The sequence below is a fragment of the Oncorhynchus mykiss genome, chromosome 10 (assembly GCF_057628025.1).
Source record: "Oncorhynchus mykiss isolate SJ-2025 chromosome 10, ASM5762802v1, whole genome shotgun sequence".
NCBI classification, from domain to species: Eukaryota; Metazoa; Chordata; class Actinopteri; order Salmoniformes; family Salmonidae; genus Oncorhynchus; species Oncorhynchus mykiss.
This window is the reverse complement of record NC_143031.1, coordinates 54,999,017-55,143,195: the sequence shown is the minus strand read 5'-3', so window position 1 is coordinate 55,143,195 and position 144,179 is coordinate 54,999,017. Positions and strand designations below refer to the sequence as shown.

At 41.3% G+C, this 144,179-nt stretch overlaps 5 protein-coding genes across 11 annotated transcripts in view; 3 read left to right on the top strand and 2 right to left on the bottom strand.

Moving 5' to 3' along the window:
* The window catches only part of si:ch211-197n1.2 (EF-hand calcium-binding domain-containing protein 6), an 80,935-nt gene extending 65,442 nt beyond the window's left edge, over positions 1-15,493 (top strand). The window contains exons 14-18 of the mRNA XM_036933378.2: positions 1,475-1,599; positions 4,574-4,817; positions 13,057-13,229; positions 13,471-13,642; positions 14,012-15,493. Coding sequence (XP_036789273.2) covers positions 1,475-1,599; positions 4,574-4,817; positions 13,057-13,229; positions 13,471-13,642; positions 14,012-14,251 — 954 coding nt within the window. The 3' untranslated portion in view covers positions 14,252-15,493. The remainder of the gene's footprint in view (positions 1-1,474; positions 1,600-4,573; positions 4,818-13,056; positions 13,230-13,470; positions 13,643-14,011) is intronic.
* Positions 15,494-26,534: 11,041 nt separating this feature from the next.
* helt (helt bHLH transcription factor) lies at positions 26,535-28,554 on the bottom strand. Its single transcript, XM_021619056.3, has 4 exons — positions 28,436-28,554; positions 27,730-27,834; positions 27,402-27,498; positions 26,535-27,156 (listed from the first exon to the last, which is right to left on the bottom strand). Exons 1-4 carry the CDS (start codon positions 28,460-28,462, stop codon positions 26,672-26,674), a joined length of 714 nt encoding a protein of 237 aa, XP_021474731.1. The 5' UTR covers positions 28,463-28,554; the 3' UTR covers positions 26,535-26,671.
* A 16,162-nt stretch (positions 28,555-44,716) lies between these two features.
* On the top strand, positions 44,717-107,509 carry acsl1a (acyl-CoA synthetase long chain family member 1a). 5 transcript variants are annotated; one of them, XM_036933377.2, is made up of 21 exons: positions 44,717-44,830; positions 75,063-75,264; positions 86,866-86,980; positions 87,937-88,001; positions 88,312-88,413; positions 89,117-89,216; positions 89,817-89,992; positions 90,239-90,271; positions 90,470-90,521; positions 91,866-91,939; positions 92,568-92,645; positions 93,159-93,293; positions 93,850-93,984; positions 99,423-99,518; positions 100,083-100,155; positions 100,419-100,507; positions 102,451-102,567; positions 103,596-103,739; positions 103,992-104,093; positions 105,220-105,291; positions 105,513-107,509. In XM_036933377.2, exons 2-21 carry the CDS (start codon positions 75,070-75,072, stop codon positions 105,651-105,653), a joined length of 2,094 nt encoding a protein of 697 aa, XP_036789272.1. In that variant the 5' UTR covers positions 44,717-44,830; positions 75,063-75,069; the 3' UTR covers positions 105,654-107,509. The 5 variants fall into 5 exon arrangements, with proteins under 5 accessions (XP_036789272.1, XP_021474722.1, XP_090043269.1 ...); XM_021619047.3 differs by lacking the exon at positions 92,568-92,645 and adding an exon at positions 92,448-92,525 and having other exon boundaries at positions 44,724-44,830; XM_090187143.1 differs by having other exon boundaries at positions 44,724-44,830; positions 92,448-92,645.
* A 1,686-nt stretch (positions 107,510-109,195) lies between these two features.
* primpol (primase and polymerase (DNA-directed)) lies at positions 109,196-129,676 on the bottom strand. 3 transcript variants are annotated; one of them, XM_021619049.3, is made up of 14 exons: positions 129,406-129,676; positions 128,772-128,989; positions 128,513-128,607; positions 128,222-128,360; positions 125,821-125,968; positions 124,543-124,645; positions 123,621-123,730; positions 123,165-123,327; positions 121,573-121,676; positions 119,779-119,865; positions 116,542-116,650; positions 111,112-111,188; positions 110,849-110,895; positions 109,196-110,629 (listed from the first exon to the last, which is right to left on the bottom strand). In XM_021619049.3, exons 2-14 carry the CDS (start codon positions 128,952-128,954, stop codon positions 110,348-110,350), a joined length of 1,647 nt encoding a protein of 548 aa, XP_021474724.3. In that variant the 5' UTR covers positions 128,955-128,989; positions 129,406-129,676; the 3' UTR covers positions 109,196-110,347. The 3 variants fall into 3 exon arrangements, with proteins under 3 accessions (XP_021474724.3, XP_021474723.3, XP_021474725.3); XM_021619048.3 differs by having other exon boundaries at positions 129,316-129,427; XM_021619050.3 differs by lacking the exon at positions 129,406-129,676 and adding an exon at positions 129,087-129,405.
* casp3a (caspase 3, apoptosis-related cysteine peptidase a) lies at positions 129,677-136,310 on the top strand. Its single transcript, XM_021619054.3, has 6 exons — positions 129,677-129,955; positions 130,793-130,932; positions 132,317-132,445; positions 133,269-133,444; positions 134,500-134,614; positions 134,861-136,310. Exons 1-6 carry the CDS (start codon positions 129,891-129,893, stop codon positions 135,088-135,090), a joined length of 855 nt encoding a protein of 284 aa, XP_021474729.1. The 5' UTR covers positions 129,677-129,890; the 3' UTR covers positions 135,091-136,310.
* The last annotated feature ends 7,869 nt before the right edge of the window (positions 136,311-144,179 follow it).

Here is a 144,179-nt window from a genome sequence, read left to right as displayed (position 1 = left end):
AATAACTATGGTCAGAACGTGACATTATGTTATGTATTATTATTATTATTATTATTATTATTACCAGCAGTAAAGGAAGTAGTAGTAGCTGTACTACAATCTAAGAAAAAAAGGGTCTATCTCAAACCTAAATTGGTTCTTTGGCTGTCCCCGTAGGAGAAGCCTTTAAAGAACACTTTTTGGTTCCAGGTAGAACCCTGATGGGTTCCATGTCGGACCCTTTCCACAGAGGGTTTTACATGGAACCCAAAAGGGTTCTCCTATGGGGACAGCCAAAGAACCCTTTTGGAACTGTTTTTTTTTCTAAGAGTTTTGTTGTTGTTGTATTATTATTAATAGTAGTAATAGTAATAATAAAAGGAGTTGTTGTTAATAGGGGGCACTATTTTTATTTTTGGAAAAATAACGTTCCCAAAGTAAACCACCTATTTCTCAGGACCAGATGCTAGAATATGCATATAATTGACAGCTTAGGATAGAAAACACTCTAAAGTTTCCAAAACTGTCAAAATATTGTCTGTGAGTATAACAGAACTGATATTGCAGGCGAAAGCCAATCAGGAAGTGACTCATGTTTTGAAACCGTTGTGTTCCTATACACCCCTATTGCCTACTGAAAGGGATATTAACCAGATTCCTTTTTCTACGTATTCCCTAAGGTGTCTCCAGCATTTTGACATAGTTTCACGCCTTTATGTTGAAGAATGAGCGTAAACGACTACATTGCGTAAGTGGCCAGCTGATCAGAGTGATTCTTGCATAAAAGACAGAGGTAGTCATTTTTCCTCTCGCTCCTACTGAAAAGCCAATTGTCCCGGTTGATATATTATCAAATAGATATTTGAAAAACACCTTGAGGATTGATTATAAAAAACGTTTGCCATGTTTCTGTTGATATTATGAATATAATTTGTAATTTTGTTCGCCGTTGTCGTGACTGCTATTTCCGGTGGATTTCTGAACATAACATGACAAACAAACGGAGGTATTTTGGGTATAAAAATAATCTTTATGGATCATTAGGAACATTTGCTGTCTAACTGGGAGTCTCGTCAGTGAAAACATTCGAAGATCATCAAGGGTAAACGGTTAATTTGATTGCTTTTCTGATTTTTGTGACCAAGCTTCCTGCTGCTAGCTGGACATAATGCTATGCTAGGCTATCGATAAACTTAATTTCGATAAAAGCATAATTTCAAAATCTGAGATGACAGGGTGATTAACAAAAGGCTAAGCTGTGTTTCACTATATTTCACTTGTGAATATTTTCTAGTAATATTTTTTGACCATTGCGCTATGCTAATTAGTGTAGTTGATGACAATTCTCCCGGATCCAGGATGGGTAGTTCTGTAGATGTCATATGTTTTGCCAGTATCATAAGTTGACACTATTGATATCCATAGAATTACATTGTGAATTTTAAGAGTGCATGGTGTAAATGTCAGATGTGGCACATCTGTCTCTTTTCAATAGCTGTTCCAGATCATCAAGGCCCTGGTGAAGAACCACTACCAGGCAGCAGAGCGAGTCTTTGAGAAGCTGGATGAGAAGAACACCAAACGTCTCAGTCAAGAGACCTTCTACCAGCTTCTAAAGAGGTAAATTCTGCCTGTTTCGCAAATGGCACCCTATTCCCTACAATCTGCACTACTTTTGAGCAAAGTAGTACACTATGTAAGAAATAGGATGCTATTTGTGACGCAACCCTTGTCTTTCTCTTAAATCATGTTAATTATCACAAAAACAATATGATCATTATGTCAACGTACAGTATATACTGTATGTGAATATACATGAACATATATTCACACACAGTGGTGTAAAGTACTTAAGTAAAAATACTTTAAAGTACTACTTAAGTTGTTTTTTTGGGTATCTGTACTTTACTTTACTATTTGTATTTTTGATTACTTTTTCTTTTACTCCACCACATTCCTAAAGAAATAATGTACTTTTTACTCCTTACATTGTCCCTGACACCCAAAATTACTAGTTACATTTTGAATGCTTAGCAGGACAGGAAAATTGTCTAATTCACAGATGTATGAAGAGAAAATCTGTGGTCATCCCTACTGCCTCTGATCTGGCAGACTCACTAAACACTAATGCTTCGTTTGTAAATTATGTCTGAGTGTTGAAGGAATTTGAAATTATTTATATTTTGATACTTAAGTATATTTTAGCGATTACATTTACTTTTGATACTTAAGTACATTTAAACCAAATACTTTTAGGCTTTTACTCAAGTAGTATTTTACTGGGAGACTTACTTGAGTCATTTTCTTTTAAGTTATCTTTTATTTTACTCAAGTATGACAATTGGGTACTTTCCCCAACACTGTTCACACACAATTTCAACTCACTGGTAAAGGGATGATGCCCTAAATATGACGGTAAAGACCCATGAATAACAACAAACACAGATCATTCCTAAAAATGTGAAATGTTTCTCTGAATCGCTTATATTGTTTTGCTTCACTGTAAAATAAATACAAATGTAACTGTTTAAATGTCTAAGTTTGCTGGACTAAAACATGTTGAGCTGACATGGAATACTTTACTAGACAAGGCAGTTTGTTCACTTTAAGCTGAATTTAAAAAAAAATATGTTGTGTGAACTTACTGTAGGTATTGAAGTTTGACTTTGCAACTACAGTAGCTGAGTCAACCACACAATGTGTTTCGTTTGCAGAACTAATTTAGACCCTCAACTTTGCTGCAACTGAAAATATTGTGTTTTGTTATCTAAAGTAATCATTTGCCATTTGACAAGACATGATTTTCATCTTTTTTTCCACAGAACTGAGAAGTCATAGTAATTCTAAATTTGTTAGAAATAATAATTTTTTACCTAAGCTCTTTTAATGGAAAACATTACTCAAAATATGAATAATTGATTGGTGTTTAGATATTATAGTCTATAACAAAAAGGCTTTTAATCTGAACTTTTTCCCTGACAGAATAATACTATTCTTCAGGCAATGTCTTGGGAAATTACTCAAAATGCATTATATGCCCCCAGTTCCTGTGAGCATCTCTCAATGGTTTCACAGAGTTATGGAATGCATACTGTCTCTTTGTCTTACCACCGTGTCAAATCAACTGATTCATCTTTAGTACTTCTCAGATGTCACACAACCCTGTCTCTCCTCGTGACACAAGTGCCCCTTGTTGTGGCGCCACATGATAACCAAAGCCACCCTCGCGATACTCACACAGTCATACGCACTGATCTGAGGGTCGCTTTGGAGACCTTTTGTCCACAAAAACAATGGCCATCAGAAGCAGCACTTTCTCCTGGCAAATGATGCCTTAATTGTGGGAGTTAACAAGCCTGCTCTTTTTTTTCCCATGAATAACAATGCGTTTACTGTGATTTTGTTTTTCTTGAGAGCACAGGCAGACCATTTTCTATGGCGTATTGCACGCTTGTTTTGGTGTTCCCATGTCATGCTCTGTTCTGCATTGGGCTCCATGTCTATCAGAATCCCACTACCAAAGAAGAGTGACAAAGACTGAGAGACTGGGGATACCTTTTCAAAGTTTGGGGAACATTTTGAAAAAATGTATTGTTCATTTATCTGAGTCTTCTTTTGACCCTTTCCCACTTGTTTTCTCCTTTATATCGTTTCCCTCCTTTATCTGTCTATTCATTTTTTGGCTGGAATATCCCAGTGGCTGCCCTAAATAGAGGTAGTGTTGAATAGAACATCTCCATGGATTTGCATAATCTCGGGCATTGGGGTTCTCAGTGCGGGTGAGCACATTGAGGGTCGTGCCAACTGCGAAAAGGTAAACCCTTCATCCCTTGGCAGGGGGGACACTCACCCTACCCTTCCAGAGTCTTAGTACAATAACTTAGTAGTCAGAATCCACCATGTCCACAGCTAATATACCACATCTAGCCAGTTAAAACTTTCCCTTCTGAGATACTCCCGCTATCTGTAATATTTTCCACTCAATCCAGTTTTTTTTTATGTTATATATATATATTTTAGGATTTGTCATTTGAAAAGATTTTATATCTCACATATATCCATCTACATGGGTTATATAAAAATCGAATAACGAAAATAGTTAAATTATCAGGGTCAAATCTGTTTCTCTTCAAAGGACTTCTTTACTCATCAATAACATATTCTCAGGGAGCTGAGAGTCAGGCAGTATAACTGTGTAGACGTTTATTTTTGTATTTTTTTTTTTACATTTCTTACAGACCCATTCATGTCTGCTCTCTTACAGTGCTTCCCATTCTTTGGCCTCCGGTCGATGCCAACAAGGCCTAAGATAGCTGCTTGCTCTCTGATGGGAAACTGTTGCTTATGTGCTGGGTTGTCTGCCAAGTTTTGGCATTGTTATTGGTGAAGTGGGGATTGGGGGATGGGTGTGTGGGTGAGGGGGATTGGGCAAGCAAAAAGGGGCCCTTAAACCCTGTGAGATAGTAGTTATTCATCTATATGTAGTGGGAATTGTCCCCCTCTTCTTTCTCCATCCCTTTCTCCCCCTTTTCTCACTCTCTTGTTCCTTCTCTCCCTCTCGCTCTGTCTCTCTTTTCATCTTTTCATCCTGCAGATTTGACATCCACCCCGAAGTGAGCCGGGGGGAGATCCGACATCTTTGGGTCACTTTGATTACCAACCAGGACAGGACGCTGGATTTCTTGCAGCTTGCGCGCCACTTTGGCTACTCTCCCAAGTCCTCGTGCTTTCCCAACGCCAAGCGCAGCCCCCCGAAGAAAGGGGATGAGAATCTCCGGCAGTGCTCCAGAAAGCTCCACTGTGTGTCTGACATACTTGCAGATGGAGTGCGTGCCAAGGTAGGGGTAAGGGGGCAGGGGTGGGAAGATAAGAGCGGGGGTAGAGGGGACTTACAAAGCGAACCAGGGTAAGCCCCTATCGCCTTCAACACACACACATACAACACTGTGCTACCCACGTCTGTCTAATGGGACCTCAATTGCGAGCTTGTTTAAGGTTACAGCATAGTGTGTGTGTGTGTGTGTGTGTGTGTGTGTGTGTGTTAGGGGGGACTGTTGGCTGTTGGGAGGGTATGGGAACAGGGGGCCATGGAAGTTCACTAGGGGGACTTGCTGCTCACACTTATCCAGCAGAGAGAGCATTGTCCTTCACATGGGAGAACCAGAGGACCTCCACTGCTGTCTCCCTACCACCATATCCCCACTCATGTGAGTTTGGAATGGGAGGCCACTCAGCTTTGGTGCAACTCTCAGAGAACCTCCCAACTGCCCCTTCCCTTCTACCTTCCCTGTGATCATGATAATAATAATCATCCCACTTTAAACAAAGCACAACTTTTAAGGATTAACAAAGCTTTTATAACCCCTTTTTTAAAGGATAGTGGAATTCCACTTATATATTTTCCAGATTTGAAATGACAGAGGGGGATACAGATTGGACAAACAGATTGAAGGGTTGGAGCTGGGTTTGAACCTTGATCTCTGGTGGAGAGAGTGGTATAGCCGACATATGTGTCTTGGGCCAGGAGATTTACCACTAGACCACCGGCTCGTTACACTATAAACCATTTATAAGACCTACTGTATATAGATGCTTCCAAAATTTTGGAAGCAAATATCATTCCGTATTGTCTCAGTTGGTACTAGATAGAACATGGCCCCCGTCCCAGTCTGTGGAGAAAACAACCTGTGGCAACCTATGTTACCCCCATTGGCCCAGGAAAAAAAGATATTGTTGTCTGCTTGTTTTAGTCAATTACAAAACTACATTTAAGAAAAGTACAGCATGTCTAAAGATTACTTTCCAACATTGCCTGCTCGCAGGCTTTATCACTACTTAGAAAAACATAATATTGTAGGGCTTCCCTCATGCACCTTTTAATTTTTACTTGAGTCATTTTCTATTCAGCTATCTTTACTTTTACCCAAGTATGACATTTGGGTACTTTTTCCACCACTGCAAAAACGACTTGGCTGTTATGGAGAACACTCTCCATTGAGCTAGAGATCAGTCAGTATAGTATTTTAATCTAACTTTACTTTCTGGATCTTAGGGAAAAGGCGGCGAGCTATCTGGTACTCTCGAGTCCACAAAGTTTTGACTTTTCCTCGTCCCATTTTGTTACTGTGATTAGCCTCCCCATCTTATGGGAGCGAGCAGGTGAGTAGCTATCTTCGCTCTTGACAACCCTCCTCCATGGAGCAGGGCCAAGACATACAGTACCAGTTACGTAGCTGTCCTACTGCTCAGGATTATATACAGTATATACAGTACCAGTCCAAAGTCTGGACTCACCTACTCATTCAAGGGTTTTTCTTTATGTTTCCTATTTTCTATATTGTAGAATAATAGTGAAGACATCAAAACTATGAAATGACACATGGAATCATGTAGTAACCAAAGAAGTGTTAAACAAATCCAAATATATTTTATATTTCAGATTCTTCAAATCAGCCACCCTTTGCCTTGATGATAGCTTAATACAGTCTTGTCATTCTCTCAACTCGCTTCATCTGGAATGCTTTCCCAACAGTCTTGAAGGGGTTCCCACATATGCTGAGCACGTTTTGGTTGCTTTTCCTTTACTCTGCATTCCAACTCATCCCAAACCAGATGGGATGTTGTATCGCTGCAGAATGCTGTGGAGCCATGCTGATTTAGTGTGCATTGAATTCTAAATAAAACACAGACAGTGTCACCAGCAAAGCACCCCCACACCATCACACCTCCTCCTCCATGCTTCACGGTGGTAACCACACATGCGCAAATCATCCGTTCACCTACTCTGCGTCTCACAAAAATGTAAAGTTTGGACTCATCAGACCAAAGGAAAGATTTCCACTGGTCTAATGTCCATTGCTGCAAGTCTCTTCCTCTTATTGGTGTCCCTTTTTTATAGTGTTATTTTTTGCAGCAATTTGACCATGAAGGACTGATTCACACAGTCTCCTCTGAAAAGTTGATGTTGAGATGTGTCTGTTACTTGAACTCTGTGAAACATTTATTTTACCTGCAATTTTTGAGAATGGTAACTCTAACAAACTCTAACAACTGCAGCAGAGGTAACTGAGTGTTCCTTTCCTGTGGCGGTCCTCATGAGAGCCAGTTTCACCATAGTGCTTGATGGTTTTTACGGCTGCAGTTGAAGAAACTTTCAAAGTTCTTTACATTTTCCGCATTGACTGATCTTCATGTCTTAAAGTAATGCTGGACTGTCATTTCTCTTAATTCATTTGAGCTGTTCTTGCCATAATATGGACTTGCTTTTTTTTTTACCAATTAGGGCTATCTTCTGTATACCTCCCCTACCTTGTCACAACACAATTGATTGGCTCAAATGCATTAAGAAGGAAAGAAATTCAACAAATTAATTTTAAACAAGGCATACTTGTTCATTTAAATGCATTCCAGGTGACTACCTCATGAAGCTGGTTGAGAGAATTCCAAGAGTGTGCAAAGCTGTCATAAAGGGGGACTACTTTGAAGAATCTTAAATATAAAATATATTTTGATTTGTTTAACAGTTTTTTTGACTACTACATGATTCCATATGTGTTATTTCATAGTTTTGATGTCTTCACTATTATTATACAATGTAGAAAATGGGAAAAATAAAGAAAAATCCTTGAATGAGTAGGTGTGTCCGAACATTTGACTGGTACTGTATGTATATATACACTACTGTTCAAAAATGTGGGGTTACTTAGACATTTCTTTTTTTTTTAAGAAAGAAAGAAAGAAAGAAAGAAAGAAAGAAAGAAAGAAAGAAGAAAGACACTCTACTTGTCCTCTTGCTCAGTTGTGCACCGGGGCCTCCCACTTCTTTTTATATTCTGGTTAGAGCCAGTTTGCTCTGTTTTGTGAAGGGAGTGGTACACAGCATTGTATGAGATCTTCAGTTTCTTGTCAATTTCTCATATGGAATAGCCTTCATTTCTCAGAACAAGAATAGACTGACAAGTTTCAGAACAAAGTTCTTTGTTTCTGGCCATTTTGAGCCTGTAATTGAACCCACAGATGTTGATGCTCAAGGTACTCAACTAGTCTAAAGAAGGACAGTTTTATTGCTTCATTAATCAGGACAACTGTTTTCAGCTGTGCTAACATAATTGCAAAAGGGTTTTCTAATGATCAATTAACATTTTAAAATTATAAACTTGGATTAGCTAACACAACGTGCCATAGGAACACAGGAGTGACGGTTGCTGATAATGAGCCTCTGTACGCCTATGTATATTTTCCATAAAAATCAGCTGTTTTCCAGCTACAATAGTAATTTGCAACATTAACAATGTCTACACTGTATTTCTGATCAATTTGATCTTATTTGAATGGCCCAAAAAATTTGCTTTTCTTTCAAAAACAAGGACATTTCTAAGTAACCCCAAACTTTTGAACGGTGGTGTACAATATATATTGCCTGACATCTTAGGTCATGGCGCTAGATGCTGATACTTTCAGCATCTATCCAGACAGACTTGCTGCAGCCTGGTATAAGCGATGGCCCTATGAGAGCCCTGGGAGACCACATCCCAAAAGACCGTGCCCATGCCGTTTGGGGTGGACGAGCTGACACACCCAGGAAAAAATGGGTGATGCCATATACTTTCTCTCTTCCACCCCATTCTTTAGAAACTAAATCCACTAAACTGGATCATTTACTAAGTGACAGAAGCCAATCCATTTATCTAAAAAATTACGTTTCAAATGACTGACTTGCGTCATTAACTGCTCTCAACATGTGCAGGAGGCGGCTCAGGGATTAGCCACTACATACATAGAATTTCCCCATCAGCTGGTGTTTGTTTAAATTGGGGGACAGACTAATTGAGCCTTTCCTCTGATTTAAATTCACATTTAACTTGGCTGAGTTTAAACATGCAGCCCAATTCTAGTCTTTTTTTCACAAATTGGTCTTTAGACTAATCAGATCATAAAACTTTAGACTAATCAGATCTGAAAAAGATCTGATGTGATTGGTCAAAATACCAATTAGTGGAAAGATCAGAATTGGCTGCATAATACATGACCAGTGACCCTTGACCCAGCAAATAGTGCCCTCCCAGTTTACAAAACAAGTTCAAACATCCCTAGCCATACAACATATACCCAACACATAAGTCAAGCCAAAACGGTTACAACAAAGTAGGCTATAAGATATTTGAAAACCATTGCATGTGGTATATACAGTACAGTGTAGTACTGGTATAAATAGATGACAACTTTGCAGTTTATGGTGATCATATCGAAAACAAAAATGTATTTGAATTGTCACTTCAGCAAACTATCCTGATTAAAAGACAGCAAAGGTATTTATAAGGAACTACTATGACATACAATATATATACAAAAGTATGTGGACACAACTTTAAATGAGTGGTTTCGGCTATTTCAGCCACATCCGTTGCTGACAGGTGTATAAAATTGAGCACACAGCCATGCAATCTCCATAGACAAACATTGTCAGTAGATTGGCCTTACTGAATGCCACCTTTGCAACGAGGCAGGTTGTTACATTTCTGCCCTGCTTGAGCTGCCCCAGTCAACTGTAAGTGCTGTTATTGTGAAGTGTAAACGTCTAGGAGCAACGGTTCAGCCGCGAAATTGTAGGCCACACAAGCTCACAGAGCGGGGACCACCAAGTGCTGAAGCACGCAGCACGTAAAAATTGTCTGTCCTCGGTTGCAACACTCACTACCGAATTCCAAACTGCCTCTGGAAGCAATGTCGGCACAATAACTACTCGCCAAGAGCTTCGTGAAATGGTTTTCCATGGCTGAGCAGCTACACACATGCCTAAGATCACAATTCGCAATGCCAAGCGTCGGCTGGAGTGGTGTAAAGCTCTCCGCCATTGAACTCTGGAGTGGTGGAAGCGCGTTCTTTGGAGTGATGAATCATGCTTCACCGTCTGGCATCTGGCTTCACCATCGGACGAATTAGGGTTTGGCGTATGCCAGGAGAAAGCTATTTGCCCCAATGCATAGATACAAATTATAACGTCTGGTGGGGTACGAATAATGGTCTGGGGCTGTTTTTCATGGGTTGGGCTAGGCCTCTTACTTCCAGTGAAGGAAAATCTTATCGCTACAGTATACCATGACATTCTAGACGATTCTGTGCTTCCAACTTTGTGGCAACAGTTTGGGGAAGGCCCTTTCCTGTTTCAGCATGACAATGCCCCTGTGCACAAAGCGAGGTTCAAAAATAAATGGTTTGTCAAGATTGATGTGGAAGAACTTGACTGGCCTGCACAGAGCCCTGACCTCAGCCCCAACATCAGTGCCCGACCTCGCCAATGCACTTGTGGCTGAATGGAAGTAGGCCCCCTCAGCAATGTTCCAACATCTGGTGAAAAGCCTTCCCAGAAGAGTGGAGGCTGTTGTAGCAGTAAAGGGGGGACCAACTCCATATTAATGCCCATGATTTTGGAATGAGATCATTAATGATAAATAAAATAAACAAGTTGAAAAAGATTTCAACAAGTCATTTCAACACCAACTCAAAATATAAAATGTATTTTATATCTTGTCATTCTGATATATTCAAATCATAAAGCCAATATTTTCATTTCACAGGCTAGAGTATACTGTGCACATACAGTTGAAGTCGGAAGTTTACATACACTTAGGTCACAGTCATTAAAACTAGTTTTTTCAACCACTCCACAAATTTCTTGTTAACAAACTATAGTTTTGGCAAGTCGGTTAGGACATCTACTTTGTGCATGACACAAGTAATATTTCTAACAATTGTTTACAGACAGATTATTTTACTTATGATTCACTGTATCACAATTCCAGTGGGTCAAAAGTTTACATACACTAAGTTGACTGTGCCTTTAAACAGCTTGGAAAATTCCAGAAAATTATGTCATGATTTTAGAAGCTTCTGATAGGCTGATTGACATAATTTGAGTCAACTGGAGGTGTACCTGTGCATGTATTTCAAGGCCTCCCTTCAAATTAATGGTAAAATCTAAAGAAATCAGCCAAGACCTCAGGAACATTTTTTTAGACCTCCACAAGTCTGGTTGATCCTTGGGAGCAATTTCCAAACGCCTGAAGGTACCACGTTCATCTGTACAAACAATAGTATGCAAGTATAAACACCATGGGACCACACAGCCGTCATACCACTCAGGAAGGAGACGCGTTCTGTCTCCTAGAGATGAACATACTTTGGTGTGAAAAGTGCAAATCAATCCCAGAACAACAGCAAAGGACCTTGTGAAGATGCTGGAGGAAACAGGTACAAAAGTATCTATATCCACAGTAAAACGAGTCCTATATCGACATAACCTTGAAAGGCCACTCAGCCAGGAAGAAGCCACTGCTCCAAAACCGCAATAAAAAAACAGACTACGGTTTGCAAAAAAACATGGGGACAAATATTGTTCTCTGGTCTGATGAAACAAATATAGAACTGTTTGGCCATAATGACCATCGTTATGTTTGGAGGAAAAAGAGGGAGGCTTGCAAGCCGAAGAACCCATCCCTACTAAAGTAGTGATCCCAACTGACCTAAGACAGGACATTTTTACCAGGATTAAATGTCAGGAATTGGGAAAAACTGAGTTTAAGTGTATTTGGCTAAGGTGTACTGTATGTAAACGTCCGACTTCAACCGTATAATCTTGGCATTTCAAATCAATCAATTACCAGCTTCAATTAAGCCATTTCATACCAGTTTGAATTGCTTGAAGAAAGTGAATGGATTGGTGTAGCTCTTATCAGAGATCAACTACAACGGGGTATGATTTTATTTCAGAAATACAGGTGCAGTGACCCTTCTATGACCTAAACGAGCGCAGTGGGGTCTCATGATGAGCCACCCTCTACTAAAAACCCTCTCGACCAGTGCTGAGGAGACAGGGATTGATAAGACCGTCATTGCCCATGTGTATAGATTTGGGAATCTGTCTTTGAATTTAGCCCAGAAGATAAGTGCAGCATCTGTGTCAATGTCTTGGATGACATCAACGTATTTGCTTATCTGAGTAGAGATGCTTGCATCCCGGGCTGAGTAGCACTGGTTCCTGTGAGTTTGATAACGGGTTAGGAGCCGAGGACATTTGATTGGGGGAGAATCCTTGGATCGATCGGTGCCAGCTACCAAATCCAGTGACGTTTCCCCATCCACCATGGTCTCGGGTTCAGTGATCAAGGTGTCTGGAAAACATAAAGGAACAAAACAAACATAATTGATTAGGCTATCACAGAACTTTCCCTAATCTCACTTCGCTTGTAAGATTTTATGCACATTGATAGCTTGCTAGCAAACATCCTCGCCTATTGATTTATTATAGTAGCAGGCTAACAGGATGCAGCAGCAATCTAAATGATCAGACCCGAAACATGCTGTGAGAAGTGATCGGGTAGATTATGAAGTGAGTGAACTGAGACAGCTTGCGTGAAATATGAAGCGAGTGAACGGTGACAGCTTTGCTTTATCCAATCAGAGCAGCAGGACCCACGTACAGCCCGCTTGGGTACCAACGCCCAGCAGCGCATTTGTCTTGGCCCCTTAAATTAGGGGGGAAAAACAGGAAAAACGGCTCTCAATACTTTACTGTTTGTGATTTTAAAATTCTAATAACTGGGCAATTAGGAAAAGTCAGGGAAGGAGGATGACTTTGATTTGAAAAAAGGCAGATTTATCTTAATTACAAAATCAAACCTCATGGGGCGTTGGCCTATGGCGGTTCTAGTGTAAGGTCCTTTTATGGCCCAGAAAGTGATCGAGTTTATCCAGAACTGTTGTGTTTTCTCTAAGTGGAACACGTCACTTACGCCCAATCTCTAAGCCTTTAGTTCATCCTGAGATGTGTATATTGTGCTTAAGATCCTTTCACAGCAGCTACTAGCCGCTGATAAATGTGGAGATGTAATATTCCTACATCTTTAGCTTTGCTAATGCCTGTGGCATCCCTAAGCGTATATGTGGACTGTGCTAGCCACTGTTCACATCTGCAGTCTGTCCAGGGTTTTTTCAGGTTAATGTACCTAACCCCATCTTTGGCCCAGGTCAACTTTTTCTCATTGTCGCCATTATTTCCCTCCCTCTACACTGGTCTAGGTGGAGCTGTCATTGGATGAGTTGCGGGCGGAGTTCGAGGAGTTGGATCCTTATAGGACGGGGTTTGTGAGCCAGGAGGAGTTCCAGGAAGTGCTGAAAGGTCTGTGTGTGCACCTCGATGACTACGAGTGGGAGATGCTGGCTCGAAAGTTTGACATCAACAGGGATGGAAGGTGGGTGAATTGCCAGAAATGCTGACTAGTTGACATACAGGATGGCCTATCCCTGTTTAAGTTTTTTACACAAACCTAACATTTTTGCACAAACATAAAATTGCTTCTAGAATCAGAGCGTGGATCTGGAACCATCAGACTGATGTTCCATCTGATTGTGCCTCAGCTACGTTCCTCAAGCGGCAATGGCCAATGGTTTTGATCCTTATATCGTGAATGAGCAGCAACACTCCATCCTCAGGGTTTCCTTCGTTGAGTTCCTGAGGCCCTTTGGGAGACGGAAACAGCCGTGGAGGCATGGATCCAACATGGCCGGCATACTGCAGTTCCATAACGAAACAGAGGATCTGTCTGCAGAGAAAGGCTCTTCCTTGTGTGACCAAGTACCACTAAGCTCAAGACTAAGGAAGAAGGTACACTGACTAACGTTTAATCAGTGCGTTCCACCATAGATTTAGGATATTTCAATCCACTTCCATATCCTCATAGACTGCAAGATCTAGTTAAACCCCATTCTGCATGATGAAAACCTTACACTGATTCAATTTCATAATGAGCTTTATCGAATAATTGCTTCTAAAAGAAAATTAGAACACTCCTTTGGAAAAAATTAGTAATGCAAGACTTCTTGAATGAGAACCATATTAGTATTTTCTTTTTTCGAAACAATTGTTTTTATTGAGTCACATAAGCAGAACGATTAATAAGAATTACACTATAGTTTTATTAATGTTGCTTTGAGTTGAAAACCTCCCCATCTCCCCATGACAACCTCCACCCAGCTTCAGCGGCAGGGCAAGATTCTGCGTCGGGCCTTCCACAGGCTGGACAGCTCCGACAGTGGCTACCTCTCCCCAGGCGAGTTCCGAGCGGCTCTGCGGCTGTGTGACGTACCCTTGGACCCGAAGGAGTACTACCATGTCTTGGCCGGGCTGGACCGAGACCTGGCAGGCCGGGTGGCCTATCGCCGGCTGATCCAGGACATATGCAAGAGAAGAACCTCTGGGACTAGAGTAAAGTAAAGAGTCATCATCATCTGTCATAATGACGTCATTTCCGGGTTGAAATAGTTTTTTCTGGTTGATGTGACGTCAGATTATACAACAAATTTAAGACGTATTTTCCTGGTCACTAAAAAGATGTCTAAATAACATCCTTTTACAATCGCCTTACAACCTGACCGTGATGTTACAAAATATGCCAGCTTGTCATTGCAACCAGATTTGCCTGCTGGGCAAATCAGCAGGGGCAATTTGCTTTGCATTAGGTTGTCAAAAGGACATACAAACAACATTTAGACATCAAATCAAATGTATTGGTCACATACACATGTTTAGCAGATGTTATTGCGGGTGTGGTGAAATGCTGTACATGACTGTATTTATTGAAGTGTCACTCCACAATAATACAACCCAGCTATCACATAACGTTTTGAGAAACACGTTTCTTAGAGCTTGGTGAAAGTGTGGTTGTCCTCTGGTTGTTTTGCATTCCCATTCTGGGAATGGTGCAGGATACCCAGCTAGCACATAACATTCTGAGAATTATGTTAGAAATTAAGAAACCATGTTCTTCTGTGAGAATGCCAGTACTTCAGCATAACGTTTTCTATAGGTATCCTCATTGTTCTATTTAAAAATAATATTCTCAGGATGTTCAGAGAACTAAAAAACAACGTTCTTCTGTGGGATTTTCAGTACTTCAGCGTAACATTTTCTGCAAGTTTCTTCATGGTTCTATTTAATGTCATGGTCTCAGAACATTCAGAGAATGTTAAGAAACAATGTAGTTGCTAGGACTTTCTGGCAGTGGTCTGAGTGGAAGGGGAAAACTGAAAACTAGCTGTTATTGACAGAGAGGTTTGGAACTCTCGCTCTTAGTAGTCAATTAACTAATTTACCAATTTTTTCAAACACGTCTCACACTAAAAGGGCATTGTCATAATTTTCATGATTTCCCAATATTATTCCAACGTCATAGTGTGAAAATATATACAGTGCCTTCTGAAAGTATTCACACCCCTTGACTTTTTCCACATTTTGTTGTGTTACAGTCTGAATTACAAATTGATTAAATTGAGATTTCGTTTCACTAGTCTACACACAATACCCCATAATGTCAAAGTGGGATTTTGTTTGTAGATTATTCTTTTTTTTATATAAAACGTTTAAAGCTGAAATGTCATGAGGCAATCAACAAGTATTCAACCCCTTTGTTATGGCAAGCCTAAATAAGTTTAGGAATAAAAATGTGCTTAACAAATCGCAAAATAAGTTGCATGGACTCATTCTGTGTTCCATAATAGTGGTTAACATAATTTTTTTATAACTACCCCATCGTTGTACCCCACACATACAATTATCTGTAAATGTCCCTCAATCGAGTAGTACATTTCAAGCACAGATTCAACCGCAAAGACCAGGGAGATTTTTCAACACCTCGCAAAGGGCACCGATTGGTAGTGTAAAAATAAAAAAGCAGACACTAAATATCACTATGAGCATGGTGAAGTTATGAATTAGGATTTGGATAGTGTATCAACAGGCGTCCTTCCTAACTCAGTTTACAGAGAAGAAGGAAACTGCTCAGGGATTTCACCATGAGGCCAATAGTCACTTTAAAACAGTTACAGAGTTAAAAGGCGAAAATAGGAGAAAATTGAGGATGGATAAACAACATTGTAGTTACTCCAAAATACTAACCTAAATGACAGTGTGAAAAGAAGGAAGCCTGTACAGAAAAAAAAATATTCCAAAACATGCATCCTGTTTGCAATAAGGCACTAAAGTAAAACTGCAAAACTTGGCAAAGAAATACATTTTTCGTCCTGAATAGAAAGCGTTATGTTTGGTGCAAATCCAACACAACACATCACTAAGTACCACTCTTCATATTTTCAAGCATAGTGGTGGCTGCATCATGTTATGGGTATGCTTGTCATCGGTATGCTTGTCATCAAGTAATAGGACTTTTTTTTTTGATACAAATAAATGGAATAAAGCTAAGCACAGGAAAAATCCTAGAGGAAAACCTGGTTCAGTCTGCTTTCCAACAGACACTGGCAGACAAATTAATCTTTCAGCAGGACAATAACCTAAAACACAAGGCCAAATATACATTGGAATTGCTTACCAAGACGACGTTGAATGGTGTGGCCTAGTTACAGTTTTGACTTTCATCGGCTTGAAAATCTATGGCAAGACTTCAAAATGGCTGTCTAGCAATCATCAACAACCAACTTGACAGAGCTTGAAGAATTTTTGTGCAAATGAGCAAATATTGTACAATCCGTGTTTGCAAAGCACTTAGAGACTTACCTAGAAAGACTCACAGCTGTAATCACTGCCAAAGGTGATTCTAACATGTATTGACTTAGGGGTGCGAATAATTATGTAAATTTGATATTTCTGTATTACATTTTCAATACATTTCCAAACATTTCTAAAAACATGTTTTTAGACATGGCAGTTGATCTTTATCAAGGGATGTTATTCAGTTGTTGAAATGCACCTGCAACAAGGATAGCTCAGATGTGCAAGTACCTTTTTACATTTTAAAGATGAATAAAAAATAAAACACCTTGATTAGATAAGTATTCACCCCACTGAGTAAATACATGCTAGAAACACTTTTGGCAGTCATTAGAGGTATGAGTCTCTAACAGCTTTGTACACCTGGATTGTCCATTATTAAAAGAAAAATATTCAAGCTCTGTCAAGGAGTTGGGCATCATGGCTGAACAGCCACTTTAAAGTCTTGCCATATATTTTCAAGCAGATTTAAGTCAAAACTGTAACTTGGCCGCTCAGGAATATTCATTGTCTTCTTGGTAAGCAACTATAGTGTAGGTTTCACCTTGTGTTGTAGGTTATTGTCCTGCTGAAATATGAATTCCTCTCCCAGTGTCTGGTGTAAAGCAGACTGATAAAGGTTTCCTCTAGAATTTTGCCTGAGCTTAGCTCTATCCCATTTATTTTTATCCTGAAAAACTCCCCAGTCATTTCATGATGCAGCCACCACCATGCTTGAAAATAAGGAGGCAGTTCCTCAGTGATGTGTTGTGTTGGATTTTCCCAAACATAAGGCTTTGCATTTAGGCCAAAACATGTATTTTTTGCAGTATTTTGCAGTATTGAACATGCAGGATGCATGTTTTGGAATATTTTTATTCTGTATATTTGTATTATTTTTTTTACTCTGTCTTTAAGGTCATTATTGTGGAGTCACTACAATGTTGTTGATCTGTCCACAGTTTTCTCCCATCACAGTCATTAAACTCTGTAGCTGTTTTAAAATCAACATTGCCCTCATGGTGACATCCCTGAGTTTCCTTCCTGTCCTGCAGCTCAGTTCATAAGGACAAATTAATCTCATGTGTCTGTGTGGTTTAATACATCATCCACAGCATAACTATTATCTTGACCATTCTTAAAGAGATATTCAATGTCTGATTTATTATTTTTACCCATCTACCAATCACTGACCCTCTTTATGAGGCTTTTCCCTGGTCTTTGTAGTTGAAACTGCTTCAAGTTCAATATTTGACTGAGGGACCTTACAGATAGATGTTGTATGTATGGGTGACAGAGGAAGCGGTAGTCCTTAAAAAATAATTTCAACCTCTATTATTTGACAGAGTGTGTAGATCAATGACACAAAAAAAAATCACAATTCGATCTATATGAATCCCACTTTGTAACTCAACAATGTGAAAAAAGACTTACGATACCCATTGTATCTGTTTCACTGTTAAAAAATGAAAAAACAATATCTATCTACTCCCCCCAGTCAGAAATATTTGGACAAATTCATTTGAAGTCTATTAAAGTAGTCAAATGCTTAGTATTTGGTCCCATATTCATAATTTGTTCATGATTATCCATAAGTGTTCAGAAACATCTTCTATTCTTATTTACAATAAAAGTGATGCCAAAATGACACAATACATTATTCACCATTCAGTTCCTATTGGGAAAAACATTATCCAAAACATAATTAAAACAAACTTCAAATGGATCCAACAAGTTTGTAGAGTCAATCGTTTGATGTAGTCATTGCGTGCTAGGAATATGGGACCAAATACTTAACTTTTGACTGCTTTAATACACTATTAGTGAATTTTTCCAAATACAAATAATTCTTCAAATGAGGGCACTAGATACATAGTGTTTTCATTTTCAGCGGATATGTATGAAAATACCCTCATATGAAACATTTGATCTCAAATTCAAAATGCTTGAGGAAAGAGCCAAATGTAAAAAAAAATAAAATAATAATAATTGCTTCACTGTTCAAATAAATGAGGAGGGGAGTGTATATATTTCAGCCGGATCACCCGTGATACAAGTCAGTATTTGACATCCATCCATGTCTGAGGACAATTGGGAGATGACGTGGAAACCAGCCACAAGGGGCAACAGTGTTATCTTCAAGTAGGTTTCGATTTAGTTATGGCGTTGTATCTGCCTCTGATTCCAAAGGTTGCGAGTTTGAATCCAGTAATAGAAAGTTGTTTTTCATATTTTTTGTTTTAAGACTATCGCAAACCTTAACTCTTACCTTAACCATTCAGAGTTAATGCCTGAACTTAACACTAACCTTAACATTTTAGAGTTAATGCCTTAACTTATTCTTATACACTTTGAAATTTGACGTTTGGAACAACTTTGAAATTTGACGTTTGAGAAACATGAATGAACTTCTAATTCTGATGTGAGACTGTGAGAGCTAGAAGCTACATATATGAGTGAGAAAGTTAGACCAAAAAAATGCCAACCTCCCATGCAAGAATCTGCCTCTGATTCCGAAGGTTGCAAGTTTGAATCCAGCGATAGAAAGTTGTTTTTTATATTTTTGTTTGAAGCCTATCCCAAACCTAAACTCTTACTTGTCTCCCGAGTGGTGCAGCAGTCTAAGGAGCTGTCTCAGTGCTAGAGGCATCACTACAGATCACAACCGGCCATGATCGGGAGTCCCATAGGGCGACGCACAATTGGCCCAGCGCTGTCCGGGTTAGGGGAGGGTTTGGCCGGGGTAGGCCGTCATTGTAAATAAGAATTTGTTCCTAACTGACTTGCCTAGTTAAATAAAGGTTAAATAAAAATCATTTTAACGATTGAGACTGTGAGATCTGGTAGATATACAGTACCAGTCAAAAGTTTGTACACACCTACTCATTCAAGGGGTTTTCTTTATTTGGACTATTTTCTACATTGTGGAATAATAGTGAAGACATCAAAACTTGTTGAGAGAATGCCAAGAGTGTGCAAAGCTGTCATCAAGGCAAAGAGTGGCTACTTTGAAGAATCTAAAATCTAAATTATATATGGATTTGTTTAACATTTTTTTGGTTATTATATAATTCCGTATCTGTTATTTCATAGTTTTGATGTTATTATTTTTATTCTACAATGTAGAAAATAGTAAAAATAAAGAAAGACCCTTGACTGAGTAGGTGTATCCAAACTTTTGACTGGTACTGTACATGTGAGTGAGAAAGATATCAAATATCCCCCCACCCCCCCAACAATGCTAACCTTCCCTGTTATTGTAATGGTGAGAGGTTAGCATGTCTTGGGGGTATGATATTTCTGCATCTGTAGCTTTCTCACTCATCATTATTCACAATTCATTCAGGACTATCCGTAATCATGGTCTAGAAGTGTTTAGAAACATATTCAATTCTTGTTCATGATAAAAGTGACTCCAAAATGACATAATACATTATTTTTACTATTCATTAGTATTCATCTGAAACACAACCAAAAAATACAGCAATTGTTTGTGGTACCAAATATGAAACATTTGACTACTTTAATACACATGGAAATGAATTTGCCCCAATACTTTTGGTCCCCTAAAATGGGGGGACTATGTACATAATGTGCTATAATTTAACCTGATATGGATGAAGAAAATACTCTCAAATTAAAGCTGACTGTCTTTGTATCATTTCAAATCCAAAGTGCTGGAGTACAGAGCCAAAACAACAAACAATATGTCACTGTCCCAATGCTTTTGGTGCTCATATGTAAGAAACACTCCATGTGCTTCAGTTTCAATATTCTTGTAAAGAGGGAACTCTGAAAGAGTGGATTGTGAAATTTCAGTGTGTGATATTAATACAAAAGATGAACATTCTCTAACCAGTGAGACATGCAAAGCTCACTCATTGAGAATCAGTTTACATAACAATAAATGTTTTTTGGGGGGATCCTTTGTTTCTGTGTTCAATGTATTGTTATTCATGGTGAGTGCTGTTGCTAAATCTTACTCATCTGGCTGAAAAGGGAGTCTTTTTTTTCTCCACTAAACTCTGTTTTTAGAGCACAGATTTAAACCAATATTGGGGCTGTTGGGACCAAGTATTCTTTCAAAAGCCCTCCTCTTTTATCTTATTATCACTTTTCCATCTGCGTGGGCACTTTGTCTTTCTTCCCCTTTTGGTCAGTAGCTAGCGAGGCGATGAACGTTGTCCATTTATCCATCCTCTAGTCCACACAAGGACACCTGCAGACTCCTCACTCTCTTTACTTTAACTCGCACCCATGGGACACTCTGGCTAATTAGTGTGTGTGTGTGTGTGTGTGTGTGTGTGTGTGTGTGTGTGTGTGTGTGTGTGTGTGTGTGTGTGTGTGTGTGTGTGTGTGTGTGTGTGTGTGTGTGTGTGAAAGTGTACTTGTTGGTGGAAGCAGGAGAGGAGAATGGTAGCAGGGCTCCCTGACCTGGGCAGAAGAGGGGAGAGGGCCTGGGGGAGAGGGGCCTGGGGTGCCCAGCAAGCAGCTTTAGTCCTTCCCTTCTACAGAGAACACTTTGATTTCATGGGGGTGATTATTTTTCTTCCGAATCACTCAAGGATGAAGCCCAAGGAACCAGAGATTGTCCTCCCATTCAGGCCCACCACAATGGGGCAACCCTAGCAAAAACCACTATGAGTTTCTCACTTTCTTTTTTACCTCTCTTTTCTCACCGCTCTTATGGAAAGCAATGCCATACAACTTACTTAAAGAAAGAGTGAAGGGACAGGGGTTGGGGAGGAGATTAGTTGAGTTATTGAGAGACAAGGGAAGAGCATTTAAGGCACAAGCTGGACAAAATCAGCTCCCTACTGGTCTGAAGACATTTTATTTTCTATGTGAGGGAAAGTCAGAGGCCCTGCCACAATTGAGTTCTCAGAGTCTAGCTAAAAGTTTTTCCAAATTGAAATGGGTCCAAATATTTTTAAAGGAGGGAAAGAAGGCCGAAATGGTCTAAATTTAAATTGAAGGTTCGAAGATTTTTTTAAAGAATGGCAATAGGGCTGAAAATGTACAAAATGTTCATGGAAGGGTTGAAATATACATATATTTTCATGATGGCATAAGACATGGACCATGGTCGAGGCAAGAGCACTTTTTTAGTTGGCTTGCAAATCCAAGGTTGATTTTATCTCTATGCTGATAAAATGGTTGGGCTAGAGCACTGTCCTCCTCCAATGTTGGATCAACAATGCACACCATGGCTCACTGACAATTGTATGCAAATGAAGGGCAACTTTTAAACCAAGGTGGCCCTCATCTTGTTCTCGGAACTGAAAACCTTAATCCGACCCACAATGATGAATAGTCTACCCTAATTTGCCTAAATAAATGGAAATTATGCAACTTGCCTATGCCGAAAGTGTGTGAGAACTCTCATATTTCATCTGTAATCCTTGAAAATCCCATCATGAAGAATCCCCAAATCATAATCTTAAAAAACATTTGCATTACTGGTGTTGTGGAACATTTTCACTTCATTGTCAGAATACATCAAGAGACCTCTTTATTTCTTACTGGCATGAAGAACTGATCTTTTCCCTACTAACAACATTTCACCCATTATAACCATGAATAACAGCGTTATAACCGTGTAGATACAGACATGGATTGATATTTGTGACAAAAGACTGTTGTTGGTAATTGAAAGCTCATTGATAAACTTTAGCTTGGCTGAGGGAGCGAGGGGTGAATGGGACCTAACATGCAAGCTTGTTTAAGTTAGGGGTTTAAAGCATGGAGTTGCCCCCCTTCCCAGAAACCCCTGTTTCTCATGATGTTAACAGACAGAGATGAACCCTTCCCTAGAAGAATCTCCTCTTTGAGAGAGAATGTCGACAAATCGTGTTTGTCATTTGAATTATATTTAAATATAGCTGGAAGTGCCCCTAGAAACCATTGCTTCTCTCTATGTTGAAACAAGGAGATTAATCCTTTCCTTTAGCCCTCAACCCTCTCTGTGTGTGAGAGAGAGTGTCGCATATTCGTATTTGTTATAAGCAATCTATTTAAATATAGGTGGAGAAAACTAGGGAGAGTGCAACCTTGCATGATGGTAAAGGGCCAAGGGCCTCACCATATCATACAATGCCATGCAAATTGGCCACTTGGTGGAGCTATAACAATTTATTTAAAATGCAAACTTTGAAAGGTCATGCACCTCACCCCATCCGTGTGACATAGTCCTGAAATTTGGTACTCATTTCCCTCTCCTCACAGTCAACAAATGTCACACCCTGACCTTAGTATTCTTTGTTTTCTTTATTATTTTGGTTTGGTCAGGGTGTGACAAGGGTGGTTTGTTTAGTTTTTGTCTTGTCTAGGGGTTTTTGTACATCTATGGGGTTTTGCTTTATCTAGGTAAATGTATGTCTATGGTTGCCTAGATTGGTTCTCAATTAGCGGCAGCTGTTTATCGTTGTCTCTGATTGGGAACCATATTTAGGTAGCCATATTCCTTGGTTTATCTGTGGGTTATTGTCTATGTGTAGTTGCCTGTGTCAGCACTTAGTTTATATAGCGGCACGTTTGATTTGGATAGTTTGTTAAGTGTTCTTCGTTTATTAAAAGGAAGTATGTGTTCTCATCACGCTGCGCCTTGGTCTCCTCTATACGACGACCGTGACACCTCAAGGACCCATAATGTCCACCATGATGGATTTGTAGATTAAACTTTGTCTGTAGCATCTATGGACCAAGCTCTCTCAAGGCAATATTATATAGCACACATGCTAAGGGATATGAGTCTAGATAATTTGTCAATTAAAGTATGGCTCAGTTTGGCCGCATGGTGACATTATTGGACAGGGAAAAACATTCATGCAGATTCATTGGTTTATTGCTGCCATATTGTTTGAGCAAGAGTGTTGTAAAATGTTGTGTTTGAAGATGTACAGTGCCTAGCAGCAGTGCCTTCAGAAAGTATTCACACCCCTAGACTTTTTCCACATTTTGTTGTGTTACAGTCTGACTTTCAAATAGTTTTTTCATGCCACTGATCTACACACAATACCACATATCAAATGGAATTATGTTTTTAGTCAAATTAAAAACTGAAATGTCTTGAGTCAACAATTATTCGATACAAGAGTCCTTCCTAACTCGGAGAGGAAGGAAACCACTCAGGGATTTCACCATGGGGCCAATGGTGATTTTAAACCAGTTACAGAGTTAAATGCCTGTGATAGGAGAAAACTGAGGATGGATAAAGAACATTGTAGTTACTCCACAATACTAACCTAGATTACAGAGCGAAAAGACAAAAGCCTGCACATAATACAAATATTCCAAAACATACACTCTGTTTGCAATAAGTCACTAAATACTGCAAAAAAATGTGGCAAAGTAATTAACTTTTTGTCCTGAACACAAAACATTATGTTTAGGGCAAATCCAACACAACACATCACTGAGTACCACTCTTCATATTTATAAGCATTGTTGACGCTGTGTCATGTTATGGGTATGCTTGTCGTTGGCAAGGACTAAGGATAAAAAGAAAAGGAAAGTCCTAGTGGAAACAGGCAAAGTCCTAGTGGAAAACCTGGTTGAGTCTGCTTTCCAACAGAAACTGGGAGACAAATCCACTTTTCAGCAGTACAATAACCTAAAACACAATCCCAAATACACACTGGAGTTATTTACCAAGACAACGTTGAATGTTCCTGAGTGGCTGAGTTACAGTGTTGAATTGAATTGTCTTGAAAATCTATGGCAATCTATGTAAACAACCAACTTGACAGAGCTTGACGACTTTTTAAAAATAATAATGGGAAAATATTGTACTATCCAGGTTTGCAAAGGTCTTAGAGACTTACCCAGAAAGACTCACAGCTGTAATCACTGCAAAAATGATTCCAACATGCAATGATTTAGGGGGTTGAATACTTATCTAATCAAAATATATTAGTGTTTTAATTTCCATTCATTAAAAAAACATTTTAAATTTTTCTTCCACTTTACGTTACAAAGTATTTTGTGTAGATCATTGACAAAAAATACAATTAAATCCATTTTAATCCCACTTTGTAACACAACAAATGTGGAAAAAATAAAGGGGTATGAATACTTTCTGAAGGCACTGTACATACCAAATGTGGTGCAGACTGGTGAGTCAACATCATTAAAAATAGTCCAAAATATGCATGTTGCATGATCTGTTTAATTTGGAGTTTGGATATTTGGCAAGCGTGATAAGGAGCACAGATTTAGCTCATTTTAGGGTGGTGTGTCAAATTTGTCCTGATGGTGGCACATTGGGCCCACAGCTTGAACCCCCGCATTGCTGCTTGCAGCTATATTTTGTTATTTGCATTTTATTTAAATATAGGTGGAGAAAACTAGGGATGGATGGATGGTGCACTGTGAATCTGCACTGTTATTAATGGATCACCCAGGAAAGAAGCTTAATGTCAATCATGGTGTTGGAGTTCAACAGACCATTGCATAAAATGACACTTATTCCAATCGCCTATTCTGATGGATAATATGATCAGCTTGTTAATTTGTGTTTAACCAAGAAGAAGTGCACAATAACTTATTGACCCCATCTTAAAAAATGTGTAGCCCAGATCTGGCAGAAGTATATGATGGAGCTTGTGTATGACCTAATATGTTGTCATCAATATGTTCATAATCATATTTCATAATGTGCTATTATTTTACTCAATGATTTTAATATATATATATACATATATATCTTATCCCATCACTTAACAAGACAACAATTCTCACTATAGCCATTGGTTGCACTGATGCACTGCCTTTAAATAACTTAGTAAAAGCATTGATAAATATGTAGGATCTTAATTTGAGCCAGTATACTACAGTTGGAAAATAATACTGCAGCAACAGGGAATGTGAATTATTATGTGGATTATAATTAATGGAAATGTTGGTAGGGGTGATAGATTTTTGTAAGGAAAAATCAAGCCTGAAATTTAAAAGTGAAAATTACAAACTCAGCAGTGTTTTTAAATCTCACATACACTACACATTTTTTGTAATCCTGCAACAGGGTGGTCAGTTTTAGGTCTTACATCTGTACTTCACCCAGAAGGGTGCCAAAACATTAGTTCAGCAATGAGTTATAATGAATAATATGTATTTGGGAGTGTGACTTTCTTTCCTTTTTCAACTTTCAATAGCCATTAAAAATCTTAAATTCATAGAAAAGCAACCTCCAGCATGTTTATGCTGGTACATATGCTTTAATAAGTAAGAGGAGTAACTGATGAGGAAGAGGAAAGAAACTGTCTGATGAGGAAGATGAGAGTAGCCTAACTGTTAACCTCAACATATAATTCATGTTTGAGTTAACAAGAGTTCATCCTTCACAGAAGAAGAGAAGTCCCAGTTTAGTGCGTTAGTTCAGTGTTTATTTAATTGTAAGTGTCCTAAGGTCCTATCGATACATGACACCTGCCTATAGAGGTTAAAGATAAGTGGACCACGGTTGCTTGTCAACAAGCATCTTACTGGCAATTAAATAGGCCACAATCCTGTCCACTAACATTGCTATACGCTCCAAAAATGCTAGGATATTCTGGAACTTGCTAAATAACCTGTTAAGGACGTTATATATATTTCTTAATTCCATTATTTTACTTTTAGATTTTTATGTATTGTGGTGAATTATTATATGCTACTGCACTGTTGTAGCTTGTAACACAAGCATTTCGCTACACCCGCAATAAACACCTTCTAAATGTGTGCATGTGACCAATAAAATGTGATTTAATTTGATTAAAAACTGGTTGAATAAAAGCACCACACCCTTGGTTAGTTGAAAATAAACTGTGAAAAAAGTTAACTAGCCTATCCCTTTAAGAAATAAAAATATATATTTGTGTAGAAATGGGCAGAGCTCTTCTGTAATAAATGATTTAGAAGAATGAACAATTGGGCCTATTCATAATCAATAGACCAACGCTATTATACCATCAGGTTTTTAGGGAGGTTTTCACCAATTGATGAACAATGTACGTTATAACACCACAAGAAAACAACAAACTGTGGGAAATAAACATTTACTTTTCTTTAAAAAAAAAAGATGTATTGTACAGTATACAATATCCACAATCTTTAAGTATTTATTATGAACACATATATAAATAAAGACAACACAAAATGCTAACCGGATTCTATTTACAACGCATGTTGCGTACTGTGCAAACTGAACGCATTCGCGTGCGGGTGGCCGTTGAAAAAGTTGAAGTAGTGATGGTCAAGTCCTTGCACTGGTGACAGGTAGCCACCATGGTGCTGTTGCGTCGGTGCGGAAAGCGGCACCGTTGGGAACGAGATGGTCGGGCTGCGCGCCGTGCTGTGCCAAGAGAAGTGTCCGGGTGGGCTCTGCTGAAACACGGAGTCGTTGGGGCTGTGACTCTGGAGTGACTCCGGGGAGGAGTGCAACTGGCACAGATAATCTGCCTGGTCTGGAAACGCGCCCAGGGAGCCGAACACCGGCTCGGTGGCGACCCGGGACTTGGACTGAAGAAAGGCCAGGATCCTTGCGTACTTGATGTCTTTGGTCTCAACCCTCTCCTCCGTGGTCAGGTAGTGCACCAGGTTCTTCATGCACTCGTGGTAGCCGTAGTGGAAGTAGTTGGCGAACTCCCCCAGTAGCTCACCTAAAAGGAATGGGAAGAAGGTGACGATTAGAAAACACACAAAAACTCAAATTTTCTTTAAGCTATTACATTCAAATGTGAGCATATATTTACGATATAGACTACAGTGATGATGATTGATGTTACGACGATAAATATGTCAACGAGACAGCCGGAATGGAGTCAAGGAAGGTGGAACAGGATACGGATGCGCTCTGGGTGAGAGCCCCGGGTCTGTGCGCTTTGGAGCGGACAGGAAAACGCACCCTTTTCTCTGCCTCGGGGGAAGTCTGCAGAGTGGAGCGCTCGTAGATACTGAACTGTCATCTCCAGAATCTCGGCCTTCTCCAGCTTTCCAGAGTTCTATCATCAGAAAAAAAAGATATTAGAAAAATAATATTACGTCGTTTAAATACACAAAATCAAACAGATGGCAGACATTATGCAGGCTACGCTATTTGTCACGCATAGCAAGGATTTAATAATGCAATAATAAGACATATATTTAACCAATATAAAACGTTGAATAAGATAATTTAGGCGATTGTTTATGAATTGGGAATAAGATTATTTAATTGTACAACTGCATGCTACCTGTTTCGCGCGCGCCATTGGCACGGTTTTCCCCAGTTCGTTTAGGCAGCGGTTGATGCGATCTCGTCTTCTTTTTTCTATTACTTTATGGGAGATGGGAGTTCTCTGTTGAAAAATAACAACGCAAATGATTAGACAAACAAACATAATCAACAGTAGGCCATGTCTAAAGTGTATAGCTCTAGAAACCTAGAACAAAAAGCTGATTGATACTAGAATGAAGACGAAACTACTTGGAAACCAAACGGCAAAGAGACGTTGCCTTGCCTTGCCTAGCCACCTTGGTGCGCTTTGGTGCACTAGAGCGCAACAGCGCTACTGAGCATCACATGGGCCAAGGCAGGTGCCAAAGCTCAAACACAACCATGGAGTATGGCACTAATGTGCTTCGAACCGTCAATTATACTATTGCAGTGACAACTTCAGCCACTTTTCTTCTTTAAAATAATTATTTACATTTTTTGTCGTTTTTGCTAACTCAAATGTGTACTGTATTGGTTACGTTTTCGCTAAAGTGCGCAAAAGCATAGTAGGCTATCAGATCAATTTCCATGGAACCAAATTTCGCCTTTGACTACACATATACATAATGATGGTACATTATGAGTACCAAAGTAAAATATTGTAATAAATATTAAAATAACGACTAGAAAAGGCCACGGTTTCCGAGTAGGTTTCCATCCCAGAGCGCAGAAGGGGAGCCTACCTTGCGATCCTTCATCTTGGATGCCATCCTTTAGCAAAGTGCCGATAAAGTTCTAATTCAAAATAGTAATGCCGTGAGGCAGTTTGGATGTGTTCCTTAGCTTGTAGACTAGGTAGACTGAGAGGTGAGCTGAGAAGCTTCCCCTTATAAAGCGATCATCCGAGGGACTCCAGCATTCATGGTCTAAATTATTCCGTAGGATTAAAGAGCAAGCTTCTAGTAAATGTGTGCATTTAGGATCAGTTAAAGAACAAGTAAAAAGTCTGAAGCCATCGGCTAGCAGGGGGGCAGACTTGCTTTGTTCATCCACGTGGCTGTTCAAAAGACATGCACGTGATTGCTTTTAGAATATTATTTGCATAGTAACAACCCAGGCGGGAAATGTGAATTGAGCGTTGGGTTCGCCTGATCCGACCAGGCGCAATGCGCGCACTGAAAACAAAGCCGCCGAAAAAAGACCCCTCTTTTTTCCAACTCGCGTTTCTCACACGATCGCCTGTTTACAAATCCCAGCAAGCGAACTTAACTTCCACCCAAGCCCTGTCTGAGTTTTAAGGCCTGTCCAGTGCCATTAGAGTAATTAAGTAAGCCTTTAATAGGCTGTTCCGCCAAGTTCAAGGGAGATCTTTTGGAGACGGAGTCCCCCGTTTGTTCTCCTCGTTTCTCACACGACTTGGTGACACGTCCATCTTTTATGAGAGATGGCAAGCTTTTTGTTTACATTCTTTTTTTCGTGTGAGTCCTAGGCAGGTGTGTGATGGGCCTGGCACACGAGCGTCGCCTGCGTACCGGCCGGCGTCTCCAGCAGTCTTTGGCACACGAGGGTTACCCACCACTGAGGACTCTTTGGAGAGGCTCAATTTGTATCCTATTATCCTATAAGAAAATGTCTATTGAGTCGAGTGAATAGTTTCATTGGCCTAAATTTTAATAATGCTGTGAAAGAAAAGGGAGAAATAAAGAAGAATGCAGCTGGTGTGAACGTGCATTATCCCCGTCACCTGCGTCAGGGGTAGCCTGGAGACCCCTATTCATTTGCCTAATTTCGGTCAACTTAACAAACTTTGGGAGAAATTATTCTGGTATTGTTGTGAAGGGTGAAGCTTTCTGATCGAATTAAGAGCATGTTTTGATCCGGTAAACGTCATTAGAAAGAAAGAAACAATCGCGTTTAAAGGGGCCTGGGTAATGCGCCAAGTGGAGACGCCAAAGCGCAAACTTCACAAAGGAGCCTAGTAAATACCACAGGGGACTTTTGTACCCTCACATTGCTCAAGTTTTCCCCAACAAAGGGCATTATTTTATACTTGAATACATTTCGTACAACAATTGTCTATTTTCTTCAAACATATTTTCACAGCAAGTTTAACAACAGGTTTATTGTGTACGCTCCGTCTCACAGATTCAGCCTTGGGTCTCATGCGCCAAAACCGTTTGCTCGTCTGCTTTTTTTCATCAGGACGTTTTAATCTTGAAAGTTTCGCCGTGTTTCATATAATTGATCCTGTGTGCAACTTTGGAGAGAAAAAAAGAAATAAAAGAAATGGAGATTAAATCAAATATAAAGGATCCCAGGACTTCTAAAGTGTTGGAGACTTTTATAGCACCACTAGAGAAAGGCGCCGTTGAACAGGACTAGGGCATTAAATCCCATTACTTATATTGTGTATTTTTTAACACGTCTTTATACATGTGGTCTTTGAAATAAGAACAACAACGTTTTTAAGACTTTTTATTCAGTTTTATAGTATGACTATTTTCTGTCGAAAGTCTAAAACGAGACTTTAGGAACTATAAACGTTGGTTAAAGACGATGCGTCATAGAGTTTTCTTACCGATCATTGACACGTTTTATAACTACATTTTATTTTTTCAAACGTTAAATTACATGTTTTCTAATCACTGTGGTAAAAATTGAGTTATGAGTTTGATTAATGATTTGTTATTGTCATTTGTACGATTTACATAGATGTAAAACAGGCATGGTGCACTGGTGGATGTTTGGGTACTAGGACTACTGCGTCTCCATGCTGTATACTCCATATACCATAATGCTCCGTACTATACACATTTTAAATGTTCAGATCACGTGGGATGTTTAAAATAATGATATTAATCTTTTCATATGGCGTTATTTGTTCAGTATTCTAACCACAATAAAACAACTATCATATTCAGTCATCTGATGTATGAAGCCTAATTATTTATTAATACCATAAAATACAATAACATAAGGGGAGCTCAGATTGTATATGAGGTTCTGCATTAAACGAAAATAATACGTTTATAAGAGCAGATCAAGTCCATGACAAACTCTAATATTTTGCAATAAATAAAATAAAATGTAAGCACCATTATATAGGTAATGTAAAATCTACCTGGTCTCAGAGCATTTCATTTTATTCTGTATGTAAATCAGAGACACACCATTTAGTATGATATGTTACATTTTGTATGGGATGTATTCATTTTTGGATGTCCATGATATGTTATGAATTACAATTCAAATTATATGTTACAAATTTGAAAAATGTATATGTTAAGAATTTGCAAAACGTACAATATGTTTCAAATTTGGTTAGGTGGCTAACAATAATGTTAGCTAGGTTAAGGGTTAGGGTTAGGGTTAAGGTTAGGGTTAGTTTAGGAGTTTGGTTAAAGGGTTAAGGGAAGGGTTAGCTAAAAGGGTTATGGTTAGGGTTAGGGGAAGGGTTAGCTAAGGTTAGGGTTAGGGGAAGGGGTAGCTAACATGCTAAGTAGTTTGAAAGTAGCTAAAAAGTAGTAAGTAGTCAAAAAGTTGCTAACATGCTAAAGTTGACCACGATGAGATTCGAACTCGCAACCTTTGGGTTGCTTGATGTTCACTATACATGCTCACCCATTCACCCTGACCAATCATCCTACTTTCGTTTTTGCGTTAAGTAACCATCTGTTTTATGTAACCATTCAAAACGTAACATATCATACTAATTTGAGTGTCCCAGATTTACATTTACTATGTTACGTCTAGTCTGTGAGACCAGGCTGGTAAAATATGCCAATAGATTATTATCTGAGCAACATAATACCACCAACAGCAAACACATAGTATTTTATTAAGAAAATGCACAGTTATACATTAGGAGTTGAGTCATATTAATTTTCAATGCAAATAATGCAAATAATGCAAATAATCAGAGACATAGTTGTGCTATTGACCAATCAAAGCTCACTATAGCTTCCAGCCCCTACTAGACTAAGTGGAGTTGCAATTTTAAACCTAGCTTCCTTTTCCTCTGAAAACCACATGTAGAAACTCTGCTCAGGCGTTTCTCTTACGCCTGCTACGTTAGGTTAAACCCCTACTGGATTAACTGTTTATACCTAACACTACCAAGTATGCTTGCTAGCACCCACACGAGGGCAAAGCTATCATGGTTATCCAAATGTTTGCTGAAAGTTAACATGAGTAGGGTTGATCCAAGCGTAAACAGTTTAGGTGCAATGGCAGGTTAAAGTGGGTGAAAGGAAGAAAAGGTCTAGGCTACAACCTGAATCCATGTAAAACAAAATCATATTGGCAGCGGTTGCATCCCACTGGGCACAGATGTCAGTTCAACGTCCAGTTTTGATTTAAATTTGGTTGTTGTTAACTAATGTGAATTCAGCAAAACATGTCATCCTGTCATTGGATTTAGGTTAAAAGTTGGGTGAAAAAAAATCCCATAAATCCCATAATAAATTGCATAGACTCATTCTGTCTGCAATAACAGTGTCTAACATGATTTTTTAATTAGTACCTCATCTCTGTACCCCACACATACTATTATCTTTAAGGTCCTTCAGTTGAGCAATGATTTCCAAACACAGATACAACCACAAGGAGCAGGGGAGGTGTTCCAATGTATCACAAAGAAGGGTACCTATTGGTAAATGGGTAAACAAAAAGAAGAAGGAAAAAATACATATTAAATATCCCTTTAACCATGATAAAGTTCATCAATACACCGAGTCACTACAGAGATACAGGCGCCCTTCCTAACTCAGTTGCCGGAGAAGAGGGTAACCGCTCAGGGATTTCCTTCCTCTCCGGCAAACAGTTGCAGAGTTTAATAGCTGTGATAGAAGAAAACTGAGGATAGCTCAACAACATTGTAGTTTATCCACAATACTAACCTAATTGAAAGAGTAAAAAGGATTAAGTCTGTACATAATACAAATATTCCAAAACATGCATCCTGTTTGCAACAAGGCACTAAAGTAATACTTCACAAAATGTGGTAAAGCAATAATTTTTTTCCTGAATACAGTGTTATGTTTTGGGTAAATCCAATGCAACACATTACTGATTACCACGCTCCATATTCTCAAGCATATTTTTCATAAATGTAATCGTTATGGACTGAAGAAATGGAATGGCTTCAAGCACAGGCAAAATCCTGGAGGAAAACCTGGTTTCTCTGCTTTCCAGCAGACACTGGGAGATGAATTCACCTTTCAGCAGGACAATAACCTAAAACACAAGGCCAAATACACACTGAAGTTGCTTACTAAGAACAGTGAATATTCCTAAGCAGCAGAGTTACAGTTTTGACTTAAATCTGATTGAAAAGTTATGGCAAGACCTGAAAATGGTTGTCTAGCAATGATCAACAACCAATTTGACAGAGCTTGAAGAATTTTGAAAAGAATAATGGGCAAATGTTGCACAATTCAGTTGTGAATAGTGCTTAGAGATTTACCCAGAAAGACTCACACCTGTAACAGCTGCCCAAGGTGATTATAACATGTATTGGCTCAGGGCGTTGAATACTTATCTAATGAAGATTAGTCTTTTATTTTTCATAAATGTTTAAGGCACTGTATCATAATCTCCCTGCATAATGTTATTATTGAATATTCCAGCAAGTACCATCACGTAAAATGAGAATCAACCAATGTTTCTCCCTAAGTACAATTTAACACACTCATCAAACGAATGTACTAAACCATGCAATTTTTATTTTTATTTTCTTTCATTACAATAATATTCTACTCAAATAGGTTAAAAACCTAATTCTAAGAACTGCGTAGGCATATGAGGTAGTCAATGTTTTTAACCTATTTCTGAAATTATTAGTTGATATAAGAATGATTCTTACAAAACAAAAAAAATTCCAGTCCTTATGGTAATGAAGTGTCAGCCACTGGACGCTGCGTTGTCATGCGCTGCGCTGTGACCCGCAATGACCTATCGTGAGTCCCAGACGCCAATCCTTTAGCTTCTCGCGCCACCCTGAGTCTGATCTGCCTCAGTTCACACGCTCACCATTGTGTGTGAAAATCAAATAAATAAGGAATACAAACAGAAATAATACATGGTGAAAATAATGATGGTTGAATGTAAATCATCAATGTTACCATATTACCGTTTTTTTTTCAATCAATTTGGCACATTTTTTAGATGTATGTGGTACTATATTAAAAAAAAACGAATTACAAAACTCTAAACTGATAACAATTGTAATGCCCTATCTTTTGATTGCGCATTCTTTGCGTTTTTCACCGTTTTTTCCCTGAGTCACTCATGCAAAATCAAGTTATTCTGTGAAATACCATGAGAACATTTTGTTTAGTCACCGATTCATCAGATAATGAATGATAGGCTGACCATTTAGTCATCTTAACTAGGCTACAATTTATTCAATGGCTTTGGTGTTATTTTTAGAAGTATGCCTATGTGGGGAATTTTCAAAACTCCAAACTGGTAACCCTTGTAAGACAGCAAGCCTTGTATTCAAAATATGGTATTGTGTATTCATATTGTTTGGAGACATCTTTCACCACACAACCTTTGATCCAAAATATAAGTTTACTGTGGAATACCATGAGAACATTGAGTTAATCACCAAAACACAGCATAATGATATCTTCTCAATTGAGTCCTTTTAACAACCATTTTATCCAATAGCAAAAAATGTGTTTAAAAATTGCCCTTTGAATATAATATGCTACAGTACTGTAAATTACAGTACATTACACTGTTTTCACATTACACATTGCACTACCCATAAACATTTCCTGAAAATCAAATTTCCATAATTTCTATGCCATGTGTGGTCAAAGGTGTGATCACTGAAGACATCATTCACAATCAGTGATGCAACAAAATAAATGTATTGCTCAAATATAATGACAACATAGGTGTACTGTAATCAAATGAAACAAATTAAAGCCTGACAAGCCTCTTTTGAGGATTAGCAACACCGGAGGGTTTGTTTTATTTTTAGGGCAGCCATATTCTACAGGCAGACTGCGGTCCAGATCCGAACCCAGAATGGGGTCAATGCGGACTGCGTGTTTCCCGACTTTAACAATTGTTTTTATTTTTTAGGAACTCAGTGTAACCGTTTTCTTCGTGAGAAGGAGAGTCGGACCAAAATGCAGCGTGTAGATTGCGATCCATGTTTTAATGAACAAACGTAAAACACGAATCAATGCAAACACTACAAAATAAAGAACGTGATGAACGTAACGAAAACCTAAAACAGCCTATCTGGTGAAAAACACATAGACAGGAACAATCACCCACAAACACACAGTGAAACCCAGGCTACCTAAATATGGTTCCCAATCAGAGACAATGACTAACACCTGCCTCTGATTGAGAACCATATCAGGCCAGACATAGAAATAGACAAACAAGACATCCAACATAGAATGCCCACCCAGTTCACGTCCTGACCAACACTAAAACAAGGAAAACACACACGAATGATGGTCAGAACGTGACAGTACCCCCCCTCCAAGGTGCGGACTCCGGACGCACAACTTAAACCTATGAGGGAGGGTGTGGGTGGGCATCTGTCCGCGGTGGCGGCTCTGGCGCTGGACGTGGACCCCACTCCATAACAGTTTTAGTCCACCTCCTTAGCGTCCCTAGATCGGTTACCCTCCTTAAAGACCGCTCGGGACAGAGGGGCAGCTCGTGACTGAGGTAACTCGGGACAGATGGGTAGCTCAGCCCTGAGAGGAAGCTCAGCACTGAGAAGAAGCTCAGCACTGAGAAGAAGCTCAGCACTGAGAAGAAGCTCAGCACTGAGAAGAAGCTCAGCACTGAGAAGAAGCTCAGGCAGGTGGTTAGATCCGGCAGATCCTGGCTGGCTGGCGGTTCTGGAAGATCCTGGCTGACTGGCGGATCCGGAAGATCCTGGCTGACTGGCGGATCCGGAAGATCCTGGCTGACTGGCGGATCCGGGAGAATCTGGACGACTGGCGGATCTGGGAGAATCTGGACGACTGGCGGATCTGGGAGAATCTGGACGACTGGCGGATCTGGGAGAATCTGGACGACTGGCGGATCTGGGAGAATCTGGACGACTGGCGGATCTGGGAGAATCTGGACGACTGGCGGATCTGGGAGAATCTGGACGACTGGCAGATCTGGGAGAATCTGGACGACTGGCAGATCTGGGAGAATCTGGACGACTGGCAGATCTGGGAGAATCTGGACGACTGGCAGATCTGGGAGAATCTGGACGACTGGCAGATCTGGGAGAGTCTGGCCGACTGGCAGATCTGGGAGAGTCTGGTCGACTGGCAGATCTGGGAGAGTCTGGTCGACTGGCAGATCTGGAAGAGTCTGGACGACTGGCAGATCTGGAAGAGTCTGGACGACTGGCAGATCTGGAAGAGTCTGGACGACTGGCAGATCTGGAAGAGTCTGGACGACTGGCAGATCTGGAAGAGTCTGGACGACTGGCAGATCTGGAAGAGTCTGGACGACTGGCAGATCTGGAAGAGTCTGGACGACTGGCAGATCTGGAAGAGTCTGGACGACGGGCAGATCTGGAAGAGTCTGGTCGACTGGCAGATCTGGAAGAGTCTGGTCGACTGGCAGATCTGGAAGAGTCTGGACGACTGGCAGATCTGGAAGAGTCTGGACGACTGGCAGATCTGGAAGAGACTGGTCGACACAGACTGGCTGCTCTGGCTGCTCCATGCTGACTGACAGCTCTGGCTGCTCCATGCTGGCAGACTGCTCTGGCTGCTCCATGCTGACTGGCTGCTCCATGCTGACTGGCAGCTCTGGCTGCTCCATGCTGACTAGCTGCTCCATGCTGACTGGCAGCTCTGGCCGCTCCATGCTGACTGGCTGCTCTATGCTGACTGGCTGCTCCATGCTGACTGGCTGCTCCATGCTGACTGGCGGCCCTGGCTGCTCCATGCTGACTGGCGGCCCTGGCTGCTCCATGCTGACTGGCGGCCCTGGCTGCTCCATGCTGACTGGCGGCCCTGGCTGCTCCATGCTGACTGGCGGCCCTGGCTGCTCCATGCTAACTGGCAGCTCTGGCGGCTCCTTGCAGACTGGCAGCTCTGGCGGCTCCTTGCAGACTGGCAGCTTTGGCGGCATCCTGCAGACTGGCAGCTCTGGCGGCTCCTTGCAGACTGGCAGCTCCATGCAGACTGGCAGCTCTATGCAGACTGGCAGCTCCTTGCAGACTGGCAGCTCCTTGCTAACTGGCAGCTCTATGCTAACTGGCAGCTCTATGCTAACTGGCAGCTCTATGCTAACTGGCAGCTCTATGCTAACTGGCAGCTCTATGCTAACTGGCAGCTCTGAACAGGCGGGAGACTCCGGCAGCGCTGTAGAGAAGGCAGGCTCTAACAGCGCTAAACAGGCGGGAGACTCCGACAGCGCTGAAGAGAAGGGAGGCTCTGGCAGCGCTGGACAGGCGAGGCGCACTGTAGGCCTGATGCGTGGTGCTGGCACTGGTGGTACTGGGCCGAGGACACGCACAGGAAGCCTGGTGCGGGGAGCTGCTACCGGAGGGCTGGGGTGTGGAGGTGGTACTGGAAAAACCGGACCGTGCAGGCGCACTGGAGCTCTTGAGCACCGAGCCTGCCCAACCTTACCTGGTTGAATGCTCACGGTCGCCCTGCCAGTGCGGCGAGGTGGAATAGCCCGCACTGGGCTATGCAGGCGAACCGGAGACACCGAGCGCAAGGCTGGTGCCATGTAAGCCGGCCCAAGGAGACGCACTGGGGACCAGCTGCGTAGAGCCGGCTTCATGGCATTAGGCTCGACGCTCAATCTAGCCCGGCAGACACGCGGAGCTGGAATATACCGCACCGGGCTATGCACCCGCACTGGAGACACCGTGCGCACCACTGCATAACACGGTGTCTGTCCGGTCTCTCTAGCCCCCCGGTAAGCACAGGGAGTCTGCCCAGGTCTCCTACCTGGCATAGCCATACTCCCTGTTAGCCCCCCCCCAAGACATTTTTGGGGCTGCCTCTCAGGCTTCCATCCGCTACGTCGTGCTGCCTCCTCATATCTGCGCCTCTCAGCTTTCGCCGCCTCCAGTTCTTCCTTGGGGCGGCGATATTCTCCAGGCTGAGCCCAGGGTCCTTTACCGTCCAGTTCTTCCTCCCATGTCCATTTCTCCAGGTGGTGCAGCCTCTCCCACTGCAGCTGCTCCTGCTGCTTCTTCTCCTGCTGCACCTTTGGGCGGCTACACTCCCCTGGTTTAGCCCAGGGTCCTCTCCCGTCGAGGATTTCCTCCCATGTCCAGAAGTCCTTATTGCGCGTCTCCTCGCGCTGCTCCTGCCTGTTGACACGCTGCTTGGTCGGTTGGTGGTGGGTGATTCTGTAACGGTTTTCTTCGTGAGAAGGAGAGTCGGACCAAAATGCAGCGTGTAGATTGCGATCCATGTTTTAATGAACAAACGTAAAACACGAATCAATGCAAACACTACAAAATAAAGAACGTGATGAACGTACCGAAAACCTAAAACAGCCTATCTGGTGAAAAACACATAGACAGGAACAATCACCCACAAACACACAGTGAAACCCAGGCTACCTAAATATGGTTCCCAATCAGAGACAATGACTAACACCTGCCTCTGATTGAGAACCATATCAGGCCAGACATAGAAATAGACAAACAAGACATCCAACATAGAATGCCCACCCAGTTCACGTCCTGACCAACACTAAAACAAGGAAAACACACACGAATGATGGTCAGAACGTGACACTCAGTCGGGCTTTCAATTTAATGCAGTTTGGGGTTGCATGGGTGAGTCGCCAGGTGGGGCTTGGTAACTAAACCGATAATTTACAATATCCATACCGTTGCCACCTAGGAAATTTGTGGCAAAGGTATCTTCTCAAATAGTCGTTGAGTACCCCTTGGTATAGGAGATGCATTTGTTACATCCTATACAGTAGACTACATCTCTGATTTGTAAATATATATACATATTTTTACTTACTGTGAAGTAAAATCCTAATAGTTATCATCATAATCAAAATGCTATGGAACCTGTTCACCGGATGTACTACCTGTCCCAGACCTGCTGTTTTCAACTCTCTAGAGACAGCAGGAGTGGTAGAGATACTCTGAATGATCGGCTATGAAAAGCCAGCTAACATTTACTCCTGAGGTGCTGACCTGTTGCACCCTCGACAACCACTGTGATTATTATTATTTGACCCTGCTGATCATCTATGAACATTTTAACATCTTGGCCATGTTCTGTTATAATCTACACCTGGCACAGCCAGAAGAGGACTGGCCACTCCTCATAGCCTGGTTCCTCTCTAGGTTTCTTCCTACGTTCTGTCCTTTCTATGGAGTTTTTCCTAGCCACCGTGATTCTACACCTGCATTGCTCGCTGTTTGGGGTTTTAGGCTGGGTTTCGGTACAGCACTTTGTGACACCAGCTTATGTAAGAAGTGCTTTATAATTGATTTGATTGATTGTAATGGCAGGTTGTGAGCAAGTTGAGAAATGTGTATCTTACAGTTTCATTATCCTTATACAGTACATACGTAAGACAAATCATCAGAAATAGGGGTATTGGCTACTGTGAAAACGTAGGACAGTTATGTATTCCATTTCTGCCGCATGCAACATTGTACTAAATCACCTTTTCCACATGACTTGTAAACTGATGCTGTATCTCCTGCTTGACATTAATCAGCTCACAGTGTGTCATTGACATTTAGATAATGAGTGGAATATATTATTAAATACAACCCAGGTATTTCAGAAGTGCATTGTACATACACAACACTATAATTCATAATGGTAGCAACAACACTCTAAAAAATGTGGTGTTCTACAAGGGTTCTTCTAAGATCATTAAAGTTTGAGAAACCTTAGGGTTCTTGGCACTGAAAATTACCCCCAGAAGGTTCTTCAAGAACCCCATAGGAGGCGGGGTTCATTGAGGAACCTCCTTAGTTGGTGTTTTTTTGTTGTTGCAGGAACCCAACTGCCCAACTGAAACATTTGGATTTGAATATGAAAGGAGAGCAGGCTCAGACACTTAACTGAAAAATGTAAAGATCTCCATTTAAGGTAAGGCTTGTCCCTTATATGATCTAAATTGATATTGTTTTATGATGATACCATCTTTTCATATTTGTGCAAATCTTTGTAAAACAAAAAATGGACAAATTTCAATTGACAAATTTCAAATTTTAAATTTCAATATCAATCAAGAGGTAAGAATATGTATACTATAAGAATATGTTGAAGGCTAGCTGTATTAGGTAGAGGTGACTGAACTGCTCACTTTTGTGTCTGTAGGTATATAGAGGAGGCATACAAAGGTATGTCAATTGGTATTGGTATGTACCATCCTTCTCCCTTACCTCTTCAATGAAAATCCCATAGGCCTCTCTACATTACGGACAAGGTATGTGCATGAAAAACATTATCAAAACAGTTTTTTTCATTCACTAAAAAAACCAAGGTATCGTGTGCATGTTCTGTCGTGTGCATGTTTTTTAAATTAAACATCTGTACTATTTTTAGGGATTCACAGACTTCACCCTCCCTACACCTCTGATGACTGTATGTCACGACCGTCGTACGAATAATTGGACCAGCATTTCACATTTTATTGATCGTAACATTTCCTAAACAACGCTATAACGATCGTGCCCTACATAGGCACTCATACAAAACAATATCCCACATCGCAGGTGGGAAAAAGGACACACTAAGTATGATCCCCAATTAGATGTAACGATCATCAGCTGCCTCCAATTGGGAACCATACACACACACACACACACCAACATAGAAATATAATACCTAGAAACCCCCCTAGTCACGCCCTGACCTAAAACACGCAGGGCGTGACAATACAACAGGAAACTTGTTCGATCACCATACAATGCAAACTCACTCATTCTGGCTATGGATATGGAGAACATCAACACATTAACATGTCACTAAAATCATTATTAACACTGACAACTAAAATATTGTGTTACTGCTATGCATATTAATAATAATAGGGCAGGGGGGATAGTTCAAAAACGAACCCCAAAAGGTTCTTCAAAATGTTTTTTGAGGATCCATTTAAAGGGTTATTTGAATAACATATAGGGGTTCCCCCACAGTTTCAATTTGAAGAACCCCTAAAAGATATTCCAGGAACCTTTTCTTTTTAGAGTGTAGAGTGAATCTTTCCACTTTGTCCTATTGGAGCACACTGGTGGATGGAGAATAATGATGTAGTACTTACAGCCACATCCATATACTCATGACAAATTGATATGAGGTCAACATATAGAAATGTACAGTGTTCAGCAGTTAGCAAACTATACGTTAACTAAGCACCATACAATTTGAGTTCAGTAGTTATCCATTTTGAGCAGTTTGATTAGGTGATAATAGTATTGTTAACAAATGACAAGAAAATAATATTAAAAGTAAAGTGAATATTGCATTTTGAGAAAAGCAGATACTTTGATTGAATATGTAGACTATCCAAATTGAAAGAGTGATTTTGTGCAATGAACAAGTGACTTTGTAAATGTATTTGTTTTACTCAGTCAAAATGTGCTTATAGTTTTGAAACATGAGCCATTTTGAGAATCTACTTAGATTTTTTTGCTTAGAGTTAAAATGTACAACATACTTGCACCAAAGTGATTGTAAAAACTGTAACGCTATAATTGAAGTGTTGATAATTTTTTATCAGAAAAAAATGCCTATTTTGTAGCCTACAGATGTCAGATCTTAATATGACCCATTTTGTTGCAGGAGGAGAACAATCCTGCTGCAGGGGAATTTGAATGAACATTGAATATTTAGAATCGTCAAAAGGGGGCAATTAGAAGTGAAGTTTGCACTTCCGTACCTAGGGGTCTACGGTTTAAAACAATTCTAGCATTCACATGTTTATGAATGTTATGCATTTTATTGCAATACCGAATAAAGTAATATGTAGTCAGCCATTCAAATAGATACTCTTCAAATTGACAATGAAATAATGACTAAATTATCCTCTTTAGTTTAAGCTTTAGATTAGAACCTTTTGTCTTTGACATTTCATTGAATAAACATAACTGAGTCTGACATCAATGAGTCTCACTTTGATGGGTCCTACTCTAGAGTGCGCCATTGGTCTGGTCACATTAAATAATGAGCAAAACAAATAATGGGGTTCATCATTTGATCAAATAACAGTTTTCCATAATCAAACATTTATGGTTCGAAAGAAAGGCAAAGCTTTCCAATGATGTAAAATTAAAAGCCTGTAATTGAACGTAAAAAAGTTGATTGATAAAACACTTTGTACTATTGATGATGTACCTGTATATGGATATGAAATATGAAATATTGTTATTACAGTATGAACAGATTCCAGATATGACCACAATAGGAATACATACATTGTAGACATTAAACTCGTCTGTCATCTGTGTGGCCATGCACACCTCCAACTCAATCATCAAGTTTGCAGATGACACTACAGTGGTAGGCTTGATTACCAACAACGATGAGACGGCCTACAGGGAGGAGGTGAGGGCCCTCGGAGTGTGGTGTCAGGAAAATAACCTCATACTCACCGAAAACACACTCAAACTTTTACAGATGCACAATCGAGAGCATCCTGTCGGGCTGTATCACCACCTGGTACGGCAACTGCTCCGCCCACAACCGTAAGGCTCTCCAGAGGGTAGTGAGGTCTGCACAACGCATCACCGGGGGAAAACTATCTGCCCTCCAGGACACCTACACCACCTGATGTCACAGAAAGGCCAAAAAGATCATTGAGGACAACGACCACCCGAGCCACTGCCTGTTCACCCCGCTATCACCCAGAAGACGAGGTCAGTACAGGTGCATCAAAGCTGGGACCGAGAGACTGAAAAACAGCTTCTATCTCAAGGTCATCAGACTGTTAAACAGCCATTGAGTGACTGCTGCCAACATACTGACTCAAATCTCTAGCCACTTTAATAATTAAAAATTGGATGTAAATGTATCCCTAGTCACTTTAAACAATGCCACTTTATATAATGTTTACATACCCTACATTACTCATCTCATATGTATATACTGTACTCTATACCATCTACTGCATATTGCCTATGCCACACGGCTATCGCTCATCAATATATTTATATGTACATATTCTTATTCATCCCTTTACACTTGTGTGTCTAAGGTAGTTGTTGTGAAATTGTTAGATTACTCGTTAGATATTACTGTACAGTCGGAACTAGAAGCACAAGCATTTCGCTACACTCGCATTAACATCTGCTAACCATGTGTATGTGACCAATACAATTGATTTGATTTGATTTGATGGCAGACCTTGGTGTTGGATGAGTTGAGTTGACACCCATTCAACTCTAAGTGCATTGAGCACCTCGTGGAAAAGCACTATAGAAATCCAATCCATTATGTTCATAATTATTGTTTGTCATCAGCTTAAAGGGGTAGAACATGTAGACCTACTGTCAGGGATGGCCCCCACATCAGCCCATTTTTTCCCCTTGTAACATTAACCTGAACTGCTCTATGGAAAGTCCATTCAACCTACTGTTTTTCCCAAGTGGGAAAAAGTGAGAGATGGGATGTAGTGGTGGGTTGCTTTATGACTTTGCGGTTGTGGCTGCAGACGGGGCTCTGCACAGAACTATTGGCCAGATTTACCCATGTTTGCACTAGATGCCATATTGGCACCTGTTTCTTTCAGTAAAGGATAAAACACCAAAAACTGTCTTCATCTACACTATTCCTACACATCTACACACATACACGTATTCTTTCTCAAAACTTTTATTTGCTATTTATGTACGTTCAGTCCTCTGCAGCTGGTAGTTGGTAGAGCATGGCTTTTGCAACACCAGGATAGTGGTTTAATTCCTGGGTTCTCCCTAACGTAAAAATTGTATGCACGCTTTACTGTAAGACTGCTAAAAGGCATATATTATTATTATTATTATTATATTATTTCATAAAACAGGTGGACATGGAACATCCTTTTCTCAGACAAACAGTGTTGTACACAGATTGTACACACATTTTTTAAATGTACGTATTTGGACAATAGTACGTTTTTTACTTTACATTCATTCCCCATCATTTGGGATCAGCCACTGGCTTGGTTGAGGCACCTGCTCGGGATGTTGTTGACCAATCCTAGGGAATGTCACCAGCTCCCTCAGATTTCTCTGTGCTCTTTTGTTGCTTCCATGAGTCGACACACCACAATTGCTCTATTGAATTGGAGATCTGGACACTGATGGCCGGTCAAGAACAAGAACAAGTTTGTGTTCCTTTTTGCCATTTATCAAATGGGATTGAATGTGTTTGATGATGTATATGTTGGTTTGTCAATATGTGATCAAACTTTCAATTCTTTTCAGTTAGCTTTTTGGCACAATAGAAGCACAGGTTTAGGGCACAAGGCTAAAGGGATTTTTTGTAAAGGATTTTAAAGTGACAATAAAGCATAAATTCATCCTGTAAATGTTAGTTGTCACCATCAGATCACAGAATACAGTGTGTGAGTAACTTGACTGTTGACTGACAATCTTAATATTAGTTGGTTGGATGAAGCTAAGTTAGGCTAGACAGCATAAGCAATTGAGCAGTTGGCTCCATACAATGTCTTTTACATACTGTAGGCTATAATGTCCTTTAGCCTGGTGGAATATCATCGTTTGTCCATATGAGAAAAAGGGTAGGCCTAATTAATGGATGTCTGATAATGTGGCAAAACTGTGTTGTCAAAAACAACAAAAAATGTAATAAAATCGTAGACTACATGAATTGTTCTGATAAAGATTGTATTGAAATTGAATTTGGAACAAAATTGAACTTGTCTGAACAAACTTGCATCCGAAGCATCTTTAAAAAACAAATACAAGTTGTTTGAGCAAATTTGAATAATGTGACGTAAATAAAGTGTGATGGAATGTGCAAAAAGATGGACGCGTACGTAACAATAAAAATTGTCCAATGAAAACACGCCTTTGAAAATTGTATGGGGAAAATATTAGACAGCATCACTGATTGGCCAAGCAGCTGCTTTACAAGTGAGATCCACTGTTGAGCGATACATCCTCTTTAAAGATTGTGAATGGTTCACGCCTAGGAGGCTGCCTGACACAGGTTTGTTGGATGTTTAACTTTATGCTTTGCCTGTTCAGTTATATTATTCCTAGTTTGTACTCAATAACTATGTAAAAATAAGAAATGCACTGTGTGTTTGTTTGCGCAATAACTGGGTCATGAAAAAAAACAACAGTCGCTCAGTTTTCAAAAGGCGTAACGTTAGATGTCTGATGGTGGATTAGTTCGTTTTAAATGTAGATAATATCCATCATAATGTCAATACAGATTACGTGCACATCGCTGGCTGGATAGACTACGCATTTTAAGACGTAGGCCTATACAAAACAATATTTCTATTTTACAGGCGTTCCCTATTTCGTAGCATGCTCGGTGAATCAACACGTAGTCATAAAAATAGCTATCTGCTGTATAACTTTTTCTTCCTCTAAACTATATATCAACTTCTTGCCACCGCAAACTAAAGACGACATTTTCAAGGCAGTCTAGTGGAAGAGATTGAGTAAAAAGGTCGTATGAGTTGTGAACTGAAAGGAGATACTACGTTTGTGAGACACTCAACTTTGTTTAGAAACGTTTGTTATCGTGATGCGCGCTTTTAGAACTTGTGAAAGGATCCCGAATGACGCCATTGTTTGTTCGCTAATATTGTAATAGAAGTTTAAAAGGAGACAATGTATCCATTGTCAAACTCGTGTTGTGGCATCCCCGCCTTGTCATTTGCTTCGACAGTTTGCTGAGTTACTACTATAAGTGATTCTCGAAAAATATTCATAGGTCAATTGATTTACTTTTTAAAGCCATTTATTTAAACAAGCAACATAAAATACAATATTTCCACTAGTAAAGCAAAAGCGATAGGCTACTCCGATGCATAGAGAAAACAATTGAAATACTTTTGATTTTGAAATTAACAGTAACTTTCTTTATCATGTTTAATTTTAAATGGAAATTGGGATACCCATTTAAGTGATCGTGCAAGGTTCTGTTGAAATTGCAATGTAGCAATTTATTTTCAAAGAGTAGCTCAAAGCCTATTAATGCTGCATTAGCCTACTCAGGGTTTCAGTCTTAGTGACCTTTTCAAATGAAGGTTTATTTTTTTCTTTCTCTAAACAGTTAATTCCTAAGCATTATTAAGCTTGGTACAGGTGGCAAGATTTAGACCTGTTGGTGTTACTAAGTCCTCAATGTTCTTTGCTAGAAAGCTGTAATGTGCACTTTTTTAACCCTGTCCTGCCCAGGCCAGTCCAGGGTGGCTTCAAGTTCACAGCAATTTCAAAGACAAACACTTGCTACCAATGGTTGTGGCCTACTTATTAGGCCCAAGTTCAAATATTGACAGGTGCCATTGAAACTTGGTTTGGTAGAACACCTCAACATTTGACGACATAAGCTAGGCCAATACCTGGCTCATTGTGGTACAGCAGACAACCACATTAGAGGAATTGTGTGGAATGTTGCCTGTAGTCTGTTTTTGACATTGATTCACTGTCTGAGTGCGCTGCTTTTAACCGGCTCTCCTGTTGACAATATTCTCGAGATGCGAACCCTTTTTTTTTTTTCTCCACTGGATTGGTCTGCCATGTGGTTATCATCTGGCGTAGCATTGTTCATATACTACAAAGGAGATAGTATTACAGTACCGCTGTTGCTTTTTGTTTTAGGTGAAAGGTGAAAGTCTCCTATTGAGAGTTGACTACAACCCCCAGGGACAGTGTGTTCCCGAAAATCTGGAGTAGTCCGCATAAAAATAAAGTTGTCAGTAGTAGCATGCATTCATGCCTCTTTGAATTCAGATATGAAGTGATGTGTTGACTGACAACCATGTGGTAACTTCTACAGAAGATCTTCTCACGCCTTTTATAATATTACAAAGGGATTCTGCTACGATGTCTGGTTCGTATTTGTATGTTACAGATGTTATATCTCCAAATGTGCCACAAAATAGATCCAGAAACATATACACTGCTCAAAAAAATAAAGGGAACACTTAAACAACACTGTAACTCCAAGTCAATCACACTTATGTGAAATCAAACTGTCCACTTAGGAAGCAAAACTGATTGACAATAAATTTCACATGCTGTTGTGCAAATGGAATAGACAACAGGTGGAAATTATAGGCAATTAGCAAGACACCCCCAATAAAGGAGTGGTTCTGCAGGTGGGGACCACAGACCACTTCTCAGTTCCTATGCTTCCTGGCTGATGTTTTGGTCACTTTTGAATGCTGGCGGTGCTTTCACTCTAGTGGTAGCATGAGACGGAGTCTACAACCCACACAAGTGGCTCAGGTAGTGCAGCTCATCCAGGATGGCACATCAATGCGAGATGTGGCAAGAAGGTTTGCTGTGTCTGTCAGCGTAGTGTCCAGAGCATGGAGGCGCTACCAGGAGACATGGAGGAGGCCGTAGGAGGGCATCAACCCAGCAGCAGGACCGCTACCTCCGCATTTGTGCAAGGAGGAGCACTGCCAGAGCCCTGCAAAATGACCTCCAGCAGGCCACAAATGTACATGTCTGCTCAAACGGTCAGAAACGGACTCCATGAGGGTGGTATGAGGGTCCGACGTCCACAGGTGGGGGTTGTGCTTATACAGCCCAACACCGTGCAGGACGTTTGGCATTTGCCAGAGAACACCACGATTGGCAAATTCGCCACTGGTGCTCTTCAGATGAAAGCAGGTTCACACTGAGCACATGTGACAGTCTGGAGACGTCATGGAGAACGTTCTGCTGCCTGCAACATCCTCCAGCATGACCGGTTTGGCGGTGGGTCAGTCATGGTGTGGGGTGGCATTTCTTTGGGGGGCCATGTGCTCGCCAGAGGTAGCCTGACTGCCATTTAGGTACCGAGATGAGATCCCCAGACCCCTTGTGAGACCATATGCTGGTGCGGTTGGCCCTGGGTTCCTCCTAATGCAAGACAATGCTAGACCTCATGTGGCTGGAGTGTGTCAGCAGTTCCTGCAAGAGGAAGGCATTGATGCTATGGACTGGCCCGCCCGTTCCCTAGACCTGAATCCAATTGAGCACATCTGGGACATCATGTCTCGCTCCATCCACCAACTCCTGGACAGTCGGATGCTTTAGTCCAGGTCTGGGAGGAGATCCCTCAGGAGACCATCCGCCACCTCATCAGGAGCATGCCCAGGCGTTGTAGGGAGGTCATAAAGGCATGTGGAGGCCACACACACTACTGAGCCTCATTTTGACTTGTTTTAAGGACATTACATCAAAGGATGTAATGTCAGCCTGTAGTGTGGTTTTCCACTTTGATTTTGAGTGTGACTCCAAATCCAGACCTCCATGGATTGATAAATTTGATTTCCATTGATAATTTTTGTGTGATTTTGTTGTCAGCACATTCAACTATGTAAAGAAAGTATTTAATAAGAATATTTAATTCATTCAGATCTAGGATGTGTTATTAGTGTTCCCTTTATTTTTTTGAGCAGTGTATTTTTTTTTATGACTATGCATGAAATAGGAGATGGACTACAAGATGGACCACAATGTGTCTATTTAAAAAAAAAATAATTACAAAATTAAAAGTAACAGCCAGTATCTGGTGTGGCCACCAGCTGCATTAAGTACTGCAGTGCATCTCCTACCCATGTGCTGCACCAGATTTGCTAGTTCTTGCTGTGAGATGTTACCGCACTCTTCCACCAAGGCACCTGCAAGTTCCTGGACATTTCTGGGGGGGTAATGGCCCTAGCACTCACCCTCCGTTCCAACAGGTCCCAGACATGCTAAATGGGATTGAGAGCCGGGCTATTCGCTGGCCATTGCAGAACACCGACATTCCTGTCTTGCCGAAAATCACGCACAGAACGAGCAGAAAAGTTGGTGATATTGTCATGCTGAAGGGTCCTGTCAGGATGAGCCTGAAGGAAGGGTACCATATGAGGGAGGAGGATGTCTTCCCTGTAACGCACAGCATTGAGATTGCCTGCAATGACAACAAGCTCAGTCCGATGATGCTGTGACACACCGCCCCAGACCATGACGGACCATCCACCTCCAAATCGATCCCGCTCCAGAGTACAGACCTCGGTGTAACACTCATTCCTTCGACGATAAACATGAATCCGACCATCACCCCTGGTGAGACAAAACCGCAACTCGTCAGTGAAGAGCAATTTTTGCCAGTCCTGTCTGGTCCAGCGACGGTGGGTTTGTACCCATAGGTGACGTTGTTGCCGGTGATGTAAGGCAGGTCCTCACCAGACAACAGGCCTACAAGCCTTCAGTCCAGCCTATTTCAGACAGTCTGAGCACTGATGGAGGGATTGTGCATTCCTGGTGTAACTCGGGCAGTTGTTGTTCCCATTCTGTACCTGTCCTGTAGTTGTGATGTTCGGATGTACTGATCCTCTGCAGGTGTTGTTACACGTGGTCTGCCACTTCGAGGATGATCAGCTGTCCGCCCTCTCTCCCTGTAGTGCAGTCTTAGGCGTTTCACAGTACGGACATGGCAATTTATTGCCCTAGCCACATCTGCAGTCTTTATGCCTCCTTGCAGCATGTCTAATGCATGTTCCTGCAGATGAGCAGGGACCCTGGGCATCTTTCTTTTGTTTTTTTTTCGGAGTCAGTAGGAAGGCCTCTTTAGTGTCCTACGTTTTCATCACTGTGACCTTAATCGCCTACCGTCTAAGTAGTTAGTGTCTTAAAGACCGTTCCCACAGGTGCATGTTCATTAATTGTTTATGGTTCATTGAACATGCATGGGAAACAGTGTTTAAACCCTTTACACCTTTACATTGAAGATCTGTGAAGTTATTTGGATTGTTACGAATTATTTGAAAGACAGGGTCCCGCAAAGGGACGTTTCTTTTTATTATCACGTTTCTATTCTTATCACTTGTGAATGATGCCCAGCATGTGCAGTAAGGCAACTTTTTCAAATCATAGTCACACACATGTAGCCTAGCCCATAGGCCTATATGTTTTGATAAGGTTGGTATCTAACTAAACAGGCCAAATTACTCCAAATGTAGCCTAGGTTCCCTGGAACACCGTTAGAGAACACAGCCTAGTGAAACATCTTCTTATAAACCCAGTCATTTCACAAATGCATGTGAACTGAGCCATTACAATGACAACTAAAATATACCAAAAAGCCTGGCTTTTTTTGCATGGCTTATTTCTTTGCATGGGGAAAAATATGGCTTTTCTTTATAAAAAGACATTTCATGCAATTCTACTACACTTTTATATGACTGGAGACACTAGCAGAATCTTTTTTTTTAAATGACAAATTACAGGGTAGCCTACTCTGCTGACACTGACAAATGGCTCAATAAAAACTACATTGTCCATATAATAGGCCTACAAGAAAGGGGCATCATATACTTTGTCTCTCCATCTAAATTGGAGGAGGAAATAATAAAAAAAAGTAAGTACCACTGACCCAACAATGATGATAAATAGTGAATCTGCGCACTCACCTGGGATATTGCCGATGCTCTCCGCTGGTGCCAATAAGATGGGCTATACTGTTGTTCGCTCAGTTAAATTGAGAATTTTGATAACTAAAAGACAGATGAGTTGTCTCATTATCTTCTCTTTACAGCATTTACTTTCCAAACCATGTTTTCCTGAAATTTGTATTTTGAAATATTGCCATATGCCTGGCTTGGCCTCTCCTACTTTTCAGACAGTCGCAATTTAACAATAACCTTCCCCAATTATGTCTGCATTTCCTTCCGACTATGCAATACGATTTACAATCAAATTATTTTCTGTGGCCAAATCCTGCTTTAGTAGCCTATTTTGTATAGACGAGTAGGCTATATAATTTTAATTCAATTTACTTTAGGAAAAGCTTCCCCTAGCCTTATGGATGCACTGCCTATGCTTGCATATTAATAACAACCTCATTCGCTATTTGAGTACAGGCTATGGATTACTTTGTTAGTTTTTTTTGTAGGCCATTCTAAATAAATGGTTCCATCCATAGGCTCTATGTAAAGACTAGATTAAATTAAGGGGTGAGAATTATCAAGTGCTTGTCAAATTGTGAATGAGAGACTGAAGTGTGTGCAGGCTGCGCAAGAAGCAGAGCTCATTGCTTTTTTCTTCAAATCATCCTTAGTCGCATCATGCAGGCTTTAGAAAGTATTAAAAATCTAAAAGTATAGCCTAATGCTTGTAGCACAACTGAAGTGTCATAAATAACTCTAAATGAAGCATATAGGAGGACCTGTTTCTTTGTTAATTGCTCAACACAGAATAGCCGCATGTGCGCACTCGTTTGGAAATCGTTTGGAGACAATATCAGTTTTATTCAGCTATGTTTATTTGTATTCCACATACTGTAAAATAATGCCACATAATTCTAAGCAAACCTTGTCTGCTAAATTAACTAGTGTAGCCCACAGCCATGTGGAATAGCCAGATCAGGGCCTAACATAAGGTAAACTCAGAATATTTTGTTCTTCTGAAATGGGCTACATTTTCTTTAGACCTGTCTAAAATAAATAATGGATTTATTGTGATGTAGGCTATATTAAATGGATATTAGACTTTTTAAAATATAGATGTTCCTACGGTCTGCATCAGTGGTTTGAAGGCTCTGTGGAAGCTAGGAGATGCTAAACGTGTTTGTTAATTAAAATGGTCAGTTACTTTGAGACCGACAGTTTCGTGACCCTCTTTCCATTTAACCAGCATCCTCACCCAAAGAGCACTGACTGACACCGGATGTCCGTGGACATATTTTTTTTAAACTCCAGGTGTCATGTCATAGCTGACACCTCATTCTTTCTGCAGACATTTATTATTATTATTAATTCAGACCAGATATTTAAGCGTTTATGGAAACCGTGGTCACCTAAAGGGGATTTTACTGAAATTCTTTACCAAACTTTGTACCTGCACAGTACTTCCAGTAAATGTGTTTTTGTAAAAATGTCTGTAAATTGTTAAGTAGTCCTTGTGCATAGAGTTGTATGGTTCGTTACTTTTAAATCAATTATTTATTTTTTTCGCCATAGATTTTAAGTTGCATTGCCGCTACCGTGGAATTGCCCATCAGTAACACGGGTCTTGTTGGCTCGTAACCAACCATGCTATTTTTTTTTTTTTTTTTTTTTGCGTTGTTCATAACTTGTTTTGTACATGGTGTTGCTGCTACTGTCTCTTATGACAGAAAAGAGCTTCTGGACATCAGAACTGCGATGGCTCACCTTAAACTGGACCAAGAGTTCTTCTTCAATGAGTCGGAGGGGAAGGATATAATACAGACACCAGGCCCAGATCCCCGTTATTCGCTGAAGAAGGAAATGCGGAAAGAGATCGGGGTGCCTTGTGCGGATCAGGCGATAAGTGGCTCATCTGCCTTTGCCTTCCATCCTGCTAGCTAACGTTCAATCGCCGGAAAATAAAATGGGACAAACTGACAGCATGTTTATCCTACCAACGGGACATAAAAAAACGGTAATATCTTATGTTTCACAGAGTCGTGGCTGAACGATGATATTAAGAACATACAGCTGCCGGGTTATACACTCTCTCGACAGAACAGCAGCCTCTGGTAAGACACGGGTCGGGGGCCTATGCATTTATATAAACAGCTGGTCCACAATATCTAAGGAAGTCTTGAGGTTTTGCTCGCCTGAGGTAGAGTATCTCATAAGCTGTAGACCACAATTCTCTAAGTAGATAGTTTCATCTGTATTTTTCATAGCTGTCTACAAACCACCACAGACCGACGCTGGCACTAAAACCGCTGTATACCGCCATAAGAAAACAGGGAAACACTCATCCAGAGGCGGTGCTCCTAGTGTCCGGGGACTTTAATGCAGGAAAAACTTAAATCAGTTTTACCTCATTTCTATCAGCATGTTAAACATGCAACCAGAGGGGAAAAAAATTCTAGACCACCTTTATTTCACACACAGAAACGCGCACCAAGCTCTCCCTCGATTCTTCTGATGGCATTGAGGAGTACACCACATCAGTCACTGGCTTTATCAATAATTGCATCGATGACGTTGTACCCACAGTGACCGTATGTACCCCAACCAGAAGCCATGGATTACAGGCAACATTCGCACTGAGCTCAAGGTTAGAGCTGCCGCTCCGACACTCGTCGGATGTGACGGGGCCTGCAAACTATTAGACTACAAAAGGTAACAGAGCCAAGAGCTGCCCAGTGACACGAGCCTACCAGATGAGTTAAATAACTTCTATGCTCGCTTCGAGGCAAGTAACACGGAAACATGCATGAGAGCATCAGCTGTTCCGGACGACTGTGTGATCACGCTCTCCACAGCCAATGTGAGGAAGACCTTTAAACGGGTCAACATTCACAAGACCGCAGGGTCAGACAGATTACCAGGACGTGTACTCTGAGCGTGCACTGGCCAACCTGGCAAGTGTCTTCACTGACATTTTCAACCGCTCCCTGTCTGAGTCTGTAATACCAACATGTTTCAAGCAGACCACCATAGTCCCAGTGCCCAAGAACACAAAGGTAACCTGCCTAAAAGACTACCAACTCATAGCACCCACGTCTGTAGCTATGAAATGCTTTGAAAGTCTGGTCATGGCTCATATCAACTACATTATCCCAGAAACCCTAGAACCCTTCCAATTTGCATAAATGCACCAGCAGATCCACAGATGAATCTGTATTGCACATTCCACACTGCAGTTTCACACCTGGACAAAAGGAAGACTTATGTGAGAATGCTAATTCATTGACTACAGCTCAGCGTCCAACACCATAGTGCCCTCAAAGCTCATCACTAAACTAAGGACCTCAGGACTAAACACCTCCCTCTGCAACTGGATCCTGGACTTCCTGACAGGCTGGCCCCAGGTGGTAAGGGTAGGTAAAAACACATCTGCCAAGTTGATCCTCAGCATGGGGGCCCCTCAGGGGGTGTGTGTTCAGTCCCCTCCTGTACTCCCTGTTCACTCATGACTGCACAGCCAGGCACAACAGTGGTAGGCCTGATCGCCAACAACGATGAGACAGCCTATCGGGAGGGATTCAGAGACCTGACCGTGTGGTGCAAGAGCAACAACCTCTCCCTCAATGTGATCAAGACAAAGGAGATGATTGTGGACTACAGGAAAAGGAGGACCGATTATGCCCCCATTCTCATCGACGGGGCTGTTGTGGAGCAGAATAAGCGCTTCAAGTTCCTTGGCATCCACGTCACCAACAAAATAACATGGTCCAAGCACGCCACGACAGTCGTCAAGAGGGCACGACAAAACCTATTTCCCCCTTAGGAGACTGAAAAGATTTGGCATTGCTCCTCAGATCCTCAAAAGGTTCTACAGCTGCACCTCCGAGAGCATGGTGGTTGCATCACTTCCTGGTATGGCAACTGCTCGGCCTCCGATTGCAAGGCACTCTAGAGGGTAGTGCGTATTGACCAGTACATCACCGGGGCCAAGCTTCCTGCCATCCAGGACCTCTGTACCAGGCTGTGTCAGAGGAAGGCCTTAAAAATCGTAAAAGAAACCAACCACCCTAGTCATTGACTGTTCTCTCTGCTACTGCATGGGAAGCGGTAACGGAGTGCCAGGTCCAAGAGGCTCCTAAATAGCTTCTACCCCCAAGCCTTAAGACTCCTGAACAGCTAATCAAATGGCTATCCAGACTATTTGCATCCCCCCACCTCTGGAATGCTGCTGCTACTCTGTTATTATCTATGCATAGTCTTAAAGTGACTATCTATATGTAGGGTTGGCTATATGACTCTATATATCGTGTGATGATTAAACGTCTATGGTATCCTATTTTGCTCTATCGTTTATTTTGTTGTCGCAAATCACACTTTACAGCAATATTTTTTTGTCAATTAGACGACGGTTTGCGTTCTTCCACGTGCCGTGTGGAAGAATTTGCATCGCAAACAAACATGGAGGAGAGTGAATGTGACAGATCACGGCGACAAGGAACTTGTACAAAAGAGGGGCTACTTCGGTCCGATGGACGTGGTTTGTGAAGTCTGACACTGACCAGAAAAACGTCCTCTGCTAAATATTCCTCAGGCCGGTACTGACAACGGGCTCAAACACCACTAACCTCTTTTACCACCTACGCAAGAATCATGTGAAACAGTATGGAGAGAGTCTACAGATGAGCCCAACAAAAGTACATTCGAGCGCTCAACACAAACCCCCCGACTCTGACGTTGCAAGAGGCTTTTGCCCACGGCACACCATATGGCAAAGAATCACGAATATGGAATGAGAACAGCTGCCGTTACAACTTACATCTACAAAGATTACACGGTCGAGTAACGAGGGTTTCGTGAATTGGTGATAACACTCGACCCAATGTACCAAATGCAAATTGATATGTGACACATTAATGCCAAAATAACACGCAAGACAGCCCCCCCCCCCCTAAAAAAAAGTGTATTGTCAGCCACCAATTGTGCAAGTTCTCCCACTTAAATTGAGAGGCCTGTAATTTTCATCATAGGTACACTTCTATGACAGACAACTCAAGAACTATGACAGACAAAATGAAGGGAAAAAAATCCAGAAAATCACATGGTATGATTTTTTATTTTTTATGAATTTATTTGCAAATTATGGTGGAAAATAAGTATTTGGTCAATAACAAAAGTTTCTCAATACTTTTTATATACCCTTTGTTGGCAATGACAGAGGTCAAACGTTTTCTGTAAGTCTTCACAAGGTTTTCACACACTGTTGCTGGTATTTTGGCCCATTCCTCCATGCAGATCTCCTCTAGAGCAGTGACGTTTTGGGGCTGTTGCTGGGCAACACGGACTTTCAACTCCCTCCAAAGATTTTGTATGGGGTTGAGATCTGGAGACTGGCTAGGCCACTCCAGGACCTTGAAATGCTTCTTACAAAGGCACTCCATCGATGCCCAGGCGGTGTGTTTGGTATCATTGTTATGCTGAAAGACCCAGCCACGTTTCATCTTCAATGCCCTTTCTGAAATTTCACGATACATCACCCCACTCATTCTGTACTTTACACAGATCAGTCGTCCTGGTCCCTTTACAGAAAAACAGCCCCAACGCATGATGTTTCCACCCCCATGCTTCACAGTAGGAATGGTGTTCTTTGGATGCAACTCAGCATTCTTTGTCCTCCAAACATGACGAGTTAAGTTTTTACCAAAAAGTTATATTTTGGTTTCATCTGACCATATGACATTCTCCCAATCTTCTGGATCATCCAAATGCTTTCTAGCAAACTTCAATGGGCCTGGACATGTACTGGCTTAAGCAGGGGCACTACAGGATTTGAGTCCCTGGCGGCGTAGTGTGTTACTGATGGTAGGCTTTGTTACTTTGGTCCCAGCTCTCTGCAGGTCATTCACTAGGTCCCCTCGTGTGGTTCTGGGATTTTTGCTCACCGTTCTTGTGATCATTTTGACCCCACGGGGTGAGATCTTGCGTGGAGCCCCAGATCGAGGGAGATTATCAGTGGTCTTGTATGTCTTCCATTTCCTAATAATTGCTCCCACAGTTGATTTCTTCAAACCAAGCTGCTTACCTATTGCAGATTCAGTCTTTCCAGCCTGGTGCAGGTCTACAATTTTGTTTCTGGTGTCCTTTGACAGCTCTTTGGTCTTGGCCATAGTGGAGTTTGGAGTGTGACTGTTTGAGGTTGTGGACAGGTGTCTTTTATACTGATAACAAGTTCAAAAATGTGCCATTAATACAGGTAACGAGTGGAGGACAGAGGAGCCTCTTACAGGTCTGTGTTACAGGTTTGTTTGTAGGTGACCAAATACCTATTTTCCACTAATTTGCAAATAAATTCATAAAAAATCCTATTTTTTTTAAATGTAATTATTATTTTTTTTTTCCCCTTCTCATTTAGTCTGTCATAGTTGAAGTGTACCTATGATAAATTACAGGCCTCTTCTTTTTAAGTGGGAGAACTTGCACAATTGGTGGCTGACTAAATACTTTTTTGCACACACACACATATATATATATATATATATATATATATGATATTTTTAGACCTATATTTTTGCAGATTTTTAGACATTCATATTCTGTTATGCTTAATTTGAAATTTGCACCAAGGTTCTAAATAAAAGGAGAAAGAATCAAATATTAGTAAGTACCTTTTTTATATGTTGAGTATAATTCAAAAGGTAATTAGAAGTAGGCCTTTACATGTGGTCATTTTATATAAACTATTTATTCATTGATATTACAGAATGTGCAATATCGTGATATGTATCGTTATCGGGATATGAAATTACCTATATCGTGATATGAGATTTTGGCCAGATTGCCCAGCCCTACCTACATGCACATATTACCTTGACACCGGTGCCCCCCGCACATTGACTCAGTACCGGTTCCCCCTGTATATAGCCCCGCTATTGTTATTTACTGCTGCTCTTTAATAATTTGTTATTCTTATGTCTCTTTTTTTAGGTATTTTCTAGAACTGCCTTGTTGGGTAAGGGCTTGTAAGTAAGCCTTTCGCTGTAAGGTCTACACCTGTTGTATTCGGCGCATGTGACAAATAACATTTGATTTAATTTGCTGCGGTGCACACAGACCAATTGCTCTAGTTTTTACAAACTTGTGATTATCATGCGGCGGATTCTTGTCCTGTCAGCTTTGAAGTACAATGACCGCATTCATCCCAAACCATTCAAGGGAATCTAGAAATGGAGGCATGTGGTGTGGAAACTCTTGGTCCTCTCTCTCTCTTTCGTCTCGAATGTTCGGCATCTCTCACATGAGAATCTAGCATTTTCCATTTCAGATTACGGAGCTCTCGCTCTCCTGTTCTTTCTTCCTCCCTCCCTTCTCACACCACTCTGTGGAACAGGGCCAAGGGTGCACTGCCTCTCCACCACGGCCCGCCTGCTCCGCTCATCTTTGGCGGGGGTTACTAACGGCCAAATCCCTCAGGCCACAGCAAGTCAGTGAGCCTTTATTTACACAACACTTCTACCAAGGCTCTGACCACGGCCTGGTCAAACAGGAAATCGGCACTCGGGCAGGGTCGAGCTGTAAGGTATTAGCGCGTCATTGGCAAGAGCCCCATTCCGTTGAGTGGAAAGTTAGAGCTTACCTCTGTCTCTGTAAACGGAGAAATGAGCTAAAGCTCATGAGATTAAGGGTATTTAATGCTTTCCATTGATAGTTAGATGCTAAATGGATATTAGTCCAAATTGTTTTGTAGCATTTCGGTGTGAAGGCGTGGTGATTTTAAATAGTTTGCGAAGAAAATCAATAGTCCCTTTAAAAAAAAAAGGATGATAATGTAAAGCCACAGTGGGATTGGAGTGCTGTAACGAACTGTTGATATTTTTATATGTACAGTGCCTTGCGAAAATATTCGGCCCCCTTGAACTTTGCGACCTTTTGCCACATTTCAGGCTTCAAACATAAAGATATAAAACTGTATTTTTTTGTGAAGAATCAACAAGTGGGACAAAATCATAAAGTGGAACGACATTTATTGGATATTTCAAACTTTTTTAACAAATCAAAAACTGAAAAATTGGGCGTGCAAAATTATTCAGCCCCCTTAAGTTAATACTTTGTAGCGCCACCTTTTGCTGCGATTACAGCTGTAAGTCGCTTGGGGTATGTCTCTATCAGTTTTGCACATCGAGAGACTGACATTTTTTCCCATTCCTTCTTGCAAAACAGCTCGAGCTCAGTGAGGTTGGATGGAGAGCATTTGTGAACAGCAGTTTTCAGTTCTTTCCACAGATTCTCGATTGGATTCAGGTCTGGACTTTGACTTGGCCATTCTAACACCTGGATATGTTTATTTTTGAACCATTCCATTGTAGATTTTGCTTTTTATTTTGGATCATTGTCTTGTTGGAAGACAAATCTCCGTCCCAGTCTCAGGTCTTTTGCAGACTCCATCAGGTTTTCTTCCAGAATGGTCCTGTATTTGGCTCCATCCATCTTCCCATCAATTTTAACCATCTTCCCTGTCCCTGCTGAAGAAAAGCAGGCCCAAACCATGATGCTGCCACCACCATGTTTGACAGTGGGGATGGTGTGTTCAGCTGTGTTGCTTTTACGCCAAACATAACGTTTTGCATTGTTGCCAAAAAGTTCAATTTTGGTTTCATCTGACCAGAGCACCTTCTTCCACATGTTTGGTGTGTCTCCCAGGTGGCTTGTGGCAAACTTTAAACGACACTTTTTATGGATATCTTTAAGAAATGGCTTTGTGCAATATACGACTGATTGTTGTCCTATGGACAGAGTCTTCCACTTCAGCTGTAGATCTCTGCAGTTCATCCAGAGTGATCATGGGCCTCTGATCAGAGATGCAGCCAAGTCTTCTCCTTGTATGAGCTGAAAGTTTAGAGGGACGGCCAGGTCTTGGTAGATTTGCAGTGGTCTGATACTCCTTCCATTTCAATATTATCGCTTGCACAGTGCTCCTTGGGATGTTTAACCTTTCTGATCTCCCCATCCCGGATCCGGGATCGTGAATACAGACTCAAGCTCATCACCATAACGCAACGTTAACTATTCATGAAAATCGCAAATGAAATAAATATGCTAGCTCTCAAGCTTAGCCTTTTGTTAACAACACTGTCATCTCAGATTTTCAAAATATGCTTCTCAACCATTGCAAAACAAGCATTTGTGTAACAGTATTGATGGCTAACGTAGCATTTAGCATTAGCATTCAGCTGGCAACATTTACACAAAACAGAAAAGCATTAAAAAAAATCATTTACCTTTGAAGAACTTCAGATGTTTTCAATGAGGAGACTCTCAGATAGCAAATGTTCAGTTTTTCCTGAAAGATTATTTGTTTAGGACAAATCGCTCCGTTTTCTGCGTCACGTTTAGCTATGAAAAAACCCCTGTATCCAGGATTGTGTAAATCTATCAGCAAGCTCATTAGCATAACACAACGTTAACTATTTATGAAAATCGCAAATGAAATGAAATAAATATGCCATCTCTCAAGCTTAGCCTTTTGTGAACAACACTGTCATCTCAGATTTTCAAAATATGCTTCTCAACCATAGGAAAACAGGAGAGAGTTTGCTGCACTGAAAGTAAAGGGGCTGAATAATTTTGCACGCCCAATTTTTCAGTTTTTGATTTGTTAAAAAAGTTTGAAATATCCAATAAATGTCGTTCCACTTCATGATTGTGTCCCACTTGTTGTTGATTCTTCACAAAAAAAATAGTTTTATATCTTTATGTTTAAAGCCTGAAATGTGGCAAAAGGTCGCAAAGTTCAAGGGGGCCGAATACTTTCGCAATGCACTGTATGAATGTGCGTTATAACATTTGGGGTTTAGACCTAATGGTTCTTCACCACTGGATGACAATTTATCTTGTGACACGAAGTCTTTTTGAGCTGAGGTATGAACCGAACCATGACGCATGGATTTAGGAAACCTTTGCACGCCTGCATTTTATTTGAATGTTAAGACCGCAGGTTTGGCGCTTTGTTTGATGCTACATGTAGAGAGACCCGTACAGAGCTATTCTCTTTTTGATCATGGTTTATGAATGGCTTTTTGACAAATGCACATGCAGTTTGAAATTAAACTAGGTGAAAATTGGGTCTGATTTTATCAAATATGACTTGGAAATTGTCCTCTACCATGTTTTTAGGATTCATAGCCCAGACTCGGATACTTAGGTGCAATCTGTAAATGTAATTTCCAAATAAAAGTGCTGACCCTGGTTTTATTTGTAAATGGGAGTGATGGGTCTTGGCAAATAAAGGGATTCTACTATCTGTGGTTGACTCTGCAGTGTGTTGGTGGGAGCCTCATGGAAACTTGGCAGGTTAGGAAAGCCTGGTCCCACATCTGTTTGTGCTATATGGTTACAGTTAGGCATGAGAATGACCATAGGAGTTGGCAAGACAGCACAAACAGATTTGGGACCGGGCTATGGCTAGTTTTGAAGCCATTTTAGCAGACTGTCTGTCTTTCGGTCCTGTTGACCGGGAGGCTGCAGTCACCGAGCCATGCCTGCAGTGCGGACAACCTTCCCTCACATTCACCCCTCCCCAATGTCCCATCTCTCTCTATGACCCTGTACAGTGTGTTCGTGACCCAGCACATTTGATTTCCTCTCGGGTCACCTGCTGTCCTCGAATGCCTCTCTCCCCACCAAAGTCACCTTTGTGTCCAAAGCGGAATGGGGATTGAGGGTGAAAGATGGGTCTGTGTCCGTGCGGGGCTAATTATAGAAGGATGGATCGCTTTGCAGTTACCTCCACCTCCCCACCCCCTACACTCAGTCCACAACTAGCCACCTCAGTCACACTAGTCTGGATTGACCTCCCTGCTATCCTTGCAGTAAAATACATCTATTATGCTTCCCCCCCTGCCCCTTTACTACAACATCATCCAGAGCTATTTGTAGCTAATGCTGTTGAATTATCAATGAGGCATCAGCGCTTAACAAATCACAACACGCACGCACACACACAGCCTATTCAATAACTGAATAGTGCATGGCAGTTTTTGAGTTTTTTTTTCTGTATGCCAAAGGTTGTTGCACTAGGCTAGAGTATCCATACTGTGCTAATTCAGGAGAGAATAAATATGCTACAGGGATGGTGCTGCTGATTTCCTCCAATTTATGGGAATTTTCACATCCCTGAGACTGGAAGCCTGTTGGTTTTGGTCCTGAGAATTCAAGGTGGATTCAAGAGGGGCTTTTCAGGAGAGTGCAACGTTACAGAATTGCGTCTTCCTGAATGTTCTATCTCAAAGTGCGCTCTATTTGAATTAGATTTATGTCAATTGCCAGGTTAGAAAGTCCCACTTCACTGAATACACTACATCTAGAAGTAGAGTTGCTGGTATTGTGACAGTGTAAACCCTCTGGTCATTTCTAACTGTAAACGATTGAAACTGAGTTAGCATGCTGCTTTCATACACCTATAGCAGTTTAAATCCCTAGTCTTCTAAAGAATTCCCTTAACTTTAGCTTTAGAGGATATGTTTCTGGCCCAGGCCTTGGAGTGGGAATGGGCTAGGCATTGTATCTGAAGCAGGCCTATGAGTGGGTAGGGGCTAGGGGTTGTATCTGGAACAAGCCTAGGAGTGGGAAAGGTTTAAAAGCCTGGCTTCAGGACTTGGGATAGTGTGCTTAATACAGATCCCAGTTGTCAAGCTGACAATCTCTGGGGCTTTCACTTCCTTGAAGTCTTAACACTCTTAACCTGAGTAGACTGGAGAGTCTATTGTTTGCGTGCCTTTTCAGACCTGGGTTTCAAATAGAGGTTGACCGATTATGATTTTTCAACGCCGATACAAGATTTTATTAGGGGACCGAAAAAGCTGAATCCGATTAATCCACTTATTTTAATTTGTATTTATTTATTTGTAATAATGACAATTACAACAATACTGAATGAACACTTAACTTAATACATTAATAAAATCAATTTAGCCTCAAATAAATAATGAAACATGTTCAATTTGGTTTAAATAATGCAAACACAAAGTGTTGGCGAAGAAAGTAAAAGTGCAATATGTGCCATGTAAGAAAGCTAACGTTTCAGTTCCTTGCTCGGAACAGGAGAACATATGAAAGCTGGTGGTTCCTTTTAACATGAGTCTTCAATATTCCCAGGTAAGAAGTTTTAAGTTGTAGTTATTATAGGACTATTTCTCTCTATACCATTTTGTATTTCATTAACCTTTGACTATTGAATATTCTTATAGGCACTTTAGTATTGCCAGTAAGAAGTATAGCTTCCATCCCTCTCCTCGATCCTCCCTGGCATCAAACAAGGAAAACATTGACAACAGCCACCCTCGAAGCAGCGTTACCTTTGCAGAGCAAGGGGAACAACTACTCCAAGTCTCAGAGCGAGTGTTTGAAACGCTATTAGCGCGCACCCCGCTAACTAGCTAGCCATTTCACATCAGTTACACCAGCCAAATCTTGGGAGTTGATAGGCTTGAAGTCAAACAGCGCAATGCTTGAAGCATTGTGAAGAGCTGCTGGGCAAAACGCACGAATGTGCTGTTTGAATGCTTACGAGCCTGCAGGGTGCCTACCACCGCTCAGTCACTGCTCTATCAAATCATAGACTTAAATATAATAGCACACAGAAATACGGGTCTTAGGTCATTAATGTGGTCGAAACTATCATTTTGAAAACAAAACGTTTATTCTTTCAGTGAAATACGGAACCGTTCCGTATTATATCTAACGGGTGGCATCCCTAAGTCTAAATATTGCTGTTACATTGCACAACCTTCAATGTTATGTCATAATTACAGTGCCTTGCGAAAGTATTCGGCCCCCTTGAACTTTGCGACCTTTTGCCACATTTCAGGCTTCAAACATAAAGATATAAAACTATTTTTGTGAAGAATCAACAACAAGTGGGACACAATCATGAAGTGGAACAATATTTATTGGATATTTCAAACTTTTTTAACAAATCAAAACTGAAAAATTGGGCGTGCAAAATTATTCAGCCCCCTTAAGTTAATACTTTGTAGCGCCACCTTTTGCTGCGATTACAGCTGTAAGTCGCTTGGGGTATGTCTCTATCAGTTTTGCACATCGAGAGACTGAAATTTTTTCCCATTCCTCCTTGCAAAACAGCTCGAGCTCAGTGAGGTTGGATGGAGAGCATTTGTGAACAGCAGTTTTCAGTTCATTCCACAGATTCTCGATTGGATTCAGGTCTGGACTTTGACTTGGCCATTCTAACACCTGGATATGTTTATTTTTGAACCATTCCATTGTAGATTTTGCTTTATTTTGGATCATTGTCTTGTTGGAAGACAAATCTCCGTCCCAGTCTCAGGTCTTTTGCAGACTCCATCAGGTTTTCTTCCAGAATGGTCCTGTATTTGGCTCCATCCATCTTCCCATCAATTTTAACCATCTTCCCTGTCCCTGCTGAAGAAAAGCAGGCCCAAACCATGATGCTGCCACCACCATGTTTGACAGTGGGGATGGTGTGTTCAGCTGTGTTGCTTTTACGCCAAACATAACGTTTTGCATTGTTGCCAAAAAGTTCAATTTTGGTTTCATCTGACCAGAGCACCTTCTTCCACATGTTTGGTGTGTCTCCCAGGTGGCTTGTGGCAAACTTTAAACGACACTTTTTATGGATATCTTTAAGAAATGGCTTTGTGCAATATACGACTGATTGTTGTCCTATGGACAGAGTCTTCCACCTCAGCTGTAGATCTCTGCAGTTCATCCAGAGTGATCATGGGCCTCTTGGCTGCATCTCTGATCAGTCTTCTCCTTGTATGAGCTGAAAGTTTAGAGGGACGGCCAGGTCTTGTTAGATTTGCAGTGGTCTGATACTCCTTCCATTTCAATATTATCGCTTGCACAGTGCTCTTTGGGATGTTTAAAGCTTGGGAAATCTTTTTGTATCCAAATCCGGCTTTAAACTTCTTCACAACAGTATCTCGGACCTGCCTGGTGTGTTCCTTGTTCTTCATGATGCTCTCTGCGCTTTTGACGGACCTCTGAGACTATCACAGTGCAGGTGCATTTATACGGAGACTTGATTACACACAGGTGGATTGTATTTATCATCATTAGTCATTTAGGTCAACATTGGATCATTCAGAGATCCTCACTGAACTTCTGGAGAGAGTTTGCTGCACTGAAAGTAAAGGGGCTGAATAATTTTGCACACCCAATTTTTCAGTTTTTTTATTTGTTAAAGAAGTTTGCAATATCCAATAAATGTCGTTCCACTTCATGATTGTGTCCCACTTGTTGTTGATTCTCCACAAAAAAATACAGTTTTATATCTTTATGTTTGAAGCCTGAAATGTGGCAAAAGGTCGCAAAGTTCAAGGGGGCCCGAATACTTTCGCAAGGCACTGTATGTACAATTCTGGCAAATGAGTTCTCAGCGAGCCAGGCGGCCTAAACTGTTGCATATACCCTGACTCTGCGTGCAATGAACGCAAGAGAAGTGACACAATATCACCTGGTTAATATTCCCTGCTAACCTTTATTTTAGTTAATATGCAGGTTTAAAAATATATACTTCTGTGTATTGATTTTAAGAAAGGCATTGATGTTTATGGTTAGGTACACGTTGGAACAACGACAGTCCTTTTTCGCGAATGCGCACCGCATCGATTTATATACATCGCAGGACATGCTACATAAAGTAGTAATATCATCAACCATGTGTAGTTGTCACTAGTGATTTATGATTGTTTTTTATAAGAAGTTTAATGCTAGCTAGCAACTTAACTTGGCTTCTTACTGCATTCGCGTAACTCCTCGTGGATTGCAATGAGAGGCAGGTGGTTAGAGCGTTGGACTAGTTAACCGTGCACCTCAGCCGCGCTCAAGGTTCTAAACGACATAACTGCCATCGATAAGAGACATTACTGTGCAGCCGTATTCATCGACCTGGCCAAGTCTTTCTACTCTGTCAATCACAACATTCTTATTGGCAGACAGCCTTGGTTTCTCAAATGATTGCCTCGCCTGGTTTACCAACTACTTCTCTGAGTTCAGTGTGTCAAATCAGAGGGCCTGTTGTCCAGTCCTCTGACAGTCTCTATGGGTGTGCCACAGGGTTCAATTCTTGGGCCGACACTCTTTTCTGTATACATAAATGATGTTACTATTGCTGCTGGTGATTCTCTGATCCACCTCTACGCAGACGACACCATTCTGTATACTTCTGGCCCCACACTGTGTTAACTAATTTCCAGACGAGCTTCATTGCCATACAACTCTCCTTCCGTGGCCTCCAACTGCTCTTAAACACAAGCAAAACTAAATGCATGCTATTCAATCTGCCTGCACCTGCTTGCCCGTCCAGCATCACTACTCTGGACGGCTCTGACTTAGAATACGTGGACAACTACAAATACCTGGGTGTCTGGTCAGACTAAACTCTCCTTCCAGACTCACATTAAGCATCTTCAATCAAAAATTACATCTAAAATTGGCCTTCATATAGTGCAACAAAGCATCCTTCACTCATGCTGCCAAACACCCTCGTAAAACTGACCATCCTACTGATCCTCGACTTCGGTGATGTCATCTATAAAATAGCCTCCAACACTCTACTCAACAAACTGGATGCAGTCTATCACAGTGCCATCCGTTTTGTCACCAAAGCCCCATACACTACCCACCATTGCGACCTGTACGCTCTCGTTGGTTGGCCCTTGCTTCATACTCGTCGACAAACCCACTGGCTACAGGTTATCTACAAGTCTCTCCTCGGTAAAGCCCCGCCTTATTACTGGTCACCACAGCAGCACCCACTCGTAGCACGCGCTCCAGCAGGTATATCTCAGTGGTCACCCCCAAACCCAATTCCTCCTTTGGTTGTCTTTCCTTCCAGTTCTCTGCTGCCCATGACTGGAACAAATTGCAAAAATCTCTGAAGCTGGAGACTCATCTCCCTCACTAGCTTTAAGCACCAGCTGTCAGAATAGCTCAAAGATCACTGCACCTGTACATAGATGGGCTATCTTACCTACCTCATCCCCATACTGTTATCTATTTATTTTGCTCCTTTGCACCCCAGTATTTCTACTTGCACATTCATCTTCTGCCAATCTACTATTCCAGTGTTTAATTGCTATATTGTAATTACTTTGCCACCATGGCCTATTTATTGCCTTCACTCCCTTATCTTACCTCATTTGCAGTCACTGTATATAGACTTTGTTTTGTTTTTTTTCTACTGTATTATTGACTGTTTTGTTTATTCCATGTGTAAGTCTGTATGTGTTGAATTGCTACGCTTTATCTTTGCCAGGTCGCAATTGCAAATGAGAACTTGTTCTCAACTAGCCTACCTGGTTAAATAAAGGTGAAATAAAAAATAAAATAAATAGGAAGTGTTACCATTTCAAGTCTTAAATCTCCTTTTCGGATATGGAAAGTCACGCTTTTTTCTTTAAAAAGATCATATTTACATATCGATCTATCATCTTAGACCTGGACTGGTGACGTTATCTGGCTTCACTGCCCCGTGTTTTTCTAGGAAGAGCTTTCTCTGAATTGTGTACGTTATAGCGAACTCATAGCTTTCCCCCCATAACAAGGGGAAGCCATTGTCTACAGCCAAACTAAGCTACACTGAACAAAAATATAAATGCAACCGTTTCAAAGATTTTAGAGTTGTAAGTTTGTATCAGGAAATCAGTCAATTGAAATAAATCCATTATGCCCTGATCTATGGATTTCACATCACTGGGAGTACATATATGCATCTTTGTCACAGATACCTTAAAAGTGTGGATCAGAAAACCAGTCAGTATCTGGGGGTGACTACCATTTGCCTCATGCAGTGTGACACCTCTCCTTCGCATAGAGTTGATCAGGCTGTTTCTTGTGGAATGTTGTCCCACTCCTTCAATGGCTGTGAGAAGTTGCTGGATGTTGGGGCCTCCCGAGTGGTGCAGTGGTCTAAGGCGCTGCTTCGCAGTGCTTGAGACGTCACTACAGACCTTAGTTCGATCCCAGGCTGTGTCACAGCCGCCCGTGACCTGGAGGTTCATGAGGCGACACACAATTGGCCCAGTGTTGTCTGGGTTAGGGGAGGGTTTTCCGGCCAGGATTTCCTTGTCCCATCGCACTCTAGCGACTCCTTGTGGAGGGTTGGGTGCCTGGAAGCTGACTTCGTCTGCAATGTTTCCTCCGTGACGGAGTGGCTGGCATCCAGGTTAAGCGAGCAGTGTCAAGAAGCAGTGCTGCTTGGCAGGGTTGTTTCAGAGGACGCATGGCTATCAACCTTCGCCTTCCCCGAGTCCAGTCGCTGCAACTCCCCTATGGGAAAGACTAACTACCAATTTGCTATCACAAAATCAGGGAGAAAAAGGTAAAAAGAAACTGTTGCTGGATATTGGCAGGAACGTGCTGTCGTACACGTCAATGCAGGACATGGAAGAACTGGGACATTTTCATCTTCCTGGATTTGTGTACAGATTCTTGCGACATGGGGGATTATGTTTAAACATGAGGTGATGGTGGATGAATGGCACGACAAAGGGCCTCAGGATCTCGTCACTGTCTGTAGCTTATGCCTGCCCATACCATAATCCCTCCCCCACCATGGGCCACTTTGTTCACAACGTTGACATGAGCAAACTGCTTTCCCACTTCACGCCATACATGCTATCTGCCAGGTACAGTTGAAACCGGTATTTATTTGTGAAGAGCACACTTCTCCAGCATGCCAGTGGCCATCGAAATCTGTTTTTCGGCGTCGTAACAGTCAGGTCAAGACCCTGGTGAGGACGATGAGCACTCACATGAGCTTCCCTGAGACGGTTTCTGACATTTTGTGCAGAAATTATTTTGTAAAAACCCAGTTTGTCAGCTGTCCGAGTGGCTGGTCTCCGATGATCCCACAGGTGAAGAAGCCGGATGTGGAGAGGCTGGCTTGGTTACACGTGGTTTGTGGTTTTTGAGGCCGGGCTGTTTCGCAGCCAGCTGTTATTGGGAGAACCGTGAGGCGACGGGTAATTGGCCCAGTGTCGTCCGGGTTAGGGACGGTTTGGCCGGCCGGGATGTCCTTGTCACATCACGCTCTAGCGACTCCTGTGGGAGGCCCGGCGCATGCACGCTGACACGGTTGCAAGGTGTACAGTATTTCCTCCGACACATTGGTGCGGCTGGCTTCCAGGTTAAGCGTCAAACAGTGCAGCTTGGCGGGGTTGTGTTTCGGAGAACACACAACTCTCGACCTTCACCTTTCCAGAGTCCCATCGCTGCAACTCCCATATGGCCAAGACTAACTACCAATTGGCTATGACGAAAAAGGGGGTAAAACAATTACGGAGGCGGCTTATGGTAGAGAGATGAACATTGAATTCTCTGGCAACAGCTCTGGTGGACATTCCTGCAGTCAGCATGCCAATTGCACAATCTCTCAATTTGAGACATCTGTGGCGTTGTGACAACTTCACATCTTATTGTCCCCAGCACAAGGTGCTGTGTAATGATTGCTGTTTTAATCAGCATCTTGATTTGCCGCACCTGTGAGATCGATGGATTATCTTAGCAAAGGATGCTCGGTAATAGTGGTGTAAATTTGTGTGCAAAATTTGAGAAATAAAAGCTTTGTGCATGGAACAATTCTGATCTTTTAATTCAGCTCATGAAACACGGGACTAACACTTTACATGTTGCGTTTTTTATATTTTTGTTCAGAAAAGTTGATCCTTCTCTTGTCAATCCCCTACATTTATCCTGTATGTGAATACTTTGTTGCAGTGTATTCAACTTGTGCAGGGCACCAACAAGTAACCTGAATTTTACAATTTTATATTTTGAACATGGCTCAGGTTAACCACTCTTCTGTTAGTTTTCCTAAGTAAAAGTAGCTAGTAAGTTTACACTCCATATTTTATTAACATCACACGCCATATCCCGGGGATCTGCAAGAATGTTTCTGTATAAACCTAGATCGTCTGACTCATGCACTTGACTTGCCCTGAAATGACTGAACCACATACAACTTTCTTTTTAGCTGTTGACAGCGCTGTATTCTGTGCGTTCTGCGGTCAAACAGACCAGCTGGATTGTGAACCCCCCCCCCCCCCCTCAGTTTTTTCCAATGTCTTCAGTTTTCTGGCTGAGTGGGGTGACTGGTGGGCGAGTGCTGCCATTGGCCCATCATCCTCCCAGGCCAATTATGGAGGGGCTGGCTGGAGGGGGAGAAGCAGCGGAGGGTTACCTTTAGCCTGGAAACGAGTCCCAGCCAAGCCATGTGATGCCTGTGGCATGTCCCTAACCCCCGGCCAGCTGACTGAGGCGCGCACATATGCGCCTTACGTGTGTGTGATATACATGCATACAGACGCTTGTATGCACATACCACACACTTAGGAGAGTGGGCAGGTTGATATGGAAACAAAGATAAGAGTGGGGCTGAGAGGGAAATGACAATGGTTTTAAGTATAGCGAGCATTCGGCTGTGGTAGTTACCCAAGTCTTAAGAATTCCACCATTTTGTTTGACCTAAGCAGTTTTCCATATCTAGAGGTTGTTCAGGAAAAACTGCAACATTTACCCTCTACCTCTTCTTTGTTATAATCTCTAATTTCCCTGGCTGTGTGTGTGTGTGTCAGGCCCCGGGGAAGACCATTCACCAGCTATTCCTGTGAATGGTCTACCCCGGGGCCTGTTTGTGAGATTAGATTCTTCTTCATTAACATGTTTCAGATGTGATGGCTCTGCCATTAGCAACATTAGCATCCTGGACTAAATCTTCAATCACTATGATGGGGATCTATTCGGGCTTTTGTGGTTGGGGCTGGCACGGTAATTCTATAATCGTGTAACTGACGATAATGGATTAAGACATCATGAAAATAAATGTTTTAATACATACATTTTAGAATTTATAGTAGTCGAAGTTTACTTAGACCTTAGCCAACTACATTTCAACTCAGTTTTTCACCATTCCTGACATTTAATCCTAGTAAAAATTCCCTGTCTTAGGTCAGTTAGGATCACCACTTTTATTTTAAGAATGTCAGAATAATATATATTTATTTTTTCAGCTTTTATTTATTTCGTCACATTCCCTATGGGTCAGAAGTTTAAATACATTAAATTAGTATTTGACAGCATTGCCTTTAAATTGTTTAACTTGGGTCAAACGTTTCGGGTAGCCTTCCACAAGCTTCCCATAATAAGTTGGGTGAATTTTGGCCCGTTGCTCCTGACAGCTGGTGTAACGGAGTCAGGGTTGTAAAGGGCTCCTTGCTCGCACATGCTTTTTCAGTTCTGCCCACAAATTTTCTATAGGATTGAGATCGGGGCTTTTTCCTCCAAACACAACGATGGTCATTATTGCCAAACAGTTCTATTTTTGTTTAATCAGACCAGAGGACATTTCTCCAAAAAGTACAATCTTTGTCCCCATGTGCAGTTGCAAACTGTGGTCTGGCTTTTTTATGGCGGTTTTGGAGCAGTGGCTTCTTCCTTACAGAGCAACCTTTCAGGTTATGTCGATATAGGACTCGTTTTTACTGTGGATATAGATACTTTTGTACCTGTTTCCTCCAGCATATTCACAAGGTCTTTTGCTGCGGTTCTGGGATTGATTTGCACTTTTCGCACCAAAGCACGTTTATCTGTAGGAGACAGAACATGTCTCCTTCCTGAGCGGTATGACGGCTGCGTGGTGACATGGTGTTTATACGTATGTACTGTTTGTACAGGTGAACGTGGTACCTTCATCCCAAGGATGAACCAGACTTGTGGAGGTCTACAATAATTTTTTTCTGAGGTCTTGGCTGATTTCTTTTGATTTTCCCATGTTGTCAAGCAGAGGCACGGAGTTTGAAGGTAGGCCTTGAAATGCATCCACAGGTACTACTCCAATTGAGTCAAATGATGTCAATTAGCCTATCAGAAGTTTCTAAAGCCATAACACCATTTTCTGGAATTTTCCAAGCTGTTTAAAGGCACCGTTACCTTAGTGTATGTATACTTCTGACCCACTGGAATTGTGATACAGTGAAATAATCTGTCTAAAAAATTGTTGTCATGCACAAAGTAGATGTCCTAACTGACTTGCCAAAGCTATAGTTTGTTAACAATTCATTTGTGGAATGTTTGAAAAACAAGTCTTAATATCTCCAACCTAAGTGTATGTAAACTTCTGACTTCAACTGTGTATGTGTGTATATATAAATTGTACTTTAACAAACATTTTTTTTTACCTTTTTTAACTAGGCAAGTCCAGTTAAGGAAAAAATAGCCTGTTTTTATGAATTTGGTGTTGTGGAACGAACCACAGACTGAAGAAGGCCAGGCATTAAAATAGACGAGAGACGTGTGGTTTAGTCTATTGTGGTAACATGTATTCTTTACAACATGATGAAACTTTGCTGCTTGTTTTAGCAAGGTGTTGTAGCAAACAACTATCAGCAAATACATGCACCCGATGGCTTACCACAAACAGGGCACACTGTCACTTCACCGAGATATCAGCAAGTTAGGCTAGCTATCCCCTAGCTGTCAGTTTAGGAAAGGGGATACCTAGTCAGTTGTACAACTAAATGCATTCAACTGAAATGTTCCTTCTGCATTTAACCCAACCCCTCTGATTCAGAGAGGTGCGGGGGGCTGCCAGTAAGTAAACACAGAACAGTCTCTGATTTGAGACTTTGGTTGCTTAGACAATACCCCGCCCCTGAAGCAGCAGCACATGCAGTCAAGATTGAAGGAGAGGACAATGTATTTCATTTAATAAATATATTTTTTATAACGATGGTCACTTCAAAACGTCCATGACAGTCACAGCCCTATTTGTGGTCCTAACCCAGACCGGCACACGCTTTTCAAGGACTGCCTCCTTGAGCGGAGCTCCAATGAGTGGCTCAGAACAGGGTCAGCGCCTCATGCGCCTGCTGTTTTGAAAGTGAGCGTCGCCCTGTTCATAGTTTTCACAACTAAGAGGTCTACTGTAGCTCAGTCCCCTCTTGGAGCAATTGCTACTACTTCAGGTATACAAGGTAAAGGTACCTCTACTGATACAGAGCAGTTAGCCAGAGCAGAAAGAAAAAAAAGGAGAGTATTTTTCAATGATTGTCACAATGTGAATATCATTTTATTTTTGAATATTTTCTTAGGCTAAAATGTGACTGCCACTGTTCTTGGAAGTCAAAATTGAGCCATCTCCCTGTCTAACTAAACATTCTCAGTCATCAATAGTGGCAGGCAGTCTAGGGGCAAAGGGAATAGGGTGACCTATTCACTCTTTCCTGTTTCTCTCTACCTCTCATGCTGATCTCTGTAATTGTGCCAAGACAGGATGAAGCACCTTTGAGACTGCTGTGCAGTTTCCAATGGTAACAAACCTCTGCCCTGCAAAGAAGTGCTTTTTAAGAACAAATGGGATCATCCAAAAACTATTGTCACAATTGAAGGGAAATGAGAGTAGAAGTGTAGTCGTCTTTAGTTTTTAAAGACCCTTCACGGTTTTAATGCTCAAGGTGTTGGTTCATGGTGTTGTATTGACTCAAAATGGCTTGCTTCTGAAGCTAAACAGGGTTGGTCATGGTCAGTGGGAGACCAGATGCTGCTGGAAGTGGTGTTGGAGGGCCAGTAGGAGCACCCTTTCCTCTGGTCTAAAAAAATATCCCAATTCCCCAGGGCAGTGATTGGGGACATTGCCCTGTGTAGGGTGCTGTCTTTCAGATGGGATGTTAAATGGATGTCCTGACTCTCTGTGGTCACTAAAGTTCCCATGACACTTATCGTAAGAGTAGGGGTGTTAACCCCGGTGTCCTGGCTAAATTTCCAATCTGGCCTTCATACCATCACGGCCACCTAATCATCCACAGCTTACAATTGGCTCATTCATCCCTCTCCCCTGTAACTATTCCACAGGTCGTTGCTGTAAATGAGAATGTGTTCTCAGTCAACTTTACTGGTAAAATAATAAAATAGACAAGTAATACAACTTTCAGTTTGGCTGAATGTCGTTGTATTGACAGAAGAGCTGTTGACATTGAACATGTTGTGAGGTGATTGTCCTTCACAGACTGTGACCTATGACGGTCTCCATGTGGAGAGTGAATGACTAGAGCCTCAGGGCCTTGTACTATAAGATTCCTCTTTCTTCTTTACGGTAATACTATTCAAAAAAAAGTATATATTTCTTTGTATTTTCATTGTTGGACATAAGACTTAACACCAGAATCTATTTTTATTTTGTGTTTTCCCATGTGTTATAGATGTTTGAAATGTTTTAGTGAAATATATTATTTGTTTGGGCTTCTTGTGGTCAATTTGCAGTCTACAAATTTTTTATTTTTATGCTCCAGCACCCGACCAGCCGCTCAAGAAACAATCTGTCCGCTGCTGATTAGTGTTGACAATCCCTGCTGTAGAAAGTACCCACACAGTTGTCACATGTTGCCTTACACCCTGGACTATCAATCCACCCCCTTTGCTTGGATCAATTAAACCGTGCTGGATCATGAGATTTAATGCTGACTTCAAGGAAGTGTTTATACAGGGCTCTGGCCTTGTGTGCAGGGAAGATGGGATTCCAGTGAGCTCACTATCAAAGCACTCCAAACAGGAAATGTCACCACATCTTACTTCCCCACAGAAAATGAATGTGCCATGTGCGGGTGTCCTGATATCATGATGGAAACCTGTGTTCAGGATTGGTTTGTGGAATGTTTTGAGTGTCAGTTTGCCTCCCCTAAGGCATTCATTGTGTTTGCACGTCAAATGTATGGTGATGGGGAAAATAATACAAGGAGCTATGAGGCCTCCCGAGTGGCGAAGTGGTCTGTCACTGCAGTGCAACTGTAGCTGTGCCACTAGAGATCCTGCTTCAAGTCCAGGCTCTGTCACAGCCTGCTGTGACCGGGAGACCCATGGGGTGGCTCACAATTTGGCCCAGCGTCATCCGGGTTAGGGGAGGGTTTGGCCGGCATGGAAGTTCTTGTCCCGTTGCCCACTAGCGACTCCTGTGGCGTACCGGGCGCAATGCACGCTGACATTGTCGCCAGGTGTACGATGTTTCCAACACATTGGTGTGGCTGGCTTCTGGATTAAGTGGGCATTGTGTCAAGAAGCAGTGCCGCTTGGCTGGGTTGTATTCCAGAGGACCCACTGCTCTCGACCTTCGCCTCTCCCGAGTCCGTACGGGAGTTTCAGCGACGGGACAAGATTGTAACTACCGATTGGCTACCACGAAATTGGAGAGGGAAAAAGGGGTAAAATTAAAAAGGAACTATTTTCCTCCCTTGGATTCAGTTTGGTGAGGTGTTGCGCTACACCCTTTCTCTCCCATCTTGTTTACGTTTTTCATGAAATGTGTAGCTCTGTCTCAATGTTCTGAAGTGATTTCCTCATAATTTCCGTCAGCTGCACTGGTCTAAGATTGCTTAAAATCGACTTCCTTGATCGCATACAATCTACTTATTATAGGTGAGTGCAGACAAAGGAAAGGAAGCCATTTGAGAGTAATGGGACCAACCAATTTCAGTAGTATCTACTATAATGTTTCTAGAACCAAGGGGATAAGATGGGTACAAACAATATGTTGGTAATCAATGTAGCTCCACCCTCAACCAAAGCTCCTTGTAGTAAAGCATGTCACCCCAAATGTGCTCAGTCCTCAGTGTGCAGGGTAGGCGAATGGAACCGGGCACGAGGCCTCCTCTGGCGATTTATTGCTTTCCCCTATGCAGTTCTTTCATGTCTTTACATATTAAGGAGGTAGTTATGGGCTAGGGGAGATGGAAATGTAACTTTTCAAAGACTACAGATGTGTTACACTAAATGTTTGTTCTCTCTCTATCTCTCCCTCTCTCTCTACAACAGAGAGAAGATGCAGGCCCAGGAGCTCCTGAGACAGCTGCGGATCCCAGAGTTGGAGGATGTGCGCCAGTACATGCACAGCCTGCCCACCAACATGCTGATGGGTGTGGGCGCCCTTGCCGCCCTCACCACCTACTGGTACGCCACGCGGCCCAAGGCCCTCAAGCCGCCCTGCGACCTCAACATGCAGTCAGTGGCCATGGCGGTAAGGGAACGTTTTCGTTACTTCTATTTCTTTATGTTCAAATCCCAGTGTGCTGGAACATAAAAAAAAAAAAGGGGCACAAGTCCAAAGAGCATAGATTTCCTTTGTTTCTGAGACAACTTGTCTAACAGCATAGGAGGAAGTGATGAGGAAATAATGGCTGGATTTGTCATCAAAAAAAAGGCTACACGTGACAAAAGACAACTGTCTATAGATGCATCAGTCTTCATAACTGTATGGCATTGTACTTGTCCACAGTAAGTTATTCTTGTGTACATTTCTAAAGAGCGTTGTAATGTTAACTTGGTTTAAGGCGGTTCAAAAGTTCAGACCGTTAATATGGGTGCTTTGGACAATGTGTCATGTATTTTTAGTACTGTAGCCATTGGTTTGTGTCTGCACAGGTTAATATACAGGTTCATTTTATTAACTACACTTTGAAGTGTTGGACCAGATTTTTTTTCTCTTCTACTTCCAAAATATTATATCCCAGTATCAGAGTAGGAGGCCAGACAACAAGTGTGCTTGTCTGAGCATGTAGTCCAAGACTATTTAGATTTGAGTGAGTCACTGATTGTGTGTACTAGTACAGATTGAAGCGTTTTACGGGACTCCCCCGATTCAATTGGATACCAAGTAAGTCCCTGTATTTATCTTTCTTAAGAAGTGAGATTAATGGGTGTGTGTGATTGAGTGCACACACCCCGGTGTTGGCAGTGGGAAGACTTGAGAAATCTGTTCCTGCTCTGACCTACGTAAACACAAGAAGTTCTTTACTGTGCCAGCACTGCATTCCTACAGTCCTCGTGTGTGTGTGTGTGTGTAATATAATTGTGTTGTGTAATGAAAAACACTAGTGTCTTCGTTCTTTCAGCCAGCCAATGTATTCAATGTACAATACAAAGTCATTATGCAGGCCGATACTCATATCATGATTCATTACTAATGGTAAATACTGGGGTGGGGGGCAGTCTCCTCTTCTAGCATCTGCTGCCTGTTTTTCTATGTGAAGTTTGAAAAGGTAAAAAGTCCGTCTTTGTCTTGTTTGAGAAGATGTAGCAGTGGTTTGAACACACATACACAAACCCTAATGATATACAATTCTCAAAGCTGGTCCCAGGAGGACCAGAGAGTAGGGTGTAATTACACTCTAGACACTGATCTTGGGTCAGTTTAGCATTTTCCATAGAAATGTTTAAGGTTAGGATTGGGTGAGAGGAAGCTGATCCTAGATCTGTACCTTGAGGAAACTTTACCCAGAGCGGAGAATCAGAGAGACCACAATGTAACTGGGCCTGTCAGCATGGGCCCCTATGTCACCATGACAACCATCTAGGCTGTGTTCTATTCCAGAGAAATAGCCACCACTCCTCACTCACCCCCTCTGTCCTTGTTCACTCCACTTCACCCAGCTACAACTTGCCTCTTCTCTGCCCCCCTTCACTCGCACTCATTCACTGTGAGTGGAAGGTGACCAGTTTCTCTAACCCCCGCCACCCCAGGTAGCCTAGCTAGCTTTACCCTAGCTTTATTTAGTCATTTCAGATCCTCAAAGGGGGAGTGAGCTAGGGCAGGAGGGTAGGAAACAACTTTCTGCAATGAAAAGCAGGCTTGGTGTTTTGTCTAGTGCAGCTGTGGCCAACTTCACAGAGCACATAGCAGTTTTTAGTAGTTTCTTTGTTTTCAAATCAAATCAAATGTTATTTGTCACATACACATGGTTAGCAGATGTTAATGCGAGTGTAGCGAAATGCTTGTGCTTCTAGTTCCGACAATGCAGTAATAACAAGTAATCTAACTAACAATTCCAAAACTACTGTCTTGTACACAGTGTAAGGGGATAAAGAATATGTACATAAGGATATATGAATGAGTGATGGTACAGAGCAGCATAGGCAAGATACAGTAGATGGTATCGAGTACAGTATGTACAAATGAGATGAGTATGTAAACAAAGTGGCATAGTTTAAAGTGGCTAGTGATACATGTATTACATAAGGATACAGTCGATGATATAGAGTACAGTATATACGTATGCATATGAGATGAATAATGTAGGGTAAGTAACATTATATAAGGTAGCATTGTTTTAAAGTGGCTAGTGATATATTTACATTTCCCATCAATTCCCATTATTAAAGTGGCTGGAGTTGAGTCAGTGTCAGTGTGTTGGCAGCAGCCACTCAATGTTAGTGGTGGCTGTTTAACAGTCTGATGGCCTTGAGATAGAAGCTGTTTTTCAGTCTCTCGGTCCCAGCTTTGATGCACCTGTACTGACCTCGCCTTCTGGATGATAGCGGGGTGAACAGGCAGTGGCTCGGGTGGTTGATGTCCTTGATGATCTTTATGGCCTTCCTGTGACATCGGGTGGTTTAGGTGTCCTGGAGGGCAGGTAGTTTGCCCCCGGTGATGCGTTGTGCAGACCTCACTACCCTCTGGAGAGCCTTACGGTTGAGGGCGGTGCAGTTGCCATACCAGGCGGTGATACAGCCCGCCAGGATGCTCTCGATTGTGCATCTGTAGAAGTTTGTGAGTGCTTTTGGTGACAAGCCGAATTTCTTCAGCCTCCTGAGGTTGAAGAGGCGCTGCTGCGCCTTCTTCACGATGCTGTCTGTGTGAGTGGACCAATTCAGTTTGTCTGTGATGTGTATGCCGAGGAACTTAACTTGCTACCCTCTCCACTACTGTTCCATCGATGTGGATAGGGGGGGTGTTCCCTCTGCTGTTTCCTGAAGTCCACAATCATCTCCTTAGTTTTGTTGACGTTGAGTGTGAGGTTATTTTCCTGACACCACACTCCGAGGGCCCTCACCTCCTCCCTGTAGGCTGTCTCGTCGTTGTTGGTAATCAAGCCTACCACTGTGTCGTCCGCAAACTTGATGATTGAGTTGGAGGCGTGCGTGGCCACGCAGTCGTTGGTGAACAGGGAGTACAGGAGAGGGCTCAGAACGCACCCTTGTGGGGCCCCAGTGTTGAGGATCAGCGGGGAGGAGATGTTGTTGCCTACCCTCACCACCTGGGGGCAGCCCGTCAGGAAGTCCAGTACCCAGTTGCACAGGGCGGGGTCGAGACCCAGGGTCTCGAGCTTGATGACGAGCTTGGAGGGTACTATGGTGTTGAATGCCGAGCTGTAGTCGATGAACAGCATTCTCACATAGGTATTCCTCTTGTCCAGATGGGTTAGGGCAGTGTGGTTGAGATTGCGTCGTCTGTGGACCTATTTGGGCGGTAAGCAAATTGGAGTGGGTCTAGGGTGTCAGGTAGGGTGGAGGTGATATAGTCCTTGACTAGTCTCTCAAAGCACTTCATGATGACGGATGTGAGTGCTACGGGGCGGTAGTCGTTTAGCTCAGTTACCTTAGCTTTCTTGGGAACAGGAACAATGGTGGCCCTCTTGAAGCATGTGGGAACAGCAGACTGGTATAGGGATTGATTGAATATGTCCGTAAACACACCGGCCAGCTGGTCTGCGCATGCTCTGAGGGCGCGGCTGGGGATGCTGTCTGGGCCTGCAGCCTTGCGATGGTTAACATGTTTAAATGTCTTACTCACCTCAGCTGCAGTGAAGGAGAGACCGCATGTTTTCGTTGCAGGCCGTGTCAGTGGCGCTGTATTGTCCTCAAAGCGGGCAAAAAAGTTATTTAGTCTGCCTGGGAGCAAGACATCCTGGTCCGTGACTGGGCTGGATTTCTTCCTGTAGTCCATGATTGACTGTAGACCCTGCCACATGCCTCTTGTGTCTGAGCCGTTGAATTGAGATTCTACTTTGTCTCTGTACTGGCGCTTAGCTAGTTTGATAGCCTTGCGGAGGGAATGGCTGCACTGTTTGTATTCGGTCATGTTACCAGACACCTTGCCCTGATTAAAAGCAGTGGGTCGCGCTGTCAGTTTCACACGAATGCTGCCATCAATCCACGGTTTCTGGTTAGGGAATGTTTTAATCGTTGCTATGGGAACGACATCTTCAACGCACGTTCTAATGAACTCGCACACCGAATCAGCGTATTCGTCAATGTTGTTATCTGACGCAATACGAAACATCTCCCAGTCCACGTGATGGAAGCAGTCTTGGAGTGTGGAGTCAGCTTGGTCGGACCAGCGTTGGACAGACCTCAGCGTGGGAGCCTCTTGTTTTAGTTTCTGTCTGTAGGCAGGGATCAACAAAATGGAGTCGTGGTCAGCTTTTCTGAAAGGGGGGCGGGGCAGGGCCTTATATGCGTCGCGGAAGTTAGAGTAACAATGATCCAAGGTCTTTCCACCCCTGGTTGCGCAATCGAAATGCTGATAAAATTTAGGGAGTCTTGTTTTCAGATTAGCCTTGTTAAAATCCCCAGCTACAATGAATGCAGCCTCCGGATAAATCGTTTCCAGTTTGCAGTGAGTTAAATAAAGTTCGTTCAGAGCCATCGATGTGTCTGCTTGGGGGGGGGGGTATATACGGCTGTGATTATAATCGAAGAGAATTCTCTTGGTAGATAATGCGGTCTACATTTGATTGTGAGGAATTCTAAATCAGGTGAACAGAAGGATTTGAGTTCCTGTATGTTTCTTTCATCACACCATGTCACGTTGGCCATGAGGCATACGCCCCCGCCCCTCTTCTTACCAGAAAGATGTTTGTTTCTGTCAGCGTGATGCGTGGAGAAACCCGTTGGCTGCACCGCTTCGGATAGAGTCTCTCCAGTGAGCCATGTTTCAGTGACGCAAAGGACGTTAGTCTCTGATGTCCCTCTGGAATGCTACCCTTGCTCGGATTTCATCAACCTTGTTGTCAAGAGACTGGACATTGGCAAGAAGAATGCTAGGGAGTGGTGCACGGTGTGCCCGTCTCCGGAGTCTGACCAGAAGACCGCCTCGTTTCCCTCTCTTTCGGAGTCGTTTTTTTGGGTCGCTGCATAGGATCCACTCCGTTGTCCTGTTTGTAAGGCAGAACACAGGATCCGTGTCGCGAAAAACATATTCTTGGTCGTACTGATGGTGAGTTGACGCTGATCTTATATTCAGTAGTTCTTCTCGACTGTATGTAATGAAACCTAAGATGACCTGGGGTACTAATGTAAGAAATAACACGTAAAAAAAAACTGCATAGTTTTCTAGGAACGCGAAGCGAGGCGGCCATCTCTGTCGGCGCTCTGTGGTTGACGGCTGCAGAAACGGATTGGCCATAGGGCAGTTAAGACAAATGCCAGATGGACTGGTCCATCTTAAACCCGTGGACATTTGTAAATATATGTTTTGCATAGAATTTTATGCTAATTTGGTTAATAATGGGGGCCCAAAGAAGAAAAAGAGAAAAATGGGCCAAAGTATCTGGTCAAATTTGGGGTTCTTGGAGGGAAATGATTGAGGAGTAGGTATTGATAGAGAGGAGAGGGAAGGAGTTTGATGTACACACTGTACAGTTGCCCCACCCTTAATACTCAAAACAAATAATTGTGTTCCTTAACCTTTTTATTTAACTAAATTAAACATTGAAAGAATTAAAAAATAAATGAGTATACTGATTTTTGAAATGCGCTATGTAACCAAAAGTATGTGGACACCTTGTTGAACATCTCATTGCAAAATCATGATTATTAATATGGAGTTGGTTCCCCCTTAGTCTCCGTTCTTCTGGGAAGGCTTTCTACTAGATCTTGGAACATTGCTGTGGCATTCCAATTCATCTCAAAGGTGTTTGATGGGGTTGAGGTCAGGGCTCTGTGCAGGCCAGTTAAGGTCTTCCACACCGATCTCGACAAACCATTTCTGTATGGACCTCGCTTTGTGCGCTGGGGCATTGTCATGCTAAAACAGGAAAGGGTCTTTCCCAAACTGTTGCCACAAAGTTGGAAGCACAGAATTCTCTAGAATGTCATTGTATGCTGTAGCATTAATATTTCCCTTCACTGGAACTAAGGGGCCAGGCCCATACCATGAAAAATGGCCCCAGACCATTATTCCTCCTCCACCAAACTTTACAGTTGGCACTATGCATTCGGGCAAGTAGCGTTCTCCTGGCATACGCAGAACCCAGATTTGTCCGTCCGACTGCCAGATGATGAAGCGTGATTCATCACCCCAGAGAACGCGTTTCCACTGCTCCAGAGTCAAATGGCGGTGAGCTTCACATCACTCTAGCCAATGCTTGGCATTGCGCATGGTGATCTTAGGCTTGTGTGCGACTGCTCGGCCATGGAAACCCATTTCATGAAGCTACCAACAAACAGGTCTTGTGCTGGTGTTGCTTCCAGAAGCAGTTTGGACCTTGGTAGTTAGTGTTGCAACCGAGGACAGACAATTTTTTTTTTTCCGCTTCAGCATTCGCCGGTCCCGTTCTGCGAGCTTGTGTGTCCTTCCACTTCGCGGCTGAGCCGCTGTTGCTCCTAGACATTTCCACTTGACAATAAGAGCACTTACTGTTGGCTGGGCTATCTTTAGTAGGACATTAATGTAAATGACTTGTTGGGAAGGTGGCACCCCAGGACAGTGCCACGTTGAAAGTCACTGAACTCTTCAGTAAGGCCATTGTACTGCCAATGGATATTGATACTGCTATGGATATTGCATGGCTGTGTGTTTGATTTTGATACACTTCTCAGCAATGGGTGTTGCTGAAATGGCCAAATCCACTCATTTGAAGGGGTATCCACATACATGTTTGTGCGAATAGTGCCTTCTGAAAATATTCAGACCCCTTGACTTTTTTCACATCTTGTTTTCGTTACAGCCTTATTTCAATATGGATTATTAAAAAAAACTCAGCAATCTACACACAATACCTCATAATGACAAATTGAGAATAGGTTTTTATAAATTGTTGCTAATTAATGACAAATTGCCATATTTACTTAAGTAGTCAGACCCTTTTCTATGGGACTTGAAATTTGATCTCCGGTGGATCCTGTTTCCCTTGATCATGCTTGATGTTTCTACAACTTGATTGGAGTCCACCTGTGGTAAATTCAATTGATTGGATATGATTTGGAAAGGCACACACCTGTCTACATAAGGTCACACAGTTGACAGTGCATGTCAGCGCAAAAACCAAGCCATGATGTCGAAGGAATTGTCCATAGAGCTACGAGACAGGGTTGTGTCAAGACACAGATCTGGGGATGGGTACCAAAAAAATGTCTGCAGCATTGAAGGTCCCAAGAACACAGTGGCCTCATCATACTTAAATGGAAGAAGTTTGGAACCACCAAGACTCTTCCTAAAGCTGGCCGCCCAGCCAAACTGAGCAATCGGGGATAAGGGCCTTGGTCAGGGAGGTCACTCGGACAGAGCACTAGAGTTCGTCTGCAGCGCTCCACCAATCAGGCCTTTATGGTAGAGTGGCCAGACGGAAGCCACTCCTCAATAAAACGCACATGACAGCCCACTTGGAGTTTGCCAAAAGGCACCTAAAGACTTTCAGACCATGAGAAACCAAATGTTCTGTTCTGATGAAACCAAGATTCAACTCTTTCGCCTGAATGCCAAGCAGGAAGGAAACCTGGCACCATTCCTACGGTGCAGCATGCTGTGGGGATGTTTTTCAGGGACTGGGAGACTAGTCAGGATCAAGGGACAGCTGAACAGAGCAAAGTACAGAGATCCTTGATGAAAACCTGCTCAGGACCTCAGACTGGGGCGAAGGTTCACCTTCCAACAGGACAACGACCCTAAGCACACAGCCAAGACAACGCAGGAGTGGCTTTGGGACTATTCTCAATGCCCTTGATTGGCCCAGCCAGAGCCTGGTCTTGAACCTCTCTGTGAGACCTGAAAATAGCTGTGCAGTGACGCTCCCCATCCAACCTGACAGAGCTTGAGGGGCTCTGCAGAAAAGCATGGAAGAAACTTCCCAAATACAGGTTTACCAAGCTTGTAGCGTCATATCCAAGAAGACTCGAGGCTGTAGTTGCTGCCGAAGGTGCTTCAACAAAGTACTGCGTAAAGGGTCTGAATAGTAATATTTCAATTTTTTTAAATTTGTTATAAATTTACACTTTTTGGCTTTGTCATTATGGGTGTGTAGATTTAGGGGGGAATTCATTTTTATTTTATTTTTTAGAATAAGGCGTAAATGTCAAAAAGTCAAGGGGTCTGAATACTTTCCGAATGCCCTGTATAATGTATGTTCAAAGATTCATCCACCCAGGACTTATCCATCAACATTGCGGAAAATGCATTATAAGTCACAGGCTTCATTAGGAAATGTGTTGCTTATACCCACAATAACAATCCGGACATCCTACCCCAACCAAAATCCCTGAATAAATTAAGATCTCTGTACAATGCTGAGAGCTTGTTCTGCAGGGGTCAATGTCAGCAGAATGAACCCCAATGACTCGGTGGCACGTGACTCGTACAAGGCAAGCAGTTAAGAGCTCTGTAAATCTATTAGGGACCCAAAAAGACAACACATATGTTCGACAGCTAACTCTTGTCGCATGTGGTAAGGACTATAGACTACAAAAGCAAATCCATCTGTGTGGTTCCCATAGAAGCCTCAGCCTCTAAGGAGGCAACCATTGCCCAAAGAAAAACTAGGTGACGTGCCCAAGACTCTAGCCCCATTGCACTCACCTCCGTCGTCATTAAGTGCTTCGAGTGGCTGGTTATGCCCCACATCAAGGCCAGTATTCCAGGCACACTCCAATTTGCCTACCGCTCCAACAGATCCACAGAAGTTGGCTTTTTCATCGCTATTTACATGACAATAACACATCTGGACAAGATTAACTCCTGTGTGAGAATGCTGTTCATTGACTACAGTTCAGCATTCAACACTATTGTTCCCACCAAGCTCAGAATCCTGGGTCTGGACACCACCCTCTACAACTGGATCCTGGACTTCCTGACTGGCAGGTAAACCACAAGCTGTGAGGATCAGCAACAATATCCCCTACACATGGACTCTAGAAGCAGCGGCCCACCAGGGGTGTGTTCTCAGTTCTCAGTGTTCACCCACAACTGCGTGGGTTTGCACGACACCAATTCCATCAAGTTTGCTGACGACACCATGGTTGTAGGCCTGAACCAACAACTAATCTGCCTATAGGGAGGAGGTGAGCTGGCATTGTGGTGTCATTACACCAAACTCTCCCTCGACGTCAGCAAAACAAAGGAGTTGATTCTTGACTTCAGGAAGCAGAAGAGGAAACATGCCCCAATCCACATCAACGGGACTGCAGTAGAGTCATATGTTTAAGTTCCTCAGTGTCCACATCACCGAGAACTTGCCATGGACCAATAACACCATCACTCTATGCGAGAGGGCGCAACAGCGTCGCTCCTTCCTAAGGCAGCTGAAGAAATTTGGCATGCTGCCCTGGGTCCTGATTTTGAAGTGAATTTATTAAGTAAGGGATCATAGTGTTCACCTGGTCAGTCTGTCATGGAAAGAGCAGGTGTTAATGTTTTTGTATGCTCCTTTCATGCAGTTTATATTCATGCTACACTCACAGATCACAAATACTGCTACCAGGCTCTATTTATACTGCTCAATTTATATACTTGCACATCCTTCTCCAATACACATGTAAATATTGGACTATATTGTGCCTTCTCGTATTATACTTTCAGTTCTTATCTTTTGTTATTGCTTACTTGTTGGAGGAACATGCAAGTAAGCATTTCGTAGATGTATAACACAGGTTTCCCATACATATGACTAATAATGTGAACCCATGCTATTTGGAGCATGCTAACATGGGTCCTAACATACATATTGTTTTGCACTAAACCATGCTAATGCTACAGCAAGTAAATAACCTGAAATCTGTGCTGAATCTTTTGCTCCATAGAATACTTTTTACTTATCCATAAGAAAGGTTGTGTGTGTGTGTGACCGAACTGCCATTATAAATATGAGACACAACCACGATGATCAAGTTTCTGTGTGTCTCTGTCTGTCAAGTCAGCCTGAATGGTCTCATTGTGACCGAAATAGGATCTGGGGAGTGCCTTTGGATGTTTGGCTTATTTCTTAAAGCTACATAAAAGCAATTCCTGAGTGCAGCAGCTAGGCCATTTGCAACATGTTAACACAAGGGTTACACAGAGAGCTTGACACCATTTACTCTATTTTAGTTAAGACATGAGACATTTGTTCATGGTTGGTTTGAATGCAGGAGGTTAAGTGTGGAATTATGAAATGTGTATTCAAAATCTTGGTAAAAATATTTCTTACCTTTTTTTTCCAGACCTAACATTTTTATTTTTATAACCATGGTTTTTGACACACACACACACACTCTCACTCTCACTCTCACTCTCACTCACACTCTCACTCTCACTCACTCACTCACTCACTCACACACTCACACACTCACACACTCACTAAGCAAGGATTTTCTTCCTGCCTAGCAGTAACACTTTCATTTCAATCGATCCAGCCCTTGATTCATTGAATTAGGTGTGTTCATACAGTGTTGAACAAAAGCCAGCACATCCTGTGGGCCCCAGGATTAAGATTGAATAAAACTGCTCTAATTGATGAATGGGCAATGAATCTTCCCTGTGCAAGGACTGGTGTGGATGCATGCCTTTGTTCCAGCCAAGCAGTTACTATTCTACTAATCACCTAACCATATTCTTCAATTAAGAATTTGGTTATTTGAATTAGGTGTGTTGCTGCTTGGCTAGAACAGAATTCTGTACACACACCAGCACTCATAGGGTAAGACTGCCCTGTCCACCCCATATTGCCTGCTAATCTGGATATCTTTTAGCTAAATATGCAGGTTTAAAAATATATACTTCTGTGTATTGATTTTAAGAAATGCATTGATGTTCATGGTTAGGTACAGTCGTGCAACGATTGTGATTTTTTTGCAAATGTGCTTTTGTTAAATCATCCCCTGTTTGGCAAAGTTGGCTGTCTTTGTTAGGAAGAAAGTCTTCACACAGTTCGCAACGAGCCAGGCGGCCCAAACTGCTGCAAATACCCTGACTCTGTTGCAAGAGAAGTGACACAATTTTCCTAGTTGAAAGATATTCATGTTAGCAGGCAATAGTAACTAAATATGCAGGTTTAAAAATATATACTTGTGTATTGATTTTAAGAAAGGCATTGATGTTTATGGTTAGGTACACGTTGGAGCAACCCAACGACAGTCCTTTTTCACGAATGCGCACCTCATCGATTATATGCAACGCATGTCACGCTAGATAAAGTAGTAATATCATCAACCATGTGTAGTTAACTAGTGATTATGATTGTTTTAAAAAAATATAAGTTTAATGCTAGCTAGCAACTTACCTTGGCTTCTTACTGCATTCACATAACAGGCATGCTCCTCGTGGAGTGCAATGAGGCAGGTGGTTAGAGCGTTGGACTAGTTAACCGTAAGGTTGCAAGATTGAATCCCTGAGCTGACAAGGTAAAAATCTGTTGTTCTGCCCCTGAACAAGGTAGTTTTAACCCACCGTTCCTAGGCCGTCATTGTAAATAAGAATGTGTTTTTAACTGACTTGCCTAGTTAAATAAAAAAAAATTAAAAAGCCAAATCGGTGTCCAAAAATACAGATTTCCGATTGTTATGAAAACTTGGAATCGGCCCTAATTAATCGGTCAACCTCTATTTCAAAATGTTCTTAAGACCCAACTTAACTATGTCTCTCTCCTCACAGGGTGACGGTTACGTCAGGCGGTCTATTCTGAATAACGACGATGAGCACATGACACACTACTACAGTGACGCACGGACCATGTACGAAGTATTCCTCCGAGGCCTGCGGGTGTCCAGTGAGTACTCTTCCACAAACAAATCAACAAACACGTTTTCTTTTTTCTTTTTTTTTTTGGGGGGGGGGTGTATTTTTTTATCTTTTCTTTATTTCGTTGATGTGTAGACTCAAAGGACAACAGGCATGCAGCCACAGACAAGTCAGTCTTAATAGTAAGCAACCTTAATAGTAAATCAATATTTTTATAGTTCATTTGAGTATTATACAGTTGAGGGAGATGTATGTTATGCTGATGAATAGTCTGTATATATTGCAAAAACATGGCAAGGTAAACCACAACACAATGAGTTGATGGTAATGTGCCTAATTCAATTGAAATCACCACATGCCATATTATACAGTTATCATCGTCTGAAACTCTACCTCTAGGAATTTAGGGTTTCTTAACTTTTTTCATTAAAGTTGTTCTACTAAAACTGTCTGCATCATGCTATTATTTTCAGCAGCACACTATTGGGATGTGTGCATTATTCTCTGCAAGATTGGTGCAATCCTGCCGACCTATGGTTGTAACCAGACCTAGGTTCAAATACTATTTTTGAAATCTTTCAAATACTTTTAGCCTTAGCTTTTGTCGCCTGGAGCGCCAGATGGAAGGATTTGTACGTGTGCATTCTATTGGTTCCATTGTGCCAGGCAAGCTCAATCAAGCACTGACAAAAATGAGTTTGAATAGTATTTTAACCCTGGTCTGGTTCTAACTGACTTGTGGCTTATTATAAAATCAACTTGTATTGGTCGCGTACACAGACTTCCACGTTATCGCAGGTGCAGCAAAATGTTTATTTTCCCGAGGGCCAACACTGGAATAATAATGAACAATGTAAATGAAATTCTACAACTTTTGTCTTAAGTTGTGAGAAGAATATCGTATAAGGACCATGGTTTTCCATCAGTAAGCATTTAGAGAACCGCAGTGTTGTCGTCACAAGGGCACTGTCTTTTACTTTCCAGATGATGGGCCCTGTCTAGGATCACGAAAACCCAACCAGCCTTACGAGTGGCTGTCATACCGAGAGGTGAGCTATACTGCCATTTTTTTTTAGATGGAAAAGGTAGTTCCAGTTGGCTTCTCTTTGAGCATCGGACTTTAGACATTTTATAGCTAATTTGGTTAATTAGTTCATTCTTCAGTCAGTTTAACAATTAACTGAATAGGATATATACGCCATTAACAAATGAGAGATTTGCATAGTGCCCATCTTTTTTATATAGATGTTTTACTTTTTTATCTTTGTAATTCATAATGAATTCCCTCAAACCGGAATGGGTCATATGATTGTTCAAATGGGGAAAAGTAAGAGCATCTTTGCTATTTGTTTTGTGAAGGTTGCAGACAAAGCCGAGTGCATTGGCTCGGCTCTCCTCCACAGGGGGCACTCTCAGACTGGAGACAAGCATATCGGCATCTTTTCCCAGAACAGGCCAGAGGTAAGAGGAATGAGCAGCAACAATTATTTCTCTCCCTCTTTCTTGCACACTCTTGCTTTTACTTGTGCGCACATCCCCTTTTACATATAGGCCTGTTTTAAGGCCGGTCCTCACTAGACATCGCCAGCAACAACGTCGCCTATGGGCACAAACCCACCGTCGCTGGACCAGACCGGACTGGCAAAAAGTGCTCTTCACTGACGAGTCGCATTTATCGTCAAGGAATGAGCTTTACACAGAGACCTGTACTCTGGAGCGGGATCGAGGTGGAGGGTCCGTTATGGTCTGGGGAGGTGTGTCACAGTATCATCGGACTGAGCTTGTTGTCATTGCAGGCAATCAACGCTGTACGTTACAGGGAAGGGAACTTGCAGGTGCCTTGGTGGAAGAGTGAGGTAACATCTCACAGCAAGAACTGGCAAATCTGGTGCAGTCCATGAGGAGGAGATGCACTGCAGTACTTAGTATCTGGTGTGGCCACCAGTCAGTCACATGTCTGTGGAAGTTGTGTAGTTCGTTTGTTGAATCTTATGTTCATACAAGTACTTAGACAGGTTAAATTTGCTGAAAATAAATGCAGTTGACAGTGAGGATGTTTCTTTTTTGCTGATTTTAGTATATGCTTTTAGCAAGAACGATTTCGGACCTCTGCGTCAAACCTTGATAAAAAATGTACTGATGTTATCCATGTCCTCTCCTACAGTGGACCATTTCAGAGCTGGCCTGTTACACATACTCCCTGGTGTGTGTACCACTGTATGACACGCTAGGCCTTGAGGCCATTGAATACATCATCGACCAAGGTATGTCACAGGGCAACCACAAACACTATTTGGAACAAGGTCACAAAAGTGCGGGCTGATATCCAAAATTGACCCCTAGACTTTTCCTTAGAATTAGAATAACTAGAACAGGAAAAGCCCCTTAGTCTGTCAATTTTACTCATGGGTACCACACACACAATATTCTATATTACAGATCTACATGTGCGAAGGGGCTACAGTAGCTACATTCCACACTGGCAAACGTGTCTGTCTTGGCTTCCTCACCAGCTGTAGAATGAACTAGTATCAACCAGCAGACACGGCGGCCCTCAAATATTTGTTTATGATATAGAAGTTATTATTTCAAACATTACTTTAGATTGTCATATAAACTTATGAAGCATTATGATGCACTGAAATCTCACAATAACACTGAAAACGTAAGAGTTTATGCAGATTACATGTCATTAGATGACAAGTCATGGTTATGTCACTACTGTAGGCATTATACAAGAACGTTCAATTAATGTGTAACTAAATACATTTCTCAGGACAAAAGACGGGACTATACCTCGACCGTCACGGAACATAAAAAAATAAGTTGACAATAAATAACCCAGTGCCATCCCATGTTTTCAGCCGCCATCTCTACGGTGATCTGTGACTTGGCGGAGAAAGCGCGGCTCATCCTGGACTGCGTGAGCGGCAAGGAGCACACATTGAAGACCATCGTGCTCATGGAGGCCTTTGACGAGGAGCTGATGGCCCGCGGGCAGCAGAGCAGCATCGAGATCCTTAGCCTGAAGGATGTGGAGGTAAGCTCTAAAATGTAATGTACTTCTATGTTTACAGTATTCCCGTTTAGCCAAGGCTCTTATCCAGAGGCTCATTGAGAAAACCAGCTTGTTCGAGCAGTGTCCTCATTTTGATCTTTTCTCCAGTTTTGTTTGGTTATGCATATCCCAGATATGTTTTCTTATGTTAGAGCTGATGTTTCAATGCGGGAAAAAATGTAACTGAATTGTGTCACGTTTTCTTTACTGTTCCCTTGTCACTCTCAGGCTGTTGGCAAGGCCCACCACCACCAGCCATTGGTGAGTAGGACTGTTCAAATCCATATTGCGGTTCATTCAAACAGTGGTGATTTAATGAATCCCAAAGAAACAAATGATATAAGTAGTAGGTTATTACTGTCTTTACTATGTTATTTGTTTGTGAATATCTGTTATGTCTGTACTGTTAAAATAACGTGCTACTAGTTCGCTCTTAAATCTCTTTGTGGTCTGCTATAGCCCCCAACACCAGAGGACCTGGCACTCATCTGCTTCACTAGTGGAACCACAGGTGTGTGTGCATTAATTCTGCCTTCATGTCACTACTCGGTATTTCAGAATTTGCATATCCCACATTAAAACAATCAAATGAATTTTATAAAGCTTTTTTTTTTTTTTTTTTACATCGGTAGTTGTCACAAATTGCTTTACAGCTTCTACCCCCAAGGCATAAGACTGCTGAAGAAATTAATTAAATGGCCACCCGGACTATTTGCATTGCGGCCCCCCCCCCCCCCCCTTTGTTTTACACTGCTGCTACTCGCTGTTTATTATCAATGCATAGTCACTTTACCCCTACCTACATGTACAAATTACCCAATCCTACTTGAGTAAAAGTCTAGAAGTATTTGGTTTTCAATATACTTAAGTAGCAAAAATACATGTAATTGATCAAATATACTTAAGTGTTAATAATTTCAAATTCCTTATATTAAGCAAACCAGACAGAACCATGTTGTTATTTACATTTTTTAAATGTACAAATAGCCAGGGGCACGCTCCAACGCTTAGGCATAATTTACAAATAAATTATAAGATTGTGAATTGAACCATTTCCTCATTATTACTTTTTATTTGATTTTAGTAAATATTTTCTTAATTCTATTTCTTGAACTGCATTGTTGGTTAAGGACTTGTAAGTAAGCATTTCACGGTAAGGTCTACCTACACCTGTTGTATTTGGCGCATGTGACAAATAAAATATGAATTGATTTGAGATACCCATCCTAAAACCCCATAGAATAAGCAATGCAGAGGTAGAAGCACTGTGGCCAGGAAAAACTCATTGGAAAAGGAAGAAACCTAGAGGGGTGACCAGTCCTCTTCGCGCTGTACCGGGTAGAGTTTTAAGAGTACCATTTAAGTCCCAATTTTGTTTTGTCAAGATGTTAAAATGTTCATAAGGGACCAGCAGGGTCGGAGAATAACCATAATGGCTATAGAGGGTTCAAACACTTCAAGACTCTTAAGGTTAGGCTTTTCATAGTCAGGGATTCAAAGTAGAGAGAGTAGACATTTTAAAAGTATGAACAGTCTTATTTCAAAAGCAACACAGTAGAAAAATAGGCCAGGACACTGACATGTGTAATGTAATACAAATAGTACGATAGTCAAGTGTGAAGAAACACTCACTGACATACTGTGCACATGCATGATCAGGAGGATGTGTGTTACACTTGGACCCTTGTGACATGAATGATCCAGTTGATAAACTGTACTAATCCATTTCCATGGATGGAGACTCTCCCACACATGAATTACTGACTCTTTTTATTAGTGATATTGTTTACTGAAAACGTGAAGCATCTAACCTTCAAGATTTAATAAATGGTCACTTGTTTTCTTTTACTCCCAGGAAACCCAAAGGGTGGAATGCTTACACATGGCAATGTTATTGCCAATTGTGCTGCTTTCATCAAGATAACAGAGGTAAACTAACCACCCTTTTGATTAATTTGTTCCTTGAATGGCTTATCAAAGGAAGTGTAAGCATTGTGAATATCAAAAGAAATATAGGTATCGTGAAACTAAGTGTTTTCTTATAACAGTAAGTATAATTTATTTAACCTGGTAACAATAGAAAACAAGTTCTTATTTGCAATAACAAACCTGGCTTAAAAACAGCTATTTTTATCTTAACATTTTCCTCTGCTTAGATGGGCAAGTAAAACAAAATGGGCCCTTATTATGCTTAGTGTCATGTTAATATGTACTGTTGTATTCCACAATGTGTGGAAAGCTGCTATTTACCAAGCCTTCTTTACACTTCCTTACCCACCACCCTGCTAAATGCCCTTTTAAAATCCAGTCAGTTATTTTTTTTCTCGCTCTTGTTCCTCAATCTTCATGTTGACTGACTTTCCTGTCTGTCCTCTCCTATCCGTTCCCTTTTTTTCCTTTTTTCCCTTCCATATCTTTTTCCGCTCTGTCTACTCAGAGCATACTCAAGCCCAGCACTAAGGATGTGCTCATCTCCTTCCTGCCATTGGCCCACATGTTTGAGAGGGTTTTTGAGGTAATGCAATGCCTGACGCGGGTGGGTGTGTGTCTTCCGCAGGTGCACTGCATGCTGAACCTCCACGACATTCACATGTCCTACCTACCTCTAGCACACATGTTTGAGAGGGTAGTGGAGGTACGTACTGAAACTGATAGAATGACGAGAAGCTGGAACCCCTTGTTTCATTTTACCCTTGTTAAAACTGAGACTGCAAGGATTGACCATCCATGATATCAGAATTTTAGTTTTAACCTTGTTTTGTGGCTATAGTGTTTTGTTTACATTTTCTTTGTTTATAAACATTGGAGTAAAATAAGCTTATTTTGGATTCTGATGGGGTATGACAGTTGGACGAAGCTCATCGGGCATAAGTTACATTCTTCAAGAATCCGTGTGTGTGTAGATAAATATAATTATTTTAAAAGGCCAAAAATGGTTGTAGCAATTGCGGATTGCCCCCTTTTTTTAAAACACTTAATGTCAAATATTTGAGCTTCGCTTGATTTAGTTTGCCCACTACCACAAAAGTGCAAACTCAAAGCTAGATCACCTAAAATTTGTTGGAACATATTTTACACGTGTACTTGACAGTTAACGGACACTTCCTTTTTCATCTGCCTCCTTCTCACAACCTCTACCCTTCTCCAGGGAGTGATCCTGGTGCACGGTGCACGGATTGGCTACTTCCAGGGGGACATTCGGCTCCTGATGGACGACCTGAAGACCCTGCAGCCAACAGTCTTCCCTGTCGTCCCCCGCCTGCTCAACCGCATGTTTGACAAGGTCAGATATACTGTAGACCCTGAAAGATGTTTTCAACAATAATATGACCGTATCATTTAGTACCAGTAGCTGGATTTATTTTAATGGGACATGCATAAAAGATGAATACAAAAATGTCTTGGAAAGGTTGTACATCTGTATTGAAACCTTTCTTAAAGCATGGGTAGGTGTGGGCAATGGTATGAAAACCAAGATGCTTCATAAACATTGCAAAGGTGGGTTGAACTGAATTTGACCACAAAGGTTTCAAATAGCTCAGTGGCCTAGATTGCTTTGGGGTTTGATATATTGTTGAATTCTCTCTTTTCTTTGGAGAAGGGGTGGTAGGTAGCCCAGAGGTCAGACAGGTGGACCAGTAGCTGGACAGGCACTGGTTCAAATCCTGGGCTGGGCTATAAAAGAGCAAACTGAACTGTCAACCAATGCTTTCCAGATTGTTGCTATCCATCCACCCCAGTTTTGCCCTTGATGAAGGCTCAAGGTTGGGAGCTGGGCATAAGACCAATATCCTTTGCAAGATAAATAAATAAGATTTATTTTCCTCTCTCCTTCAAAGATCTTCGGACAGGCCAACACGCCACTGAAAAGATGGCTGCTGGTTTTCGCCTCCAGGAGGAAGCATGCGGAGATGATGAATGGCATAGTCAGGAAGGACAGCTTGTGGGACAAGCTCATCTTCCAAAAAGTCCAGGTACACATGGATAGGAACATGATGGTTGTGCAAGAAAGGACAATGTTGACTTTAATGTTGCAACTTGTATGAGCCAAGTTTTGGTTTCGGGTTCTGGGTGAGGGTTAAGGTTAGGAACGGCAGGTAGCCTAGTGGTTAGTGTTGGGCCATGAGCCAAAAGGTTGCTGGATCGAATCCCCCGAGCAAGGTAAAGGTAAAAATATGTTAAATAAAATGTTTTTTTAGGATTGTGGGTATTGTAAAGATGAGGGTTAATGGTAAAAATAATTGGAAAGTGCCACACATTAGTATTTTTCATCATGGCAAATTTGTATGATGCATTATAATGCAACACTTAAAAGGATTAGCCCCCTTTTAAAAAAATAAAAATAAATAAAATAAAACATTAGCCTGAAATGACATACCCAAATCTAACTGCCTGAAGCAAGGATATGCATGTTCTTGGTACCATTTTAAAGGAAACACTTTGAAGTTTATGGAAATGTGAATGGAATGTAGGAGAGTATAACACATTAGATCGGGTAAAATATAATACAAAGAAAAAAAGAAAATATATGTGTGTGTGTGTGTGTGTGTCATCTTTGAAAGGCCATGTTATTCCAGCCCAGGTGCAATGTAGATTTTGGCCACTAGATGGCACCAGTGTATGTCAAGTTTTAGCCTTATGCAATGAACCATTGCATTTCTGTTCAGAATTTTGTATCAAGACTGCCCAAATGTGCCTAATTTGTTTATTAATAACTTTTCATGTTCAAAATTGTGCACTCTCCTCAAACAATAGTATGATATTCTTTCACTGAAATAGCTACTATAAATTGGACAGTGCAGTTGGATAACAAGAATTGAATCGGTCTGCCAAGATCAGATATGGCTGTCCTGAGAAATGTTCTTGTTACTTACAACTTCATGCTCATGGCATTAGCCTATGTTAGCTCAACCGTCCCGTGGAAGGCACACCGATCCCGAAGGAGTTTGATTGGGGGGGAAAATGCACTGAGTAGAATCCAGAGGATAACATGTTTCCAACATCGTCCCCGATTGAATACCCCCACAGACCCCAATATCGATACTTTTATCTTAAGGTTGTCTATTGCAGTGGTTCTCAATTGGTTTTGCCTCTGGACCCATATTTAACCAGGTTGTCTGTCGCGACCCAGTATTTGCATTGCAAAAAATTGCTCGAAATGCAATCTGTAAAACTATACTGAACAAAAATATAGATGCAAAAATGTCATTGATTCTACTGAGTTACAGTTCAGATAAAGAAATCGGTCAGTTGAAATAAATGCCCTAATCTATGGATTTTACATGACTGGGCAAGGGCAGAGCCATGGTTTGGCCTGATAAGGCATAGGCCCAGCCAATCAGAATTCGTTTTTCTCTACAAAAGGGCTTTATTATAGACACACCCACTCAGACGAACCCGCAGGTGAAGAAGTCTGATGTGGCGGTCCTGGGCTGGTGTTACATGTGGTCTGCGGTTGTGAGTCTGGTTGGACATGCTGCCGAATCGTCTAAAACAATGTTGGATGCGGCTTATGGTAGAGAATTAACATTAATTGAACATTTCTGCAGTCAGCATGCCAATTGCATGCACCCTCAACTGCATATTTTAGTGGCCTTTTATTGTCCTCAGCACAAGGTGGACCTGTGTAATGATCATGCTGTTTTAATGAGCTTCTTGATAGCCACACCTGTCAGGTGGATGGATTAACTTTGCAAAGGGGAAATGCTCACTAACAGGGATGCGCACACAACTTGAGAGAGAGGAGCTTAATGTGTATATGGAACATTTCTGGGTTCTTTTCTCAGCTCATGAAACATGGGACTTTACATGTTACGTTTTTATATTTTTTTCTGTCTGTTTTAAATGCTGTATTTTCATTTAATTTCTACATTTAATATCACGGGAACAACATTTCCAACACTTTCATTGTTAGTAATTACTTTTTGCCCATATTCTTGATCAGTGACGATTTTAGCATGTAAATCTTGGTGGGGCGGACTCCCCACAATTTCTTTTGAATGCTTGGCAGCAAAGCCGCTACACAACACAGCACTAAACAATATATTAATAATTATAATGGTGAAAGTGCCCACAATGTTAGGGCCTACACAAAGCTGTCCCAACAGCAGTCCCAAAGTCAGGTGTAGTAGCAGTGGTAAGGTTCTTTTGGAACTCACTGAAGTCTGAAATGTCCAAGTTTCCAGTTGTTTTGAATGCAGCAGAAGTCTGGATTGACAGCATGGCCAATGTTGAATGTTTATCCTTTGAAGCTTGGAAAAGAGACTCTTAAACCCAGACTTGGCCCACACACACCAACTCCCCTGAATAGCAGGCTAGTGACTGTTTAGCAGATGCTTGCAGTTAGCCACTAATTCCTTCCAAACCACTCATTGTTGAATTTGCGATTTTCAACTTCTTGTGTAATGTTTATGGCCGATGAGCACCAATTCACTTTATCGATAATTTATTTTCATATGACAAATATTGAAAAGGATTTGCTAGTAGATTGTCGACTTGATTCCTTCATGATGATCAGTCCAATCATAGCTACGGTAGATATGTTATTTGATGTAAATGTATCTGTGGCCAATGACCTTTTGCCTTCTTGGATGGGCACTTGTAATATAACTATGGCAGCACCCAAGGGGCTTGAATTTTCTAGCACTCACCTTAGATTTTGTGGTGATGTAGTGTCCCTATGAGTGACAGAACACTAAGCCAATCACGTGGCAACTAGAGAACATTACCAACCCCTACGCTCAGTATTTTCTGCTGGCTGCCCCACCACAGATAGCAAAAAAGAGACAATGTTTCTATGCGGCTTTATTAACTCAATTATTTTAATTTATTTAATTTTATTTATTTATTTATATATGAGTTATTTGCTGGCAGATATCAAATGTTATTTGTCACGTGCCGAATACAACAGGTAGACCTTACAGTGAAATGCTTACTTACAAGCCCTTAACCATCAATGCAGTTTTAAGAAAAATAAGATATTAATATAAAAGTAACAAATAATTAATGCTCAGCAGTACAATAGCGAGGCTATATACAGGGGGTACCGGTACGGAGTCAGTGTGCGGGGGCACCGGTTAATTGAGCTAATGTGTACAGTACAAATATTAATTTTCAGTCTGCTGCCTCAGTTTGTATGATGGCAATTTGCATATACTCCAGAATGTTATGAAGAATGATCAGATGAATTGCAATTAATTGCAAAGTCCCTCTTTGCCATGCAAATGAACTGAATCGCCCCAAAACATTTCCACTGCATTTCAGCCCTGCCCCAAAAGTACCAGCCGACATAATGTCAGTGATTCTCTCGTTAACACAGGTGTGAGTGTTGACGAGGACAAGGCTGGAGATCACTCTGTCATGATGATTGAGTTTGAATAACAGACTGGAAGCTTCAAAAGGAGGGTGGTGCTTGGAATCATTGTTCTTTCTCTGTCAAACATGGTTACCTGCAAGGAAACACGTGCCGTCATCATTGTTTTGCACAAAAAGGGCTTCACAGGCAAGGATATTGCTGCCAGGAAGATTGCACCTAAATTAACCATTTATCGGATCATCAAGAACTTCAAGAAGAGCAATTCAATAGTTGTGAAGAAGGCTTCAGGGCGCCCAAGAAAGTCCAGCAAGCACCAGGACCATCTCCTAAAGTCGATTTTAGCTGCGGGATCAAGGCACCACCAGTACAGAGCTTGCTCAGGAATGGCAGCAGGCATGTGTGAGTGCATCTGCATGCACAGTGAGGTGAAGGATTTTGGCAGATGGCCTGGTGTCAAGAAGGGCAGCAAAGAAGCCACTTCTCTCCAGGAAAAACATCAGGGAAAGATTGAAATTCTGCGAAAGGTACTGGGATTGGACTGCTGAAGACTGGGGTAAAGTCATTTTCTATGAATCCCCTTTCCGATTGTTTGGGGCATCTGGAAAAAAGCTTGTCCAGAGAAGACAAGGTGAGCGCTACCATCAGTCCTGCGTGATGCCAACAGTAAAGCATCCTGGGACCATTCATGTGTGGGGTTGCTTCTCTGCCAAGGGAGTAGGCTCACTCACAATTTTTCCTAAGAACACAGCCATGAATAAAGAATGGTAACAACACATCCTCCGAGAGCAACTTCTCCCAACCATCCAGGAACAGTTTGGTGATGAACCGTGCCTTTTCCAGCATGATGGAGCACCTTGCCATAAGGCAAAAGTGATAACTAAGTGGCTCGGGGAGCAAAACGTCTATTTTGGGTCCATGGCCAGGAAACTCCCCAGACCTTAATCCCATTGAGAACTGGTCAATCCTCAAGAGGCGGGTGGACAAACAAAAACCCACAAATTCTGACAAACTCCAAGCATTATGCAAGAATGGGCTGCCATCAGTCAGGATGTGGCCCAGAAGTAAATTGACAGCATGCCAGGGCGGATTGCAGAGGTCTTGAAAAAGAAGGGTCAAAACTGCAACTATTGACTGTTTGCATCGACTTCATGTAATTGTCAATAAAAGCCTTTGACACTTATGAAATGCTTGTAATTATACTTCAGTATTACATAGTAACATCTGACAAAAAATATCTAAAGACACTGAAGCAGGAAATTAATATTTGGTAGATGTATTAAACTTTTTTTAAAGTTTTTTTTTAACACTGAACAAATTCTTATTTACAATGACAGCCTACTGGGGAACAGTGGGTTAACTGCCTTGTTCAGGGGCAGAACGACAGATTTTTATCTTGTCAAAACTAAGGATGGTTTCTGGGATAATGGTGTTGATGTGAGCCATGACCAGCATTTTAAAGCATTTCATGCTACATATGTGAGTGCTACAGGTCCGTAGTCATTTAGGCAGGTTACCTTAGTGTTCTTTGACTATGGTGGTCTGGTTGAAACATGTTGTTATTAGACTCAGTCAGGGACTGGTTGAAAATGTCAGTGAAAGCACTTGCCAGTTGGTCAGCGCATGCTCTGACTACACGTTCTGGTAATCCGTCTGGCCCTGCGACCTTGTGAATGTTGACCTGTTTAAGTCTTACATCGGCTGCGGAGAGCGTGTTCAGTCGTCCGGAACATCTGATGTTCTCATGCATGTTTCACTGTTACTTGCCTCATTGCGAGCATATTAATGCCAAAATAAACATTTTAATACAGGCAACAATAAAATAACTGGTAGGCTTCAAAACTGGTCGTCACTGTCGTTGAAGGTTAACAAACTCACTGGGTTGAGACCAGAAAATCAACCAAAAATGGCACTGCTAATAGCTCTATATTAAATTATTGAAAAATGGTAAATTCATTATTTCTACACACCTGGTTTAAGTTCAGACTGGCATATTGTTTTTCTCTTCCCCACACGTGCGACCCAAATTTGAGAATCGCTGTTCTATTGTGTGAGGTACAACCATGGATGTCAATGTCTTTCCTCCTTTGTGTTCTCCAGAACAGTCTTGGGGGTCGTGTGAGGCTGATGATCACAGGAGCGGCCCCAGTGTCTCCAACCGTCCTGACCTTCATTCGGGCCGCTCTTGGCTGCCAGGTGAGACTTCCCTTCATGGATTTACAAATCAAATGACCGGTGCAAGAAAGGATAAACTCCCTCTAATCCATGCTTCCACCAATCCAATGCTTATAAATGCGTGGGGAAGAGTGCACAAATGCAAGCTTTCTCAGGAATTTGGATGCGGAGCCTGGTTGCGTTCCAATTCTCTAACCTAATTCTCATGCCTTTTTAAAAGCATTGTTTGGATTGGTGCAAGCATGGCTGGAAGGAGTTTCCCCCATATTCATCACACCTTTTAAATCCTTCAGGGGGAGTTTACAAGTAGAGAATTGGAATCTAGCACGTCTCATACCCTAGAGAAGCAGGTCCCTCTTTGAACTTTCCTGTTTGTTCAACAGGATTCGCCTTAGATTGCCAATAATGTTCTTTCTATCAGTCAAAACAATCACGTCATGCTTGGGAATCAACCTCACACCTTTCGGCAACCTTTCGACACTCAGGCTGCTGTGGTGCAGAAAGATAGATGATACTAGCATGAGAAACACAAGTTACTTAATTTACAATGCTTTCAAATAAATATCTGCTGCCTCTACTTGACAGTTTTACGAAGGCTATGGTCAGACTGAGTGCACAGCCGGGTGCACCATGTCCATGCCTGGGGATTGGACAGCAGGTAATACACATATTCAAGCGTTACTGAAGCATTCAATTGCTACCACATCGCACAATGCATACCACATCGCACAATGCATACCACTACATCTTTAATCCAACAAACAAGTCACACAAATGTCTCTACTCTGATTCTACAATTAACTTTGGTGTCTTGTTTGGCTCACTGGAACCTTCATGAAACCTTGAGACCATGTTGGTATTATGAAAGAACAGCCAAATAAAGTGTTACTGGAATGTGACAACTCATCTCTTTTTGCCCAGGTCATGTGGGGGCTCCACTGCCCTGCAACTATGTAAAGCTGGTGGATGTGACTGAGATGAACTACTTTGCTGCCAATGGGGAAGGAGAGGTAAGGTGTTTAGACCAATGGAAGTCCCACCTCAGTCTCAAATTGCTCCCTGTCCCTCCCCCTTGGCCCTAACTAGTCGATGTTAGCATATCTGAAGGGTCTGGATAGGTATAAGCACTACAGTGGTAAAGCTTCCACCATACTGATCTGCAAACATTGAACAATAAGGGCTAAGCTCAGTGGTAGGGTTTTAAGTTTGTTTTGTCAAACTCCAAACAAACTAAAAACACAATGTAAACACCATGGAAATTCCACACATGTGGCCCCTGTGTTGTTGATAGATCAGAATCTCCTCATTAACACCCATCAAAATTAGCCTGTCAACTCCAATACATGTTCATGTCATTGTCACCAATCAACTGCATTACAGTTAAAAACGACTTCATATACCACCATCGCTCTCTATATGGCTAGCTATGCTACCAGCTTATCTGAACAGGAGCTAGCATTTAGCAGACAGACACTATATATACAAAAGTATGTGGACACACCTTCAAATGAGTGGATTCAGCTATTTAGTCACACCTGTTGCTGATGGGTGTATAAAATCAAGCACACAGCCATGCAATCTCCACAGCCAAACATTGGCGGTAGAATGGCCTTACTGAAGGGCTCCATGGCATTCAACATGGCACCGTCATAGGATGCCACCTTTCCAACAAGTCAGTTCGTAAAACTTCTGCTCTGCTAAAGCTGCCCCAGTCAACTGTAAGTGCTGTTATTGTGAAATGGAAACGTCTAGGAGCAGCAACGGCTCAGCCACGAAGTGGTAGGCCACACAAGCTCACGTAACGGGAGTGCCGAAGCATGTAGTGCGTAAAATTGTCTGTTTGTTGCAACACAGAGTTCCAAGATGCCTCCGGAAGCAACATCGGCACAAGAGACTGTTTGTCGGGAACTTTGTGAAATGGGTTTCCCTATGGCCGAGCAGCCGCACACATGACTAAGGTCACCGTGCTCAATGCCAAGCGTCGGCTGGAGTAGTGTAAAGCTCATTGCCAGCTAGATGGTGAATCACGATTCACCATCTAGCAGTCAGACGGATGTGTCTGGGTTTGGCGGATGCCAGGAGAACGCTACCTGCCCCAATGCATTTGGTGGAGGAGGAATAATGGGGCTGTTTTTTTATGGTTTGGGCTAAGCCCCTTAGTTACAGTGAAGGGAAATCTTAATGCTACAGCATACAATGACATTCTAGACGATGCTGTGCTTCCAACTTTGTATCAACAGTTTGGGGAAGGCCTTTTCCTGTTTCAGCATGACAATGCCCCTGTGCACAAAGTGAGGTCCACACAAATGGTTTGTCGTGATCGGTGTGGAAGAACTTAACTGGCCTGCACAGAGCCCTGACCTCAACCCCATCAAACACGTTTGGGATGAATTGAAAGGCCGACTGCAACCAGGCCTAATCGCTCAACATCAGTGCCCGACCTCACGAAAGCTCTTGTGGCTGAATGAAAGCAATCTCCGCAGCAATGTTCCAACATCTAGTGGAAAGCCTTCCCAGAAGAGTGAAGGCTTTTATAGCAGCAAAGGGGGATCAACTCCATATTAATGCACATGATTTTGGAATGAGATGTTTGACCAGCATGTGTCCATATACTTTTGGTCACGTAGTGGATTTTCTAAACCCCAAAGAACAACTTCTAAACATTATGCAGCGAAAACGGCCAAATCAGATTTTAGTAACCGCATTATGGGCCTGTTAGAACGGATTTGATTAATATCCACGTTGTTAGATACGCTTTTTTGAATGGGCGCCAATGACTGTGTCCTTGGTCTCCATTCCATTGTTCTCTTTACCGTGTGTATTGGGACCGACTGGAATACTGGGGTGGGGGTGTTCCCCAGCTTGCTTTGATACTTCACAATTGAGGAGGTGGGTGTGTATCCTGGTCCCATGTTTGTATTTGATGTGTATATATAATTCTGCTTCTTTGCAGGTGTGTGTGAAAGGACCAAACGTATTCAAGGGTTACCTGAATGACCCGGAGAAGACAAAGGAGGCCTTGGATCAGGATGGCTGGCTCCACACCGGAGACATTGGGAAGTGGCTGCCTGTAAGTACTGTCAACTCTACATTCAACTCTACACTAGGCTACGCTTTTTAATGTTTTTTTTTAAATCAGCTAGCTCTTTCCCAATTCTGATCCTGGAGACACAATCTTTAGGCATGATGACTTGATTAGTTGAAGCAACTGTTGCTAGTGCTATGGCAAAAACAAAAATGTGCACCCCTTTGGGTCCCCAGGACCAAGATTGGCAAACATTGAGCTAGCCTATAAGGCGGGGATGGGAAATTGTCCTCTGGTGGGGCTTGCACGGTTACCATTTTTGTGCCAGAATTTAAATATATATATATTTTTATTTTTAACTTTATTTAACTAGGCAAGTCAGTTAAGAACAAATTCTTATTTTCAATGATGGCCTAGGAACCGTGGGTTAACTGCCTGTTCAGGGGCAGAACGACAGATTGTTTTTACCTTGGCAGCTCAAGGATTCGATCATGCAACCTTTCGGTTACTAGTCCAACACTCTAACCACAAGGCTACCTGCTGCCACAGAATGCCCAAGAATACTCACCACACATCGGGTGGAGAGGTGAGGAGTGAAATATGCCAGTTCGGAATAAGGGGGATGATTAGGTGGCCATGATGAAATGGGGCCAGGTTGGGAGTTTAGCCATGACAATGGGGCTAACACCCCTACTCTTACGAGAATTGCAATGGGATTTTTAATGACCACAGAGGGTCAGGACACCCGTTTATTGTCCCTTCCAAAAGATGGCACACTACGCAGGGCAATGTTCCCTTCACTGCCCTGGGGCATTGATCTCCTTAGCCCTCCAACACCAAGACAGCAGCATCTGTTATCCCATCCAGGGAGCGACCAGGACCGACCCTGCTTAGCTGATGACCCAGGACCTACCCTGCTTAGCTGATGATGATGATGAAATAAGTACCAGGCAAAAGAGATCAGCAGACATTATGCCTCAATCTATGACTGACTAAGAGTGTGAAAGTAGTAATGGGGCGAAATCTGATGTAGTTAACTAAGTACTGATTAAGTTTGTTTACTCTACTTTCAGAATGGTATTCTGAAGATCGTGGACAGGAAGAAGCACATCTTCAAGCTGGCTCAAGGAGAGTACATTGCCCCGGAGAAGGTCGAGAACATCTACATCCGGAGCGACCCGGTGGCCCAGATCTTTGTCCATGGCGATAGCTTGCAGGTTTGTGACAAACCAAATCATGTGTGCAAAGTCTTCTGCTGTGCTATTGAAACACTTCGTTTGTGGTTGGGTATGTACATGCATAATGCTGGATGTGGATGTGTGCACCATCTAATTGAAACTTGTTTGGGTGACACTTATGACTTTCATATATAAGCCACTGCTTGTAAATGTTGATACATTTGTAAATTAGTATAAATGCTTATGGAATTCTAAAAAGCTAAATGTTTTAAAATGTCTTGTTTGACACAGGCATGCCTGGTGGGCATTGTGGTGCCTGATCCAGACTTCTTACCAGGATGGGCAAAGAAGAAGGGCATCGAGGGTTCTTATTTGGAGATGTGTGCAAGCAAGGTTAGCTAGCTTCAATGGTATGGCAGATTTACCTGACAGTGTATTCAGTGGCTGATTTCCACAGTCCATGCTAGCATACCTCTTACACTTCAAGTGTTGTCCTCAGCAAAATGTCACTGGATCTTGCAGATCCGCTACAGTAACTCATGGTCCAAACACAACAAGACAGTCGCGAAGAGGGCATGACAACGCCTTTTCCCCCTCAGGAGACTGAAAAAATATGGCATGGGTCCCCAGATCCTGAAAGTTCTACAGCTGCACCATTGAGAGCATTCTGACCGGTTGCATCACTACGTAGTATGGTGATGCCATACCCCCTTACAGAGGGTAGTGCGTATGCACCAGTACATCACTGGGGCCAAGCTTCCTGCCATCCAGGACCTACTGTATATACTAGACAGTGTCAGAGGAACGCCCAAAAAATGTATTTTCTAGACTTATCTCGACAACCAGTAAGCAGTACCGAAGCGCCAAGTCAAGGTCCAAAAGGCTCCTTAACAGCTTCTACCCCCCAAGCCATAAGTCTACTGAGAACAATTAATCAAATGCCCCCCCCCCCCCCCCTCTTGTTTTTACACTGCTGTTACTCTCTTCTTATTATCTATGCATAGTCACTTTACCCCTGCCGACATGTACAAATTACCTTGACTAACATGTACCCCCGCACATTGATGCGGTACCGGTACCCCCTGTATATAGCCTTGTTATTGTTTTTATTTTATTCAGTTTATTTAGTAAATATTTTCTTAACTCTATTTATTGAACTGTGTTGTTGGTTAAGAGCTTGTGTGTAAGCATTTCACAGTAAGCTCTGCACCTGTTGTGTTTGGCGCATGTGACAAATAAGATTTGCGTGTAAAGCCTTAGAATGAAGGCTTGCACGGTTACCATTTTTTTGCATGCTAGTGTGGATATCGGAACAGAACCAAACACATCACAGTTTTTGTTTGTACTGAAAGTGCTCCATATAGAAAATGTGACTTCTGACATGCACATTTTTGGGTGGGATTGTATTAATGATAGACTAATGAACAAAATACTGAAAGATATTTTGAGTGAACTTTTTAAGTACAGCCATTAAGATGCATTGTCTACACTGCCTTGTCTGAAGTGCCTATCTTTCCAGGAGATGAAAAATGCCATCCTGGAGGACATTCTGAGGCTGGGGAAAGAAGGGGGGCTGAAGTCTTTTGAGCAGGTGAGGAATCCTTCCTAACGATCCACACATTCCTCAGGGACACGGTAACATTTAGACACGGTAACACTCACAAGTGATGTTGGTTCCAAATTGTGCATGATTATAATGCTGCCTCTAGCCCAGAGTACTCTTGGAGGGAAAAAACGAAACAACATTTGCATCTCAATGGGATGCTAAACACATAATAAGCTGAATAATGAATAACATGCTGTCTCGTGCAGGTGAGAGATATCTCGCTGCACACTGAGATGTTCTCCGTCCAGAACGGCCTCCTGACGCCCACGCTAAAGGCCAAGAGGACCGACCTCCGCAGTCACTTCCGAGAGCAGATTGACCTGCTCTATGCCAAGATCAAGATGTGAATCCCAGGTAGAGGGGAAAGGGAAACAGAGGGTGACAATCTGGAAACCATAGCCCCCCTTGACTGCAAATGCTCATCGGAGGTGACGGTTGTGGCCCTCTCTTGTCTACTGTGACAGTGTCTTTGGTCCCCTTGTGCTGTAGAAGAGATGGAGTGTGTGAGAGAGTGACTTATGTTAGAAACCGGGATTCAAACAAATGTAGGTAGACCCATGCACTGTGATTAGACTTTTTTAAAAGTTGATTTCCCAGAGATCACTTTCGCCATAAACGCAGCGCATGTCAGCGCAATCACTTTTAGGAGTAGATTGCAGTGCACAGGTTGTTTATCTACATTTGTTTATATTTAGGCCATAGTGAAAGGGGGAGAGGTTCATGCCTTATTGTCCATGTGACTCTGTCAACCATTCCTGTCAGCCATTTCAAGTGCCGATCGAGTCGCCTGTTAGGAGTTTCTCGACTATCTCAGTCGGTAATCCCTCAATTGTCAGTTTCAATTAACCCATTTTTACTAATCATCTCTAAGTTCTGACAAACTTTAGTTTTATTCTCTTTTTTTTTGTATATCTGCTTTTTTATGTTTCAAGACCACACCCATGCAGACATTTCAGTTGTTGAAAGACTGAGACAAATCACCATACGCAACTGTCTTAGTACTGTCTTGTTCAACTTGAGAAATACAGTAGCTATTTATAGCAGTCTAATATTTGTTTCTTTTAATTTAAGTTGATATTTAATATCATTGGTGAATTATTGTAAATAGTGTATCTGTAGAAAAAAAGTCACAAGAGGACTTCAATGGGTCACGGTTGATACAGCATGTTTTCTTTCTTTTTTTCTGCATTCCCTTGTTTTTCAACGTTGTACTGTCAGAAGGCCTTGTCTAAACCTTTCTGAACCTTCCGTAACTATTTTAGCACAAGACAAGTAGGAAGATGTCCATTCAGAAAGGTGTTATGATCTTGTGAATGGCCGCAAAGGAAATAAGCCTCCCACACAGCAGGGATAAAAGACTGCATGTGCAATACCAGAACAAAAACACACAACCTAAAGTGCCACCAATGTCTCTGCTATCACACAGAAACATTTATTCCGTAAGTGTCCTTTTAAAACTACAGTGGCCTCAATGTGCCAAAATGCACACGCATACCTGTTCTATCCATAGAAAACAGTCCTGCCGGCCAAGGGATACCTGGGTCATATTCAGCAGGCAACAATCAGGAGCCTAGCAGCCCAAATCCAATTCTCTCACCTTAATGTGCACTTGCCCCCCCCCCCCCATGCTTACACAAATCCAGTGCTTCAAACGGAGGTGGTGGAACTGACTTTTGTCCATTTGGAATGCACACTCACCATCTGTTTTGAAGATGTTTTCTCCCATTTGATGCCTAATGAAAGACCCTGGAGAATGATCAGGTTAAGCTGGCCAGTATCAAGCCATGGCTCGCTTGCCCCTTGAGAGTTTTTTTTTTTTGTTTTTTTTTTTTGACAAAAATAGTGACTTATTTGTTAGGTAGGCCTAACCATCATTTACCTCTATATAAGGAACCACATTATAGACATTTCAGTCTCCTTTGAGATCTAACAAAGAAAAAAAGGGTCCTTTTATGAATTCAGGTTATTTAACAATGAATTAAGTGCTCATGATGCACATTGACCTGTTTTGTTAACATTGTTCTGTACATGATTGGGTTTATCTGCTTGATCATGTTTCGAGACACCATCAGACGGCCAATACTAGGAACTTGAGCTCTCCTTAAATCGACAGTGTTCGGTTTCAATGTGTTTTTGTACAGGAGTAAAATTCATACCTTTCATTTACTCCACTGTACCAAATAAACCTGTTTGTCTTACTGTAGCCCTCTCTGCTTCATTGTACTTTTTTGTTGTATACAGACATTATTTGAGATGTACACAATATGATGAAACTGATTTCAGTCATCACAAAAAAACGTTAAACTTTATTAATTATTTCTTTATTTAGATTCCCATTAGCGTTTTCAGAAGCATCTGCTACTCTTCCTGGGGTCCACAAAAAACACTAACAAAACACTGATAGACAAGGACAGTCACAAAATAAAAAAATACAATATACGAACAATGCATCTAAAAAAATGTTGTTGCCTCATAGTTCCCTCTGCTCCATGAGATGTTTAATCTGTTTCCAAAATGTAATTTTGATATTTGCTTAAGTAATTGTAACTAGGAGTTCCATACATTCATGGCTCTGTATAATGTGCGTTGCTGTGAATTCGTTTTGGACTTCGGGACTGTGAAGAGACCCCTGGTGGCATGTCTTGTGGGATATGTATAGGTGTCTAAGCTAAATGCTATTTGATAATGCATACAATCCTGGAATTTTCATTTGCAGTAATATTTCTCAAACTAGAAGAGAAGCAGTTCATCTATCATGAACCCTCACCCAGGTTAGACTGGTGTGCATCTTATGTATGGGTTGCTGTGTTTTGAGCCAACTGCAGCTTTGCTAGGTCTTTGCCACACTTTACCATATTACCGGAGGACAGTAATCAAGGTGGGACAAGCCTTAACAACTTGTACAGTTGATTGTTGTATACACCATTTCCCCATCTTCATGACTTGATAATTGACCATCCAATGTTATACCTAGGAGTTCGCTTCCTCAACCTACTCAGTGGTCACACCCTTTATGCACAACTCCAGTTGAGGTTTAGGTCTTACTGTTTTGAAGCAAATAAAATGCTTTTAGTTTTATGTATTTAAGACTAGTTTATTATTAACCACCCATTCTGATACTAAATCTTTATTTAGAATTTCAGTGAGCTCACTGGCTTTTGGGTGCTGACATGTTAAGTGTGGAATCATCCACATACATGGTCATTTTAGTTTCGTGTACGACCTGTGGCAAATCATTTGTAAAAATAGAGGCTAACGAACAAAGGCAATTGCCCTGGGGGACACTGCACTTTACATATATGATGTTAGAGAAACGTCCATTTGACACTGGGTTCTATTGGCTAAATTACTATCCAACCATGTGATTGCAGGTTACGTAAAGTCATAGCAAGTTAGTCTCTTCAATAACAATTTAAGATCAAACAAAGGCTACACTGAAATCTAACAATACAGCTCCAACTCATCTAGTTGAGTGCCTGAAGAATTACCTTGTGTGGCTCAGTTGGTAGAGCATGGCACTTGCAACGCCTGGATTGTCGGTACGATTTGCACGGGTGACCAGTACAAATAAATGTATCCACTCACTCTGGATAAGAGCGTATGTAAAATGTATTTGGTCAAACACATTTTTCTCCATCAGTTTACTAAGAACAGGCTGCAAACTGATTGGACGGCTGTTAGAGCCAGCAAAGTGTGCTTTACTATTTTTAGGCAGTGGAATTACTTTAGCTTCCTTCCATGCTTGGTGACTCAATTTGCAGAAATGGTTCGCAGTCATATCACCCAGAAAATAATCCAGGACCAGAAAACAGGTAAGGAGTTGGTTAATGTTCAGTTATCAGAAACATCCTATATACAATTCTACGCTATCAGAACCAGTAGGGCCGACATTCAATGCAAGGTGCTTTATTGTGCAGCGCACTACACAGCTGACGATGCTCTTTTTAATGGCATATTCCCAGACATTTGTGGTATTGTCACACTATTACGCGTCCAACATTTTCTACCATGAGAGCTACATTTTCACTCAAAAATACAATTGTTCATATAGAAACATAATTGGATGTTCTGAGTCCATGGCAATGCTTGAATCTGGAGGAAACAAAAAAATCCATGTGTAATTACCCTTTAATTGCATATCTATGTGGAATGTGTACTGCTGCTGCTCATTTCATGGCAAAGTTTGCAAATAAAGGTTTTGGGAAAGTATTTCTGGCTACACAGAGTAATAGACAAATGCAATATTACTGGAAATTAATATGGCAGATATTGTGTTAGGTTTGGGTTTTTAATCCAATAGTGGCTGACCAGGGGTTTGATAATGTCAATGCGGCATTGACTAGATAGTAGCTGAGAGCTTGCAGTGTCTGATACTTGTGAGATTTGTTTATGACCGTTTGCAGTGGAACACATGAAAATTGCATGTACTTTCAGAATTGTTTGGCGAGCTACTCATAGGTGGGCTGCGAGCTATCTGCAACTTGCGATCGACCTGTTGGAGACCCCTGCTATAGGCCTAGGTAATTGGGAAAAACCTCTGTTTTATAAAGTGCATTAACAGCCAGTAATTTAAATTGAGGATTGTACTGAATTTCAATGTTTTTATTTAGCCTTTATTTAACCAGGCAAGTCAGTTAAGAACAAATTATTATTTACAATGACTGCCTACCCCTGACAAACCCTAACCCGGACGACAATGGGCAAATTGTGTGGCCGGTTGTGATGCAGCCTGGAATCGAACCAGGGTCTGTAGTGACTCCTCTAGCACTAAGATGCAGTGCCTTAGACCACTGCGTCACTCAGGAGCCTGTATTACAAATGAGAAATGAACTGTTGAACAAGTATAACCTCCCTCTAATGCAGTCTTCTTCCATTCTGCTCCCGTAGACTGGCAGGCTTTTGTTCCAGCCCAGCACCTCAACACACCTAATTCAACTCAGCATCAAGCCCTTGAATAGTTGAATGGGGTGGGTTCCCCCTGAGCTGGAGCAAAAGCCTGGTCACCCTGTCTCTCCATGAACAGAATTGAAGGAAAATGCACTTAGCACTTAGTGGCCGACAAGCACAAATCTTTGAGGGACTCAAACTCTGTCATGGTTTGGAGCAGAAGCTCATCTGGGACATCATCCTCTGCCAAATCGCCTGTGCTTCTCTCAACATCCTCCAGGGCCTCCAGGTAAGCCTGGTCATCCCCCCAGGGATCGCGGTCTTCTTCCTGGGGAAGTGTTGCTGCCGAGCCCCCCAGGTACTTCTCCACTGGGAGTGTCTGGCTGAGCTCGATGTTCCCCACGTCGTCCATCAGATATGCCTGGTCCTCCTCATCCTGCCACCAAATAGACAAACACACAGTTTAATAGCTTTATTTTTTACTTTTGTTATTGTGGGATTCTTTTTTTGAGACCCATTCATGTAGCCAGAGGAAGTCAGGTACCCAACAATCTCTGTTTCTTGTGGTGATGTGGCCAATTTAATAGAAAATTACAAGTGTGACTGAGGCGAATCAGACTTTTGTAGCAGTGAGGGGAACAGGTGCAGAACTCACCATTGTTATGAGGTAGCTGACGCAGATGTCCTGTGGTAATGGGTAACCTGGAAGAGAAATGACTGGTTTAAAAAGGCACAATCTGTAAGATTTCCTGCTGTTCCAGTCATTTCAATTAATGACATACTGGTACACCAATCCCCTAAAACACAGGCTCTTGATTGTGGGGATAAGACGACGTGTGTCAATAGTATTAGATCTATTTTAATCAAAGTCAACACTATTTTTACTTCAATAATATTTCAATGTTAACCAGCGCATACTAGAAGATCTGAAGCTCTTGCAAGCAGGGTCATGACACTTCTGGTACCAGACCTCCTGTTTAAGATCCACCAGAATCCTGTGGGGGAAAAAGAGAAAGAACAGTCAGGGGGACAAAAGTAAATAATTCCTTGTGTTGTGAGGAGGAGGCAAGAGAAGGTCCTAGGGGAGGAATCAAGGATCTCCTCAGATGCATTTTGAGGAGGTGGTTAAGGAATCAAGAAAACGTTAGAGATTCACCAGAGTATCAATATACTGACAAGAGACGGGATTGAGTGCTCTAACAATTGGAGCAGGTGGGAACATTCTAGCCAATGAGAGGGCAGATTTGCATGTGAACAACAGGCACAACTCCAATATATATATATATATATATATATATATATATATATATATACACTGCTCAAAAAAATAAAGGGAACACTTAAACAACACAACTCACACTTCTGTGAAATCAAACTGTCCACTTAGGAAGCAACACTGACAAATTTCACATGCTGTTGTGCAAATGGCATAGACAACAGGTGGAAATTATAGGCAATTAGCAAGACACCCCCAATAAAGGAGTTGTTCTGCAGGTGGTGACCACAGACCACTTCTCAGTTCCTATGCTTCCTGGCTGATGTTTTGGTCACTTTTGAATGCTGGCGGTGCTTTCACTCTAGTGGTAGCATGAGATGGAGTCTACAACCCTCACAAGTGGCTCAGCTAGTGCAGCTCATCCAGGATGGAACATCAATGCGAGCTGTGACAAGACGGTTTGCTGTGTCTGTCAGCGTAGTGTCCAGAGCATGGAGGCGCTACCAGGAGACAGGCCAGTACATCAGGAGACGTTGAGGAGGCCAACAACCCAGCAGCAGGACCGCTACCTCCGCCTTCAAATGGTCAGAAACAGACTCCATGAGGGTGGTATGAGGGCCCGCCGTCCACAGGTGGTAAAGTGTGGCAAAGAAAGACCACACTGGCGCCCTGTGCTCTTCAGATGAAAGCAGGTTCACACTGAGCACATGTGACAGACGTGACAGAGTCTGGAGACGCCGTGGAGAACGTTCTGCTGCCTGCAACATCCTCCAGCATGACCGGTTTGGCGGTGGGTCAGTCATGGTGTGGGGTGGCATTTCTTTGGGGGGCAGCACAGCCCTCCATATGCTCGCCAGAGGTAGCCTGACTGCCATTAGGTACCGAGATGAGATCCTCAGACCCCTTGTGAGACCATACGCTCGTGCGGTTGGCCCGGGTTCCTCCTAATGCAAGACAATGCTAGACCTCATGTGGCTGGAGTGTGTCAGCAGTTCCTGCAAGAGGAAGGCATTGATGCTATGGACTGGCCCGCCTGTTCCCCAGACCTGAATCCAATTGAGCACATCTGGGACATCATGTCTCGCTCCATCCACCAACGCCACGTTGCACCACAGACTGTCCAGGAGTTGTAGGGAGGTCATACAGGCACGTGGAGGCCACACACACTACTGAGCCTCATTTTGACTTGTTTTAAGGACATTACATCAAAGTTGGATCAGCCTGTAGTGTGGTTTTCCACTTTAATTTTGAGTGTGACTCCAAATCCAGACCTCCATGGGTTGATACATTTGATTTCCATTGATGATTTTGTTGTCAGCACATTCAACTATGTAAAGAAAAAAGTATTTAATAAGAATATTTCATTCATTCAGATCTAGGATGTGTTATTTTAGTGTTCCCTTAATTTTTTTGAGCAGTGTATATAAAGAAATCTGTTGCACTTACAGTGCATTCGGAAAGTATTCAGACCCCTTGAATTTTGACATTTCGTTACAGCCTTATTATTTTTTTGTCAATCTACACAAAATACCCCATAATGACAAAGCAAAAACAGATTTTTAGAAATGTTGAAAAACTGAACTATTACATTCACATAAGTATTCAGACCCTTTACTCAGTACTTTGTTGAATCAATCAATCAAATATATTTATAAAGCCCTCCTTACATCAGCTGATGTCAAAGTGCTGTACAGAAACCCAGCCTAAAACCCCAAACAGCAAGCAATGCAGGTGTAGAAGCACTGTGGCTAGGAAAATCTCTAGAAAGGCCGGAACTTAGGAAGAAACCTAGAGAGGAACCAGGCTATAAGGGGTAGCCAGTCCTGAAGCACCTTTGGCAGCGATTACAGCCTCGAGTCTTCTTGGGTATGACGCTACAAGTTTGGCACACCTGTATTTGTGGAGTTTCTACCATTCTAATCTGCAGATCCTCTCAAGCTCTGTCTGGTTGGATGGGGAGTGTCGCTGCACAGCTATTTTCAGGTCTCTCCAGATGTTGGCTCGGGTTCAAGTCCGGGCTCTGGCTGGGCCACTCAAGGACATTCCTGCGTTATCTTGGATGTGTGCTCATGGTCATTGTCCTGTTGGAAGGTGAGCCTTCGCCCCAATCTGAGGTCCTGAGCAGGTTTTCATCAAGGATCTCTCTGTAATTTGCTCTGTTCATCTTTCCCTCAATCCTGACTAGTCCCTGCGACTGAAATACATCTCCACCACCATAATTCACCATAGGGATGGTGTCAGGTTCTCCAGACGTGAAGCTTGGAATTCAGGCCAAAGAGTTCAGAGAATCTTGTTTCTTATGGTCTGAGAGTCCTTTAGGTTTCTTTTTGCAAAGTTCAAGCGGGCTGTATTTGTATTTATTACATACAGAGTCCAAAGCAGCAGCTAATCTTCTTGGGGTCCAGCAAAATTGAGGCAGTTTATACAATTAAAAAATAACATTATAATACATTCACAACACACTGTGTGCCCTCAGGCCCCTACTCCACCACTACCACATATCTACAGTACTAAATCCATGTTTATGTATAGTGCGTATGTTATCGTGTGTGTGTGTGTGTGTGTCTGTACCAATGTTTGTGTTGCTTCACAGTCCCCGCTGTTCCATAAGGTGTTTTTTAAAATCTGTTTTTTTAAATCTAATTCTACTGCTTGCGTCAGTTACTTGATGTGGAATAGAGTTCCATGTAGTCATGGCTCTATGTAGTACTGTGTGCCTCCCATAGTCTGTTCTGGACTTGGGGACTGTGAAGAAACCTCTTGTAGCATGTCTTGTGGGGTATGCATGGGTGTCCGAGCTGTGGGCAAGTAGTTTGTGCATTCAACATGTCAATACTTCTCATAAATAAAAGTAGTGATGAAGTCAATCTCTTCCACTTTCAGCCAGGAGAGATTGACATGCATATTATTAATATTAGAGCTCTGTGTAAATCCAAGGGCCAGCCGTGCTGCCCTGTTCTGAGCCAATTGCAATTTTCCTAAGACCTTTTTTTGTGGCACCTGACCACACGACTGAACAGTAGTCAAGGTGCAACAAAACTAGGGCCTGTAGGACCTGCCTCGTTAATGGTGTTGTTAAGAAGGCAGAGCATCACTTTATTATAGACATTCTCCCCATCTTAGCTACTACTGCATCAATATGTTTTGACCATGACAGTTTACAATCCAGGGTTACTCCAAGCAGTTTAGTCATCTCAATTTGCACATGATTTATTACAAGATTTAGTTGAGGTTTAGGGATTAGTGAGTGTTTGGTTCCAAATACAATGCTTTCAGTTTTAGAAATGTTTAGGGCTAACTTATTCCTTGCCACCCACTCTGAAACTAACTGCAGCTCTTTGTTGAGGGTTGCAATCATTTCAGTCGCTGTAGTAGCTGACGTGTATAGTGTTGAGTCATCCGCATACATAGACACTCTTTACTCAAAGTCAGTGGCATGTCGTTAGTAAAAAAAAATTAAAAAGTAAATGGCCTAAACAGCTACCCTGGGTGATTCCTGATTCTAACTGGATTATATTTGAGAGGCCTCCATTAAAGAACTCCCTGTGTGTTTTGTTAGACAAGTAACTCCTTCTCCTCATTATAGCAGGGGATGTAAAGTCATAACACATACTTTTTTCCAGCAGCAGACTATGATCGCTAATGTCAAAAGCGCCACTGAAGTCTAACACGACAGCCCCCACAATCATTTTATCGTAAATTTCTCTCAGCCAATCAGTCATTTGTGTAAGTGCTGTGCTTGTTGAATGCCCTTCCCTATAAGCATGCTGAAATGCTGTTGTCATTTTGTTTACTGTGAAATAGCATTGTATCTGGTCAAGCACAATTTTTTTCCCAGAAGTTTACTAAGGGTTGGTAACAGGCTGATTGGTCTGCTATTTGAGCCACTAAAGGGGGTTTACTATTCTTGGGTAACAGAATGACTTTAGCTTTCCCCCCAGGCCTGAGGGCACACGCTCTCCAGTAGGCTTAAATTGAAGATGTGGCAAATAGGAGTGTCATGTGCCTTTTACTGAGGAGTGGCTTCCATCTGGCCACTCTATCATTGGTGGAGTGCTGCAGAGATGATTGTTCTCCCATCTCCACAGAGAAACTCTGGAGCTCTGTCAGAGTGACCATCGGGAGCTTGGTCACCTCCCTGACCAATGCCCTTCTCCCCTGACTGCGCAGTTTGGCCGGGCGACCAGCTCCAGGAAGAGTCTTGGTGGTTTCAAACTTCTTCTATTTAAGAATGATGGAGGCCACTGTCTTCTTGGGGACCTTCAATGCTGCAGAAATTTTTTCGGACACTTCCCCAGATCTGTGCCTCGACACAATCCTGTCACGGAGCTCCACGGACAATTCCTTCGACCTCATGGCTTGGTTTTTGCTCTGACATACACTGTTAACTGTGGGACCTTATATTGACAGGTGTGTGCCTTTACAAATCATGCGCAATCAATTGAATTGACCACAGGTGAACTCCAATCAATTTGTAGAAACATTGCAAGGATGATCAATGGAAACGGGATGCACCTGAGCTCAATTTTGACTCATAGCAAAGGTTCTGAATACTAAAGTATTTATGTTTTTAACTGTTTTCGATTTGTCATTATGGGGTATTGTGTGTAGATTTATGAAAATGTTAATTTCCTACATTTTAGAATAGAAATTTAGAATATAACGTAACAAAATGTGGAAAAGGGCTGCACTGTTTATGTACATTTTTAACAACCTAAACATTACAAAACTTAAATTCAATCAAATAAGCCTCAAGTAGCAAATTAGCAATACATTTTTTTTAATGTTGACCAAACAACACTCTTCCATTGACCTCTATACAAAAATCCCCACTCCCACTGCTTGACGCTATATTTTCGCATGGACAGATGCTTTGCCTCTTCCTCTCTGGATTCAGTAACAAAGGGCTTTATCACGATGCATTTAAAATGGCTTCCTCTCCTTCAACTGCACTGATCTGAAAGAACAGGATAGGTGGAAAGAACATGGTGGCCACCTATAGGGCTATTTGCTTTCACCCGTCCAGTTATTTTAGATCAATACATAATCCAGTAAGGAGAAAAGGAGAGGAAGGAAGGATGACACTTTGGACTACTGAGACAGATCCCCTCAATTCCAAACTAGACACTCACATGATGTTGTTGCTTTTGTGGCACCGGTGAACATTCTGACACCAGCGGTACTTTAGGATGTCGTAGACAAGTAACTGCTCTGAAACAAAGTAATTCCACCGTCGTATGCCTGTTAGGGAAAATATTGGAAACTTTTATATTTCAACACTTCAACTTGGTTAATTTGATACACTACAGATCTTTAATGCAGAAGCAGTTAGATTGTTTTATTATATACTAGAGGTCGACCAATTAATTGGAATGGCCGATTAATTAGGGCCGATTTCAAGTTTTCATAACAATCGGAAATCTGTATTTTTGGACACCGATTTAAAACTTTTTATTTTTTTATTTAACTAGGCAAGTCAGTTAACCTGTTGAGTGTAGGGGGCAGTATTTTGATGTTTGGATGAAAAACGTACCCAAATTAAACTGCCTATTTCTCAGGGCAGTATCTAGAATATGCATATAATTGTCAGATTAGGATAGAAAAAACTCTAAAGTTTCAAACTGTCAAAATATTGTCTGTGAGTAAAACAGAACTGATATTGCAGGCGAAAACCTGAGGAAAATCCAACCCGGAAGTGCTGTTTTTCCTGAAAGCTCTCTGTTCCATTGCCTGCCTTCGCTCCATTTAAAGGGATATCAACCAGATTAATTTTCCTATGGCTTCCACATGTTGTGAACAGTCTTAGACATAGTTTCGGGTTTTTATTTTGAAAAATGAGCGAGAAAGATCACATCGCATCATTGTATGGCTGGGTGCCAGCAGCGTTTGGAATGCGCAACAGTTTGGAGCAGACATTTTCTCCCTCTCTCCTATTGAAGAAGGTACAGTCCGGTTGAAATATTATCGATTATATTGTAAAAACAACCTGAGGATTGATTATTTTTTTTAAAAACGTTTTACATGCTTCTACGAACTTTATGGAATTTTCGTCTGCCCGGTCGTGACCGCTCGAGCTGGTGGATTTCTGAACATAACACGCCAACCAAATGGAGGTATTTTGGATATAAAAATAATCTTTATGGAACAAAAGGAACATTTATTGTGTAACTGGGAGTCTCGTGAGTGCAAACATCCGAAGATCAAAGGTAAGCGATTAATTTTATTGCTTTTCTGACTTTCGTGACCAATCTACTTGGCTGCTAGCTGTTTGTAATGTTTTGTCTACTGAGAGAGATGTCCTTACATAAAAGCTTTTTTGAAATCTGACACGCCAGGTGGATTAACAACAAGCTACGCTGTGTTTTGCTATATTGCACTTGTGATTTCATGAAAATGTCATATTTTTAGTAATTTAATTTAATTTGAATTTGGCGCTCTGCAATTCAGCGGTTGTTGACAAAAATGATCCCGCTAACAGTTGCATCAAGAAGTTAAGAACATTCTTATTTTCAATGACGGCCTAGGAACGGTGGGTTTAACTACCTTGTTCAGGGGCAGAACGACAGATTTTTACCTTGTCAGCTCGGTGATTCAGTCTTGCAACCTTACGGTTAACTAGTCCAACGCTCTAACCACCTGCCTTACATTGCACTCCACGAGGAGCCTGCCTGTTACGTGAATACAGTAAGAAGCCACGATAAGTTGCTAGCTAGCATTAAACTTATAAGAAAACAATCCATCATAATCACTAGTTATCTAGCGTGTCCTGCGTTACATATAATCGATGCGGTGTGCATTCGCGAAAAAGGACTGTCGTTGTTCCAACGTGTACCTAACCATAAACATCAATGCCTTTCTTAAAATCAATACACAAGTATAGATTTTTAAACCTGCATATTTAGTTAATATTGCCTGCTAACATGAATTTCTTTTAACTAGGAAAATGGTGTCACTTCTCTTGCAACAGAGTCAGGGTATATGCAGCAGTTTGGGCCACCTGGCTCGTTGCGAACTGTGTGAAGACTATTTCTTCCTAACAACGACAGCCAACTTCGCCAAACGGGGGATGATTTAACAAAAGTGCATTTGCGAAAAAAAAAAGCACAATCGTTGCACGACTGTACCTAACCATAAACATCAATGCCTTTCTTAAAATCAATTCACAGAAGTATATATTTTTAAACCTGCATATCTCTTGTGTTCATTGCACGCAGAGTCCGGGTATATGCAACAGTTTGGGCCGCCTGGCTCGTTGCAAACTAATTTGCCAGAATTTTACATAATTATGACATAACATTGAAGGTTGTGCAATGTAACAGGAATATTTAGACTTATGGATGCCACCCGTTAGATAAAATACGGAACGGTTCCGTATTTCACTGAAAGAATAAATGTTTTGTTTTCGAGATGATAGTTTCCGGATTCGACCATATAAATGACCTAAGACTCGTATTTCTGTGTGTTATTATATTATAATTAAGTCTATGATTTGATAGAGCAGTCTGACTGAACGGTGGTAGGCACCAGCAGGCTCGTAAGCATTCATTCAAACAGCGCTTTCGTGCGTTTTGCCAGCAGCTCTTCGCAATTGCGCAAGCATTGCGCTGTTTATGACTTCAAGCCTATCAACTCCCAAGATTAGACTGGTGTAACCGATGTGAAATGGCTAGCTAGTTAGCGGGGTGCGCGCTAATAGTGTTTCAAACGTCACTCGCTCTGAGACTTGGAGTAGTTGTTCCCCTTGCTCTGCATGGGTAACACTGCTTCGAGGGTGACTGTTGTCGATGTGTTCCTGGTTCGAGCCCAGGTAGGAGCGAGGAGAGGGACGGAAGCTATTACACTGGCAATACTAAAGTGCCTATAAGAATATCCTATAGTCAAAGGTATATGAAATACAAATCGTATAGGGAGAAATAGTCCTTTAATTCACATAATAACTACAACCTAAAACTTCTTACCTGGGAATATTAAAAGGAACCACCAGCTTTCATATGTTCTCCTGTTCTGAGCAAGGAACTGAAACGTTAGCTTTCTTACATGGCACATATTGCACTTTTACTTTCTTCTCCAACACTTTGTTTTTGCATTATTTAAACCAAATTGAACATGTTTCATTATTTATTTTAGGCTAAATCGATTTTATTGATGTATTATATTAAGTTAAAATAAGTGTTCATTCAGTGTTGTTGTAATTGTCCTTATTACAAATAAATAGTCAAATATCGGCCGATTAATCGGTATCTGCTTTTTTTGGTCCTCCAATAAATCGGTATCGGCTTTGAAAATTCATAATAGGTCGACCTCTATTACATACAGTGCATCTAAAATAATACATACAGTATTTATCTAACAGCTGCTTTAAAACTTACTTCCTTGGATGCCATCCTTTTTCACCACAGAAAGAACAAAGTTGTCCACTTCTTTGTGGGGAGAACACTGGTAGCCTCCCAAAGAGTCTTATATTGAAGGATGACAAAACAAAACAATATCTTTCATAGAAAGGCTATTAAACTCAATAACCCCTGTTTTCTTCAGTCAAAACCAGTATTAGCCAGAAGTTTAACATTGGCAATGAAATCTTCAGACCTGGGTCAAATACATATGTCATATTCCTTAAAATACTAGACGTGAGCTTGACATAGCCTGCCTGGCGCAATGGAATAGTCCCAAAAGTGCAAACTCAAAGTTGTCTGTATATATATACAGTACCAGTCAAAAGTTTGGACACACCTACTCATTTCCGGGTTTGTCTTTATTTGTACTATTTTCTAGAATAATAGTGAAGACATCAAAACTATGAAATAACACACATCATGTAGTAACCAAAAAAAGTGTTAAACAAAACAAAATATATTTTATATTTGAGATTCTTCAAAGTAGCCAACCTTTGCCTTGACAGCTTTGCACACAGAGTATTCATACCCTTGACTTTTCACATTTTGTTGTGTTACAGCCTGAAAAAAAAATTATTAAACAGATTTTCTCTCACCCATCTACACACAATACTTCATAATAACAAAGTGAAAATATGTTTTTTAATTTTTTTGGCGCATTTCTTTAAAATAAAATGCAGAAATAATTTACAAAAGTACTCACACCCCTGAGTATTTCTGGGTACGTCTAAGAGCTTCCCACATCTGGATTGTGTAACATTTCCACATTCTTTTCAAAATTCTTTCAGCTCTGTTCAACTGGTTGTTGATCATTGCTAGACAACTATTTTCAGGTCTTGCCAAAGTAGATTTAAGTCAAAAATGTAACTTGTTCACTCAGGAACATTCACTGTCTTCTTGGTAAGCACCTCCAGTGTAGATGTGGCCTTGTGTTTTAGGTTATTGTTGTGGTGAAAGGTGAATTAATCTCCCAGTGTCTGATGTAAAGCAGAATGAAGGAGGTTTTCCTCTAGGATTTTGCCTATTTTTTTATTATGTACATGCTTCCTTCTTTTCACTTTGTCATTTAGGTTAGTATTGTGGAGTTACTACAATTTTGTTGATCCAGCCTCAGCCATTAAACTCTAACTGTTTTAAAGTCATCATTGGCCTCATGGTGAAATCCGTGAGTCGTTTCCTTCCTATCTGGCCACTGAGTTGGGATGGATGCCTTTATCTTTGTAGTGACTTGGTGTATTGACACACCATCCAAAGCCTTATTAATAACTTGACTATGCTCAAAGGGATATTCAATGTCTGCTTTATTTAAAAAATTAATGAATTAAGACCTCTCTACCAATAGGTGCACTTTTGCGAGGGTTTAGAAAACCTCCTGGTTGAATCTGTGTTTGAAATTCATTGCTCGATTGAGGGGTCAATTATGTGTGGGGTACAGAGATGAGGTAGTATGGTGTTAAACACCATTATTGCACACAGTGCGTCCATGTAACTTATTATCTGAGTTGTTAAGCAAATTGTTATGAACTGATTTAGGCTTGCCATAACAAAGGGGTTGAATACCTATTGACTCAAGACATTTCAGCTTTTCAATTGTAAACATTTCTCATTTCTAAAAATGTAATTCCATGACATTATGGGGTATTGTGTGTAGACCAGTCACAAATAATCTCGTATTTTATAGAATGATTCACCTGGTTTGGGTGAGGTCATTAACAACTTTGCTCGCACGTACACAACACACACACAGCTCTGTCTTCTGGGGGTCAGTACCTGAAACACAGTGTGAAGTCGAACCCAGCTGAGCATGAGGCTTGGGGCATATCCCGTCCCTCTCGTCATGGAGGTCCCATGTCAGAATCTTCTGACTGGTGAAACTGTAGACCAATATTGAAATTAGAGGTCGACCGATTAATTAGGGCCGATTTCAAGTTTTAATAACAATCGGAAATCGGTATTTTTGGGCGCCGATTTGATGATTTTAAAAAAAAAAATGTATACCTTTATTTAACTAGGCAAGTCAGTTAAGAACACATTCTTATTTTCAATGACGGCCTAGGAACGGTGGGTTAACTGCCTTGTTCAGGGGCAGAACGACAGATTTTCACCTTGTCAGCTCAGGGGATTCAATCTTGCAACCTTGCAGTTAACTAATCCAACGCAATAACGACCTGCCTCTCTCTCATTGCACTCCACAAGGAGACTGCCTGTTACACGAACGCAGTAAGCCAAGGTAAGTTGCTAGCTAGCATTAAACTTAACTTATAAAAAAAAAATCAATCATAATCATTAGTTAACTACACATGGTTGATGATATTACTATATATTATCTAGCATGTCCTACGTTGCATTTAATCTGACTGAGCATACAAGCATACAAGTATCTGACTGAGCGGTGGTAGGCAGAAGCAGGCGCGTAAACATTCATTCAAACAGCACTTTTGTGCGTTTTTTGCCAGCAGCTCTTCGTTGTGCGTCAAGCATTGCGCTGTTTATGACTTCAAGCCTATCAACTCCCGAGATGAGGCTGGTGTAACCGAAGTGAAATGGCTAGCTAGTTAGCGCACGCTAACTAGAGGGACAGAAGCTATACTGTTTCACTAGCAATACTAAAGTGCCTATAAGAACATCCAATAGTCATAGGTTAATGAAATACAAATGGTATAGAGGGAAGGGAAATAGTCCTATAATTCCTATAATAACTACAACCTAAAACTTCTTACCTGGGAATATTGAAGACTCATGTTAAAAGGAACCACCAGCTTTCATATGTTCTCATGTTCTGAGCAAGGAACTGAAACGTTAGCTTTCTTACATAGCATATATTGCACTTTTACTTTCTTCTCCAACACTTTGTTTTTGCATTATTTACTTGAGGCTAAATTGATTTTATTGATGTATTATATTAAGTTAAAATAAGTGTTAATTCAGTATTGTTGTAATTGTCATTATTACAACAATAATCGGTATCGGCGTTGAAAAATCACAATCGGTCGACCTCTAATTGAAATGTCAGAATATTAAGCATGTTGAATAGTCAAGCACTTCCATCTCAATCCAAATGTTAATCTTCAACACACACCCCTGCTCTTCCTTACTCCCACTTAATGTCGCATGACGAAACCAGCATTCAGTGGGCTTGTGTGATAGCATTTTTTTTTTTTATGATTTCAACCAGCTTTGCCAGGTCAGTACACAGTCAAGTCACCTGTAGTTCCTGGGTAAAGTTTCCCCTAGGTACAGATCTAGTATCACCATCCCCTGAGACATCCCAATAAATGCCAACCTGCCCAGTACTGGGGAAAATGCTAAACTGACCCAAGATCAGCATCTAGGGGCAACTCCACCCTTCACTTCATCTGTACCTTACGTTGCTGATTAAGGAGGACTGGAACAAGCTCTCCTCTGCAGAGACGTTCCTTTTAGGCTTGGTGATGAACCTGTTGTCCTCTGCGACAGTGAAGGCTACATTCTTCCCCACCTTAGATGACTTGTAGAGACGGAAGTTTCTGTTCTTGGTGTACACACCTACATTTCATCCATTGTAACATAAATTAACACAAACAAGTGGAAATTAGTATTACTGACACAATTTACAATGCATTGACAAGATAAATCAAATTCCATACAACTATAGACTGGTTGTACAAAATAAATAATTAATGGACAAACACAGCAATAAAATAGAGATATAATCATCTAAAACAGAACAAAATTCAAAGATAACAAAGATTAGTTGTCCATGCTTGTATCTACTATTTAAGCCTCATTTGAAAGTAAAGGTAAAATCGACTTTTCAAGATGCTTCAGGTGACACTTACCGAGGTCAACAAAAAGCCCATCCTGTCCGTCCTTGTTTTTCACCAACAGGAAGCTGAGGTCCCTCTCTTCCTGTCTGGGCCTCTTGGCCTGTGGACTTCCAATCAGCCCCCTAATAATAATAATACATAGGATTTACAGTCAGGTCCATAATTATTGGTACCCTTGATAAAGATAACCGTAAAAAGACTGTATAAGATAAATAATACAAATACTGAGCTATATTGTATGCTCAATTTAATTCCATTTTTTTTTTATTATATTATTTTATACTAATATAACTGCACAGGGAAAGAGATTTTGTTTCATAAGAAAGATAGGAGTCAAAATTATTGGCACCCCCGTTTTCAATGTATGGAGTATAACAAAACTGACCCTTTTTTGAAAATGTTTAATGAGATTGGAGAACACGTTGGGAAGGATCTTAGACCATTCCTTCATACAGAGTCTTTCAAGATCCTTGATATCCTTTGTCTGCTCTTATGGATTGCCCTCTTCAATCCAATCTTATTAAACATTTTAGAATGAGGCTCAGTTTTGCTATCCTCACAAGGGGAGGGTGCTAGAGTACTGAAAAGAGAGGGGCCAATTATTTTGACCCCTATATTTGAGAATTTTTGTATTACTGTTTAAACAAAATATATTTCATTAAGCAATTGTATTAGTATAAAATATAATTTCCCCATTATATGGAACATGCAATATATCTCAGTATTTGTATTATTTATTTTATAAAGTATTTTGTGCTTAAATGTATCAAGGGTGCCAATTATTATGGACCTGACTTTTCTAAACCCTTAAGTATTGTGTTGTAGTATTGAATGCATCTATCAATTAGTTTCTTAGTTACTAATTGCGTTAAATCTCTTGGAATAATAAGATAAAGTGTTACCAAAATTTGTTTTAGAACATCAAAGGACAGACCTTTTGCCACTGTCCTCTGTGACTCCACCCATGTCATTCTCAAGTTCACTTCCCCTCCTATTCACGCTCAGCACTGGTTGCAGAATCAAATGGATAAATTGCCCTTTAAAAAAGACAAAATGCATACTTGATTTACTGATTTACTTAAATCAGCACAAGCCTACATTGATTAGAAAACAATTCATTTTATTTTCTACCTCCAATATAAAGCAATAATATTGTGAAGTTGAGTTTAATATCTATACTGAACAAGAATATAAAAGCAACATGCAACAATTTCATTGATTTTACAGAGTTACAGTATTTCATATGAGGAAATCAGTCAATTGAAATAAATAAATTAGGCCCTAATCTATGAATATCACATGACTGGGAATACAGATATGCATATGTTGGTCACAAAAGAAATGGGCCTCAGGATCTCATCACTGTATTTTTGTGCATTCAAATTGCCATCGATAAAATCTAATTGTGTTTGTTGTCCATAGCTTATGCCTGCCCATACCATAAACCCACCCCCACAATGGGGCACTCTGTTCACAACAGCAAACTGCTCGCCCATACGACGCCATACACGTGGTCTGCAGATGTGAGGCTGGTTGGACATACTGCCAAATTCTCAAAAAAAAAGTTGGAGGCGGCTAATGGTAGAGGAATTAACATGAAATTATCTGGCAACTGCTCAGGTGGACATTCCTGCAGTCAGCATGCCAACAGAACATTTCTGGGATCTTTAATTTCAGCTCATGAAACATGGGACCAACACTTTACATGTTGTGTTTATATTGTTGTTCAGTGTATACAGTTGAAGTCAGAAGTTTACATGTGTCATTAAAACTCGTTTTTCAACCTCTCCACAAATGAATTGCTAACAAACTATAGTTTTGGTAAGTCGGTTAGGACATCTACTTTGTCCAACTCTGTCAGGAGGAATGGGCCAAAATTCCCCCAACTTATTGTGGGAAGCTTGTGGAAGGCTACCCGAAATGTTTGACCCAAGTTCAACAGTTTAAAGGCAATGCTACCAAATACTAATTGAGTGTATGTAAACTTCTGACCCACTGGGAATGTGATGAAATAAATCATTCTCTCTACTATTATTCTGACATTTCACATTCTTAAAATAAAGTGGTGATCCTAACTGACCTAAGACAGGGAATTTTTACGAGGATTAAATGTATTTGGCTAAGGTGTATGTAAACTTCGACTTCAACTGTATATCTCTATCTACGGTCTCGTTTCCACTTTTTTCATCAGAGACAGTAGGAGATTACGTACCGACATGTAGGTTATCCTTAAAAGCTGCATTTGGTAAAATGAAGATGAGATGGCGACTGAATTTTTCCTCTGTGCTGGAGTCAAGGTTCAGAACATCTTTCCCAGAGCACTCAATCCCATACACCTCCTCCAACTTCTCACACACATACTGTAAACACACAGGAGAAAACAGCGTTACCAAATATAAATATTAATAAACATGTTGAAGTATGTACCATCGACATTAAAGGTTCAATCTGTGATTGCTACATCCATTTTTGGACTTTTAAATTAATTATATACACTACCATTCAAAAGTTTGGGGTCACTAAGAAATGTCCTTGTTTTTGAAAGAAACCACATTTTTTGTTGATTAAAATAACATCAAATTGATCAGAAATACAGGGTGGACATTGTTAATGTTGTAAATGACTTTTGTAGCGGGAAACGTATGATTTTTTATGGAATATCAACATAGGCGTACAGAGGCCCATTGTCATCAACCATCACTCCTGTGTTCCAATGGCAAGTTGTGTTAGCTAATCCAAGTTTATCATTTTAAAAAGCTAATTGATCATTAGAAAACTTTTTTGCAATTATGTTAGCACAGCTGAAAACGTTTGTCCTGATTAAAGAAGCAATACAACTGTCCTTCTTTAGACTAGTTGAGTATGTGGAGCATCAGCATCTGTGGGTTCGATTACAGGCTCAAAATGGCCAGAAACAAAGCACTTTCTTCTGAAACTCGTCAGTCTATTCTTGTTCTGAGAAATGAAGGCTATTCCATGCGATAAATTACCAAGAAACTGAATATCTCGTGCAACGCTGTGTACTACTCCCTTCACAGAACAGCACAAACTGGCCCTAACCAGAATAGAATCAGGAGTGGGAGGCCCCGGTGCACAACTGAGCAAGAGGACAAGTACATTATAGTGACTAGTTTGAGAAACAGACGCCTCACAAGTCCTAAACTGGTAGCTTCATTAAATAGTACCCGCAATGTCAACAGTGAAGAGGTGACTCCGGGATGCTGGGCATTTAGACAGAGTTGCAAAGAAAAAGCCATATCTCAGTGGCCAATAAAAAGAAAAGATTAATATGGGCAAAAGAACACAGACACTGGACAGAGGAAGATTGGAAAAAAGTGTTATGGACAGACAAATCTAAGTTTGAGGTGTTCAGATCACAAAGAACAACATTCATGAGATGCAGAAAAAATGAAAAGATGCTGGAGGAGTGTTGACACCATCTGTCAAGCATGGTGGAGGCAATGTGATGGTCATGGGGTGCTTTGGTGGTGGTAAAGTGGGAGATTTGTACAGGGTAAAAGGGATCTTAAAGAAGGAAGGCTATCACTCCATTTTGCAACGTCATGCCATACCCTGTGTGTGCGTAATTGGAGCCAATTTTTTTCCTACAACAGGAACCCAAAGCACAGCTCCAAACTATGCAATAACTATTTAGAGAAGAAGCAGTCAGCTGGTATTCTGTCTATAATGGAGTGGCCAGCACAGTCATCGGACTTCAGCCCTATTGAGCTGTTGTGGGAGCAGCTTGACCATATGGTACGTAAGAAGTGCCCATCAAGCCAGTCCAACTTGTGGGAGGTGCTTCAGGAAGCATGGGGTGAAATCTCTTCAGATTACCTCAACAAATTGACAACTAGAATGCCAAAGGTCTGCAAGGCTGTAATTGCTGCAAATGGAGGATTCTTTGACGAAAGCAAAGTTTGAAGGACACAATTATTATTTCAATTAAAAATCATTATTTATAACCTTGTCTTGACTATATTTCCTATTCATTTTGCAACTAATTTCATATATGTTTTCATGGAAAACAAGGACATTTCTAAGTGACCCCAAACTTTTGAACGGTATTGATTCTTGAAGAATATAACTTATGCTGAACTGTCATACCATCAGAACCTAAAAATATAAGCTAGTTTTTCTCCATTGTTTGTAAACAATGTAGCTGTAAACAAACACTGTATAGCCACAAAACATGATTAAAATTATGCAAGTGAGTCTTTGCATCCATAGCTCTGTCTATGAATTTGAGAGTGGATACATTAATATTTAATTCCTCAGAATGTACAACAAAAAACAACTTTCTACAGATCCCACTTCATTTGGACCATCAGTCATAAGGGCTACATAACACAGTCATAACAATTAAATAACATTTGTCCTAAACAGTCTTGGCAGCTGGCTTCACCTTATGGCAACTGACTTTACACTGTCATGCCACAAACCATTCATTTGATTAGCCAGTTTGCTAGCTAGTTTGCCTCGCCAATAGGCTGATCTAAACATTGTGTAAAGTAAATTGTCATAACAATGACATAACTAACACCATAAACAACATATTTGACCCAAGTCTATTTTGCACTTGAGAGGGAAGGAAGCATTCAATGTTTGCGTACCTGGATGAGGGAGGCCACCATGCACTTCCCATCAAAGCCCTTATTGGAGGGCCTGTGGAACTCCAAGTCAAAATATAGCTTGCAAACTGCCCCCTCTGGGATCACCTCATAGCAATGCATCAGAGATTGCCTGTAGGTACTAATTACAGTTGAAATTGAAAGGGTTGAAGTACAGTAGTACCATTGGTTAACAGTCTTCAGTTATGACAAATAGGACTTTCTTATTTCTTAACTGCCTATGAAGGTATAAATAAAGTTGTATTGAAGTGAATGGTGTAACCTTATACATACCTGTAGTAATGCCATAGCTCACTGTAACTGGTGACCAGGAAGATCCTCTGACCCATCTTTGCCTGTTCCTTCTCAAGTGCAAACACGTGTACGTCCTTTGAATTAGAGGGCAGTCAAAACTACAGTTAGCTGAAAACAATGTAATTTTTTCCTCCGGACATACAGTAGCCTGCTCACAGATCTGTTTGTGCTGTCTTGTCAAATCCTATGGTCAATGTCAAACATGACAGCACAAACGGATCTGGCACCACGTGCATACCTCACTGCAACTCTGTGCAAAGTTGATAGCCATACATTGACGAGGGAAGAGCTTCCATATGGAGGATGGCTGCCATGGCCGGGACAGCCTAGGTTTGTAGCATGAGGTCAAAGGACACTGCTGGAAGGACTGAGCTAGTTGTTCCACCTTCTTCAATCTGTTTTCCCAATCACCCTTATTCATCTTCTATGTGATGCTGGCTGCCACCACAGTCATTTCTGCATGTAAGAAATAAAATAAAAACAAGTTTTTGATTAGTGTTATTAATATCTAACTTAGCAATGATCAATACTGAAGGCATTACAATAGACCTACAATAGCTCCATCTCTGACAGCCCGTGAGAATGACAAGATTGTTTTAGCTACATTCATACATTTGTTTGCAAGCATTCGATTGTGTATGAATTGGTACCAATTAAATGTGTATACAGCCTGATTAAATCAGACTAGCCATACACACTGCACATTTAGCCGGAGTTGAGTTTAATATGTAATGTTGTTAATGCTAGTAATACTAAAATGTATAATAAATAATATGTCAAACCTGCTTAACGCTTGCTAAACTAAGCTAATTGGCTAGCTAGCTAACGTTACAGAATTCGACTTAAAGCAGGAACTGAATCTATCTACTTACAGGAACCCGTGTTTAAAACGTTTTTCAGCGAAATGTTACGTACTTCATGGAAGAACGTATGGTGCGTTCCAGTGCGCTAGAAGTGTGCCTTACTATCCAATTAATTGAGCACATGCTGAATTCGTGCAATATGGATATGAAATATTGCAAATGCATATAGCCCACCAATATGGAGCCACCATTTATATGTACACGTTTATTATTATCAATATTATTTTTAGATGGGATCATATGAGTTGTGTGGAAGTGTGGAAACCGAACGCCCCCTTGCATTCGTTTCGATTGTGACGTATCTAATATTGTTTACTCCGGACGCTACTATTGGTTGGTTGCGGACTGTTGTTTGTAACAAAGAACTATAGGAAGACATGTGCATACAATATATTGGCTTGATATAAGGGTGGCCATTTGCACGGTCTGACCAAAACTTTACTACCAACATTTTTATATAGTCATTGACATTTGTTTGAAATTCGCCGAATACCATGTCAGCAGCAAACGATTTGAGTGCCGGGGACTGCGTTGACGCTAGGCGGGGCGATGGACAAGAGTGAGATTCTTTGTTATCTCAATGCATGTATTTTACGAAGTAGCCTAGCAAACCGTGGTAAAGTTGTTTTGAGTTGCGATATTCACCAGTCATTCGGACGACCACATGTTATTATACATTTTTGTAATGAAATCAGGACATTAGGCGACATTGTTACTTGATGATCGTGTTGCGGCCACGGAGTTTGATGCCTATATTTGGTCCATGCTAGACAACATACAGGAAATTGCTAAAATTGTCATTGTGTCACGCCTATAGTTGACACACGAACACACAGCCATATATACGACTAAAAAGAGACATTTTACAATAGAAGATCTATTGTATCTTTTTTGAAAAAGTATTATATTTTTATTCACAGATATTGCTTAACAGTCTGAGAGAGAGAGAAGGCACAGGGTCAGCCACATGGCAACACCCCTGGGATAATTTGGGGTTATGGGCCTGCCTGGGAAATGCTTTTGAAATGCATCCTTCCACCCTTTCTTAAAGTAATCACTGATTCTACAGATGAAAAGTAAGGGTACCACCTCACAGCTTCCACACAATCCACATGTCTGATCAGTTATTACTTTGATGGAAGGATGCTCAAAAGTATTTCAACGGTTCAAGTGTATACTTACTCAAAACCCAGTCTGAGATCTGACTTACACAGAGTATCAGCTTGGCGTATTGCTGTAATCTAACTAGTGGTCCTGTGTTTCTCAGTTGGTAAGAGCTACCAATGACAAAGTCGTACGTTCAATTCTCAGAGGGATTCTCAGTGTGCATGACACACGAAAATGTAAGTGACTTTGGATGAAAGCGTCTGCTAAGTGGCATCTATTTGTTTCCTAGGTCAGAGGGCCCCTGTGGTGGCTCTGGGTCTATGCAGGTGGATGCCAAGCCTCAGTCCCATAGCTTCAGGTACAGCCTCAGCTACCCCAGCATTGGCCAGTGTATCATCATTAACAACAAGAACTTTGACAGAAGAACAGGTATTGTGTTCGTTCATTTGTAGACTCCGGGTCTAGGCTATGTCTAATACCTATGTTTTGTATTTGCATAAAGCTTGTTATTCAGCTTCTTCACAGTGGGGGAAACTAGTTGAAATTACATCATTATAACCTGATTATGTAAAATGGTTGTAATGACATTACCTCACCCAGCTTTGTCTGCTGGGTTACTACTGTAAGAATATTTGTAAAGGCAGTGATGTAAAGTACTTAAGTAAAAATACTTTAAAGTACTATTTAAGTAGTTTTTTTTGCAGTATCTGTACTTTACTATTCAGATTTTATACAACTTTTACTTCACTACATTCCTAAAGAAAATAATGTACTTTTTACTCATACATTTTCCCCGATACCCAAAAGTATGTTACATTTTGAATGCTTAGCAGAACAGGAAAATGGTCCAATTCACCCACTTATCAAGAGAACATCCCAGGTCATCCCTACTGCCTCTGACCTGGAGGACTCACTAAACACACATGCTTGTTTTGTAAATTATGTGTGAGTGTTGGAGTGTGCCTCTGGCTAGCCAAATAAAATAAAAATGGTTCTGTCTGGTTTGCTTTATATAAGGAATTTGCAATTATTTATGTTTTTACCTTTTGATATATATATATATATATATATATATATATATATATATATATATATATATATATATATATATATATATATATATATATATATATATTTAAGTATTACCCCTTTTTCATGGTATACAATTGGTAGTTTACAGTATTGTCCCATTGCTGAAACTCCCATACAGACTTAGGAGAGGCGAAGGTCAAGAGCCGTGCATCCTCCGAAACACAACTCAGCCAAGCCGCACTGCTTCTTGACACAATGCCCGCTTAACCCGGAAGCCAGCCACACCAATGTGTTGGAGGAAACACCATACACCTGGCGACTGTGTCAGGCCTGCCACAGGAGCTTGTGAGCGATGGGACAAGAACATCCCCGCCGGCCAAGCCCTCCCCTTACTCGGACTACGCTGGGCCAATTGTGCGCCGCCCCATGGGTCTCCCGGTTGCGGCTGGCTGCAACAGAACCTCTAGTGGCACAGCTAGCACTGCGAATCAGTGCCTTAGACCACTTCACCACATGGGAGGCCCCTATATTTTTGGAATTACATTTACTTTTGATACTTAATTATATTTAAAACCCAAAACTTTTAGACTTACTCAAGTAGTATTTTACTGGGTGACTCACTTTTACTTGTCATTTTAAGGTATCTTTACTTTTACTCAAGTATGACAATCAGGTACATTTTCCACTACTGTGTAAAGGCTGTATGTACACAATGATGACGCACATTACATATCCAGAAAGCAAATTGAATTAGTCTAATAACTTTACTTTGTTTTTGAAGGTATGAATGTACGCAATGGCACAGATGTGGATGCAGGCAACGTGATGAAGGTGTTTGGGAAACTGGGTTATAAGGTGAAGGTTTACAATGACCAGAAGGTGGACCAGATCAAGCATGTTTTAACCACAGGTAAGCATGTTTGAAAGTCAGCACCACCACTGACAACCACCACGAAGATGGTTTTGTCTTCGTATAAAGATCATACACAGAAGACATTCAGTAAATTACGTTTTAAAAGCAGCCCATTCACAATAAAAACAAGTGAAAGTACATGGTCTCCTGTACTTAAACTGAAAATCAACAATATTACGTTTCCACGAGCAACAGGGTTAAGCAAAAACATTGCAGGTGTGCACGATGCAAAACGATCCGCTCTCAGTGTCTGCACATGTGCTCTGTGTCTGTTGCGCTTCAGTCACTCACCTGCAACGTGATAGCTGTGTGAAAACACTGGTGAAGAAAATGAGCTTCTCGTTTCTCACTTCTTGTTGTTCTGGAAATTGTCCCAATACTACTCTTGTCTACCTTTTTAAAGGTGCAATCCGCAGTTGAAACAATAACAAAACGCCTTCCCCACAAATGTTTCAGTAAAAAGTTGAGAGATGGGGCTGAAGAAATGTAACCATTCCCAACTCATAGACAGAGCTATGGATGCCATGACTGATCATCCGTGATATCAACATTATAGTTTTAACCATGTTTTAAAATGCTGTACAGTGTCTGTTTACATTTACTTCGTATACAAACATTGAAGTAATGCAAGCTTATATTTTGGGTTCTGATGGAGTATGACAGTTTAACTAAGCTCATGAGGAATTTATGTTATGTTCTTCAAGAATCAATGGGTACATCAATAATCAATCATTTATAAGTAAAAAATATATGTAGCAACAGCAGATAGAGCCTTTTAAATTCTGTGAAGGACCAATCAAAAACTTGATGCTGTTTCCAGCCTCCAAGGAGGACCACAGCTGCTCCGCTTCATTCGTGTGTGTCCTGCTGAGTCACGGGGATGATGGCGTGTTCTTCGGGACGGATGCCTCAATCGAGCTCAAGAGCCTCACCAGCCTGTTCCGGGGCGACCGCTGCAACTCGCTGGTGGGCAAGCCCAAACTCTTCTTCATCCAGGTACTGTGGCCATTATTATTTATTTATTTTTATTTCACCTTTATTTAACCAGGTAGGCATGCCATGGTGGCAAAGTAAATACAATATAGCAAGTAAAACACTGGAATGGTAGATTTGCAGTGGAAGAATGTGCAAAGTAGAAATAAAAATAATGGGGTGCAAAGGAGAAAAATAAATATAAAATAAATACAGTAGGGAAAGAGGTAGTTGTTTGGCTAAATTATAGATGGGCTATGCACAGGTGCAGTAATCTGTGAGCTGCTCTGACAGCTGGTGCTTAAAGCTAGTGGGGAGATAAGTGTTTCCAGTTTCAGAGATGTTTGTAGTTCCAAAGCACTAGAACAACAATATGAAGTTAAGGTTAAAAGAAGGTATAAGATAGAGGCTAATTGAATCCCCTACTGACAAAACAGGTTCGTCTCGTCCACAGTCAAAAAAATCTATCAAAAATTTGTCACATGCGCCGAATACAACACATGCGCCAAATACAACCTTACAGTGAAATGCTTACTTTATAAGCCCTTAACCAACAAAGCAGTTAAGAAAAAAATACTAAGAAATAAAAGTAACAAATAATTAAAAAGTAGCAGTAAAATAAGAATAGCGAGGCTATATACAGGGGGTACCGGTACACAGTCGATGTGCGGTGGCACCGGTTAGTTAAGGTATTTTAGGTAATATGTACATGTAGGTAGTTATTAAAGTGACTGCATAGATAATATGCGGGGGGGGGGGGGGCAATGCAAATAGTCTGGGTAACCATTTTATTTGATGTTCAGGAGTCTTATGGCTTGGGGCTAGAAGCTGTTTAGAAGCCTCTTGGACCTAGAATTGGCACTCTTATACCGCTTGCAGTGCAGTAGCAGAGAGAACAGTCTATGGCTAAGGTGGCTGGAGTCTGACAATTTTTAGGGCCTTCCTCTGACACTGCCTGGTATAGAGGTCCTGGATGACAGGAAGAGGTGAGGGAGGGATTGTTCAAAAGGTAGCCTTTGCGTTCGTGTGTGACTGTGACTGATCCATGTCTCCTGTTCCCCTGTGTGTGTGACAAGCAGGCTTGCAGAGGTACTGATCTGGACGGGGGCATCGAGGCAGACAGCAGTTCAGATGGGAGTTCAACCAAGATCCCTGTGGAAGCAGACTTCCTCTATGCCTACTCCACAGCTCCAGGTCCAAGACATGTTCCAAAGCCACACACACACACACACACACATAGAAGCAGTCTCCAGTCAGGTTTCTTTGAGGTGTGCATAGATCTATAAGTAATTGGATCTGTGAATGCAAGGCTACCACCCTCTTACTTTACCAATCCATCCAATTTAGATCTGTTATTATCTGAGCATGGATGCATTTTCTGAATTATTCAAACCAGGCCCAAGAGTCAACTCTTATGTGCTCTCACATGTCTTCCCACAGGCTACTACTCATGGAGAAACACTCAGACTGGCTCCTGGTTTATCCAATCTCTGTGTGAGATGATTGGCAAGTACAGCAAAGAGCTGGAGGTCCAACACATCCTGACCCGGGTCAACCACAAGGTGGCGACAGAGTTTGAGTCTGCGTCAAACTCTCCCGGCTTCGATGCCAAGAAGCAGATCCCCTGCATTGTATCAATGCTGACCAAAGAGATGTACTTTACATCCTGAAATGAAAAAGGTTTGAAGAAGCTCCTTATTTGCCTGGTCCCAGATTGGTTTTAGCTGTCTCGCCAACTCCTATGGTCTGTCTCGCCACTCCTATGGTCACACTCCTGGTACCAGCTTCTATCTGAGTGAGGGCAATAGATGTGTGTTTGTTTTGGTTGTGGATTGTATTAGCTAAATTTTTAACACCACTGCTCAATCACTCTAGCTCAAGTTGGACTTGGTTTAAACATGTAGGCTTAAGTATCACATTTTATGTTGGAGGTTGAAACCTCTGTCATGCTTTCAGCCTGATGTCAGGAAGTTGACTCTTCTTCATTGTAGGGGTCAGTTCACATTTCAATTCCATCAACTGAGGAAGTGTGAAATCCTAATAGTAAATGTTAAATTTAAATAACTTCCTAAATGCACTGATTGATTTGAAAGTTGAATTGACCCCAACCCTGTTTCTTACTGAATGATCCCTTGTGTGTAAAGTTTAACGGAGGATGTGTATAACGTTTTGGGAGTAGATTGCAGGGGTAGTGTGTAGTAATCAAATCGTGGATGTGCAACTCCTCTACAAGCACCAGCATTTCTTCCTAATTTTTCTTTAAACATTTTATTTGGTTATTTTTACAATGTCTAGAACCACACATTTTGTTAGATACTTGAATGAGTAGTCAAAGTGCATTTCTGAAGGGATTATGTTACATTTGTCTTTTGTGTGGGTTTAAATTAATGATATTTTTTTTAATTGCCGGATATTGTGTAGGTTCGTTATAGTTATTCTGTGAAAAAAAACAATCCTGTTAAATTAATTCTGCAGCAATAAGGCTTGCTTGCCCTTCCGCCTTCTTTCAGTCCGCTCCAAAGTGGGTCAATTGAAAGCTCTTCCTGGCCTGAACATGACCAAATGCTTACTCTGTTTGTAGGTTAAAAACATTTTCTCTTGTCCTGGCGTAACAAATGTGTGTGGTATGTTGATAGGATGTGTATGCTGATAGACAGGATGTGTACTCTCTAACTTGGCAGATACATTTTGTCTATATATTAAAGGCACAGTTGTAGAAGCTTAAAGGTGCACTCCGGTAGTGATGTGCGGGGTCAGCTGTTTTATTCACCCGCCCGCAATTGCTAATAACCCATCTGCAACCACCCAACTATATGTGATAAAGTGAAAATGCAATAAGATTTTCTGTGCAAAACATCAGTTTGACAGGAATTAAAGCTGTGAAAAATGACCTAACATGTTTCGGCTGCAAGCAAGAACTGCTTGATTCTGCAGGAGTTAATTATATCATAAATAGTCATAATGGTGCCAGAGGAGATGGCTCTTAACCAATTGTGCTATTTTGTATGTGTTTTTTCACATTATTTGTAACTTAGTACATAATGTTTCTGCCACTGTCTATTATGACCGAAACGAGCTTCTAGATATCAGAACAGTGATAATTGACCTCAAACTGGACAACACATTTGCCACACTGATCATCACCCCTGAGGGGCCCCAGTGTGGTGTGCTGAGTACTCCCTGTTCACTCACGACTGCACGGCCAGGCACGACTCCAACACCATTAAATTTGCAAATGACACAACGGTGGTAGGCCTGATCACCAACAACGATGAGACCGCCCACAAGAAGGACGTCAGAGACCTGGAAGTGTCTCCCTCGATGTTCAAGTTCCTTGGTGTCCACATCACCAACAAAATATCATGATCCAAACACACCAAGACAGTTGTGATGAGGGCACGACGATGATCTTTTCAGTCCCCCTCAGGAGACTGAAAATGTTTGGCATGGGTAATCAGATCCTCAAAAAGTTCAACAGCTGCACCATCGAGAGCATCCTGACTGGTTGCGTGGTATGGCAACTGCTCGGCTTTTGACAGCAAGACGCTACAGAGGGTAGTGGGTACGGCCTAGTACATCATTGGGGCCAAGCTTCCTGCCATATACCAGACAGTGGGTGTCAGAGGAAGGCCCTAAATATTGCCACCCTAGTCATAGACTGTTCTCTCTTCTGCCGGAGCGCCAAGTCTAGTTCGAAAAGGCTTCTGATCAGCTTCTACCCCCAAGACTGCTGAACAGCTAATCAAATGGCTACCCGGACTATTTGCATTGACCCCCCCCCCCCCCTTTTTTTTTACACTGGTTAGGTACATTGTTACAGAGAACAGTCTATTGTGATAGCAGTTTACAGTTTATTATCCATCTGAACAGTATAGTTCCCCATCTTGTGACTGTCAAATTTGTATAGTGTCTCAAAATCATCACACATAACATCTTTCCCAAACATTAGGCCACTGTTCTGGTCCTCACTTCTTTTAATTTTCAACTCTCCATTTAGCAGCTTTTCTCTTATTGAATTACACTTCAACATTGTCTCTTTTTTCTCAGTGGGTCGAAGTTAACTTTTTCTGCCCAAGTTTCCAAAAGCATGTGGAAATTGGCATGCATTTGCTGCGCGAGGAGATGACACGTGGGTGCATGCTCCTAAGGAAATGGGAGAGGCGGGAAAGATGTAAACCGTCATTGCCTCTTGATCACATTTGTCATACTGTAATTGTTTTGAATTTCACTTAGTTGGTGAAGTTCTCGAAGCGCCAACAATTATAGTTACAGTTTTCGGTTCCGCTTTATAATAAATGGCGCAACAATCATATTTACATTATAGTCAGATGGGTAAAGCGTAACTACAGATTAGGCACATTGTTACAGAGTTCAATTTATTGTGATAGCAGTTTACAGTTGTGTCATTACACATTGGGATATTCACAGAATAGATTAGCAAACATTGTACGATGTAGCGATGTGTTCGTTCCTTTCCTCCTTGTCAATCATTGGTCAAATTAGCATTATGACCATATATTTAATTAAATAATTCAAAACCTTTTAATGCAATTGCAGACAGAAGTTGACAATCAGGAACATAGTACGCATGTTTCAGTGTAAGTTCTGCATCAAACTAAAAGTCTCAAGTTGTTTTGTTACATCCTCAGTCTAGCCTGGTGATGTCACTACCTACTGTCATTAGCTTTTTACTCCTGAGACCAAAACCCTGCCTCCCAAGCTATATAAACAATGGCTTTTAGTGTTATCTAAAACTTAGCAGTAAAACGTCCACTCCCCAAAGTTGATTTATTGTGGAATGTTTGACTAGTCTTATCTCCTTCACTCCCCTGCAGAGCTTCTTCTTCACAGTCACACATTACTCAGAGGGGCCTCTTTTTAATGAGGCAAAGAGGTCTTATAGCCCCTCCCCTTATATTAATACAATTAATCAATTATTCCAATACATCAAACATCTTGGTACAACCCTTAGGTGAACCCGACAGTACCTACAAAGTAATTAGGCCTACCATGTAAATCAATTATTATATTGTAATTTTAAAGTAGGACCGTTTCTCATATTTACGTTGTCAAATTCAATGCATGGAGTTATGATGGATTTTTGCTAATAACTTTTTAATACTGTCCTTTGGTGATATGGTTGTCCATAGAGAAACATGTATGTATTACCTTTGTCCATAAGCTCTCTCCGTACAATATGATTACATCATGTCCAATGTTCCCACATTTATTTTAAATCACTGAGCAAATTTCAGGTCTGCTGAGCGCGAACTTTAATGTTGCGAAAATTCTGTGCAACGTCCAGCGCGCTTTTACTGTGAACACTGTACCTGCTTTAAGTTAGTTTTAACAGTGGTCAAGTAGGCTACTGTGGCTATTTGGTCATAATATAGGGCTAGCATGCGCACAGCTTAGAGGCAACATTGGTAATGTCTATTTTACACTGTTAGTTCTATTGAGTGCAATGAAAAAATACTCTGCTCCATTGTCATAGAAACTGTACCATCCTTAATAATTTAATGTCCTCGCATTTTGTCTAGTCAGTACCACCTGCTGTCTACAGAAAATAAAAGTAGTTTTTTGGAGTTTGTAAAATTATTTCACCCTTCATCTGGTAAATGACCATGTAAATATTGTTTTTATTTTACCTTTATTTTATCATAAGACATATTGAGACCTAGGCCTCTTTTTCAAATGTGTCCTGCACAATACAACACAAACACATTATACACAAAATATACATGAATTAAAATACAGTCATGGGACGCACAAGTAAAACATCACAAATCAAATGCAATTTTGTTCCAGCAATACGGTGCATTAAAACTAAAAGCATATTTACCTAGCTCGGTGGAGACCCTAGGTCACAATCCTGTGAAGGGGTTAGGCAACTCAGATGTCTATACTTCAAGAGCAAAATTAGATAAGTCTATGAAGTATGGCCTTGTATACAAAAATGGAGTAATGAAGAGATCTATGGGTCTTTAGCGAAGTCCAGCCAACCTTTTGATAAGCCTACAGGATGCAGTGATGAGTATCAAAATTGTCATCTGTATTTTAAAAAAAACACAATATAAGCCAACAGTATAAATATTTGTACAATGTTTAAGGTCCAAACTAGGATGCAATTCAATCCGATCACACTTGTAGACAATGCATTTTTTAAAGGCAATGTTCTGGCTTTCACAATGATTGCATTAACATTTAAAGGTCATGCTCACTATAATGCGAATTACATTGAATCCCGGCCCTAAGCAAAATACCTTTCTGATTTTGATAACAACAATATAGGGCACTGGTGCTGTTACTTGTGCCACAAGAGGTTGCTGTTGCTGCAATTTCTGTTGGATGGAGTGAAGATTAAGTTTTAATGGCCACATTCCATTTCAATGCCTAGCCCCTTTTGTCTCCACAGATCTGATAGGGCTGGAAACGTGAAAGCTATATGGAAGAATCCCCACTCTGCCGACTGCAGGTCTAGGAAGACCAACATATTGTTTACCCTTATCTAGTCCTTTCCGGTCTTTTATACTATATAGGTAGGAGCAAGGGACTGAAATGGGACTAGGCCCTCATATTAGTTTAGTCATATGGTACGGGTACATCACTAACCTCTTAATGCAGTAATGGGGATTTCAAGACAACTGGGAACAAGGTCTAATCATGACATCGGTCATCTTCAGGTCGGAGCTTTGGAAAGATGCCTGAGTTGGATGACCGTTCAAAAAAAAAATACCAGTCGGAGCTAGGTTTTTTTCAGAGTTTCCAGTTGTCTTGAACGTACTGAAGTTGGAAGTCTGAGATTTTCCAGTTCTGAGTTCCCAGTTCCCAGTTGTTTTGAACGCGGGATAAGCAGCGTGCTCCTTCAGTCACCAGATAGTAGTACTGGAAGGTGATTGGATTTGAGACTGAGGCCGATATTGGTCACATTCCCCGGCTCAGACGCTGCATATATCAACCAATGTCTGCGTGCCACGTCACTGACTGTGCAGTCGGGCATCAGATAGTTGCTGTGTTCAAAACTACTGAGAACTCGGGAATCTCCAAATTACGACTTCAGTGCGTTCAAAACAACTGGGAACTCAGGAAAAAACAGCTCCGGCTGGGAAATTTGAATGGTCATGCAACTCAGAATTCCAACTCGTGAACTCAGGCCTCTTTCTAGAGCTCTGACTTTCCGACCTGAAGATCACTGACGTCATGATTTGACCTTGTATTTTTCTGAGTTCCCAGTTGGTTTGAAAAGCGGCATGCTATAACATATGGATCGCGTTCCCCTGCTCAGACCTTGCAGGCATCAATCAATGGTTGCTTGCCACGTCATCGACAGGGTCATCGAATAACAAATTGCTATAACAATGGATGTGGTTAGCTGATACTAAAAATACCTATCCAGGTGTTGCAAGATATGGAATGCATCAGCAACGCATGGGCAGAGGAACGTGCCCTTCATAAGATTTACTTGAGAAGGGAGTCTGTCTGCTATTTGATTACATTACCACAAAATCATTCTGCTGTTTTATTTGGGTAATAAAAAGGTACAGTTTATGTATTTGGGTAAAAGAATGTACTTGCATGTAAGCTTGATTGAATTGAACCCATATGTTGACTTTTTCCACATTTTGTTACGTTACGGCCTTGTTCTAAAATGTATTAAATTACTTTTTCCCCTCATTAATCTACACAGAATACTCCATAATGACAAACTGAAAACAGAAATACCTTATTTACATAAGTATTCAGACCCTTTGCTATGAGACTCGAAATTGAGCTCAGGTGCATCCTGTTTCCATTGATCATCCTTGAGATGATTCTACAACTTGGAGTCCACCTGTGGTAAATTCAATTGATTGGACATGATTTGGAAAGGCACACACCTGTCTACATAAGGTCACACAGTTGACACTGCATGTCAGAGCAAAAACCAAGCCATGCGGTCAAAGGAATTGTCCGTAGAGCTCCGAGACAGGATTGTGTCGAGGCACAGATCTGGGGATGGGTACCAAAACATTTCTGCAGCATTGAAGGACCCCAAGAACACAGTGGCCTCCATAATTCTTAAATGGAAGAAGTTTGGAACCACTAAGACTCTTCCTAGAGCTGGCTGCCCGGCCAAACTGAGCAATCGGGGGAGAAGGGCCTTCCGGTCACTCTGACAGTGCTCCAGAGTTCCTCTGTGGACATGGGAGAAACTTCCAGAAGGACAATCATTTCTGCTGCACTCCACTAATCAGGCCTTTATGGTAGAGTGGCCAGACAGAAGCCACTCCCCAGTAAAAGGCACATGACAGCCTGCTTGTAGTTTGCCAAAAGGCACCTAAAGACCATGAGAAACAAGATTATCTGGTCTGATGAAACCAAGATTGAACTCTTCAGCCTGAATGCCAAGCGTCACGTCTGGAGGAAACCTTGCACCAACCCTACAGTGAAGCATGGTGGCAGCATCATGCTGTGAATATGTTTTTCAGAGGCAAGGGCTGGGAGACTAGCCAGGATCGAGGGAAAGATGAACGGAGAAAAATACAGAAAGCTCCTTGATGAAAACCTGCCCAGAACGCTCAGGACCTCAGACTGGGGCGAAGGTTCACCTTCCAACAGGACAACGACCCTAAGCACACAGTCAAAACAACACGAGTGGCTTTGGGACAAGTCTCTGAATGTCCTTGAGTGGCCTCCAGAGCCCAGACTTGAACCAGATTGAACATCTCTGGAGAGACCTGAAAATAGCTGTGCAGCGACGATCCTCACCCAACCTGACAGACATGAGAGGATCTGCAAGGAATGGGAGAAACTCCCCAAATACAGGTGTGCCAAGCTTGTAGTGTCATTCCCAAGAAGACTTGAGGCTGTAATCGCTGCCAAAGGTGCTTCAACAGAGTACTGAGTAAAAGTTTTGAATACTTACGGAATTTTTATATTGAATTATCTTCTCTTTTTTGTTTATAAATGTGCAAAAAAATTCAAAACTGTTTTTGCTTTGTCATTATGGGGTATTGTGTGTAGATTGATGAGGGGAAATGAATGAATTACAAAGCAAAAAAAGTTTACCATAACTCCATCATTAAACTCCCCCACTAGTATAATTATTTCATCCAAAACCTGCAATTCAGGTTTTAGATGAAAATGTGTAACATGAATAAAAACTAAACTAAAACCTAAACACCATGAAACCCTTGATAAATACTCCCCTCTGGTCAACATCCTGTCAAGTTTAAACAAAAGTTCTTGCAGCCAAGATTAGAAAAAAATTGTTCCAAGTAGATGTTTGCAGTGCTAATTCCAAAAGGGTCAATGTAAGAATATATCCACAGAGAAATGCACACACAGGATATCAAAGTTATATGCTTAGTATTTTATTTATTTAGAGCCAGCACATAAACACCCAAAGTTTCTACTAGGTATTTTTAAGAGTGTGCAGCACACCTGTCAAGTCCAAACCTCACTAAACAAGTTATTTAAAAAGGTGGTCATTTAAGTGTAATAATTTGCCAAATGAAAGATGTCAAATATAATTGTTTTACATGTGAAAGATCTTGCAACACCCACTGTATATCTTGCTTTACTCTTCAAAAAGTTGGCAGATCTTAACATTCATTTTGTGTATAGGCAGATATCAAGAAAATGTGCAAATCTGATGGCCATGTTTATAGTGTTTTAAAAACAACATTTTAAACCTATAACCAAAACCTATAACCAACACTTAAACAACATTTTTACACAAATATTAACTTTTTTCTAATATTGTAGACATTACAAAAAAAATCCCTAATTTCACTCATTTACAGTATGGTTCAGTACTGTTATAATTTAGGAATGTTTTACGCAGCGCTAAAATCCCAAATGTTCCATCTCGGAGGAAAAACCTGACAAAATCTCAAATCAACATCATATTTTTGTGGATATTTAATTGAGTTGTCAATGAAATTAACCAACCCTTGAAATCCAAATAGTTGATTTGTGGTTGAAATCTGGTTGAAATTAGACAAACTGTGTATGTTGCCCACTTTCTGTGAATTCAACCAAAAAATCTGTTGATGTTCAATGTCAGTTTGATGGAAAACTTACTCAACATATTTTTTACCTAGCAGACTGCGGGCTAGTCTCACATTACCATACATCCCAAATATCGTTCATTACGCGAGGAAGCCTGGAAATTAAGGTTACTTAACCAATCTGTATATTTCAGCATTCCGTCCAAATGCTGTGTGACCATTTAATTTTACAGCAAACTACCCCAGGGCTGGAACTACAACAAACCTGCGCTGCAAGAAAGTGATGCCATTACTGCATCACATGAAAGTATATTTTACGAAACATTAACATTTTTTTTTGCAGTGAAAGTCTCCCACGGTCCTTGGTTTGATTCTGCCCCAAGTTTCCAAGTAACATCTTAGATGAATAGCCACGCAGAGGTCTTAAAAATGGTATATTGTTGCAAACTCCTAAAATCAAGTGCTGGTAATTTCTGCAATTGAGGGGAACTGATTTTGAATTTGACTAGTCAACTTTGTAGGGGCTGATATTTGAATAGATATTTATATATGACTGTGTACCACAGACACAGCACCTAGATGTTGACACTGTCTTGCTCTGCTGTCAGAGAGGTGGTGGAGGTAGCTAGGTAAGTGCATGTGTGTGTATGAGTCTGGTGCATTGGGAGTTAACGAAAATAAAGAGAAAAATACAAAAAGATTGTGAACATCCTTACAGTCTACGCTCATGATTGTGTACAAGAGCCACTCGTCTAATAAAATGCACA

Coding starts and splice junctions, on each gene's coding strand:
- acsl1a (XM_090187143.1), top strand. CDS start 75,070: ATGCAGGCCCAGGAGCTCCTGAGACAGCTGCGGATCCCAGAGTTGGAG. Junction 75,265..86,865: donor TGCAGTCAGTGGCCATGGCG/GTAAGGGAACGT, acceptor CTCTCCTCACAG/GGTGACGGTTACGTCAGGCG. Junction 92,646..93,158: donor TGTTTGAGAGGGTAGTGGAG/GTACGTACTGAA, acceptor ACCCTTCTCCAG/GGAGTGATCCTGGTGCACGG.
- helt (XM_021619056.3), bottom strand. CDS start 28,462: ATGGCATCCAAGATGAAGGATCGCAAG. Junction 27,499..27,729: donor CAATGGCGCGCGCGAAACAG/GTAGCATGCAGT, acceptor TTCTGATGATAG/AACTCTGGAAAGCTGGAGAA. Junction 27,157..27,401: donor CCCCCGAGGCAGAGAAAAGG/GTGCGTTTTCCT, acceptor CATTCCTTTTAG/GTGAGCTACTGGGGGAGTTC.
- primpol (XM_021619049.3), bottom strand. CDS start 128,954: ATGAATAAGGGTGATTGGGAAAACAGATTGAAGAAGGTGGAACAACTA. Junction 116,651..119,778: donor AAAGGATGGCATCCAAGGAA/GTAAGTTTTAAA, acceptor TTTCCCTAACAG/GCATACGACGGTGGAATTAC. Junction 110,896..111,111: donor CAAGAGCTTCAGATCTTCTA/GTATGCGCTGGT, acceptor TTTCTCTTCCAG/GTTACCCATTACCACAGGAC.
- casp3a (XM_021619054.3), top strand. CDS start 129,891: ATGTCAGCAGCAAACGATTTGAGTGCCGGGGACTGCGTTGACGCTAGG. Junction 130,933..132,316: donor GAACTTTGACAGAAGAACAG/GTATTGTGTTCG, acceptor TTGTTTTTGAAG/GTATGAATGTACGCAATGGC. Junction 134,615..134,860: donor TGCCTACTCCACAGCTCCAG/GTCCAAGACATG, acceptor GTCTTCCCACAG/GCTACTACTCATGGAGAAAC.